We start from the raw sequence: 125,437 nt of genomic DNA, 5'->3' as shown, positions 1-125,437 counted from the left end.
CCATGTAGAAGTGAAATCATATGATACTTGGCCCTGGCTGGTATGGTTCAGTGGATTGCGCACCCGCCTGCTAACTGAAAGGTTACCAGTTCATTCCAGGTCAGGGCACACGCCTGGGTTACTGGACAGGCCCCAGTCTCTCTCCCTCTCTTTCTCCCTCTCTTCCTGTTCTCTCAAAATAGATAAATAAAATCTTAAGAAAAGGGAAAAAGCATATGATATTTGTCTCTCTTTGTCTGACTTATTTCACTTAGCATAATGCTCTCTAGATGCATCTATGTTGTCACAAATGTCAAGATTTTATTATTTTTTATTGCTGAATAAGATTTCATTATGTGTGTGTGTCACATCTTTATCCATTCATCTGCTGATGGACACCTGTGTTACTTCCATGTCCTGGCTGTTGCAAATAATGTGGGATGAACATAGGGGTATCTGTATCTTTTTTAATTCATGTTTTCAGGGTTTTTTTAGATAAATACCCAGAAGTCGAATTGCTGGGTCATGTGGCAATTGAGGAATCTCCATACTGCTTTCCGTCGTGCATATACTAACGTACAATCCCGCCAATAGTGCTTGAGGTTTCCCTTTTCACTACATCCTCACCAGCACTTGTTATTTGTTGATTTTTTTTTACAATAGCCATGCTAACAGGTATGAGGTGATATCTCATTGTGTTTTTAATTTGTTGATCATCTTTTCATATATCTGTTGACTATTTATATGCCCTTTTTAAAGTTATTTATTTTTATCTACACCCAAGAAGATTTTGTCATTGCTTTTTAGAGAGAGAGGAAGGATGAGAGGGAGAGAGAAGCATTGATTGGTTGCCTCCCAAACACCCCCCAACCAGGGACTGGACCCTCAACCTAGGTGTGGGCCCTGACCAGGATTGGACTTCAACCTTTAGGTTTACAGGATGATGCTCCAACCAACTGAGCCACACCGGCCAGGGCCACTTGTATGTCCTCTTTAGTGAAATGTCTATTCCGGTCCTCTGTCATTTTTTAATTGGATTCTTTTTTGATGTTAAGTTATATGAGTTCCTCATATATTTTGGATATTAACCCCTTATGGGATGTATCATTTGTGAATATCTTCTCCCATGAAGTAGGTTGTGTAATCTAAATTTTATATCTGATTATGAAAGTACTATGTGGAGTAATGAATAACTTTCTTTCAATGTTTCCTTAAGTCCAGGAGAGAAGTTATGAAGGTCTAGTCTAAGGTAGACGAAGTAAGACCAGGAATAGAAAGAATAGATGTGACAGTGAGACAGTATAGGGACTTTGGCCCAGTGACGGTGGCTAGGAAGCCAAGTTAACACTGGTTGGTCAGAAGGCATTCATGATGAACTGACTGCAAGCATGTCACTACTCCCTACTCAAAAAGGCAGAGGTAGCTGATCTTATATCTGTTCAAACTGCCTATTTAAACTACTGACCCACTTGCACGGTTCATCAAGATGTGGCCCCTATATGACCTTCCTGGGGTGGTAGTAATGAGCAACACCACCATCTTTTCTTCACAGGGAAGGTGCACAATAGCGATCAAAGGACCAGACAAAAGGAGGCAGGAACCTCACCCTGACATGGAGAATTCCATTCCCCAGAACCCTTCACAAGCTCACCTTTTCAAAAAGCCCGAATTTTCGAGCAAGCCTGCTTGGTTCCAGCTTATAAAAGCAGCCACGCACAGCCAGCCCCTGGGCCAGCTCAGAGGACCTTCCTTTCCTCTGTGCTGCCTCCCTTGTGCTTGAGCAAAATCTTAACAAAATCTGCCTGGAAATTTCTCTGGGGTTTCCTCTCAATTTTTTAAAACAAAATTTATTGATTGATTTTAGAGAGAGAGAGGAAGGGAGAGAGAGAAAGAAAGAGAAGAACATCAATTTGTTATTCCACTTATTTATACATCTACTGGTTGATTCTCACATGTGCCCTGACAGAGAATCAAACCCACAACCTTGGTGTATAGGAACAACACTAACCAACTGAGCTTCCCAGTCATGGCTGCTCTCAATTTTTATTTTGGGAAGCCTAAGAATCCTAATGCCGGTAACAACAGTCTGGTCATACAAGTTGGGAGAACAGAATTACAACCAGTGGTAGAAAATGGGGGGTCATCTTCATAGCACTGAATGTTGAAACAATAAAAGATAATTACTGACTAAGTGCAGAATACTAGAAGACAGCTGTAGGAGAATAGAAAAATTTCCCCTTTCCTCTCTGTTTTTCTAGGTGGTCTAAGAATTACACTGACATGACCCCAGCTGCTGTGGCTCAGTGGATTGAGTGCGGGCCTGTGAACCAAAGGGTCACAGCTTTGATTCCCAGTCAGGGCACATGCCTGGGTTGCGGCCAGGCCCCCAGTTTGGGGAGCACAAGAGGCAACCACACATTGATGTTTCTCTCCCTCTCTTTCTCTCTCCCTTCACTTGTCTAAAAATAAATAAATAAAATCTTTTTCAAAAAGAGCAAAAGTAGGAGTGCAGTGAAGAAAACAAACAGGTATAGTCAAAACCATGTGGACCCCAAGAATATTCATTTGATGTTGTAGGGAAAATGAAGTTGGTGAGGCTCCCTCATCCAGATGTCCAGACAACTGTGGCTTGGCAGTGTTCATGTGGCCTTGAGTAAGGGCACGCATACATAGAATGAAGCTCTGTAATATAACTAGGTCGGTGTCGGCACCTTTGTGTGCATTTAGTATATAAGGGAGTTGGGACTTCCTCAGTGCGACTTTTGGCTTGTAGCGCGGGTGGATGGCCCCACCCCAGAATAAAGGCGTGTCAGATATCCAGATGGCTCCACAAATTTTCTTCCATCTGCTCAAATTCCACGTGAATCTGGCCAGCCTTGAATGGCTGCAAAACAGATGTGAACCCTGAGAAGGAATTATCTGCTGAGATGTACTTCCCATGGTCAACCAAGGGCCTAGATTTTATAAATGAAAAAAGCTTAGTGGCCATTTGCTGACAGGCGTTTCTCATGTACTCTGTATTCCAGGAAGAATGTCAGTTTGAACTCTAAGCTTCCTGCTCATTTACACAGATTGAATCAACAATTATGAGGGAGTTTCTCACTTCATCTTTCAACCAATGGACTAAGACCTGCCCCCTCAATCAGATTGCTCTATAACAACCAAGCAGCAAACATATTGCTGACCAATGAGGACCCTGCAACTCGGACCAGTCAGAAGTGGACCAATTTGGGTACTCATTTACATAATTCAGGAACCAGAATGGAAACCTAATTGGGAACCTGAATGGAAACTTCCTCTATAAAAGGCAACCTCCCCTTTGTCTCAGCAGCACAATTCATTTTTTTAATTTAAATTATTTTATTGTTGTTCAATTACAGTTGTATTTTCTCCCTACCCCTCCTCCTCACCCCCTCCAAGTCCACCCCCCCCCTTGCTTCCACCCTCCTCCTTGGTTTTGTCCTTGTGTCCTTTATAGTAGTTTCAGAAAACCCTTCTTCCCACTGTCCCCTCTCCACTCCCCTCTGGCTATTGTTAGATTCTTCTTAATTTCAATGCCTCTGGTTATATTTTGTTTGTTTTTTTCTTTTGTTGATTATGTTCCAGGTAAAGGTGAGATTGTATGGTATTTGTCCCTCACCACCTGGCTTATTTCACTTAGCATAATGCTCTCCAGTTCCATCCATCAGCAGCACAATTTAGGTTACTCCTTGAACCTGTGTCTCCAGGGCTGCAGTTCCTTTTGCTCAAATAAACATTTTTTATTCTTTATTACAGTCTAAAATTAATTTTGGTTTACATCTAGAATTAAGAGTCTAGGGTTCTGGCCCACCATTTACTAGCTATGTAACATAAGATACTTAAAATCCACCTTGATTTCCTTATTTATAAATTTAAAAAATGATGATGATGATGATGATGATACCTGCTCTATCCCTACAAGGTTAAGAGGAACAAATTGGAAAAGATATCTGAAGGCATATTTTAAACCATAATGAAATTTATAAATGTTATCTATCACAATAATTTCAAGTACTCTGGCAACTAAAAAAAAGGGAAGACATAGGACAAGAACCAAGTTTCAGTGTTATAAGAAAGGGGACTCATCATATGCATATTTATAGGAAAAACCGACTTAGCACTATAATTCTACCACCACGTCATCATCCTTAATGGGCCTTCATATGAGAGACAGAGGTTAGGAGCACAGACTCTAAGTCAGACTATGGGTTTGAATCTGTCAACTGAAAAATAATATTGACTAGGTGTTTTGTCACCAAAAAAGGATTGCAATCCAGTGCATGCAGACATGATAAGCCACATGCATACTCTGACCTGTGTGCATTGGTGGAGGATATTTATAGAAGGAAAAGGAAGAGAAGGGAAGGGGAAATTAGAACCATAGAACTTTATTATAGAGTTTTTCTGGTAGGGTTCTAGTGATTACATAGAGCAGGGGTGTCAAACTCATTTTCACCGGGGGCCACATCAGCCTTGAGGTTGCCTTTAAAGGCAATGTAATGTAATTTCAACTCCTTAACAGTTAAGGAGTAGTTACATTTATACAGTCCTAAAATTATTTCAGCCCTTTGAAGGCAACCACAAAGCTGATGTGGCCCCCCCAGTGAAAATGAGTTTGACACCCCTGACATAGAGCATGAAAACTTTCAGAAGCCGTAACTCCTCTCATAGACCCTTCCGACTGCTTATGTTTGCTTAAAGTTGCAGTTAGTCTTTATCAAATCCCAGCTTTACTACCTGACTTTTATGCACTTCAGTTCCTCATCTATAAAATGGGGATAATGATACTATCTACCTCACTGAGTTGTGAGGATTAATGCCTGAACACTTAGAATTGTTTCTGGTGCACAATAAATGCTCAGAAATGTTTACAATTAATACATTAATATATTGCCATGTGTAAGCATATATAACTTAAAATAGCCATTACTTATCAACATTTTAATACCTGGCATTTTATAGTAGTCTGAGATTAGAAACTTGCTCTTCATGCACAGGGTAACCAGAATAGGGGGTGGTCAAGTTTAGTATAACTTTCATCTCATCTTCAGTTGGATTTCAAGTGCTTTCTTATTTGTTCTGTAGTAATGTGAATTTATGAAATTGAAAGACATTTTTATAATCCTAGGTATTTGAACTACCATAAAGGTTCGATGTTACTAGAGAAACTGCAGATAAGCTATAATGTTAAATTGTAAATAAGCATCATATGATATTTAACATATGAAGTTTATAAAAGTAAAGGGTAACTAAAGATAGCAACAATACAATACACTGTATTTTGGTGTTCTTTAAGATGAGGGAGCACAATATATTGGCCAAATTCAAGACTCTAGAACTACTTGGACCTGGATTAGTATTGGCCTCCATAGTCCATAGTTGATCTACACGGCTAACGTAAGAATCCACGCAAGGATTTGCTTACTGAGTTGTAACCTACCCTCTGGGGATACACTGAAATAGAGACAGGAGTCCTACCCTGACATTCTGAGCAAGTAAATTACAAACTGATGCAAAAACAATTCAAGATACTTTCTATATGAAATGTCTTATGCAGTGTCTTGCACATTATTCGTCACTAAAATGTAGCTGTTAAATTGTTACTGTCCCACGTACGCACCCTGACCAGGGAAGGAACCCACAACTTAGGTACGTGCCCTGACCTGGAATGGAACCTGCGACCCTATAGTGTGGGGGATGACGCTCCAACCGAGCCACACCCGCCAGGGCTGTTACATTAATTTTATCCTATATCTCTTCCCATTCCCCCTTCCCAAGTTTTGTTCTTTACTGTAGTCCCAGTGACTGCAACCTAGTCTGTATTCAACACGTATTGAATCTCAATAGTGAAGCCTAAATGTCAAACACTGTGTGCCAAACACCTGCATTAACTCAATCCTCACAAGCCATTTAGGTCAGTACCTGATTCATCTCCACTTTACAGATGAATAAACTGAAGCACCGATTATGTAACGCAGCTGAAACTGAGGTCAACTAGTGAACACGAAGGTGGAATTCAAACCTATGCAGCCTAAGCCTGTATTGCCTCGATGTATTATTAATAAATTAATAAGTCGGTGAAAAAATAAGTAAAGTAACACTACCATAGAAGGAATCTACAAGTAGGACTTCCTAAGAATGCTCTCTTTTTCATGAATGACAAATATTACATTTAGAGTGAAATTTAAAATTTTCAGCGCTCATGGGAGTAACATATGGGACGACAGAAGAGCTATTAACTAACTCACACATGGTTTGGACCACGTCAACCGAATCTCTGTAGTCTGATCTACCAACTATCTTGACGAACCCAGTTTTACAGATCGCGCTTGAGGATCTCGACAGTTGTTTTAACTGGTGCCGAAAAGGAACCAGGACCCCAAGCCGGATTCAGGCTGGACGCCCCATCCCGGCATGCACCACAGGCCCTGGCGACCACGCCTCCCGGCCAGCTCCCGGGAGCACGGTGGTGCTCCATTGCCCGGAAGCACCGCCTTCACGGTGCATGCTGGGACTTGTAGTCTCTCGCCCCCGGTCCCGGCCCGCGGGCTGCGGTCGGCCCTCCATGAGGCTGCTGGCTCGGGCCCGCGCGGCACCGACGCGGGGAACGCGCTTCGCGCTGACTCAGCGGCGGCGGCGGCTGTGGCTGCGTTAGCTGGGCCCTAGCACGCTTTCCCTTCCTGGGGCGCTGACTCCACCCGCCTCCTTTTGCTAGCTTGCCGGCCCGGCGCCACGCAGGAGAAGGCGCCAGGGGACGCGGAGCGGCGGGAGGCGCTTGGCCCCGGCCAGCTCGGTCTCCGGTGTTAGCCCTACGGCCGTGGTGGAGAACGACAGCGACGAGGACGAGAGCCGTTCTCCCCGCTCCCTGCGTGCGGCACCGCTCCGTTTTGCTGATCGGTCTTCGGGAGCACGGGCGGGGAGGCGGGATGGAGTGATAGGGAAGGTGACTTGGGGCTCGGGGGCGGAGGGACTGGAACCTGGGGAGGATGGACTGGGAGCCGGCTCGATCCGAGCTAGGCTATGTGGAAGTTGACTGGAAGGACTGGCCCAGGGGGCCCCCACACTGGGGAGGGGTGCGGGCCGGGGGCTCTCCGTGGCGGTGCAGCCGGAGGCTGGGCAGGCTGGGTGGGGTGCGTACTAGATGTGGCCGCCGCGGAGCGTGTCCCGAGTGCGTGGCCGCCCGTTGCTGGGTGTTTCATCACCCCCATTGCCACGAGGCTTCCTTTAGGGGAGGATCCGGGGGAAAGAAGAGGACAAGGCCGGCCAAGGAGGGTCAGCATCAGTAGTGGACCCCAATTTAATAAACATGACCAAGCCCGTTTGTAATAGTTACAGCATGTCTCACCTGCAGAGGACTTAAACTTGATCGCCTGCCCCCCAACCAGGACAAAAAAAAAAAGTGTTATTTCTGTATAGTAATTTGCCAGCAGGGACACGCCATTTCTTTTCGACCCTTCCTCACAATTCTGCAGGAGTGATGTTTCCTGTAACCAGAAGAAAAGGAGTACTTTTTCAAAGTGCTAATTAGTTTTTACTGGAGGAAGTTACGTTTTATTAAAGCGACTTGTCAGCGTGGTGTTAAAGCTGGAAAGGTTCAGTGACGGTCCTTGAACAGCTTTCAGTAGGCGTGGAGGAATTTTTCCATACTGATTCTTGATATAATGGCTATCCAGGAAAAGTTAGGGCTTAGTATTTTAACTGTTTTGCTCGTATTTCTCCATAACATTTGCTAGATGCGTAATTGAGGTGTTTATCGCATTGTAACAAATGTTTAAGCCTGCAAGTCTGCCTTTTTAGAACTTGTGTTCACGCGCAACCTTTTACGGGGATAATTGTCACATTTTCACACAGGCTGTAGCTTTTAAGGTGTTTGCGCACAGTAGATAATTTCCCATGTTCCATTGCATATTGATTATTATCCAGGTGTTATCTCTGAAGGATTATTTCTGTACTGACAACTGTAACAAGTTTATGTTTCCTTAGGTAGTTTGTTTTGCCATGTTTTATCTCAGGACCGCTTACTGCTCCCTTGGTAAAAGCAAAGGGACTTGGCCAAGCTTGAGCAGTTTTCCTTAAAACCATGTCAAATTCAAGGAATCTTTAATAGGACTTCTCAAGCTGGGATTTCTAGAAGCTCAAATTTGTCCTTGATAACTGTGTGCATTTTTCAGGGGAATTTTCTTGTCATTTTTTGGCTCAGAGTGGGGGTGGGATGGGGGTATGCCTTTGCGTTTTCCCATCTGTTTAAAATGCCAGGGTACTCCTATGATATGATAAATCTAGAATGCTCCAAGTATTTTCCATCCCCCACATGCCTAGTTATGAACTGTAAAAAAAGACCTATTGAGGACTCAGTACGTGCTAGACATGCTTTACATATCTTACCTCATTGAAGTCTTTACAACTTTATGAGGCAGATGCTCTTTTTCCTGTTTTGTAGAAAGGGTGCTCTTTCACATTTTGCAGCTGTTCACATGGCCCCAGCTTGAAAATGACAAGATTGGAGTACAAATCCAGGTTTTTCCAAATATTGTGTCCTACGGACACAGTGATAAGTATTCAAGACAGTTCTTGCCCTTTAAGGTCCATGAGAGAAAACTAGTAAGCAGGCAGTGACTGTCAACACTTAGGAGGGGCATCTAATCCAGTTTGCCAGAGTCAGACAATAGGGGTCAAGGAAACCTTGAAAGAGGTGACTTCTAAGCTGAATTCTGAAGGACAGGCACAGGTTAAAGAAGTAACAAGACAAGAGTCGTGTGTGCTAAAATGAAAGGCAGAATACCACTGGCCTTGGGTGGGAGTGTGGATTGGTGAGGAGTCATTCACAAGTGGATCTTAATCCTGACGGCAGTGGGGAGGTACGAGCCTTTTTGTAGTCTGCTTTCTTCAAGGCACTTAGCATATGTCCTGATTTATCCTTTGATTCGGGCATGCTCAGGAGAAGACAGAAGAGTGTATTGTAGAAGGGGGTCCTCTAACCTGGGTCTGATCCTAGCCTCCTAGCCTTAAATGGCTGTGCCCCCATTGCCCACCCCTTAGGCTCTTGGCCTCTTTAGGCTCTGATCTCCTCTGTTACAGTAATTCAGCCAAGCAACAAAAAAATTGAGGCCCCACAGCCTTTTTAAGGCCTGGTCTTCCTACCTCATAGGCCTTGAGAGAATGCTTGTGATTTTCACATCATTTAGAGTTTGTTCCTTGCTTCCTCAAATAAATATGCATACCATCAAAAACCAAGTTGTCTTTGGGGTTTATCATGTTCTTACTTGAGATTGTTAAGACACTGTATTGTGAAAAAGTGTCTTAATTTCCAGAGAATTTAAAAATATATATTCTAAAATAAGAATAGTACTAAGTTGTTTGTCAATTTTTATAGCTATTATTAAAAAACACTTTTTGAAATACATGTCTAGAGTTGGCTGGCAAGAGAATCGATCTGTAAAAACTAGCCCATTGTTCAAAAGCTAAATGAACCCGTTTTTCTCACTCTTCTATTCCTTCCTCTTTTCATTTGAATTCTCTTGAAGTACTTATAGACACTCCATTAAGGGTATTGAACTCTGAGGTCACTACTTAGCCAGGCATTCTAGTTTTCTTTAAGCTTGTGGTATTGATATATGGAAGTAGGCAGTTATAATTAGCATAATAAAATCTGGATTTGTCATTTTTTAAATATAGTTGTACAGTTTCATTTTTAAGTATGTACTGGAGCTAGTACATAATAACATTGCATAAATTAATGCTTCTATGTAAAGTAGAAAATCACTTTCTATACTTCTGAAAAATAAAATTTGAGAACCTTAATGGCATACTTTAGATTTTAGAAACTACACATTTGTGAAATATTTAGTGGGCTCATTCTTGAGACTTTAGGCTCCTTTAGTTGTAATTTGGATAGTTTCAAAAGAAGTTGTTGTTTTTTTCATTTTTAGAGAGAAGGGTAGGGAGGGAGAAAGAGAGGGAGAGAAACATCCATGTGAGAGAAAAACAGCAATCATTCCCTGTCAGTGTGCACCCTAGCCTGACTGAACCCACAACCCAGGCATGCGCCCTGACTGGAATTGAACCCACGACCTTTTGCTTTGTGGGATGACGCCCAACCAACTGAGCCACACTGGGCAGGGCTCAAAATAAGTTTTTTTAAACACTTTAAACTTCTTTCCATAATATCCACTTCTTATGGTATTCTGGGTAAGTATCTATTTTGTTTATCAAGTGTTGTTTCCTTTCCACTTTTTTGTGTGTCTAGATGTTTGTGGATTCTTCTGTGGGATCTGAGGGCACGTCTGTTGGAATCAGAAAACTCCAAGTATAGCAGCAGGATGGATGAACAGGCTCTTTTAGGACTAAATCCAAATGCTGATTCAGACTTCAGACAAAGGGTAAGTTAAGTCGGCTTAATTTTTTAAAGCATGTTACCACAGATTTGGATTAGAGCACTTGAATACAAAATACATATGATAAAGGTTTAATTTGGGTAGAAATAAATAGAGGTAATCAAATTTGAGGTATATGAATATATTTCTGAATACAGAAACTGTGAGGGCTGTGATTTAAATTCTGTTAAACTGGCTCAGCAAAAGGATTAAAATCTCATGTGATTCAAGGTAGGTCTTTGTGTCACATCAATCATTATTGATAATTATTGAAAAGTTGTAATGCAAAGGACTGTTGAAGGGACTTTCCATAGTAGCAGACATGCATATTTTGTTTTCCCATCACATGGCTTAGGGTACACAAGTTGTTTAACCCTTGCATTCCTGACGGTTAGCATCCTTGTTGTTTAGTCCAGGCCAGCATGTAAATAAGCAGTTACGATATGCCATGTCTTTGGTCACTCAAAGTGATCCCATGGAATCCAGTATGAAGTGCTGGGATATTTGGGTAAACGTAAACAATTAAACATAGTGTAGTCTACACCTGTAATTATGACTGTAGCTGGATGATAAAAGAAGAATCTAAAAAGCAAGCCTATACTTAAATATTTAAAGATATGTGGGCACTTTGAAGTGTAGGGTGAGTGGAAGGAGAGGCATTTTCTTCTTTTTACTTCTCATAGCAAAGGATATATTTTATAAATGAGCTAAATGAAGTTAACAGTTTCACTAAATGTTACAGCACTTTCTGTTGTGCTTTTAAGCAGAAATTTTTTTAATAATAAAAAAAATTCTGGGTACTTTTTAACATAGCACCATGTACATGCCTCTGCTGTTAAATAAGCAACCAGCCCTACAGATAGAGGGAAATAACAGTAATTAAGGATTAAATATCTAGCTAATTGCAACATATCTGTCCGGCTGGTTAGGACATCAAAAGACATTAAAAGTCCAAGTCTTCTGTGCATAGCCAAATGTTCCCTTTCATAGAAGTTTAAGCTAACCCCTTTAAACCCTTAGTCACACAGTTGAAGCATCCCAGATCTTTACCTTTATTCTGGCTTGGTATTGCATGGTTATTATAACTGAAAGCCTTTTAGTATTCGGTTATTAGCCTTCTCTGTTGTTTTTTGATGTTCCTTTTAGGAAGTTTTTTTTTAATTTACCATCTGACAGATTTTTTCTTTAATGTGCCATGATTTTCTTTTCAGAAAAGTAAAACCAATAACTTGTTAGTGTTTTTAATGCAGAAGTTAGCTTTTCATCAATAAAATTAGGTTCTATAAGTCACAGGTATATGTAGTTGAGGCTTGATTTGATACCTCATTAAGCCAGCCTGAGAGACAATTAGGATGAAAAAGAAGGAATCTTAAGGAAAGGTGAGTTCTGATGGTCCTGATGTCGGTGTCGGTAGTGGGAACTTAATTCAGCTTGGCCGTAAGGTAAATGACTGCCCACCCACACAGTTCTGTTTCCTACACGGGCAGTAAAAGTAGGTGCACTGACTCTCTTGCCACTTAAAGACAGAAGACCATTAAGAAGAAGGTATGAGATAGCAGAACAGTGTAATAAAAGCTTTGATTTGTTCATCATTGCCAGAAAAAAAATTTTTTAATGCGGCTAACATGCATTTCAAGTGCAAAATCTAGTTAAACACTGAAAACTTTCTAGCTATTGAATCTGTTTTTCTTGTGAATAGAATATCTGTCTTTAGCTTAAAACTTGCTAATATTTAAAGAAAATGGTATGTTAGTGATAATTCTAGCAGCTGAATTCCCATCCCCCTTTTTTTGGTAAGTGAAATATTAGGTAGTAATGCAACATACATGATTAATTTCCACCTTTTTGCCTGTCCTGGCCCTTGAGAATAGTCCTGAAGGAAACCCTAGGTTTCATGAAATATTGTTACACAACTACTGAACTGTATTCTTTTATAGCTGCTTGTATGCCTTTATTTTTATTTTCTGAAGACAATTATTATTTATACTTTAGATAGTATTTGGGGATTTCCATTTCCACACCTTCATTTATCTTGGTTCTCTGCCAGTGGCAGCAGCCACTGAGACCACAAAGAAAACCCATTCCCTCATTCATACAATTACATAATACAGGAAACTAGCACCTAAAAAAGTGGGGTTTTGCTTTTTTTTTACCTCTAATCCAAAGGAAAAAATAATTGCACATCTTGGCCCTGTATATATGTAATATGCATAAATGTATGTAAATACATATACAAATTCATAACTAAAACAAGTTCCACAAGATAATATTCTTGCTAAGTGCAGTACACTCTGCTATTTTCTGTTGTTTTATTTTTTAAATTGTTAACTCCAGACTGATAAAATTGATTTTATCACCAATGAGACACAAACCACATTTAAAAAAACAATACTGATTAATCAAGGTGATGTAATATAAAATTGTACACTTGAAATTGATGTAATTTTATTGACTGTGTCACCCCAATAAATTCAATTAACAAAAATAAATTTGTGTATTTACTAATCAAAATTAGGTTCCACTAATGCTTTTTAAAAATATATTTTATTGATTATGCTATTATAGTTGTCCCATTTCCCCCCTTCACTCCCCTCTACCCTGTACACCCTCTCCCACCCACTCCCCCCCTTTAGTTCATGTCCATGTGCCATACTTATAAGTTCTTCAGCTTCTACATTTCCCATACTATTCTTACCCTCCCCCTGTCTATTTCCTACCTACAATCTATGCTACTTATTCTCTGCACCTTTCCCCCCTTTCTCCTCCTCCCACTCCCCTGTTGCTAACCCTCCATGTGATCTCCATTTCTGTGGTTCTGTTCCTGCTCTAGTTGTTTGCTTAATTTCTTTTGGTTTTGCTTTAAGTGTGGTTGTTAATAATTGTGAGTTTGCTGTCCTTTTACTATACATGTTTTTTCTTTATCTTCTTTTCTTAGATAAGTCTTTAATGCATACTTTAACATTTCATAAAATAAGGGCTTGGTGATGATGAACTCCTTTAACTTGACTTTATCTGAGAAGCACTTTATCTGCCCTTCCATTCTAAATGAAAGGTTTGCTGGATAGAGTAATCTGGGATATAGGTCCTTGTCTTTCATGACTTGGAATACTTCTTTCCAGCCCCTTCTTGCCTGTAAGGTGTCTTTTGAGAACTCAGCTGACAGTCTGATGGGAACTCCTTTGTAGGTTACTGTCCCCTTATCTCTTGCTGCTTCTAGGAGTCTCTCCTTCATTTTTATTTTGGCTAATGTAGTTATGATGTGCCTTGGTGTGTTTCTTCTTGGGTCCAACTTGTTTGGGACTCTCTGAGCTTCCTGGACTTCCTGGAAGTCTATTTCCTTTGCCAGAATGGGGAAGTTCTTCTTTATTATTTGTTCAAATACGTTTTCAATCTGTTGCTCTACCTCTTCCCCTTCTGGTACCTCTATAATTCGGATGTTGGAACATTTAAAGATGTCCTGGAGTTTCCTAAGCTCCTCCTCGTTTTTTTTGAATTCTTAATTCTCCATTCTTTCCTGTTTGGTTGTTTCTTTCTTCCTTCTGGTCCACTCTATTGTTTTGAGTCCCAGTTTCCTTCCCATCACTGTTGGTTCCCTGTGCGTTTTTCTTCATTTCTTTTATGGTAACCTGCATTTTTTTTTCATCTAATTTGCGACCAAAATCAGCCAATTCTGTGAGCTTCCTGATCACCAGTGTTTTGAACTGTGCATCTGATAGGTTAGCTATCTCTTGGTCGCTCAAAAGGATGAGTTCTGGGGCACTGATTTGTGCTTCTGTTTGAGCCATCTCTCTCTCCCTTTTTTTTTTTTTTTTGGTCTGGTCGCTCCTGTTATGGTGAGGGGCAGAGCCTTAGATGTTCACCTGGGCTGGGCACCCTAGTCGCTAGATTGTGACGTTGTATGTGAGGGTGGGGTCGAGAGGGAACAATGGCGGTAGTTCCGTTCTCCGTGGGATCTCAGTCCCTTCTCTGGGATCCTGGGTTGCGCACTCTGCCCTGCTCCACAGTCGCCGCCTCACTGGGTCTGCCAGCTGGCGCTTGCGAACTCAGGGTCCACCTGCTGCAATCTTGGCGCCCCAGATGCCTTACGCGCTCCCGGTTGCCTTATGTGCCCTATTCTCTGTGCCACGACCCCGCGCCCAGCTGCATGTCTCCGCCCCTCCTACCGGTCTGGATAAACAGGTCTATTTCAACTTCTTGGCTGTCCGACTTCCATTCAGATAAATTTTCTGTCAGTTCTGGGTGTTATTCTGCCTCTAAATTGTTGTTGTTCCAATCTTGGTTGTGCGTGGAGGTACGGTGAGTCCACCTATGCCTCCATCTTGCCGGAAGTCCCAGGTTCCACTAATGCTTAATATTCCTTCTACTTGGTGTCAGGGTTTATATCAGTATGTAATTGCTTTAAAAATCATCTAGCAGTGTTTCTAGTTTATATGTAAATTTCTGGGCTGTTTATATTTATGGTACTTTTCACAAGTTGTTGAGATTACTATTTGTCCATTGTCATACGTGAAACCTGCATCTGTCATTGATGCCATTTGAGACATGCAAATGGAAGAGTCACAGAAGTCACTCCTCGTCTTCCCAGCAGTCTCGTAGAGAGCACACAGACTTTGTGCTACATTGAGAGCACATGTGCTCTTAAAGCAAGCCCTGAATTCAGGAATGGAGGTACGAGAAACACGTTGCCTAAAGCTTTGACTGTGGCAGTTACATGAGTACTTTCTCACATTCATATCATGCAGTTTTACTCTGATTTTAATCTCACATTTTAGGGAATTTACATAATACAGTTGAACTGAAACAGTCTCCTCTGTTTAATTGTAGACCAAATGGTGTATGGAGTATGCTTTGTCTTTTATAATCACCTCTTTAATAGCCTATTTGCTATTAAATAGGAAAAAAATACCCTGTGTATAGCATTTTAAATTGCTTTTGACAAGCACTTGTATGTTTTCTTTGTCAAGCCACCTAATGATCCAGCAAGGTCTGATGGGCATTTTTGTGTTGTCTCCTTGGCTGTAGGGAAACAGGTTTGAGTATCTAACTGATGGATTTGTCTTTTATTTAACCTTTTTTCTAGAGTGATCACTAAGTGGCACAGATGCAGAAGCCCAAATTCAACATCTTAACTCGTTTTCTTTAGATTCACTGATTTGTTACAGGTTTGACGCTCACAGAATATTTGTTTACTGTCAACAGGTCATTGAGATTGACAATCCAAATGCATTTTTGCTTTGCAATCTTACAGGCCGTGGCCTATTTTGAGCAGTTAAAGATCTCCCCAGATGCCTGGCAGGTGTGTGCAGAAGCTCTAGCTCAGAGGACGTACAGGTAATGAAAACAAAATTTACACGGCTCTCAGAATTTAAATTTCTGTGAACTTGATGGGACTGTTAAATTTACCTGTATTTAGAGAATGTTTCCATGTAAACATTTTGTGATTTGTGTTTTCGGAAACCACTCAGGATAGAAATTTTTTAAAAATAGTAAACTAATAATTTGGCCATCCCAAGATTGAACTTTTAGTAAAACTATCCTTTGCCTTATGCCATGTACCTGATAGTAGATCCCAACTGGAATACAATAGAGTAAAAAAAACTCCGTATTTTCTTATGATGTGAATGATAGTTGGTTTTCTAAAAAGTTGCTAAAGGAGGTAATCATACATTTTACTTTAATTTAAAATATATATGCATTCAAATGACCAGTCTTGATGCTGGACCAGGGTCTTTTCTTTGTGTACATGCTTCATCATTCTTATGTTGATCAGACCCATAATCCATCCTCTGCAGTTCCCACTTTGGGTCTCTGTAGTGGATTGAGGAACAATGAATGCAGGTTCCTAAACTTTTTAGTTGTTTGCCCCCACCTCTCCAAGTTTTGGGGTTATTATCTAGCCCCCATCACACATGTACAAGGATCTCCCCCGTGCAATGTGAGTTCCGGGGAAGTCTTTCTAAAGCATTCAACTTAATTTTTACAAAAATAAAAACTCTCATTATAGTCATGTCATTAGTTTATATAATAATTAACTAACTTAATTACTAAAGAGATACAACTAGCATAGCTGTAACACAGGGAAATACAACTGACTGGCTACAGGCAAACACCTTGCTTCTGTGAGAAGTTCCTGATGGTTAGTGGTGGCTCCTAGTGTAGCTTTCAGCATGCTGTGGGTATCACTTACTACATTTTTACAGCCGAAACCAAGTGCTCTATTTTAGGGAAAAAGTTGATTTTGAGAACATCTGTATGTTTTAGAGTAAATAAGGACTAGCTGTTAAGTAAAGGCTTCATATAGGTTTTTTTTAATTTTTATTTATTGATTTGGGGGGGAGGGAGGGAGAGAAACATCGATTTGCTATTCCACTCACTGGTTGATTTATCCACTCACTGGTTGATTTTTGTGTGTGCCCTGACGGGGGATCAAACCCATAACCTTGGTATATTAGGATGACACTAAAACCAACTGAGATACCAGGCCCAGGCAGTTTATTTTTTGAGTAGGAAATCGAAGTCTTGTATAACAAGTTAAGGCTTCAGTGTCACCCATGATAAGGATAGAAACCCTAAAGTCTTAGAAGAGATGCCAAATAAACCTAACTTTAACCAAGATCAGACTTCCAGTCAAGATGGATGCATAGGTAAACACAGCTCGCCTCCTTGCACAACCACAGCAAAAATTACAACTAGACTACAAAACAACTATCACCTAGAATCATCAGAAAATTGAGCTGTATGGAAGTCCAAAAACCAAGGAGTTAAAGAAGTCACATTCATCCAGATGGGTACAGTTAGAGGTGCAGAACAGGCTGGTCCCTCACGCATGTGTAGTGAATACAAATCAAGAGTGAGGTATCCCAGTACCACACCAAACCACCCAGCCGAGGGTTCCAGTGCCAGGAAGGTAAGTCCCCGTAACTTTTGGTTATAAAAACCAGTAGGGATTGGGGCAGCGGAAGAAACCAAGGGATTCTCAGGAGTCTCCTCTTAAAGCTCCTGCAAGACTTAAGATTTATGCAGATTCACTCCCCCTGGGCTTCAGCATCAGGGCAGTAACTGGAAGGGCACCAGTGGTATACAGGGAGAAATTGAAGTGTCTGGCTTGGCAAGTGCTTGGAGATAGCTTCCTCTCAAACAAAACTCTAAGGGTCAGGCAGCAGCATTATCCCCTTTCTGAGCCCTCCCCACACCGAGCCACAGAGCGGCACTATATCGCAGATTTCATCAACCTGGTACACATGGGTTGCACTGCCATGGGGATTAATTACCTAAGGTTCTACCCCATCCAACTTACTTATGGACTTTTCTACAATTGGCCACACTACTAAGACAGGGAGTCAGAGCAGCTCTACCAAATACATAGAAACAAACACAGGGAGGCTGCCAAAATGAGACAAAGAAATATAGCCCAAATGAAAGAACAATAAAACTCCAGAAAGAACTAAACAAAATGGAGATAAATAATCTATTACATGCAACATTCAAAACATTGGTTATTAGGATGCTCAGAGAACTCATTGAGTACTTCAACAGCATAAAAAGGACCCAGGCAAAAATGAAGGTTACACCTAGTAAAATAAGAAAAATTTACAGGGAACCAAGAGGGGAGTGGATGAGGCTGAGAGTCAAATCAATGATTTGGAACATAAGGAAGAGAAAAACATTGAATCTGAACAGCAAGAAGAAAAAAGAATCCAAAACAAGGCTAGTATAAGCAGTCTCTCCAACAACTTCAAATGTTCCAACATTCGAATTATAGGGGTGCCAGAAGGAGAAGAGGAAGAACAAGAAATTGAAAACGTATTTGAAAAAATAATGAAAGAAAAATTCCCTAATCTGGTGAAGGAAGTAGACATGGAAGTCCAGAAAACACGGGGAGTCCCAGACAAGATGGACACAAAGACAACACCAAGACACATCATAATTAAAATGCCAAAGGTTAAAGATAAAGAGAGAATCTTAAAAGCAGCAAGAGAAAAGCAGAGAGTTACCTTCAAAGGAGTTCCCATAAGACTGTCAGCTGATTTCTCAAAAGAAACTTTGCAGGCAAGAAGGGACTGGCAAGAAGTATTCAAAGTGATGAAAAGCAGGGACCCACAGCCTAGATTACTCTATCCAGCAAAGCTATCATTTAGAATGGAAGGGCAGATAAAGTGCTTCCCAGACAAGGTAAAGGTAAAGGAGTTTATCATCACCAAACTGTTATTATGTGAAATGTTAAAGGGACTTAATTAAGAAAAAGAGAATCAAAACAGTGAACATTAAAATGGCAATAAATTCATAACTAAAAATAATTAAATCTAAAAAACTAAGTAAACAAGCAGACCAGAAATAGAATGTTAGATACGGAGATCATTTGGAGGGTCATCAGCTGGGGAGGAGAAGGGGGTAAGTGGGGGAAAAGGTGCAGGGATTAAGAAGTACAAATTGATAGGTATGAAATACACAGGGCATGTTAAGAACAGTATAGAAAGGGGAAAACAAAACAGTATAGGAAATGGACCAAAGAACCTACACATGACCCATGGGTATGAACTGAGGTTGGAGGGAATTGCTGGAGGGAATAGTAGCAGGCAGAGGGGGGAAAGGGGGGAAAATTGGGACAACCGTAATAGTAAAATCAATAAAATACATTTTTTAAAAAATATAAATCAGTAGGTACAGAATAGACAGAATGATATTAAGAACAGTGTAGGAAATGGAGTAGCTAAAGAACTTACATGCATGACCTATGGACATGAACTAGGGGATGCCAGAGGGAGTGAGGGGTACCAGGTGGAGGGAGGCAAAGGGGGGAAATTGGGACAACTATAATTGCATAATCAATAAAATGCGTGTGTGTGTGTGTGTGTAATATTTAAAAACCTAACTTAAAAAACAACTTTTAAGAGATTAAGTTTCATCTTATGGGTGAAAATATTTTGTTTGGTTAATTCATATTTTCTAAATGAAGATAACATCTCCAGTCTTGTATTGACCAGCTTTCTATATGAAAAATTTGTTGCATGACTAAGCCTGGCTCAAACCAACTATCTTGGATAGATTGTTATTCACTAAAGGGACTTTGTCAGAGTTTCTAGCTGGCTCAGTGCAACTCTGGCTCACCCCTTAAGAGACCATTGAAAGTTGATAATTGGTGGATACTGATTTTTGCTCCCCCTTTTTAAGGGCAATATATTTGTAGCTTGGTTTTCTGTATGAGTTTTGAGGCTAGACTGCCAGTCCAGGTGACTCCACTTGTTTTGGATGTGGCTGCAATAGTACTGTCTGGGGTTGAATTTTAAGTATGACTGTGATGGCCATCTCTGAGTTAATGCAGCCTCTGGCAGTCATTCTAACACCTAGGGTTTAGTAGTTTTCCAGGAAACCTAACATCTGGAATGTGGGGGGTGTGTCTTCTGTTTGCAAAGCACTATACTTAAGGTGAATCTTAATTTGTTTGGTGGTTCTGCTTGCTAGATTTAGTGGAGATATTGAATGTTGTATAATGTTGAAAATTATTTTATCTTTTTAAACAAATAGATATGAATTAATAAATAAGGTCAGTAAGTAGAATGCCTGTCAAAGGTCTGATTTGAGAAGCTTTTCAACTATGTTGTTTATTGATATTTTATCTTTTTTCCCAATTTATATATTCTGTTTATCTAATTTTCTTTTTTCTTTTTCAGTGATGATCACATAAAGTTTTTCTGCTTTCAAGTGTTAGAATATCAAGTTAAATATAAGTAAGTCATTTTCTCACTGTTTGACTCTGAGATTTGTGGGGAGAAGCCTTTTTTTTTTTAATTAGCTTTTCTGTTTTTAGAGAAACCATAATACAGGTTGTAAATTAACACTGTATATCACATCCACTTTATAGATGTATTTTGATTTGTCCCAAAAGTTTTAAAAATATTGAATTTGTTGGTTACATATAAAAATTCAGCCATTTCAACAGGGAGGAAAAAATAGATTTCCAGCTCCTCTGAAAATATCAGAAGCTCTAGCAACACCCGGCCTGTCTTTCCACACTACAGCTCTCTGTTGGGGCTGAGTGGCAGCATAGACACTTGTGTTCAGAGCCCCGCCTTAATTAAGTGAGAACAACAAACCACTGCTCAGAGGACCATTAGCCTGTCTGTGGATTTATTCTGTAATCCACAGAACTCAGAACGTGGTGATATTTCCATTTGGGAAATGTGTAGCTGCCATATTTGCAGTGTAAACTGAACCACAGATCAAACTACCAGTAATACCAATATTGATACCCTATCTGCCACTCCTGCACCTGTCTTTTCCTTAAAGCAGTGATGAGAGAGGGCATTCTCAATTTATTTGGGGGAATTTTAAATAATTGTGTATTATACAAATTTTCCTTTTCGATTGTATGCAAGGTGTTTATTTTTAAAACTGAAGATATCAAAAACATAGCCTTTATTATTTTTGTCTCTTTTGAACAGATACTCAGAACTAACTACTGTTCAGCAACAACTAATTAGGGAGACACTCATATCTTGGCTTCAGGCTCAGGTAAAATTGTAATTTCATTCAGTACCTCAAATTACTGGGTATTTAAATTTTTATTTTTGCAAGAATTTGCAAGTTTACCCCAGAAATGTTGGTCATTTATCCTCCATTTAATCCTGTAGCTCCTTTAGAAAGTGCTTGTTTTAAAGATCATAGGTTGATGAAAACTTAGCAATAATTTTAAATTGCATCAGTAGTAACTGAAACTATTATGCTTTCCATGACACATTGTGGAAATGTTAGTCTTAAAATGTAATTCGTCTTAATACTTGACAAAAGCAACTTTCTGTTCACTCTTAAAGGTGAGCCCCCCTCCTACATGGATGTAGAGTACAGCATAGGGAATGTAGTCAGTGACATTGTAATAACTACCTGTAGTGCCAGGTGGGCTCTGGACTTATCAGGGGGGATCACTTTGTAAATCATGAAATGTCCAGTCTTTATGCTGTACACCTGAAATTAATGTAAAATAAAATTGAATGTCAACTGTAGTGGGAAAATTTTTTTAATGATAATTTAAAAAATAAAGGTGAGCCCTCCTGAATACACTCTTCACAAAGACCTGTTTTCAAAGGCAGAGTTCTTTATCACAGTATGATTTTTTTTGTTAATTTTAGCTAATCTTAATGACATATAAAAAGTTGTATGGTTAGAATTTTTATTTTCCCATGAAAACCAAGTAGCTAAAGGCAAATCAATTGAACTTTTTCTTAGAAAAATTATAGGAATCAGTAAAACTTGCACATGAAACTTTCCTCTGAGAGTTTGAGAATGAGAAATAAGTAGCTCCTTTGTTCATTTGATTGTTCCCCATCTGCTCAGTTGTCTGAATACTTTGGAAAATTTCAAGTGTATTTGTTGCACAGGTAATCTAGACCATGTTGAAGTGTGATGTGTTTTGCCTGTTGATGTTAAATAAGTCAACAATGTGCTTGAATCTTTTCAATTTACATTTAATTTCATGGACTGTTTCTCTGATTGCCAGATGCTGAATCCCCAACCAGAGAAGACCTTTATAAGAAATAAAGCAGCCCAAGTTTTCGCCTTGCTTTTTGTTACAGAATATCTCACTAAATGGCCCAAGTTTTTTTTTGACATTCTCTCAGTAGTGGACCTAAACCCAAGGGGTGTAGATCTGTACCTCCGAATCCTCATGGCTATTGATTCAGAATTGGTGGACCGTGATGTAGTACATACATCAGAGGTAAGTAATTTCCCATTAATTTCTAGTAAGGAGCATGAATCTTATTTTTGAGACATACATTCTTAAGAATTATTATAGATTGACTCAACATTTTGAATTTTGTTTTACAAAGAAACTTAAATTTTGGATTTTTTCTCCCCAAGTATAGGTTGAAATTAGAGTATTGTTTTAGATTTTTTTTTTAACTAGGTGAGCACTTTCTTTGGTGAAAAACACAAATTTATTTTCTATGAATTTGTAGAAAAATGTGGTCTGTATTTACTGCTATATAGTCATTGAGGAAGGAGCATTGCTTATGAGTCAGTGCTGGGTTCTTCTGTATTCTTGGTCACATAGCCCTTCACCTTAGTCTTTCTGTATTTCATTACCTGATACAACTTTCTCCTTATTCCCAAAGAGCACAATAGAAATAGTTTAATTCAAGTGTGTATAATAATTTTGAGTTCATTGTGTATCTGACATTTATAAAGTTTATCATCATGCATTGAAGTTATTGCCATTCTTTTTAATCATGTTTGTATTATATTGAGCAGTAACTTACCACATGCCTCAGAGTTTTAAGTAATAGATATTTACAGTTTGTGTTTAATAAGAGATTAAGTCTGGCATGAGGAAAAGAACAGAAAAAGGAAATAGATACATCAGGTATGATTTTAGAGCTGATAAATAGGAAATGGGTTGACAAGCCTGGAAGTTTAGTGGTGAGGTAATTTATTGTGTGCAGTTATTATGATGTGAAACATTATTTTGTGGGGTAGTCTGCTTTGATTGCATGTAAAGTGTTCTGTTTTGTTTTTAGGAGGCTCGTAGAAACACTCTAATAAAGGATACCATGAGGGAACAGTGCATTCCAAACTTGGTGGAATCATGGTACCAAATCCTACAAAATTATCAGTATACTAATTCAGAAGTGACATGTCAGTGCCTTGAAGTAGTTGGGGCTTATGTTTCTTGGATAGACTTATCCCTTATAGCCAATGACAGGTAAGCATATTTTTAAAATATAAACCGGCAAAATACGGTATGTGAAGCTTATGAGTTTAAAAACATTATAACAATTTTATTCCATTGCCAGGTTTATAAATATGCTGCTAGGTCATATGTCAATAGAAGTTCTAAGGGAAGAAGCATGTGACTGTTTGTTTGAAATTGTAAATAAAGGAATGGATCCTGTTGATAAAATGAAACTAGTAGAATCTTTGTGTCAAGTATTACAGTCTGCTGGGTTTTTCATCATTGACCAGGTCAGTAAACTTATGTATAAAATTTTAAAAATTGTTAGAACAAACCAGTATAGGTAGTAATTTGAATATGCTTTCTTTTTTCTTTTAATGTTAGAAACTCTTCTTGAGATTATAATAATGAAATACTGTGTCCTGAAAGCCATAATGTTTCTGTAGTATTTGTCTTAGGCGATGGATTATACCAGTTCTTAAATTTGAAAATCAGGGATGGTGCTTTCAGGTGCGCATTTCTAACAAACTCCCTGGTGATGCAGATGCTGCTAGCCCACAAACCATACTTGAAGTAGCAAGGGACTGTGCTATTTACATGACAGTGCATTTTGAGCAAAGGTACACTTACTTATAAATGTTATATTTTCATCATACTTTTGAATCATTACTCATTTGAGCTATTAAGATTTAACCCCAACAACTCTGTGTGGTAAATTAGTAATTTAGATACACAGTTTGAAGGTTATTTTAATTTTACCTGTGACAGTGATAAAGAATTACTAAGAAATGTTCATATTGCCAATAGGTCAGCAGCAGGGCTCCAGTGGGTTCCTTATTGACAGACGAATAGTATCGCTTTCTTACATCTCTTAATAATCATCTTATTTAGTCTCCGGTGAAAGACATAAAAGGTGAAGGTGAAAATCTAATTTTATAGGATAACATCATAAGGATAATTAATGACAAACTAAGTTTGTGTTTTGGCTGTAACACTGCTGTGACCTTAGGCAAGTAATTGTGATCGCAGTATCTCCGCATCACGGTGAAGGCTCAAATTCAATCTCAAATTCAATAGTAACAGGAAGCACTGTTGTAAATTGTTGCACATGCTATAATATGACCGCACCAATATTAGAGCATATTTACTAAGTTCAGTAGTTTAGAGAGAAGGTTCTAAAAACTACACATCCCATCTGTGTTTTTAAGCTTTTAGAAGTCAGCAATGTCTACAGGACTATAGTCATTGAAAACAGTTGCTTTGAAGAGCACTAGTGTATAATGGTAGAAGAATTCAAATTCTAAAAATGTCCCAGTCGAAATGATAGAATTGTCAAATGTCTAATGTTTTAAGTTGAATCCTATAATTGGCACTCGATTCATAAATTTTGGGTTTTCCCTCCTAGTCTTAGGTGGGTGGTTTAAATTGAGGACTGTTTGATTCCTTTTAGGAAGAAGATGTTGACTTCCTCGCCAGATTTTCTAAATTGGTAAATGGAATGGGACAGTCATTGATAGTTAGCTGGACTAAATTAATTAAGAGTGGGGATATCAAGAATGCACAAGAGGCACTACAAGCTATTGAAACAAAAGTGGCACTGATGTTACAGCTACTGATCCATGAGGATGATGATATATCTTCTAACATTATTGGATTTTGTTACGATTACCTTCATATTTTAAAACAAGTAAGTCCTTCTTTTAACTTTTTTTCAGTGGATAATATAGAATTGGAAAATAATAGGAAAAATGAAAATAGCCATAAGTCTACTACCTAATAACATTTATTGTTAAATATTAATGTATTTCCTTTTTCTTTTCTTTTTTAAACTTTTTAGCCAGAAAACAAATTGCTAGGTTCTAAAATTCTTAAGACTAACAACAAGCTTCAGAATTAATTATAGGTTTAGGTTATTTTTTCATTTTTAAACTGTGTTTATTTCTAAATACAGTAGAAATTTTGTTAAATACAGTTTACTTTAATTACATATATATTATATTTTATAAATAATTTTTTACAATGAAAATTTCTCTCAGAGAATCACTTCCAGTGAGAACATAAAAAGGCGCCCTGGCTGATGTGGCTCAGTGGATTGAGCACCGAGCTGCAAACCAAGGGGATGCTGGTTCAATTCCCAGTCTCTAGGTCACATGCCTGGGGTGCAGGCCAGGTCCCCAGTAGGGGGCACTCGAGAGACAACCACACATTAATGTTTCTCTCCCTCTCTTTCTGCTTCCCTTCTCCTCTCTCTAAGAGTAAATAAAATATTTTTTTAAAAAAGAACTTAAAATGGCAAGGTATGTGTCTCTATATTATAGCATGTAGCCTTTTTAAGAATTAGTAACTTCTCATTATAACATTAGATGAGAGAACCATTTTTATTTTATTTATATTGAATTAGTTGAATCAAGTCAAGCTTAAAATAATTTTTTTCCAACTGAGTTTAGGTTCCGTCTGTTATAAATATAACGTATGTCTGCATGTGTACTTTAAGAATTTTTCGGCAGTGTTGAATAGTATGAAGAAAGTTCTTATCACTATTGGTAATCCCATTGTGGCTCTCATAATGGATTTTTATGCTTTCCTGCCTTGTTTAAAAACAAGGTGAGATCAGACTTCACTGTCCTATAACCTTCTTTGCTGAATACACTGTATCTTTAAAAATCAAGTTCATCTCCATGCCTTTGCCTGTGTCAAGTTATTTATTAAATGTGGTGTTGCTAAATCTTAGGTACATTTTAAAAATACAAGGTGGGGCAAAAGTAGGTTTATAATCATGGTTATGTGAAAGAGTTTATTCTTGTGTTTTTATTAATTAATGTATTATTTTTCATATGAACAACTGCAAACCTACTTGTGCCCCACCTTGTATAGAAAGGAGCTGCCAAACTACCCTCCAGAAAAGTTGTTTTTAAAGGTGTTATTCGATTAGAAAAATATTCTGATAAGCAAGTATAACTTTAGGAAACCTAATAAATTATTGCTTACTTTTTAACAGCTTACAGTGCTCTCAGATCAGCAGAAAGCTAATGTAGAGGTAATTGACTTCTTTTTTATTCTTTTAAATTAGTAATAATATCTGTCTATAATCTGCCTGGAAATAATAGCTTAATTTCTAATTTTTGAAATTAAAGGAGACTGACAAAAGGTATTTTATTCTTAATTATAGGCAATCATGTTGGCTGTTATGAAAAAATTGACTTATGATGAAGAATATAACTTTGAAAATGAGGTAAGAATTTTGCATTGAGCCCTGGCGTGTGGTTCAGTGGACTGAGCGCCAGCCTTCGAACCAAAGGGTCACTGGTTCGATTCCTAGTCAGGGCACACATGCGTCAGTTGTAAGCCAGGTCCCCAGTAGGGGGCACATGAGAGGCAAACACACATTGATGTTTCTATCCCTCTCTTTCTCCCTCCCCTGTCTAAAATTAAATAAAATTTTTTAATTTTTTTTAAGAATTTTGCATTGAGGAGAAATCACTTTTATTGTTGACTTACATCAAATTAATATTTCAAGTTTTGATTATTTTAAAATCCTTTAAGACAAATATTTAAAAAATTAATGTGATTTATATCACCAACTTTAGGTAAAATTAATGGAAGCCTCCTAATCCTTCATGTTTGGTATTTGGTGCCTTTTTAAAGTAATCCTTTTTAAAATACTTTGTAGCACTGAACTTTATAAAATATTGACAGTATTTTTGATGATCTTGCCTTACTTTGTGTTTGACCAGAGTGGTAAGTGGAGGCCCAGTCAGTGTAGACAGCAGACTGGAAATGAAGTATTGAGCTCCCTGGGCTTGTTCTGGGTAGAAGTCTTGTCCAGGGTTGCCAGAGAGTCAGCTTCCCATGAAACACAAGGGCCATCAGGTGCTTTCTAGTAACTCAATCATGGCATCTACTGTGTAGTTGTGTGCTAGTATCCCATTCCTTACCTGGGGCATTCAAAAACCTTGAACTATAAGAGGATTGTCGTGATGGTGAGCAACACACTATGCACTTACAAAGTGCCAGGCCCGTAACATATAATAGCTTCAGTCATACAATATTACTACAGTTTTTACAGTGGATAGAGAGATACAGGAATGTAAACAAAGTGCTGAAGTTCTCACAAAACCCAACAGGAACAAATTCTGACTCTAGACTCTTATCCTTAAACCTCCTTCCCATACTGTTTCGGTTCTCAGCCTTCAAGGTTTAGGCCTGTGTTCAGAGATACTTATTTGGGAGCAGGAGGGGAAAGGCTACTAATAAACCTGGTGCAGTTTCCTATGTAAATGAATATTGAGGAAAATTGGAAGTATTAAATTCGTAAATGCAGAAAACTGTCAACTCACCATTTACCTGGGTTTTAAGGTATTTTAATTTTTAAAGTGAGAATTTTAAAATATACATCATAGGGTGAAGATGAAGCCATGTTTGTAGAATACAGGAAGCAGCTGAAATTACTGCTGGACAGGCTTGCTCAAGTTTCACCGGAGTTGTTGCTGGCTTCTGTTCGCAGAGTTTTTAGTTCTACACTGCAGTAAGTTTGTTACGTTCTAACAGGTCACGTCTTTCCTTTCTCCCTGATGATCCTCTACCAAATGATTCATGTGCTTCATTAATCTGTTGACTTACTAAGATCCTATGTATATCTCTGAAATAATGTACTTATCACTTTGATTTTCTTGAGGGAAATGCTGCTTTTTGGAATATAAACAACAAAATGGATAGCATCAGTCATTTCTAGTTTTGTGATATAAATTATATTGCCTGACAAAAAATTAACAGTTGTTATGACTTTGCAATAATTAAAGAGGCTTTTGTTGGTGTCTTTTGATTCTCGCATCACTAGTTGTATAGAAAGTTTATGTTCAGATTTCAGTGATATATGATACCTTGGCAGGAACTGGCAGACTACTCGGTTCATGGAAGTTGAAGTAGCAATAAGATTGCTGTATATGTTGGCAGAAGCTCTTCCAGTATCTCATGGTGCTCACTTCTCAGGTGATGTTTCAAAAGCAAGTGCTTTGCAGGATATGATGCGAACTGTAAGTATACTGAAAATAATTTATTTGAATATAATTTTCTGTTTTAACTATAAGCTAATGGGGGGTTCCTGTTAGAGCTTAGTATCTATTAATACTGGGGCATTTTGATATTATAGCAAATAAGGATGGATTTCTTAATTTTCTCTTGCTCTAGTTGGTAACATCAGGAGTTAGTTCCTACCAGCATACATCTGTGACATTGGAGTTCTTCGAAACTGTTGTTAGATATGAAAAGTTTTTCACAGTTGAACCTCAGCACATTCCATGTGTACTAGTAAGTATACATTTTACTCTCGATTTTTGTAATTTTCCATGTATTTCAGCTAATGAGCCGATAGTGTTCTGTTTTTCTATCTTTTATAACATTTTCCAGAGCCAAAGCTTCTCAAAAACTCTTGAACACACGGAAACTAACCCCTCTCTGTTTCTTTTCAAATGTCTGACTAATCAGTCACTTAAAACAAGTCTTCAAGGGTCTGTTTGTGTGCCATGTAGGTAGTATATACATGTATACACACACACATCTGGTTCCTGCCTTCTAGAAGCTAAGAAGTAAAATTTGATGTGAATAAAAATGTATCACACCAGCAGCAGCAAAAGTCTTACATATGCGCAGACATAGTAAAACTGTCTCTGTTTCTTTAGATGGCTTTCTTAGATCATAGAGGTCTGCGGCATTCCAATGCAAAAGTGCGGAGCAGAACCGCTTACCTCTTCTCCAGATTTGTCAAATCTCTCAAGTAAGTATAAAATTTCAGCTGCTATGTTTTATTCTTATATTTAGGATCATCAGATATGACCTGTAAATTATTCTCTAAGAGCCTGTGGTAGACTCATTTGTTTTCTGTTATATGACATTTTTTTAAGTATTCCTTCTTTGTATCATGTTAGGATGACTTCTCATTCATTTACTTTGTTGACTAAAAAGCAATTTGTTTGCATAACTATATAACACTAATCACTAATAACATTATATAATTACTTATTTAACTAACAATTTTATTGCTATGGATCAGTGTATATGACTTCTTTGAAATTCTAAAGAATATATTCCCTGGAAGTACATTTTTAACTAACCTGTTTTGTATTCTTTACAGTTGTTAGTATGAAAACTGCTGTTTCTTAGGCTTATAAGGTGGTAATTAAAAAATATTGTTGCTTTTCTTTTTTAAATTATATTATTATAGCAGTTTATTACTGCTTTAGAAACTTTAGTAGTATAAAAATTAACTATTATTAAAATGTAATGACTTGTAACATACATGTTATTTTAAGATGCTATAGTTCTAAAATAAAACATTAATCCTATTTGACATTTATCAAAAAGGAAAAATAGGATCAGAAAATGGAAAGCTATTACAAAGCTAACTAGGAAATTGAATAAACTTTTGTGAAAAATAAAGTGGGGGAGGATTTTCCACAGCTGTTAACTCAGATGAATGTACATGAATCCAGGTCTGTTAATGATTGACTTGAGTTCAGCTTCCACGTCCGTATAAATAAAAGAGGAAAATTTTTAAGAAATGACTGGCAGAGGAGGAAATGAAGAAGTCTTTCATTAAATACACCCTTTGTCAATGCAGTTACCCTGCCATCTGATTTAAATATCAGACTCTTAAATTTAAACTCTTAAAATTTGAATATTTCCCCTGGCTGGCGTAGCTCAGTGGATTGAGTGTGGGCTGCGAACCAAAGTGTTGCAAGTTCGATTCCCAGTCAGGGCACATGCCTGGGGTGCAGGCCATGACCCCCAGCAACCGCACATTGATGTTTCTCTCTCTCTCTATCTCCCTCCCTTCCCTTTCTAAAAATAAATAAATAAAATATTTTTAAAATGTTTGAATATTTGAGTATCAACTCAAATTTAAACTCTTAAAAACAATTCACTTTAAATAAAAACAGTGAACTTCAAAAGACTGTAATGATAAACAAAAATGTTTCACCAAATTCTCCGAACTGGATAATAAATGATCAGATTCAGGTAACTTTATTTTATCAAAAGATCATGTAGTTAATCCTTTTTTTTTTAATGTTTTATTGTTTTTGCTTTTATAGTTGTCCCATTTTTTTCCCCTTTTTCCCCTTTCTACCCAGTCCGCCTCCTACTTCTGTAGTCAATCCATGACCATGGGTGCTTCATGTATGTTCTTTGACTAATCCCTTCATCTCCTTTCTATCAGTATCCACCTCCCCTCTGGCAGCTGTCAGTCTATTATTCCATGATTCCATGCCTCTCGTTCTATTTTGCTCATTAGTTTATTTTGTTCATTAGATTCCTCTTATAAGTGAGGTTATATATTTGTCTTTCACTGACTGATTTATTTCACTTAGCATAATAGTCTCCGGTTCCATCCATGCTGTCACAAGAGGCAGGCATCCCTTCTTTTTGTTTGTTTGTTTTTCTGCTGCATAGTATTCCATTGTGTAAATGCACCGTAGTTCTTTTACCTCCTCCTCTACTGGTGGACAGTTAAATCACATGTGACTGACTTAGAACTGAACTTTTTTAGTTCTGCCTTAAAGGGGGATTTGTTATTTTTAGCAGCTTTTCAAGTACTGTTATTTATGTTACTGTGATTTTCTTTTTGCCTTTACTTAGTAAACAAATGAATCCTTTCATCGAGGATATTCTGAATAGAATACAAGATTTATTAGAGCTTTCTCCACCTGTAAGTATCTATTCTTCCAAGTTATAGATTTTCCCCAAATTTTGAGGCCACGTAACCCTTTAACACTAATGCTTTTGTCGGCATTCATTTTTTCAAATGTGGGTGCTGTGTGCAAGGTGTAGTTTTGTTTGTCAAAACTGTAGAGATATAGTAAATAAAACATAGAAATAGAAAGTACTCAAGAGTTGACTGATAAATTTGGCAATGTGAGATACGGTTTGCTCCCTCTGTACTGTTACATTTTGGTGAAGTGTTTTATGGAGAAGGGAAAATTCAATTTCCAAATTAGTGCTGTGATCATATTAGCTATTCTCGGCAACTACTACTATTAGACTGAAGCTTTTCTGTGTTTAACTTTTCATGCTTGAGACTTAAAAAATTTTAATGCTTATTTATCTGAATATTTTGGTCTCCATTTCAATAGGAAGATTTACCTTGAGGTACTTTGTAGGCACATCTTGACTAATAACATGTTTTTGTGTAAAACAATATTTACATTGACTCAATTTTTTATTTTGATAAAAATTACTAAAGCTCCCACTTAAAAAGTATTGAACGAAAATTAGTACTTTTGTTCTTTTAAGTTTAAATATCAGTATTTAGGGTATACAGGTTATGTAATTTCACTGTGTGAAAGGTTACTAGCAAATTATATGGTCAAATTATCTTTGCCTACATACTATAAAAGCTGGTATATTAAAGTACTTCACCCAATTAATGCCAGTTTTTCTTGGCAGTTCACAGTGACCTATTTTTTGAGTGCCTTATATTCATGTAGCTACTTTGTGTTCTCAATTCCTAGCGCAGTGATTAGTCCTAGCAGCACTTAAACACTTCAGTTACTTCTAAATCAGGGCATTTCTTTTTTTAAGAGATGAGGAATTCTTTTATTATAAAACCATGACATAATTTATCTAAGACTAGGTTTTTTTTGTGTTAATAGGGAGCTTGAGCGTTTGACCTAGAGGGGTATGTGATATTTCCCCACAATCTGCTTGGCCTCCCTAGCTGCATAAATGTAAAAAACAACAAAACTCATTAATGAAAATTGACCAATAATGGGATGTTTGCTTCTGCCTGAATGAGGTCTGGTTTTTTATTTGCAGTCAGATGTTCAAATATTTTAAAGTAGCAACTGTTGTGTATGTGTGTATATATTTATTGTGTGGCTTTTGCTGTTATTCAACTCTTTAAAATATTAACTTGTATGGCATTTGTACTAGCATTCAAAATACCTTCATATACCTCATGTTTAGCCTCCTAACAATCTTACAAAAAACCAAGAGAAAACAAGTGAGAAGGCTAACTGATCATCATGACCATTTGCAAAGTCTCGACAAGGGTGGAGTTAGACCCATGAGCTTTTGGCCTCTGATTCAGTTTTCTTTGTGTTACATGGTCCTGGGAGAAAGTGTGTTTTTTATAAGTACTCAGTCTACATTTTTATAATGAGTTGATGTGATAGACTTTATCACCTCGCTTTGGCACTTACTTTGCTTAAGTAAGAAGACCTGAACAAGGAAAAATTTCAGTGAGCCTAAATTTCATTTTAGGAGAATGGTTACCAGTCTCTGTTGAGCAGCGATGATCAACTGTTTATTTATGAGACAGCTGGAGTGCTGATCGTTAATAGTGACTACCCAGCAGAACGGAAGCAAGCCTTAATGAGGAATCTGTTGACTCCCCTAATGGAAAAGTTTAAAATTCTGTTAGAAAAATTGATGCTGGCACAAGACGAAGAAAGGCAGACATCTCTAGCAGACTGTCTCAACCATGCTGTTGGATTTGCCAGGTGAGTGATCACGACTAAAATTACAAAGTGAGTGTCTCTACACAAACAGAACTGTTTGCTTGTCTGGATCTTTTAGAGTTGGGCATATATCCACAAAATTGGATTGTCTAGAGAATTGTCTAAACCTTTCTTTTCTAAATGTAGTGAATTACAAAATTTAGCTGAGGAAGTGAGTAGATTGTTAACATTCTGAGTTTCTGCCTTGACAACTGAGTCCTTAACTCTGACTTCTTTGGTATAAACTGATTGTGTATTTAAGGAGGTGAGCTAAAGTGTTTGTATACCAAGGCCATAATGGGACATCTTGGTTTAGCCTTGGTACCTTGAAAAGAAAGTCCTGGGGCTTCTTTTTAGCTGTGGCATTGTGTCCTGAAGACCATCCAAGCTGCTGTTTCTTTCTCTCCACCAATGCTTTTTAGTAACAAACAATAACAGTATGAAAATTGTAGTGACTGCTAATTAGAAGCTATGTAGAGAAATTGCTCTACAGAATATTTCAGTGCAAAAGCTAATTATTAGTTGTATAAATAACTTGATTCTAAAGACTTTTCTAAATTTAAATGGGTAATTTGCAGATTGTCTAGTAGGACAGCGTAGTCATAGTATGTGGATTTTTCCCCTTTTTGTTCTGCTTACTTTATCAGTAGGATTGTAGTAAAACTTTTAGGTGGACTCAGATTAGGGAGATTGTCGAAACTACATCTCATTCATTTACTTTAATTTGAGCTTTCTGGAATAGTCACTGGAAGCAACAGTTTGCAAATAACCGTATTAAACTAAAGATGGAAAGGTATTGTGATATGGAAAATAAAGAATTGTCTTTATCAGTTTTGGAATTTGTTGTACTTTGTTTTTTATTACTTTATAAAACTTTTAAAGAATAAAGTTAAAAATAATTTCCTGATTTTGCTTATGTAGTCGAACCAGCAAAGCTTTTAGCAACAAGCAGACTGTGAAACAGTGTGGCTGTTCCGAAGTTTATCTGGACTGTTTACAGACATTCTTGCCAGCCCTCAGTTGTCCCTTACAAAAGGATGTTCTCAGAAGTGGCGTCCGCACTTTCCTCCACCGCATGATAATCTGCCTAGAGGAGGAAGTTCTTCCGTTCATCCCGTCTGCCTCGGAGCACATGCTCAAAGACTGTGAAGCGAAGGACCTTCAGGAGTTCATTCCTCTTATCAACCAGATCACAGCCAAATTTAAGGTACCACAAACCCCAGAGCACCTCCTGACTTAGATCTCCTGGTAGATTAGATGCATTTATCTTTAGATATATTTTGGCATTTGCCCCCTTAGTTTATTTTTGTAAATATGAGTTACTTGAATGCATGGATCATGTATTTTTGTCATCCCCAGTGTCTGGCACACTCCCTGACACAATGGACATGCTTAATAGATGTTTTAATAAAAACAGACCTTGTCTGCTTTGTGCAGCATAAGAAAACTGTTAGTCTATTGTTTTAGAAAAGTAAATAAAAACAGCTTTGAGTACTAAATTTCTAAAGAGCTAAATAAAAAATATTGTAATTTCAGTGCCCACACAGGAGTTTAAAAGTAATTCAATACTAAAGCTAGTTTTATGTACAAGGAGATTTAAGTTAAGCATTATATAGGCTGTCTAATAAGAATGGCTAACACACAATGCATATATTTAAAATACGTTCTAAGTATTTGCCTGTACATTAATTTGTTCGATCCTTATAACAACCCTAGGAGATATGTGTTGTAGTTTATAAGTGAGAAACAGACATAGAGAAGGGAAGAATTACCCCGTGGCATATAAAGCTTGAGAGCCCAATCATACAAATGCATTTATAATTTAGCAATAGAATTCATTTCTTGAAATTTAAATTGAAAACATTCCTTGTCATTATTTGATTGTGAAGTATTTCTAACTCCCTATTACTTTAACCTGGATCTTGAACTGTAGGAAATGGGTTGAATTTAATAATTTTGATGTTTTTAATAATGCATATGCCATGTAGATTTTGTTTTAACCTTGTTATTTGCTAACTAATGTAAATATCCTAAATAGAAACTCTGAAGAAACATTTTAATACATGGTTTTCTCTAAGTTATATTTATCAGTATTCATTTTTTAGATTGAAGTATAATTGACATATAACATTATATTAGTTTTAGGTATATAACATAATGAATCAGTGTTGGTATACATTGTAAAATGGCCACCACAATAAGGCTCATTAACAGCTGTCACTAGACATTGTTACAGAATATTTTGTGATGAGAACTTTTAAGATTTACTCATCTCAGAAACTTTCAAGTATGCAATACAGAATTTTTACTACCCTTCATAATAATTTTTTTACTCATTTCTGAAGTAACAATATTTATATTCAGATACAGGTATCTCCATTTTTACAACAAATGTTCATGCCTCTGCTTCATGCAATTTTCGAAGTATTGCTCCGACCAGCGGAAGAAAATGACCAGTCTGCTGCTTTAGAGAAGCAGATGTTGCGGAGGAGTTACTTTGCTTTCCTGCAAACAGTCACAGGCAGTGGAATGAGCGAAGTTATAGCAAACCAAGGTGGGGATGCATGTGATGCCTAAATTGTCTGCTGAAGTCTTTGTCACAATTCTGTCTATGTGAGCAAGAGCTAGTCGACATAAACACTAAACTTTTGGAGTGATGTGTGTTGGCCCCTAGGATGACAGTTCATTTATTTCAAGGAATTACTTTTAAGTAGAGACCATATATTTAATTGTTATTTAGTTCCCCATTTCTTAAGGCAGTATTCTGTAATTGGTCCTTCAGTATAAACAGCATGCTGGTAACTGCCAGAATGGATCTGACCATTGAGTTTTATTGGTCAGTTTGCCATTTTTTGAAATTAAAAAATGAATGGGAATATACAGAATTTGGCAAAATAGGAAATCCAGAGTGTAGGATAACAAGGGAATAGTGATTTTTCAATGTTTTATGCTTAAAATTAAGGAGCACAGTTAATAAAAATTGGGGGATTTTATCAACTGTAAATGCTTTTGTCTTGTTACTGTGTATGGAATGAGAGCTTTCAGGTTGCCTTTCTAGTTCTTTCAGCAATTAAACCTGAGTTGTTTTTCTTCTCAGGAGCAGAGAATGTAGAACGAGTTCTAGTTACTGTGATTCAAGGAGCAGTTGAATATCCAGATCCAATTGCACAGAAAACATGTTTTATCATCCTCTCCAAGTTGGTAGAACTCTGGGGTAAGGTGATTTTTTTTTTAAGGTTTTATTTATTCAGTTTCAGAGAGAGAGAGAGAGAGAGAGAGAGGAAGGGAGGGAGGAAAAGAGAAAGAGAACCAGCAATGTGTGGTTGCCCCTCACACGCCCCCTCCTGGGGACCTGACCTACAACCCAGGCATGTTCCCTGATTGGGAATCGAATTGGTGACCCTTTGGTTTGCAGGCCAGTCCTCAATCCACTGAGCCACACCAGCCAGGGTGGATGATTTTTTTTTTTTTTTTTTTAACTTCATTCCCCAACCTGCTTCCTAAGACTCTTAAGAGACAAAATGGAGCCTTCAGCCTAACAATAGACAGGAGCTGGGAGCTAATTGTCCCGAGTGATAAATTCACTTTCTTTTTATATAAGATGAAAATTTGAATTCTCTTGACAGGAGGTAAAGATGGACCAGTGGGATTTGCTGATTTTGTTTATAAGCACATTGTCCCCGCATGTTTCCTAGCACCTTTAAAACAAACCTTTGACCTGGCAGATGCACAAACAGTATTGGTAAGCACCTAGGAGTCTTTGTTTACCTTGTGTGGATGTGATGTGTTCTAACTCGCAGTTTCTTCTTCAGTGCCAGGTTGATTATGTTAAATTAGGAGTCATTTTTAAAAGGTTAATGATACTGTGTGAACCTTTTGTGGATTCTTACTAAATCTCGATGTTAAAGTTCACTGTATAAAATCCAGTTCAAGAAACTCCCAGCCTCACAGGAGAGTTCGTCAGAGAGACCAACAGGGTCCTAGAATGTACACAAACCCACCCACCCGGGAATCAGCACCAGAAGGGCCCAGTGTGCTTGTGGAAAGCGAGGGAAGTGACTGAAAGGCGGCTGAGAGCTGAGCAAGTGGCAGTGTTCCCTCTTGGACCCCTCCCCCATATACAGCGTCACAGCGCAGGCATGTGGTTGCCCCACCCTGGTGGACACATAAGGCTCCACCCCTTACTACATAACAGGGGTGCTGAGGGCAAAAAAAGAAATGGCCCAAATGAAAGAACAGATCAACGCTCCAGAAAAAATACAACTAAGTTATGAAGGGACAACCAACCTATCAGATGCACACTTCAAAACACTGGTTATCAGGATGCTCCAGGAGCTCACTGGGTACTTCAACGGCATAAAAAAGATCCAGGCAGCAATGAAGGTTGTATTATGTGAAATAAAGAAAAATCTACAGGTAACCAACAGTGATGGGAAGGAAACCAGGACTCAGATCAACAGTTTGGAGCAGAAGGAAGAAATAAACATCCAACCAGAACAGAATGAAGAACAAAAATTCAAAAAGTGAAGAGAGACTTACGAACCTCTGGGACAGTCTAAAATGTTCCCATATCCGCATTATAGGGGTACCAGAAGAACAACAGCAAGAAATTAAAAATTTATTTGAACAAATAATGAAGGATAACTTCCCCAATCTGACAGAGAAAATAGACTTCCAGGAAGTCCAGGAGGCTTAGAGAGTCCCAAAGAAGTTGGACCCAAGAAGGAATACACCAAGGCACATCATAATTAATTACCCAAATTTAAAATAAAGGAGAGAATCCTAGAAGCAGCAAGAGATAAGGAGACAGTTACCTACAAAGCAGTTCCCATCAGACTGTCAGCTGATTTCTCAACAAGAGACCTTACAGGCAAGAAGGGGCTGGAAAGAAATATCCCAAGTCATGAAAGGCAAGCACCTACATCCAAGATTACTCTATCCAGCAAAGCTATCATTTATAATAGAAGGGCAGATAAAGTGCCTCCCAGATAAGGTCAAGTTAAAGGAGTTCATCATCACCAAGCCCTTATTATATGAAATGTTAAAGGGAGTTATCTAAGAAAAAGAAGATAGAAAATATGAACAGTAAAATGACAACACACTCACAGCTATTAACAACTTAACCTAAAAAAAAAAAAACTAAGCAAACAACTAGAAGAGGAACAGAATCACAGAAATGGACATCACATGGAGGGTTATCAGAGGGGGAATAGGAGGGTGGGAGAGGGTAAAAAGTACTGAGAATAAGTAGCATAGATGGTAGGTAGAAAATAGACAGGGGGAGGTTAAGAATAGTGTAGGAAATGTAGAAGCCAAGGAACTTATATGTACAACCCATAGACATGAATTAAAGAGGGGGAATGCAGGTGGGAGGGGGTGTGCAGGGCGGAGGGGAATAAAGAAGGGAAAATGGGACAATTGTAATAGCATAATCAATAAAGTGTATTTTAAAAAATAGTAAAATCCAGTTCCTACAATTTTAACAGCAAACTTTTTCTAGGACCATGAAAGTGTACACAATACTAATATTCTTGAAAGTTTATTAGTTTCCTACTTTCATTCTAAAACTTATGCTGAATGGTTTTTTTCTATTAAAAGTAACTCTCTTTCCTGTATGATGGTTTCCCCAAATCTGATCTTCAGAATGTTTAATATCAAGTACTTGCCATTTGCTCACTTCCCCACAACCAAGTAAAAGCTAAACTTCGTAACTATAATTCACTACATCAAGACAGCATTTCTGTGTTGTTACATTTTCTGTCCAACCTACTTATTCCATTCTTTCCTTCCTCCACCCTTCCTCCCTCCACCCTCGGAAGGTTAATGAGCTAGTGGTCAGGGAAATAAAAAAGAGAAGTTGGGTCAGTGGCCAAGAACTCACTGTATTAAGATTCTTAAACTTGTTTCACACAGGCTTTGTCTGAGTGTGCAGTGACGCTGAAAACAATTCATCTCAAACGGGTAAGCTTAGGACTCCCTGCCCGCTTGTTCCCATCTCACATGCGCATCTGCTATGGTTTTGTGTTTGACTTATTTTTGAAAGCTGTATCTCTTAAAAAAGGTAATTAACTTCAGTCCTGCCTGTTTGGGGTTTGAGGGAGTACAGTATCCATTATTGTCCATCATGTTAGAGACAACAAGAATGTTAAAAAGTTATGTTTTCATTTGACAGAGAATGTAAAGAATCTAAAACAGAATATCGAATTCCAGATTTCACAATCTAGTAGGCTCTTCACAGCAAGATTTCTCCAGCTTCTTAGTATTGCAAATGGCTAGAGCACTTTACTACTTCAAAATGTCCTGTTTTTTCTCGTCAGTCTAATCAGTTGTGTAAATCATAAGTGATTCGGGGCTGAATTTAGCTGGTGTGCTGTTTTGTCTTATACAGCATTTTTTCAGTAAGTTGAATTGATTGCTGGTGTTTAAAACTCAGTTACTTTTTTTTTTTTTAACAAATTCCTATCTCCACCTTCTCTCAAAGCCAGGATGTCAGCACAGCAGTGGCACCCCCACATAGCTGCAGTCAGCTAATGAGTGGCAGCTCCCCTCACCCCTAAAAAAGCATGAGCTCTCTCATTCATCAGTCTCCATTCAGCCCATTCCTCATTTGAACTTGACTTTTTTATTCTGATAGGGATTTGAAGGGTTTTCAACTCAGTAGCATTTTCTCTATGCCTACTATATTATAGGGTAAGGGTTATGCATTTTAGGACTTAGGGGGGCAACACAGGAGCTGTATAAAGATGAATTAAAAGTTCCCCATTATTTGTAGAGCTTATTTAGAAGCAGAGGAGATCGTACATAAATAAATAGCTTAATGGGCTGGGTTAAGTAAGAGCTTTCATTGAGATATGTTAATAGACCTGTATTATTTTTTTTTTAACATCAATGTGTGGTTGCCTCTCACATGGCCCCCACTGGGGACCTGGCCCACAACCCAGGCATGTGCCCTGACTGGGAATCAAACCTGCAATGCTTTGGTTCATGGCCCAAGCTCAATCCACTGAGCTACGCCAGCCAGGGCAATAGACCTGTATTGAATGTAGTATTTTGGGACTAAAGATAAAGGAGCAGTTTTGCCTCTGAGAACAATCTAAGAAAGCCATTAGAAAGAGGCAATTACTTTTTTTTGGTAGACCTTAAATATAGATTTATTAAGCTAGAAAGAGGAGCTGACATGCCGGCAAAGTTAAGACATTGCATGGTGGATACAGTGGAAAATGGCATTAACATGTTTAGCTCAAGTATGGAGGTGGAAGCAATAGCGAAAAACTCAAATGGGACTACTAGGTGTGTTCTGTGTAAACAGTTGGGAAGTCACTAAGCAGCAGGGCTATAATTTAGGGTAGCTAGGTGGGAAGAAATACTCAGAGGAGAGTTTGGAATATGGGCTTGAACCAGTTAGGACTAAGTACTGATTTAGGAGTCCCAAGTATGTAGTTAGTCAAGGTGAAGTGAGACTTTGTAAGAACAGGACAGAGAGAACCTTGGCTAAAGCAAGAATCAAGGGGAAACTAGAAGTAGAACCAAAGGTATAAAAGCTAAGGGAAGAGTCACAAGAGAGCTGATGGGTTGACATTATTGGGTGCTAGAGAGTCAAGGAGGATGAGGAATGACCAAAAAAAAGGTAAGAGTGATATTTACAGTACAGAAGTATTTCTCTTGTCTTTAGACGTTCTCATTTAGATACAGAGAATTGAGCAAATGAAATATTGTACTTGAAAATGTTTTGCTTCAATCTTTTTTTTTCTTTCATTTATTCATTTGATTTCCTCTCAAGGTACAAGTTTACTTTTCCCAGTTGAAAAACGTTAAAACAAGTATACTTCATTCTTTTTACATTTTTATTTCTTTGTTTATTTTATTTTATTTTTAGACAGAGGGGAAGGGAAGGAAAAAGAGTGGCAGAGAAACATCAGTATGTGGCTGCCTCTCACAAACCCCCCACTGGGGACCTGGCCTGTAACCCAGGCATGTGCCCTGACTGGGAGTCAAAACAGCGACCCTTTGGTTCACAGGCCAGCACTCAATCCACTGAGCCACACCAGCCAGGGCTTCACTTCATTTTTGAGTAGCCAAAGAACTTGTGCACATGACCCATGGACATGAACAATGGCGAGTGGGGGTTGCCTGAGGGAGGTAGAGGGTGTTGGGTGGAGGAGAACAATGGGAGAAAATTGGGACAATTGTAATAGTATAATCAATTAATAAATAAAGCAAGTATACTCTATTTTTGAGTGATTGCAGTGGTTATAAGAGATGATAAGCTGTGTGTAGGCAGTTAAGTTTAGGGAGAGGAAACTAAAGACCAAGGTGAGGAGTGTTGAAGGGATTTCATTGTGAGAAACTTTCACAGTGAAATGTTTCCTCCTCTCAATTGGAAACAGGCTTCCTTTGAATGCTAGTTAAATTGTGACCTACACCCATTGGGTCAGGCCCAGAAATCAAGGGAGAAGAAAAAGACATGAAGATACCCTTTGATTCAGGAGCAGTAGCATTAAACAGGAACTCGGGTGCTAATGCAAAAAGTGTTACTGAGGAGAAATGGATTGATTTCATTTTGGTAACTGTTAATTTCAGTTGGACCTGGTTGGGGTCATCAAGGTATCAAAGGCTTTAAGTCAGATTCAAGTTTAAAAGTGAAATTAGCTTTTTATTTTTTAAGTATTGGATTTATTACATTTCCTTGAAACCACTCTCAAAAACACTTTGCTATAGGAAAACCATTTTCAAATTGTATCCTGAGTTCCATTGTAGTTGCTGAGAAGTGGGTAAGGGAGTTAGGAGTTTGTGGAATTTTTCCGTCTTCCCTTCACCAAACATACCCCCAAAATGCCCTAAAAAACTGTTGTTATAGTTTTTAGCATCTAGAAGTCTAGAAGATGGCAGCAAAGAGCAGTGGTTTTAGGAGTCAGGTGACCTGCTTTTTAGTACAGGTTTAATCACAGCACACTGGGCAAATAATCTATCTTTCTGGGTCCTGGTTTCCTTGACTGGCTACTAAATTCCTTTTCCCTAGATTGTGAGCAGAAAAAGGAAGGTGTGGTTTTATTGCTATTACCTCCTAGCATATCATTTTATTCTTTCTTGCTTGTATTTTAGTTTCTAAAGACAGTCATTACTCTGACACCACCAAGAGGCCTTGTGTACCCACAGCACCCTGTCCACCCAGTGGTGGATGGGAAAGGAACACCTCTCTTTCCAGCCCTTCCAGTGCATGGAAGGCTCTTGCATTGTGACCCTCCTGCATGTAGAGTATTGGTTTAATCTTTAGCACGACTTAACACAATAAGGAATGTTAACACGTGGTAAATATTAAAGCTTTACATTCTCAACTCACCCAATCTACGCAATAACTTTATTTGTTAGATGGAGAAACTGAGGCTCAAAGAAGTTAAGTAACTTGCTCAAGTTACCAGAAATCTGCCAGAGCCAGGCTTCAGAACAAAGGAACTGGTTTCAGAGTCTGTTCCTAATCACAACAACTTACTGTGTTTAAAGTATATGTATATTGTTCCAGTTTCTTTTGAAGATGTGTTAATGTCAAGGAATAATCTGATTTAATCATCTTTTCATTTTTCAGGGCCCAGAATGTGTTCAGTATCTTCAACAAGAATACCTGCCTTCCTTGCAGGTAGCTCCAGAGATAATTCAGGTAAGACCTATCCTAGCAGATTTTCCTCTTAATTTAATTAAAGAACAACGACTGTAGTGCAATCTGTATTTTCATTCAAGAGTGCCACACGCATTCAACTTGATGTTCTACTGTGTACAGGATAGCAAGTGCCTGAACTTCAGAGGGTCTGTGAAAATGAATGGGAAAAGTTGTATTTTTATTTTCATTGTCCTTAAACAGAAATTTAATTTCCTGTCGTTGTGTAGTATCACAGTAGTGTTCACATTGCTGTGGCTTTGTCACCAATAAAAAACACAAATATTTTTGTATCACACTAGTTCCAAAGACCTCAAAATATTATTAACACTCATCAATATTTTGAAATTATGAGTTAAGATATGCCACTAGACCTTGTTACCTGAGTCTGTAAATCGTATTCTACCACGTCAAAATATTCTTGATAACCATAATTCATTATTAGTTTCCTTTATAATCTCACATGTTAAAACATTCTGAAATGGGTGCAGTGGGCTATCCCAGACTGCCAGAGGGGACGAGGGCACATGGATCTCTCCTGAAGTTTTGTGCCAGGTAGTTCATTTTATATGTGCCAAACTTATCAATGCTTAATTTGTACGTCAAACTGAATTTGAGGTAAGAGGCTGGAAAACTGTATCACTGTTGCACTATTAGGCATTTTTAATGGCATTTAGTTATTTTCTTGGCATATATTTACCCAGACTTCTTGTCCTGTAACCCGTAGATCTAAAGGAGTATCAAAGTTTCTATTAAAACTAGAGGTATAGCCCTGACCGGTGTGGCTGAACTGGCTGGGCGCTGTCCCACAAAGCAAAAGATAGCTGGTTCGACTCCTGGTCAGCGCCCATGCCTGGGTTGCAGATTTGGTCCCCAGCTGGGGCAAATATGAAAGCCAACGGATTGATGTTTCTCTCCCTCTCTTCGTCCCTTCCCTTCTCTCTAAAAATAAATAAATAAAATCTTTAAAAAAAACCCTAGAGTTAGAATCTATTGTATAGATTCTAAAAGTTGTTTTCTATCAACAGTGATTTACAGTGCTGTTTTGTAAGAGGGTGATTTATACTGCTCTTTTATAAGACGCATTGAAAAATTGAATGAAAAGTCAGCTAGCTCTTATATAAATGTGAATAGTCATAAAACTCATTTTTAGTGAATTTATGGTCTCATGACACATCATCTTTAACTTGAGAGATATTAATGAATTTTCTCAGTTATTACTTATAAGCTAATACTTTATATGCCAACAATAAATTACTGATTACTCATGTGATTTTAATGTGCATCAAAATAGAAATGTCATCTGTATTTGAATAGCTATTAGTCTCCCAGATTGCTAAATGAAGCAAAATTATATTTCTATTTAATTATTTGACTATGAAGGATAAGGCACCCCAGTTGTTCCTTTTCTGGATGCCTTCTAACAATCTAAAAACCGTGTTTTGCAGATTTCTTTTGGGGAGACTTTTTTTTTTCGTTTGGTCTGGCTTTGCTCAGGTCCCTACTAAGTGAGAACAGCCATAGTAAGGTAGTTTTTCCCACTTAGACATGAATCAGCCTTGTCAAGGAGAGCCTTGTTCTCAAAAGGGAAAGCTGCCTATCTGACAAGTACCAGATTTGAGAATACTGTACTTTTCTGGTGAGGAATTATTCAGGTTAATTTTGGTAGATTATGAATACTATAGATTCGAAGCAATGCAAAATGTCCATTGACAGATGAGTGGATAATAGAATATGATATATACACACAATGGAATATTCAGCTTTTAAAGAGGGAAATCCTGTCATATGCTACAACTTGGATGAATTTTGAGATCATTCTGCTAAATGAAATGAGCAGGTCACAAAAAGACAAATACTACAAAATTCCTCTTATATGAAGTATCTAAATAGTCATACCCTCAAAAGCAAAGTAGAATAGTGGTGGCCAGAGGCTGGGCTTTGGGGAGAGGGAAAGGGGAATTGTTCAATGGGCTTGGTTTCAGTTTTGCAAGATGTGCAAATTCTAGCGCCAGTTGCACAACAGTGTGCATATAGTTAACGCTGCGGTCTTGTACACATAAAAGGATTAAGATGGTCAATTTTATGTTTCTATCACAATTTTATTTTTTTAAAGATTTTATTTATTTTTAGAGAGAGGGGAGGAGAGACAGAAAGAGGGAGAGAAACATCAATGTGTGGCTGCCTCTCACCTGGCCCCCACTGGGGACCTGGCCCACAACCCAGGCATGTGCCCTGACTGGAACCAGTGACCCTTTGGTTCACAGTCTACACTCAGTCCACTGAGCTACACCAGCTGGGGCTTTTTTATCACAATTTTAAAACAGTGCTGTGCATGTGAATTATGAATTTAATAGAAAAGATTAATTTTTTTTTCTTTCTTCTCCTCTGGCCCCCAAGGAGTTTTGTCAAGCGCTTCAGCAGCCTGATGCTAAAGTTTTTAAAAACTACTTAAAGGTAGGTATTTGGAAAACTTACCTATCTTCATATAACTAGATAATGTTTCAGAGCTGAGAGAGTATATACCATAGGATACTGTGTCATACAATAGTTTGGCCAACTATTACTTACTTTGGGATCTCTCTGCTCTGAAATCTGCTTCTAAGAAACCGTAGTTATAGATGTTATACTTCAGAGTCTTCCTGTGAAACTCTTTCAAGTGAACAATCATAGACAATTAAAAACACTGAATGTGTATGTGCCTGAGCATTTGGTATGAAAATGGAGTTTTCTTTTACAATTTCATGACTTAATGAAATCGGGACTAGAGCATTGGGAGAACAAGCAATGCTTAAGAACAGTTGCCCATATTGGGTTGAAAAGAAGGAGCTAAAAATATAGAAACAGAAATATGAGTTACTTGGTTTTGTCCAATCATAAACTTTGAATTGTGAAACAGACGAAAAGCAGAGTTCACATATTTGGCCTGCAAGGCTCTTTATACATTTGTTTAATCACTGAATTTTTTAAAACCTCCAAGTTTGAGGAAGTGCCAAATGTTTATTTAGTATCATATTAATAATAAAATTTTTGAGACAGCACTATCTTGCTTTTGCCTAAGGAGCCAGCCATTCAGTACTCCGTGATTGCTTTTTATGTGACAGGTACCATGCCACCTGCTGCAAATGCCAGTAGGAGTGACTTTCCCTGCCCACAAGGAGCTTGTGGACGGGAAATAAAATTACAGTGTGACGGGATGAGGAACTGTTCTTTATTTTATTTATTACCTTCATTCAACAAATCTAAAGAGAAAGCACTATGTTAAATGGCTTGGTAGCAGGTAATTTAATAAACAGCTGCCTAGTTCTTTTGCCCAAGGCACTCAGTAGAATTTATAATTCAAGGGGCTTTGCTGAGTAAACAAGTGTGAGGTCCTTTGACTTGGGTTCTGATCTCTTCCCTTATCAGTTTTTTTCTGTTACGGTAGTTTGTCAGCCTCAACTGACAAGAGACTTTGCAGAAGAATGTTGTGAGTTACTGTTTATATAATTAACATTCCGAACTCTCCCACTCCCATTTCTCCATAAAAGCAAAGTGTCTATATGGTAACCTATTAAACACCTGATCGATTACACTGTATTGAAGGACTTAAAAAATTGTAACTCTCTATTAGAGGTATGTGTAACACCAGATCTATGTACATTGTAGCAGTCTTATGCTCCACAAACATAAATTTACCCAAACAGCTTTCTCTCAAGTCCAGTTTCTCTATGGTGATAGCATTAAGTCAATGATAATTGGAAAAAATGAAGTTCCTTCTTTCATGCCTGTTCTGTTCATACCTGATTGATCCTCAGATCTTGTTGATTCTTCCTCCTCACCCACTTGCTGTCCCTTCCTTTGTCTCTAGTATAGGCTTGTTATCCCACTGCTCTTGTTCTAGCCAATCAGGTCTATTTAAAAACATTGAACAGTCAGTCCCCTGAAATTCATTCCCCTCTTTGATAGTTTTCATAAGCCTGTTGTTGACTAAAAACAAGTTCATGTTTCTTAGTTTGGCATTCAGGGATTTTTTCTTCTTACACTGTGATCTCTGGATTTCTCTCACAGGAGTGGTCTTTTACCATTCTTGCTGTTCTTCAGAAATTCTGCCTTATTAGTAAATCTGCCCCTTCATGAATTCTACCCATTCTTCTAGACTTACCTGAAGCATGACCTCCTTACAAGGCTTTCTTTTGCTCACATAGTGACTATTCTTTTCTCCCCTCTTACTCAGTAGGCTGTGTGTTGTTAAGTGAATGTCAGATCTGTTATTACTGGGGATACAATGATCAATATAGTTCTTACCCTTCATGAGCCTACAGCTTACTCTTTCTAGTGCTCTTAACATGTACCTGTGGACCATACTGTGTAATACTGGCCCAGTGCCTTGCGCAGCCTCCTGTGCACTTGTTCATAGTCTCGAATGCTGAAAGTATTTTTTTTTATAATGAAACAGTAAATTCCCTTAAGGGATAACAACTGCTGTCTGTAGCTTTGACTTGTGTATTCTCAGAATTTAATCTCTCAGCATTAACTTGGATGGTATGTGCCAATCAGCAAAACGTGTCAGGAGTGTGTTTTCCTCTGGCCACTTGAACCTCACGGCATCGGTGGCAGTTCCATATTTTCACCAGTTTCTCAGCTGAGTGTTGTCAGCATAAGTTATCTCTAGACTTTATCAAATTGTCCAAAAGAGAAAGCTCTTAACTGGTATTAATGTATGGATTTATGATGTGAGATGTTTTAAATATCTGCTGAGTTTTACAAAAGAGTAGCTGGCACTCAGTAACGTAGAGCCGTTCTTCGAGTGAAAGGTGGTGCTTCAGACATCAGTACTAACTGTGCTAATGCTTTCTTCGCAGATGTTCTTCCAGAGAGCAAAGCCCTAGGAACTGGATCTCCCTGTGCCTACTTCATAATCAGGATTTGTGATCAGAAATTCCAGTTAATAATTTATAAAGAAGCAGGTTTTATGTGCCATTCACAGTGCTCTTTTTAACTTGGCTTTGAGCTTATTGCAGTATGTGTATGTATTGGGATTTTTCTGTAAAATGTGTGTAATTTTCCCTAAGTACAGGTATGTGGCAACGAGAAGTGGCTTGCATGCCAATTCATATTGTTTTATGTAAAAATGCTGTTAAACGATTCAGCAGAGTTATCCTAGTACCTTTTTATTTTTATTTGAAACTTTAAGTCCTCTTAAAGACCATAGCGGGAAAACTGTACTTTTTTAAAATTGCTGAATGAATATAAAATGTTTGAGAATTTAATTTTTCTTTTATGTGTGCAGACTCAAACTATGGGGGAACTACAAAGATCAAAACTACTTTTTTATAGATAGCCATGACATTTCTTTACAATGTTTTGATGCCAATATGTATTCTACAAAAGAGAATGGTTTCGTAAATTAACTGATTTAAGAGTAGGTGCCGGTGTTATACATTTTTTTTATAAAAAAATAAATTTTACATAGTGAATTTACCAAGTCTTTTTGGGAATTATTATACATACTGTAGCCCTAGTTTTTTGTCTTACCTTTCCTAATTTCCCATTTAAAGGATTGCACATAAAAGCTTATAGGTGATTTATTTAATTGTATTATGCTCCTAAAAGGTTATATGCAACTTAGTTCTGTTAAATAGATCTTTTTAAAAACGGCCTAGAAAAAGCCTGTGTGAATTTGTTGATAGAATTAAAAGTCCAATATGTTCTACCTCTGTTATTGGATCTATTTAGGGCACAGTATACCTATGTGTTTATGGTATTTATAAATAGGCGCTGCCCATTTAATTACTAGAAGAACTTCCCTTGTCTTCTCCCATTTTTATTCATGACTGCAAGAAAACAAGAGGAGAAACAATAGTATCAGTAGTAGTATTGGGAAATTAAGAGGGACAACACTGAGTAGCACAGTTACTATAGTCATTTAAGTTTAAATTCTAAAAGTCTCAGTAAGATTGTAGGGGAGGGTTGGGTGGTTATTTTTTTTAACCTTTGGCCAATATGGCCCCTAGGGGTTTCATGGACAGGCTTCAGGAGTGTATAAACTTCCTAAAATTGTATTCTAAATTGTGTACATATCCCTTTCTTTCTCCCTCCTCCTTCCTCTAAAAATAAATATTTTTAAAAAATAATAAATAATTGTGAGCATAAATCTTCTGGGGTTAATTGCAGAAGAGATTTTAAATGTTTTCCTTACATCATAGAATAAAGGTACTAAACTAAGTTGACAATTAATTGTAAAACTAGATCAGTGGAATATAAAACTTCGATAACGATGTTTTTAAAAAATAGATGAGTAAAAGCTGATGGTTTTGTTGATAAGTTCCCCCGTCCTGTTGGGGAGATAATTACGCTATTGCAGTAGTACTGATTGTCCAAAGTATACTAATGAGTAGCATAGCATAACATAGCGGTCAAGTGAACAATCTCGGGATCCTGATTAAGTAGGTTCAAATAACAGTTCCACCAGTAACTGGTTTTGGAACCTTAAGCAAATTAACTTCTCCCTCCACAGTTTCCCCATCTGCAAAATAGGAGAAATAATGGTAGCTACCTCATAACTAAGAATTTAAGAAGTTAAACATGAAAAGAGTTTATTATAGCACCTGCACACAAAGGCCTGATATTAGCTATGGTTACTGGGTTGTTAATTACATATATGTAAAGGAGATACCTGCTCCTTCCCCCCTTGCTCTTCAAAGCCCTTCAAAAGATTCACATGCGTTCAGAGCTAAGAGAAATCAAGACATGGACATTAAGGGTGTAGTAGAAATTAAACTTCATGTTCGGTGATCATGTATAATTTCTATCTTCATTCCCTGAAGTTGCCCAGAGCATTATGGATTACCATAGCAATTAGGAAACTTCCATCATGAATTACCTTATTTGTATTGTATTTAGCTCCAAAAGCAAGCACCCAAATAATTTGGTGAATCTCAACTGTTAACAGGTGAGATAACATCGAAGCAAAAAAACCTTAGGGATGTGTAACTTGACTATGTAACCACCAGGGTTTTATGATGCCTGGTTTAGTTCTGTGCCTAACAGGTTATTTAAATCTTCAAGTAAATGCTAACTCAAATTGGTTCTTAAGTGGCTTACCTTTAAGAAAATGCTGGTATTTCAATGTGTATCAATTACGTGGAAAATACGTAAAAAAAAAATGCCTTGGGCTCAGCTAATCACTTCTCTCATAACCTTTGAGCTGTGGGCTTTACTGTTGTAAGGAACTTTGACAGGACCTTGGAATTAGACATGGGAAAACTGGTTGGAATTATAAGCAGTGAATAGATATGTTTGTTGTTAGAATGATTCCATCACTTAAACATTGTTTAAAAGTCTAATAAAGTAACTTCCTTTGTAACAATTCATTACAGTGGGCTTTTGTTACCGCCATTGTGCATATAAGACTTAAGTAAACGACAAAACAACAGAAAAACATGTTTGAAGTTCAGTATTTGGCAGTGCTGCTAGAGTTGGAACAGTTGACCCCAGGTCTGTTCCATTCAAAAGCCACTGCTCTTAATTAACCACTCCACCGAGGTTTCCCATTTCATTGCCGGTTGCTGAAGTTCTCATCTGGGAGGCTCTAGATCAGCGGTAGTCTATGGCCTCTCCTTCTTTGAGACGGCTGCAGTGCTGCCAGTTGGCAAAAGGAATCAGCCTAGAATAAGCCTAGATGGCGAGCTGCCTGAGATCTTGGCGGCACGAATACTGCTGGACCTGATTTTAATCCTTAATCTCTCCAATACTGTCATTTTCCAAAATACCGCTCGAAAGAGGGAATTAGTGAGCTTATTTACGTTAAGACTTTTACGTGTTAATATTCCTAAATGATCATCTAGCTTCACGGCAGCCAACGAGGGCTTTAAAATACAAATCTGCCCCTTCAGACTATGATATTTCCCAGTGAGAGCCCCCAACGTGTCCAGCACTCGGCACGCCAGTGATTTGACTTAAAACGAGTTCTATTCTGTCTTCCTCACCATCGCTACACTCGACTCTTCGGCTCTCCGGGACTGGGAGGGATTTGCAGGCGCGAATATAGGAACCTTGTGCTCATTGCGCAGGGCACCCTGGCTTCACTCTCAGGGTAAGGAGGACGACAGTGGGTGGGAAGCGTCTAGCAGAGAGAATGTAGACCAAGTCTGACTAAGGAGACCCCCACCTTCCCAGCCGCTCGCTACAAAGCACCAGTGAGCTCACCACCGCAGGAACTTCGGGGGCAAGGGCGGAGGCCGGGCCCTTGGGCGTGCGCACGCGCACCTGCGTGCGACGACTGTCGGTCACGTGGCTCCCGAATAGGACTCGGGAAGCCGGAAGTGCCCTGAGGCTCAACGAGGCCGCGGGAGCCGGCTGGCGGCGGTGCGGAGGTTATCCCGCGCGGTGAGTGGGGGCGGATGCGGCTGGAAGGTTAGACGTCGCGTAGGGCCGGGGCAGCTGAGCCCCGCACAGGCCCGCGCGGAGTGTTCCCGCCCTCTGTGGGAAGTTGGCATGCTGAGTCAGAGCGGGGGCGGGGCAGGGCGAGCGACCCCAGGATCCCCCTCACGACCCGAGGCCAAGTCCTCCCCGCGCCCTGGCTAGGCCGACACCCGGCTCCTAGGGTGTCTGGGTCGTCCGAAGCCGGGTAGGATGGTTGCGCGGGCTCTGTCCCTTCCATCTGGACTCCCGATTCTTTGACCAGGCCCTCCCGGGTCTAGCGACGCTGGACACGAAGAAGAAGGATGTGTTGGTGACTGAGTCTGGGCCCTGGCCGCCCGGGAGAAACGTTGGGCCCTTTTTCCTGGCAGTTAGATTGGCCGGTTTGTACCCCAAATTTCCAAGTGTTGACAAAATCGACAGTTTTTATTTATTTATTTTTACTTGTTGATTTAGAAAGGTGGGGAGAAAGAGAAACATGGATTCATTGTTCCATTCATTTATGCATCTATTGATTGCTTCTTGTGTGTGTCCTGACCGGGATCACAACCTTGGCTATGAGGAGGATGCTCTAAAACAACTAAGTTCCCGGCCAGGGCAAGATCGCAGTTTTTAAGTAGATTGGTTTTTGTGTTTTTTTCAGATTAAAAAATCGTTTCATTAAGGTTTTAGTGGTGATAAACAGAAGGGGTTGGCTCACGGGAAGCTAGAAGCTGAAGACGTTTTTAATATATGCACATGTAATGGATCATACAAGTTCCCAAAGCGTTTCCTGTGGGGAGATGGCTTGTACGCTTGTTGTCCAATCCGCTTCCCAGGTGTTTTCAGTAAATGGCCTCAAACGTAGTTCTACCCAGTAATTGAGAAACGCATAACCAAAGACCGGCCTTTTTCACTCAAGAACGCTGAATATAATACTACTTCAACAAATGATTCACACAGTAGTCGTTTGGAAATCCGGAAACTTTTTCTATCTGCCTATTCATTTATGAACAAATGGTTTCGTTTTGGATAGTATAAGGAAGTAGACTTGGCAGGGTCAGCATAACATACGTGTCGAGTGCCAGCCTCTAGTGTGTCGGAATTTGGGAAGACTTCTACAGCAAGCACTTTGCACATGTGCTGAGTCACATTTTAGCTTGCTGTTATTGGGGGGTTTGGAAGATAGTTTCAAAAGACATTTCCCCAGATCATTGTAAAACTGTAGGTTTATATTTGCATACAGAAAGCAGGTATCTTAGCTGATAAATGTGTTTTATATTACCCACTAGGTACAAATAGGTACCTATGATATTATAAATACCGATCATACTATTTGCCACTTACAGTCATCTCAGATAACAAAGTTAATTAGGGAAGACTTTTCATTACTCGAAAATATTTGAGAAGTTTATTACCTCACTAACTGACAAATGTGTATTTCTTATTTGTGAGAAGAAAATCTTATTTATATTGTTCATTTACAATAAATTGCTGTATGAATTCCCTTATCTGAATTAGATAGCTGATAAAATTACATAAATATATCTTAGTATATGAAAGATTGCTGAAATTTAGACCCCTGGCCATTCTTTAAATTCCTGGTTCTGCTTGGAATATTGCCGGGCGTTAATTCATCACTGGCAACCTAGTCGTTCTAACTTACTACAGAGGCATATTATGCTCTGTTTTGATCTGACATTACAGCAGGTTTAAGGTGGCTTGATGAGACCAGTGTTTATGTATTTAGCATATCTCATTTTCATACCAACATAGAACTCAAATATGTTTAGTATTGTATAGCTTTTCAGTATTATAGAGCAGTATCAAATAGGGTAATGCTTTTTTTTAAAAAAAGACTTCACTTTTTAGAGCAGTTTTAAGTTCTCAGCAAAACTGAACAGAAGGAACAGATTTTCCATATACTTCCTGCCCCAATACATGCATAGCTTCCCCTTGCTTATTTTTAAGACTTAGTAACACACATTTGACGTGTTTTGTATTTATATAATTGGAGGTCGGAGAAACTACCCTTAAATTAATTTCAGAAGCATTAGTAACCTTTCAGGAATAATAATTTTGCACCTTTCCATTGTGATTGTCAGGCTCTGTGTAGATGAAATTTTGAGTTACAGGAAATGTTATGCAGTGGCAGCAGTGGTTTTTTTCATTAGTGTTGCCCTGCTTTTCAAGGAAATGAAGTAATTTTTAATATATTCTGTTATAGTCTACATTATTACTTTATTCTGAAACACTTTAAATATAACTTATCTTTGATTAATTTTTCAAAACATTTGAGAGAAGAGGTGGCCAGTATCACTCTCATTGACAAAGATAAAATTAGGATGGAAATAGATTTTTTTCAGCCTTCTGATAAGTAAATTAAATAAAATATATAAGGTGTCTTTGATTAATGTTATTCAGAGTCCACACAGCATTTAATATAACTGGAAGCTTAGTTTTTTTTACTTTGGACTTTTTATATACCTCAATTTAGCTATTAAAGAATGGATGATCTTACTTGAGAGTAACAGTAGCTAACATTGGTTTCTAAAATGTATTAGTCCCTTAAAACAAACATGCACATTTTTTTTCTTTTCTCTTAGTATAATAAAGAGGATCACCTAACCAAGCCGAGATGCAGAGCACTTCTAATCATCTGTGGCTTTTATCTGATATTTTAGGCCAAGGAGCTACTGCAAATGTCTTTCGTGGAAGACACAAGGTTGGTACAGACAGAACTGAAGGCTCTTAATCATTTTATATGTACTCTTCTGGGAAGCACACTTGCAGTAAAATATGAGACTTTGTTTTTTATATACTCTCTAAAGAGTACCTATTTTTGTGGGTTTTTTTAAGGTATAGCTTACATCAGAGGCAGTGCTATCCACTCAGTGGTGACAGAGAAAAACGAGTTTGGTTGAAAGAAGGAACTAGGGAAGATGGGTTGTGCCTTTTGATTCTTTCCCAGACCTAGCCCTCCTGCAGTTGGTTGTGAGTGATCTCGCTAACTTAGTGCAGTGTAGCAGGTACATGAAATAGGGATATTAGGGGGAAGCAGATCTTTAGTTTGTAGGGAAACCCATGCACATTCTGATACACTGTACTAAGGCTTCATGCCCCACAGTAAAACAACAAGATAGATTATAGTAAAATGAGATTATCAGCAAGGAGCCCAGGTTTAAAAGGCTCTATCTTTATATGAAGTAATTAGAAGTTGTTATTGGAAGTGAGAATCAAATAAAAGGGCTAATCCCAGAGGCACTTCTAGATCCAAAAAAAAAACTTTGTGTCAGATTCTATATTCGAGAATAAAATGAAAGATAATTAAAATTTAAAAGGAAGGTATTTGAGATCATTAAAGTTTCTATTCTGAGAAAGGAGCTGGAAGAATAATGGAGTTTAAAATCCTTTCATAGTACAAATAATCATCAATTAATTTTTCACCACTGTGAATTTGTTTTGAGTAAATGCTGTTTAGAGCCTCCTAAATTCTTATTTTTAGAAACAGGAGCTTTAAACATTTTGATAAGGAGGAGTTTTCTCCCATCTTTCTATAGCCATGAGATGATCAGTCAGTCAGTTCTGTCAGTGACTGTGAGATAAGCACTCATATTGGAGGAGCTATTTCCTCTCCTGGGGAGAGAATGTGACTAAAAATGGCCTTTATGGCTTATGGAGAATGAATCAGAAGTGGCATAGGGACACTTAGCTTTTTTCCCTCTGATTCCAGACTTATCCATAAGTTCTGGGTTCTCAATCAAGTTCCTTGTGGTCTCTGGTTCCTTAATGAAATCCATTGTGACCAATTGTAGATATGTCTGCTCTAGGAATTGTTTTTGTTTTATGCCTTGTGTCAAAATGAGAAAACAAGTGGCAACATGGGATTTGGTGTTGAGAATACACCTGACTGTCTTCCTGTGAGCCACATTAACTTAACCAACTTTAATAATTGCTTGATATGTCAGACACTGTGGTGGACCTAGTGACTATAAATACAGATAATGTGCATTTCTTGCCCACAAAAAGTTCTGGGATTAGTAGCAAGGTGGCATTGGAAGGGATGTAAATGGGAAACTGATCAAGTGATAGAGACTTCTTGGCACTAGAAAATATTTATATTCCAGTCCTCTTTCCTTTCTTAGATTAGATACTCAGTGTCCTTCATGTAACTGCCTATACCTATACTAGCCAATCTGTAAATACTGAACGAAAGAATGAATGAATGAGGACAGATTAGACTAACCTAAGACAACCTAAAGTTCTTCAAAGGAAACAAAAATGTACTTTATCCAATATAGTTTGAAAGCCTAAAATAAGGATTTGAGAAACATAAGAATTAGTTTAAAAGATTGCTAAGGGCCAGTTTAGTGTTCCATCCATAATAATCTTCTCAGGGATGTGTTTTAAGAAACCATCTTTGTTTTCAGTGACATCAATTTCAAGGGTTTAGGACTATACCTAAAAAATTCTGCCTGCCCTTAATAATTGTTTAAGCATTTTAACCATATTATTATAGCTAAACTCTTTTATGTTATTGCTTAGAATGATCAGGTCCCTGGATTTACTATTTGTTATTCAAGCTATATTACCTGCTTAATCTTTCTCTTTTTCATCAGGTTGCCTTTAGCCACAAATGTATATGGATGGGTATATATGTGTGTGATAGCTATGGCTAAGTTAAAGGGAAGAGAATTATAGGAAGGATGTGTTGATCTGCACTTGTGTATACAGCAAGTTCTTGAATAATGTGGTTTTTGCTCAAGGTCACCACATTTCATTGTTGATGAGACGCTACAGGAATTTACTTAATGGTTGTTTATAACAGTTAGCCTATGGTAAAATTGGTTTATACATTGTTTCACTTAAAGTCACAGAACCATTGATGATATTAAATGAGAACTTACTGTATACATGTACATGTAGATATGTAAACATTCACATATGTTTTGACTTAGAAAGAGTGAATGATGTATGCAGTTGAATAAAAGGGAAATTGTTTATTCTCACATGTATTCCAGTAGTCAGTCTAACAGGTATAATGTAAAGTACAAAAATTTAGGAAATACTGGCCTTGATCATAGTGGGCACATTGCAATATTGTATTATTTTCCCTGCTCAGGCCTCTGTTAGGACTCACCTAATCTAGACTAAGTTTGAGAGGAGTGTCCTCAAGAAAAATCTCTCTGTTGCTGTGATTTTTGAACCAGTGTGCTGCAGGAATTTTTAAAACATGCTATAGCTGACTATTTAGTCAGGGGCACTGACCTCTTCTCCCTTAGACTGTCAAATAAAAGTGACAACAGCCAACAAGATAGCTGTCCAGTGTGAATGAATCAAAATTCACAGATTGGCAAAAAAATATGTTTTTAGTGTGCTGCAGAATTTTAGCAATTAGTTTTTGTAACCTGTGAGTTGAAAAAGATTGAAAACCACTGCTTTGTTGGATAGTGTAGTCTTGGTAATGTGCTTACCCTGGCTGAACAAATGGAAAAACAGTGAAATTGACCTACATGTATGTCAGTTGTTCAGTTTTGGTATTGCCTGAGAATGATCAGTGGCCCTTTATCCTCTGGGAAAAATATACCTATGTGTATTTGGTGGGAGGAGGCAGAGCGGGAGGCGTTATCACATCACAGAACATAGGTGGCAGTCTCCAAAGAGTGATCTTAAGACTAAGACTGTGAAGGAGTTCAACAGTGCTAAGAAAAAAAATCATGAGGTTCAGAGGGGAGGGGGGTGGTGGCTGTAAGTGAAGAACCTGTGTAGAAAGCTGCAGAGAGGGCTTCAAAGCAGGAAGAGCACAGAGGGCCCAACAAAGAGACAACAGTGAGGTACCTTTAGGCAGCAGGTGCTTGAACCCCAAGGTCAAAGGGGAAATGATCTTTCCACTTGCTCCAGGGAAGTTCAGCCTTCAGTTAGGGGGAAAGTAATATTAAAGAATGTGGACTTGGGGAGGGTTGGGTGGGTGGGCTGGATTGGGAGTAAAAGGGAGAAAACTGTACTTGAACAATGATTTAAAAAAAAAAAGAATGTGGACTGCCCACCAAGGAGAAGTTTGCAGATAAGAATGAGGGGAAGGAGGTAGGAGCATCTGGAAGAAAGCCTTAAAATAAGGGTTAACATGAAGAATTTGAGAATGTAATGTTTACCTGAAATTCAGCATGTATTTTGTACCTCCATTAAATTGACATAATTCCCTCCCAACTGGAGCTGTGTATTGTAATTCTGTGTGCGATCTACTGTAGTATGCCATGAGCAGGGTGCTGCATAGGCCTAAAAAGGCCTAGAGCAGGGTGCTGCATAGGCCTAAAAAGGACATCTTTGGTCTTCTAGAGATGCTCCGGGAATCAGCAGCCTTCCCTACTCGTAGGTGAAGTTGCAGAAAGCTAGCCCCCAGCAGCCGTGGTGCAGTCCAGTGAGGACAGTCTGCTTTAACCTCACTCTCCAAGCCCTCCTTCCACATGCACATACACAAATACAGGTTATGGCAGTTAGGGAATATTTCTTAAAAGGTAATTGCATTACTTTAAGATTCTTACAAAAAATTTCACATGTGTACTGTAGTTTTCAGTCTCCCTTTTCCTAGTCTGATTACCTTAAAATTATTAAGCCCTATAGAAACTCTTGTGAGTTCCACTTTCTATTTCTTACCTAAAGTGTACTTTCACATGTGGTACTATTAGAGCTCTTATTTTTTGACAGGTAAATGCCTATCTTTGCCACACATATCATAATGGAAGCTTTATAATATAAAAGAAAATAGTCTTTCCTACATTCCAAAGCATACAATTTGAAAGAAATGTCAAACAGCTGATTGATTTATTTTAGCTTTAAAAAACGTCAGGAGCCCTAGTATAAATTACCTATGCTTAAAAATATTCAAGTTTGCTATAGCTAGTTTTGTTGTTGTTTATGCTATTACAGTTGTCCTGATTTTTTCCCTTTGCCCCTCCCTCTACCTAGCACCCCTCCCCTAGGCAATCCCCACACCACTGTCTGTGTTCCAGAGTCATGCTTGTTTGTTCGATGGCTAATCCCTTCACCTTCTTCCAAGCAGTCCCCACCTCCCCTGCCCCTCTTACAGCTAGCTGTCGTCTGTTCCATGTTTCTATGCCTCTGATTCTTCTATAGCTAGTTATAGTGGTACGTTTTTATCTTCTTTATAATATCACAAATAAATAAACCTTTCTCTCTCTCTTTTTTAGAAAACTGGTGACTTATTTGCTATCAAAGTATTTAATAACATAAGCTTCCTCCGTCCAGTAGATGTTCAAATGAGAGAATTTGAAGTGTTAAAAAAACTCAATCACAAAAATATTGTCAAATTATTTGCTATTGAAGAGGAGGTAAGTAGTCAAGTTTTAGTTAATCTTGTCATGTTTATTGTAGTTATTATAATTTAAGAGAAATACTCGAACAATGATTTATATACTTGGGTTTTTTAATAGTGAAAATTAGAGCTCATACAATTAAATATTCTAGACTCAAAGATTGTTGAATAGCTGTAACAATGGAAATAAATTATCATGGAATCAGAAAAAGTAGTATAAAGAGTATAGAATATTATTACCAGTATTACTAAAGAAAGAAAAGAAACTATTAAATTAAATTGACATAATTCTAAAAGGAGCAGGAGAAAGTCAGACAATAGAAAGGTGGCTTTGTAAAAGAATAAATCTTAGAAATCTGAGGATTAATATGTAAAGTGCATTTGTAAAAGATAGAATTGATTTTAGGGGGAAACAGTGAAAACAGGATACCATTAGGATAATTAACTAGAAATAATGGAAATAGAAATCTTTTAATCTCTTTAGATATGGATAATCAATAAAATCACACCTTTTGAAAAATAATTTGGCAGTTTATACTCCTTATAATAGTCATTTTATTTTTAGTGATTTTTAAAAATAATTAGAAATATAAATTACAGTTTTATGCACAAAGATTTTCAATGCTGCTCTGTTTATAATTTTTTAAATGGTTAAATAGGTTAGAATGTGTGATGGATAGTTACCCAGAGTTAGCTACACTCAAGGTTAAAAACATACCCCTCCAGACTACCAAGTTTGTTCAAGACTTCTGGCACCAGCTGAAGGGAGTTTGGCAAACTGCAGTCAGTGAGAACAGTGCCCGCACAACTGTGCTCATTCAGACATGAGCTGCAAGGTCTGGAGTCCCCTGAACTACCTTTACTTCAGACCAGCTGGCTACAAATTTGGGGCTTCCCATGGCTATCCTCAGATTTGATAATTTGTTCTGAATGACTCACAGAACTCAGGAAAGCACTGTACTTAAAATTAAAGTTTTGTATAGCAAAAGAATATAAATTAGAACTAGCCAAAGAGACCCATAGGGTGGTGTATGGGAGAGCTTCAAACATAAATCTTCCTTGTCCTCAGAAACACATTAGCCGCCTGGAATTGACAGTGTGCACAGAATATTGCCAACTTTGGAAGCTCACCTTAACCTTTATATCCAGAATTTTTAATGGGGCTCAGTCACATTCCGCCTGCATGGCTGACCTTTTCTCTCTAGCCCTTCCCAGAGGTCCAGGCTAATACCTTTATTCTCCATTTCCGCTGGAAGTTGGAATGGATATGCATGACCTAAAACCCCCACCATGAATCATGTTGTTGGGCCATCATATGGCCAAAGTCCCCAGACAAAGCTTGTAGCAGACAGGAGATTCCAGAGGCCTAGTAATTAGCCAAGGGCAAAGACCAGACCTCTTCCGGGTACAATTAATTATGCACTATACTATAGTTAAGAAGTAATGAAGAAAAAGATATTTACTAGAATTTTAATCACCTGGGAACATGCTTATGTATAGTTATGTTAGAAAATCAGAATTAAAGTACATATACAGTATGATTTTTTTTTTTTTTTTTTTTAATCCTCACCTAGGGCTGGCTGATATAGCTCAGTGGATTGAGCATGGGCTGTGAACCAAAGGGTCGCTAGTTTGATTCCCAGTCAGGGCACATGCCTGGGTTGCAGGCCAGGCCCCCAGTGGGGACCATGTGAGAGGCAGCCACACATTGATGTTTCTTTCCCTTTCTTTCTCCCTCCCTTCCCCACTCTCTAAAAATAAATAAATAAATAACATCTTTTTTTAAAAGTTAAAAAAATTCTCACCTAGGGGTATGTTTCTTGATTTTAGGGAGAGGAAGGTGGAGAGAGAGAGAGAAACATCAGTTGGTTGCCTCCTATACATACCCTAACTGGGGATCCAACCCACAACCTTCTGGTGTACAGGATGACACTCCAACCATCTGAGCCACCTGGCTAGGGTAGTATGATCTTGGTATATACATTATGATAACAGAGATAGTGTTAGGCATCTATAATGTGATTACGTAGATAAAAGACTGAAAGAAAATACACAAAATACTAATATAATGATTCGGGGTGCTAGAATTATGGGTATGTTCCAAATTCTCAACAATCAGCATGTATTCATTATTTAAAAACAAGGCTTTTTTTTTTTTTTAATTATTTCTCTCTTGATACAGAGAACATTTTGACATTTGACAGTTGAGAGGACAGTTGGGGAAATGGCTAAAAAAACAAGGGATTAAGAAGTACAATTAGTTACAGAATAGTCATGGGGATGTAAAATAAAGCATAGGGAATATGGTCAATAATATTGTAATAACTATTATGTCAGATGGGTACTAGATTTATCAGGGTTATCACTTCATAAATTATGTAAAAGTCTAATCACTGAGTTGTACACCTGAACTAAATATTGTATGTCAACTATAATTGAAAAATAAAAAAAATATTTTATCATGAATAAATAAAACTATTTTATAACTACTCAATACTAGAGAAACTTAAAATATTTTATGACACTATTTTGGAGATATGTAGGAAAAATTTATAAAAGAAGAATGGATTAAAAATTGAAGATGAATACTGGATTTTAAGTCTCATTTTTACGTTTTCAGGTTTCTGAAATGACATGTATCTTATAATCAATGTGTATATGTAATTAGGTAAATTTTTTTCCCTATAAAGCTGTTGTTAAAATTGGTGTACCTTACAATTCATGGCATGTTAAAATCAAGGTTCAGCTCTGGCTGGTGTGGCTCAATGGATTGAGCACTGACCTGCAAACCAAAGGAGGGTCACTGGTTCGATTCCCAGTCAGGGCACATGCCTGGGTTTCTGAGTAGGTCCCCAGTAGGGGGCACACAGGACACAACCACACATTCTCTCCCTCTCTGTTTCCCTTCCTTCCCTTCTGTCTAAAAACATAAATATATAAAATCTTTTAAAAAAATAAAATCAAGGATTAAAACAAATCAGCAGCTCAGATGCAAATGAACAGACTAAACTTTGCTCCAAGAGGAACCACCCAGTAAGCCTGCCAGCTGTTTGTTTTTAGGTCTAGAACTTCAATCCTCGAGGTAAAAGTATTCTTCATGAGAAAAACTTCAAGTGCTTTAAGAGATTTCTTAGAAGAGCTAATGTCCTTAATATACTATCATATATTAGAAATTAAAGATAATTCTTAAAGAACTATGCTAATATTCTGGCAATAATTTATTAATTCAGATTTAGCCAGCTTTCACTGTGATTAGATTGTCTTCAAAAGCATCCAGTTTTAATAGAAATTTAGAAGATGTTAATTCTTATATGTGTACAGTCAACATATTTAATAAATCCCAGGTAAAGCAGTTCAAAGTGCTTTCATCATTATAGCAAAACCCACATTTAAATGAAACCAGAGTGAGTGCTGTCATATAATAACAACTTATTTTTTATATTGAATCCCAATCAGTGATTTATTTTTTCCAGACAACAACAAGACATAAAGTACTTATTATGGAGTTTTGTCCATGTGGAAGCCTATACACTGTTTTAGAAGAGCCATCTAATGCCTATGGACTACCAGAGTCTGAATTTTTAATTGTTTTGCGAGATGTGGGTATGTTTCTGTATTTATATGATTTTATGTATATTTGTTTATATAATTTAATGACCTAAGACTTTCTAAAAGTAATTTCTTTGCATTCAGAATCAAAGACCTTTATGCCACACTTTCGTAGATATGACACCAAAAGCACAGTGTGAAAAGGAAAAAATAGATAAACTAGACTTGTATCAAGAGAAAATATTTACAAATTATATGTCTGATAAGAAGTTTTTATCCTGGCAGCTCAACAATAAAAAGTCAAATAATTGAATTTAAAAATGGGTGAAAGATTTGATAGACATTTTACCAAAAAAGGCATATAAGCACATAAAAAGGTGCTAATGATCATTAGTCATTACAGAAATGAAAATCAAAACAACAAAGAGATACCACTTCAAAACTCCTAAGTTGGCTAAAACCGGAAAGACAACATAAAATAAATGCTGGTGAGGGTGTTGAGAAGTTGGGACCCTCACAAACTGCTGGTAGGATTGTAAAATGGAACTGTCCAGCAGTTCCTGGAAAGGCTGACCATAGAATTACCATGTGACTTAACAATTCCATTGCTAGGTATTTACCTAAAAGAATTAAAAATACATCCACAGAAAAACTTGTACACCAGCTTTTATAATAGCCAAAAAATGGAAACAGCCCAAGTGTCTACCAACTGATGACTAGATAAACAAAATGTGGTGTATCCATTCAATGGAATATTTGTTCCTAAAAGGAAATGCAGTAGAGATACGTGCTGTAATATAATGCACCTTGAAAAATTATGCTAAGTGAAAGAAGCCAGACACAGAAGGCCACAATATTTACATGATTTTGTTTATGTGAAATGTCCAGCACAGGCAAATCCATAGAGACAGAAAGCATTAGTGGTTGCCATGGGTTTGAAGGCAGGGCAGAGTTGAGGAGTGACTTCTAATGGTTTTGGGATTTCTTTTTGGCATAATGAAAATGTTCTAAAACTAGTGGTGATGGTTGTACACTGTGACTGTGACTATATTAAAAACCATTGAATTATATATCTTAAAAGGATGAATTTTATGATGTGTGAATTTTATCTTAATAAAGCTATTATTTAAAAAAAAATAAGAATATGGCAATCAAAAGGAATAATAGCTTTTTGGAAAGAAATGAATCAATATTTGAGGAATGGGAAAAGCCCGGAGATAAAGAAGGTGTAAGGTTAGTAGGAACTCTTTAATTTGACATTGAAAGCAATGTTGAGAACATTTAGGTGAGGATAAAAAGAAATAATGTGTTACAGCCTGTTTAATCAAATAGAAGTTATAGATCATTGGTGCATTCCTAAGTGTACTGGTAGCCCTGAGTTTTCATAATTAAATGTGGATACCACTAAACTTATTTACATACATTGTATTTGGACGTTCATCTACCGGCTGTCGAATATTTTGAACTATCACTCAGTGACACTACTTGTCAGCCAGAATAGTTTAATTTCAGCAGTGTAGCCACCTTTACCCTTGAAAAAAAAGAAAAGGAAAATGACTTTTTTAGAAAAGCATATGAGAAACATATTTTTATGGATACAAGTGTGATACTCTGCCTCTTTCTATTACCTTTTTACTATTTTATGTAGTGAGTCCTGTTTACTTTCTTGTGGAATTTTTTCCCCAAGGTAAAGAAATGTGAAACTGGAGTGAAAGATCAATATCATTCTTAGGAATCTCTGTTCTTTTGTTTTTATTTTTTTTAACTTATTGGGATAACTTGTTAATAACATTAAATAGGTTTCAGCTGTACAGTTCTGTAGGCCATCATCTGTATATTGCTGGTGTGCTTACCACCCAGTCTAGTCTCCTTTCATCACCAAATATTTAACCCTCTTTATGCTCTTCATCCTTTCTTTACCTCCCTTCCCCTTTGGTAACCAACCTTCTGTTTTCTGTGTTTTTAAGTTTGTACATTAATTTCTGTTTTATATCCCACCTGTGAGTGAAATCTTACGGCTCTTGTCCTTTTCCATCTTATTTCACTTAGCATGGAACTCTCAAGATCTATCCATGTTGTAACAGATGGCAGTATTTCATCATTTTTATATGTCTGAGTAACATTCCATTGTTTATACTAAGTCTGTCCAGAAAAAGTCCAGCCATCATTAATATAACAATAATGGTTTGAGCAACATTGATGTAACCTGGCAGCCAAGGAGAGTGAGGACTGGAATGCACATGTGTGAACAATGACAACTTCACTGCACTTGTCATTAGGGGCAGTAGACCCCGTTGAGCAAGCATGTGTACTGTGTGGCCATCACATTCAAAATGACTGAGTGAGTAGGGTAATGAATCTGCATCAGATTTTGTGTTAAGCTTGAACTTTCCTCCATGGAAACCATTCCAGTGATTCAGGAGGCCACAGCTATGGGCAATTTGCTGATTGGCAGCTTCATCACAACAATGCACCAGCTCATGCATCCCATCCCATCTCGTGCAGAGCTTTTTGGTGAAACATTAAATCACTCAGGTGACTCAGCTAACCTACAGCCCAGATTTGGTGCCCTGTGACTTCTGGCTTTTCTCAAAACTAAAATCACCTTAGAAGCGGAAGAGATTTCAGACTGTGGATGAGATTCAGGAGAGTACTACAGGGCAGCTAATGGCAATTTGGAGAACTGTGTGAGGATCCAAGGTGCCTACTGTGAAGAGGACTGAGGCATCATTGTCCTATATACAGTGTTTCTTGTATCTTGTGTCTTCTTCAGTGTCTCTGTTTTTCATATTGCATGGCTGGATACCTTCTGAACAGACCTTGTATGTATCACTGCTTCTTTATCCAATCATCTGTCAAGGATGTGGGTTGTTTCCATGTCTTAACTATGGGGAATAATGCTAGAATGAACATAGGGGTACATATTATCTTTATGAATAAGTGTTTTCAAATTTGGGGGGTACATACCCAGAAGAGGGATTGCTGGATCATAAGCTAACTCTATTCTTAATTTTTTGAGAAACCTTTATACTGTTTTCCATAGCGACTATACTAATTTACATTCCCACGAGCAGTGTGACAACGTTCCCTTTCTCCACATCCTTTCCAATACTAATCATTTCTTGTCTTACTGATAATAGCCATTCTAACAAGTGTGAAGTGGCATTTCTTTGTGGTTTTGATTTGCAATTCCCTTATAGCTAGTGAAGTGAAGCATCTTTTCATAGATCTATTGGCCATTTGTGTGCCTTCTTGAGAAAAGTGTGTGTTCAGGTCCTCTTCCCATTTTTCAGTCAGATTGTTTTTTGGCTGTTGAGTTTTACGAGTTTTTTATATTTTTTGGATGATGGCCCCTCGGTTGGAGGTATTGTTTGCAAATATCTTCTCCCATTCTGTTGGTTGCCTTTTTGTTTTGTTGATGGTTTCTTTTGCTGTGCAGGGAATCTTTATTCATAAATTTAGGCAAGTTGCCCACATGTATGTACCCAGCAGTAATTCAGGAAATCATATGCATAAGACTATTTTTTTACCATTTTTCTGGTAGTACTTAAGGGATATTGCACTTTTCCTTAAATTATATTGATCCTTATCATTCTAAAGCTTTTTATGGCTCAAACATGAGATACAAAATATTTATAGCATCAGTTCTTTGATTAAAATGACTTGGGGCTAACTTATGAAAAAACTTATATTGAGTGAATATGAATGAATTACATTAGTGAATTTGACATGCACAGATAGACACCTACATTATTATTTTCTTTGTTATATATTTATTGTTGAAGTGGGTGGCATGAATCATCTCCGAGAGAATGGCATAGTGCATCGTGATATCAAGCCAGGAAATATCATGCGTGTTATAGGGGAAGACGGACAGTCTGTGTACAAACTCACAGATTTTGGTGCAGCTAGAGAATTAGAAGATGATGAGCAGTTTGTTTCTTTATATGGCACAGAAGAATATTTGGTAAGTCATACATAACTAATGTTATCTAAAGAAGCTGGATATATTGTAAATATGGGTAATTGGTCATCCAATTAACCGTACAATTTTAGGTAATTTTTATAACAAAGATTAAATTTTCTATTCTAATGAATATAGGGTGTAATGAGGGAATTATTAATAGACATTTGTTTCTAAGGGGCTTGCCATTTTGCTGGTTAAAAATTTTTATAAGTTTTATAACACTCTTAAATTCTTTAATGTTACTAATGCCATGGATCTGTAGTAAAAGAAAAAGCTGTCTGTTCATTCCAGGAGCATCTAGGTAGTTAAGGCTCCCTTTTTTAGATCAGAATAGCTAATATATTATAAGCTTGTTATAATCATATTCCCTGTGGAGCAAAATTCGTTAGAATTCTGAAACAGAAGATTCTATTCAGAGGCACTAGTTATTGAAAGACAGAGGACCATTTTTAGAAGCACACATAAAAAATGAAATGCCTTTGAAAAGATCTAACATGAAATTCTTTTAGAAAGCTAGGAAAGCTCTGTAGTTGAAATGATTTATATAAGTGGGTTTGTGTGGAGTTTGTGTTCAAACATTTGAACACTTAAGAAAATACTCTTGCCCTAACCAGTGTGGCTCCATTGGGTGTTGTTGCATGAAGCAGATGGTCACCGACTGAAGCTCAGTCAGGGCACATGCCCAGGTTGTGGGTTTAGGCCCCAGACTGGGCACACACAAGGGGCAACTAATGGTTGTTTCTCTGTCACATCAGTGTTTCTCTTCCTCTCTTTCTCTCCCTCTCCCCCTCTCTCTAAAAATAAATAAAATCTTTTTTAAAAAGAAAAGAAAAAAACTTTTTTTAAGAAAATGTTCTTAAAAAAGGACACTTGTTACATCAGGAAGTTTATAATATGCATTATTGTAGTTATCACTAATCATTCATGGCTCTGAAGTTTGTATTAAAGGGCTTAGATTCTATGACTTTTTCCATTCAGATTCTGCTGTTGTAATTTTACTAAGAGTGAAAGTCGGGCCAACCCTATAGCTCTTACTCAGATTATTCTAAGGCCAGTATGAATTAAGGTGTCTTAAGTCATTCTTCTATCAATATATAACCCCAATTAATTTGTACTTATATTTTGATAATCTTTTAATAAGAGCACCTAAAATGGATTATAGTTATTCAGCAGATATTTATGGAGTGTCTACTATATACCAGACTTGTGATTCCTGCTCTTATGGAACCCTTACGCTAGTGGAGAAAATAGATAGTTACTAAGTATATTAAACAGGTAAGTAGGATAAATTCAAATAATTGAAGTGGTGAGAAGATGATAGAATAGTAAGATAAAAGTAATTAGCAGGAGAAAGATAGGATAGCTAAGGAGAGCCTCTTCAATCCTAAATGAAATGACACTTAAATGGTATAAAGAAGCAAGCCAGAGATTTGGGAGAAGAGCATTATAAGCAGAGGGAACAGCAACTGCAAAAGCCTTGAAACAGTAATGACTCTGGATGTTTGAGAAACAGAAAGGATAGCAATTCGGCCAGAACTTAGTGAGTGAAGGGGCAGGTGGTAGGAGTTGGAATTGGAAAAGGAAGCAGAGGCCAGCTAGATCATACAGGCTGGTAGTTTCAGCCCTGCGTGGTCAACCCTGTGTTTTGCAGTGTTCCTTTTAGTCTCTTGAAATGAAGTTATTAGATAATATAATCAACCTGCATACCTAATTAAAAGAATAGCATAATATCTTAATAATAAGATAAAGGAAAATATAATAAAATCATAGGTATTTAATATGTAGCAGTTCAGGAATCACTTCAGTGTCAAACATTTTATCAGAAGCTGGCACCTATAAGTAATATCATTTCCAGTGCAAGTGCAGTGATGACTTGCATGTTGTGTTAGTGAGTCACACATCACAAATGGCAGTTGTATCACTGATGTGATTTTAAAAAGTGAATAATTCGTTGTGGTTTTTAACTTAATCAGGTAGATTTACTCATAGCTACATCCTTGCAGCCACAAAGTACTATATTATGTGTAAAGTGGATTTAGATCACTATAAACAGACTTCTCATCTGCACAGGTGTTTGGCAGGATATTCAAAAGTTATGCAGGATGTGAGAAGCTTGTTTTTCAGAACTGTCTCATATTGGGCAGGTGTTTCTCATCTCTAGTGTCTGCCCAGTAAATACCTGTAGTCCTTCCCCGTTACTTAAGGACCAGAACAAACAAACTGAGGCCCTGTACCAGCCTTCTTGAGGCTGATTTCCCATTACCAACTATTAACTTCTCATGTATTCTCTGAGGACCACATTTTAGCTTTTGCTTCTAACAGACTTAAAATGGAAAGAACAAAACATTAACTATATGAAGTCTGAATCCATGCTGTATTCTAGGCTGAAATTTAACTCTAATTTTTTGCCTATTTCAGATTATGCACAGCCTTGCTTTCACATTCAGTGTACCAGAAGTTATAAAATGAAATAAATAATAGCCTGAGGCTCAATAATTTAGAAATACTTCTGTTTTTAAATGAAGACTTCTCTCCTTTTGGAATTCCCAGAAGTTAAATCTTCTCCTCTTTGTATATACACCCAAAGAAAACACCAATAGTTTTTCTTCCACCATTTTTAATGTGATGGATATCTTAATTCTATAATCTGGGAACTTTGCTGTAGCCTTTTTTCTTATACTCCTATTCCAGATACAGAGGCCCATGCCCAGTAGCACATTCATGAGAGAGCCAATGGGCACACATGTCAGACCAGGATGTATCTCAGGTCACTGTCACTCACTCCCTAAGGAATGCCTTCCAACTATGCCAGTTTGTTGTACCTTTTAAGGAGGTACCCCCCAACTTTTGTCTCCTCCTAGAATCGCTGTATTTCCTTTTCCTAGGTTGGCAGCCTTATGTTCCAGAAGATATCAGGCATATCTTGGCCTATTCACAGCCTCATTCATACACTAGGTACCATCTGCTAGGTCAGAGGTCAAGCTAGCACTTCTCTGGGCAGTAGTTACTGTATGTGTTATACCACAGAACCGGCAAAATCACTTTGGCCCCACATATCTTGTTAGGCATATGTTTGGACATTCACTTCAAACTCCTCATGCATACTATCTCCTTTGATTTCTCATTAAAATGTTTCCTAAGAGTTCAAAAAAATCCAGGGACAGTGACCCTTTAGGAGTCACATTCATAGCCTGCAGCCTCTTTTAGTAGTACCCTTCCAGCAGTGTCACCTGCATTGGTTCCCAGTCCCTTGGAACATAGCAGAATATCACAAAGTCATAAGGCTTGTTTTGGTTTGGGATCATTGGGTGATTACTTTACTTTGGTCCAGAGTACACTCTTGTAGCTTTACTTCCCAAGAATCTTCAAGCCCCAGTGCATAACTTCATAGAGGCAAATGGCAGGAGGCTAAGCATGTGTGATCCCTGTTGGTTCTTTGCAGAGCTGAAAGTCCATCAGAATCAGTCTAGATCTCTAAGCTCCCTAAGCATGTCCTATAAGACCCGTTTGTTCTCCACAGTGTAATATGGTGCCTTCTGTGCTGAAGGGCATGTGTTTAACATCAGACCAGCTACTTGTCTGGATCACTAGATCCCCAGTGAACCCAGTCAGGCCAGTTCTCTGGATTAATTCTAGAAAATATAATTTTCATCTCACAGCCCATATGACCTACTCTGACAGATTGCATGAGAGGGATGAGGGAAAGGAATCAAGGCTGTCTGATAGGTGTGGGGTGTGAACAACTGGTAGATGGTGGCACTGTTTACGTATAGGATAAAGATTAGAAGGAAACAGATTTGAGGGGAAGACCAAGAATCTATTCTGGATGTTAGGCTTGAGCAACCTTTTAGATGTTCAAGGCAACAGTGGGATACATGAATCCGGAGCTCTGGGCAGAGATAATTTTGGGAGTTAAAGAACAGATAATATTTTATGTCATGGGCCTGAATGGAAGATGAGGAAATAAGACAGTTATAAATGTGGACTGCTATTTTGAGAAGTTTTGATTCTCAAATATCTGCTTCCATTGATTCTCTGAGTGATAAGCTAGAAAATTGGGTGATAAGCTAGAAGGAATTGTGGGATAAATATAAGATGTTTTAGGGAGGTAATTAGAGCATTTATGTAAGCTGAAAGGAATAATCCAATAGGGAAATTGATGTATAAAGTAAAAGGTGTAATTGAAGAATTGTCGAGACAATATAGGTGGAAAATATAGGTGGAGATGGGCTCCACAATACAGATGGAATAGTTATCCTAAGAGCAGTTCCATTGTAACTGGAAAGTAGGCCTGGAGTATGGACATAGATCTGTGTGTGTTGGTATGTGGTAAAAATGGTATAAGGGAGAGTTGGTCCTTGGACTGCTTCTGTTTCCTCATTGAAGTATAAAGTGTGAAGTCATCAAAACTGAGGATCAAATGAGGTAGTGTTGGAAGTTTGAGGAGAGGAAGATGTGAGATAGTGCTTTCAGATTAGAAAATACAAATTATTAAGCCCTGGCTGGCATAGCTCAGTAGATTGAGCGCGGGCTGCGAACCAAAGTGTCTCAGGTTCGATTCCCAGCCAGGGTACATGCCTGGGTTTCAGGCCATAACCCCCAGCAACCGCATATTGATGTTTCTCTCTCTCTCTCCCCCCTCCCTTGCCTCTCTAAAAATAAATAAATAAAATCTTTAAAAAAAAGAAGAAAATACAAATTATTAGCAAAATATTGTAGATTTGCTAGGCATTATTGAATATCTATTTTTGTGTAATATATTACCATAGAACACAAGATAGTAGTTTTCTTTTTCTTTTTTCTAAGCATCCTGATATGTATGAAAGAGCAGTGCTAAGAAAAGATCATCAGAAGAAATATGGAGCAACAGTTGATCTTTGGAGCATTGGGGTAACTTTTTACCATGCAGCCACTGGATCACTGCCTTTTAGACCATTCGAAGGGCCACGTAGGAATAAGGAAGTGATGTAAGTGATTTCACCATCTAAAATTAGAAATGATTTTTTTAAATGTATCTATCTTATATTGTGTCATCAAAGGTTAGAGGTATATACTAATGAAAATTGATTAAGCTATCATTTCTGTATTTTGAGCTATTTGGTTTTAAATAATACAACCTTATAAAAATGTATAGACATAGTTTTTCAAAATGTGTTTAAATATCTTATATACAAAGTATAAATGACAGCTAGTCTTTGGTCCATCATTAAAAATATACTGCTTTCTGGATTTTATTTCAGCACATTATTTATTTGTCTTTGTATACTTAATTGAATTTTTCTTTTATATAACTGAAAAAAATAGTAGTATGTGGAATAGTTGAATCATTACCAGATCTAAAAGAAATATAGTTACCATTTCAAAAATATTAATGTAAGATTAAATTTTTTTCTAGTGTTGCAGTTTCAGTCCAAAGACTGAATACATTTTACTAATATATTATACTGCCATAATTATTAGGAAATAATTAGTGTGTATAAAGTCACTGTTGTAAACCACATAATGGAGGAAAGAGAGAGATTTCTAGATATAAAGTCTATTATTAAATTCATTCATACATTGGCTACACACCTTTTTATTTTAAAAGAAATTAGTAAATGAACTGGATACATGAGAAACAGCCAAACCATGCACACATAGAACTGAGGTAATGAATGCTGTTTAGTTAGTGAATGATTTGGGACAATAACTCACTGACAGCCTGATGTGTCGAACCGTTCTTTAGGTCTTAACATTGTCTCTGACCGTTACATATTTGATGCTGCCTTTTACAGGCAAACATGACTTCATAATCACAACTGTAAAAATATCTTTTATTTAATCTTATCTGAAAAAATTTAGGGAAAAGTTTATTTTTCTTTTTGTTGATTTGAGGAAGAAAAACCAAGTCAGCTGATACAATGACTTTTGCTAAAACCTGGGTAGCTGAATGTTTTCCAACAAAGACAACATATGAGGGGCAATCTAAAAAAACCAGAAGTGTGAGGTCTGCCCAGAAGGTATACAGCCGTGTAATATGAAAAATAGAGACATTTATTGAAGAAGATACAAGAAACATTGTACATAGGACAATGATTCCTCAGTCCCTTTCAAAGTAGGCACTTTGGGACCTCACACAGTTCTCCAAATTGCCATTAGCTGCCCTGTAGTACTCTCCTGAATCTCATCCACAGTCTGAAATCTCTTCCGCTTCTAAGGTGATTTTAGTTTTGAGAAAAGCCAGAAGTCACAGGGCACCAAATCTGGGCTGTAGGTTAGCTGAGTCACCTGAGTGATTTAATGTTTCACCAAAAAGCTCTGCACGAGATGGGATGGGATGCATGAGCTGGTGCATTGTTGTGATGAAGCTGCCAATCAGCAAATTGCCCATAGCTGTGGCCTCCTGAATCACTGGAATGGTTTCCATGGAGGAAAGTTCAAGCTTAACACAAAATCTGATGCAGATTCATTACCCTACTCACTCAGTCATTTTGAATGTGATGGCCACACAGTACACATGCTTGCTCAACGGGGTCTACTGCCCCTAATGACAAGTGCAGTGAAGTTGTCATTGTTCACACATGTGCATTCCAGTCCTCACTCTCCTTGGCTGCCAGGTTACATCAATGTTGCTCAAACCATTATTGTTATATTAACGATGGCTGCATTTTTTCTGGGCATACTTCATATCTTCTGGAGAATGAGCCTCTTGTAGTACAGGCTTCCCCCACCAGGTGTGTTCCAGCTTCACTGAGTTTGCTTTGGAAGACTCTTTGAGCATGTTTGCCCACTTCATGATGGCTGATTTACAAGCACACCTGCCCACACCACAATGCGTTTTCAGAAGTTTTTAACCAAAGATAACATGACCCCCGTGCCACCCTCCCTATACACTTGATCATGCCCCTAGTGACTTTTTTTCATTTCCCTGGATGAAAAAAATCCTCAAAAGGAAATATTTTGCTGATGTGGAAGAGATAAAACATCAAAATGGCAGAGGCACTAAAAGGCATAAAAATCGATGAGTTCAGAAATTGTTTTGAGCAGTGGAAAAAGCATCTTAAGTAGATTTATTACATCAAATGGAGAGTACTTTGAAGGTTACATGAAGTTTAAACACGTAAGAATAAATACACAATTATTACAAATAAATTCTGTGTTTTGGGGCCCCCCCTCATAATGGAAAAAGATATACATTGCTATACTAATGATTTGGTATAGCATCATCTCAAGCCTGCATTATAGCAGTGCCATATATATATATAATTATTATAAAATACAATATTTTATATATTATGTATTTTATATATATAAAACCTTTTTGTTAATGATGTCTGAGAGTCAGTTTGTGTTTCACTTTAAACATAAATTGTGCCTAACAGTTAATCATGCTTTTATTGTCACTGATATATTTAAAAGAAATGTCAGCACTGCTTGCTGTCCTAAAAATGGATTAAGAGAAAGTATGACACTCCCTATAAAGGAAACACATAACTCATAAGCAGCTAGGAATTCCTAATTGTGTGGGCAGATAAGCAGTTAAGAGAATTTCTTTATTTTCATAGTAACAACTTTTATGAACATTGATGCTAATAAGTGTTCACAGTTACTGAAGTAATAATAATTACCAATGAATGATGCATTTATCTCACCTTATAGTAGTGTTGATCCCTTTGCACCTCATTTACTTGTTATAAATGTGTTTATATATGCATCTTACCAAAATTAGTTAAGCTTTTTAAAAAATTTGTCAGCATTCCCCTTTAGAATTATGTCATTCCTTCTATTTCTTTTTTTCTTGCACTAATCTCATATTTCTGCTTATTCATAATCAGATCCTTCTCATGTGAATGCAGCGTATTTTTCACATTAATTTCTTTCTTTCCTGAAAAATCTCTTAAGGCAGAAATCCTGACTGCATCTGCTGAGGAAAGAGTAAGCAGTCCATTTCAGTTGTACTGGTTCTACTTTTTTCAAGAATATATTGACTTCCTCTCTTTGCCTCTTCTACTGTGAGGATAAAGACCATTCTCAGCAGTCAGACTGTCGACATCCCAGAAAGTGTCCACAGTTAGTGCAAGGAGCCCCAGAGGCACCCCGGGGAGGGACTTCAGTCCCCTTGGAAAGAAAGAGAAGAGCATCTGAGTTAACAAATCATGGGGAAATAGAAGGGAACTGGCTTCTGTTTGCAGTATCTGCAGTCACGTACAGAGCATGAACAAGGGTGTTAGACTGGGCTACTGTTACAAGAGGAGGTCTGTGGCTTACTTCCCCATCAGTGTTGTTATTCAGGAGAGTGGTTCTCTTGTTGAAATAAAAAGTTCTTTGCATGCGCCCTGGCTGGTGTGGCTCAGGGGATTGAGCCTGTGAACCAAAGGGTCACTGGTTCAATTCGCAGTCAGGGCACATGCCTGGGTTGCGGGCCAAGTCCCTGATGGGGGGGCACGTGAGAGGCAACCACACGGTGATGTTTCTCTCTCTCTTTCTCTCTCCCTTTCCTTCTCTCAAAAAGTAAATAAAATCTAAAAACAATTTTTTTAATAAAAATTCCTTGGACGAAAAATATATCTGCAGGGTTTGGATGAGGTCAGGTGTTGCTTATTCAGTATCTTAAGCCCCAAAAGATGAGTTGATTCTGAAGGAAACAACATTGAACTTGTACCAAATTCAGCTGCTTTGATTCAGCAAGCCACACAGTTTAAAACAAAGATACCGGAAAATTTGGGGATGGTATCTATGGTCCTGAAAAAGAAACAGTTCAGCAGGCTGATGCATGAACTCTCAGTAATCAAGCTATATAGAAACAGCAGGATGCCAAATGATTCCTCCCGCTTAACTGTAATATTTTAAAGATGCAGTAAAAGCCATGTATTGATTTGAGGGGGAAAAAAATTGATTTGCTCAGAGCACATTTATGTAGACATTAAATAAAAAGACAGTTATGTGAGAAATAATAATCTATTAACTTATACAAGATCCTGCTATATTATGTGTACATTTTCATTTGGATAAAGTATTCTTGAAGGCATGAGGCTCTTATTTCTCTCCTACTTTCATGTTTTGTTTAGAGAAGTTGAAACCTAAAAGGTCGCTTTCAACTTGCTATGTATCATTATAGTATTTTCTTGCTTCCCCATCTGCTCTTTCATCAGTTCATCTTTATTTTTATCACCATCAAGAATCAAATTAAATTTGACTTTCAATTTTGGTAAACACATATTTCAGTTTGTGTATATATTTTTCAACATGCAGAGAACCTTTCAGATACTGTGCTATGTATAATGGGTTTGGTTTTTTTTTTAAATGCTATTATTCATTCTGTAGTAATTTCATAATCCAGTTGACTGTGCCTTTGGACAATATGGGTAAATGGGATTTAGATGCTTTTTTTATGGTCTAGAGACATTCTGTAACATAACTTTTTTGTGTTTGCTCGATTTTTTCAGATGGAAAAATTAATATTTTTGTTGTGAACATCAAGATGGTGTTGTATGGCACTCTGAGATCCCAAATGAAAATTAATTATGGCATACATAAAATAATCGTACAACCACTATCCTACTTCAGTCAGTCAGATTCAAAGTATTTTGGTTTTTTTATGGATCCTGTGAACATCAGTCACAAAGTTTCATCTAGTAGATAATTGTAGGTGCACCTGAGGAATACTTTTGCAAAGCCCATTGATAGGCTATACAGTAATGAGCTGCTTGTTTTATTCTGCCTTTATTCCTCCCAAGGTATAAAATAATTACTGGAAAGCCTTCTGGTGCAATATCTGGAGTACAGAAAGCAGAAAATGGACCAATCGACTGGAGTGCAGAAATGCCCGTTTCTTGTAGTCTTTCTCGGTGAGTAGAGTGTACCCAGTACTCCTTTTTTTCAATTGGTGTTTGGAATCTTGACTAAAATCATGAATACTTGAGTGTGATTTATTGTTGTTGTTTTAGAATGGTGCTTTAATTTGTGATTTTTGTCTTTTTGGTGATGAAAAAAATATAAATATAATGTATAAATAATTTTCCCAGATCTCTATGAGGATATAGGGCATACATTTTTGAGATTGCTAATCATTGGGCTTGGAATTCTGTCCAAGGTGGGGATCCAGCTTAGGACCTTGGTATCTTTTGTTCTGACTTCCCTATTGACAGATGACAAATAGTGGTATATAGATAGGAATAACTAGAGTTCTAAAAAACAAGCATTCAAATTTAATATACCTTCATTCTTTTTTTAAATATATATCTTTTTAAGATTTTGTTTAATTTTTAGAGAGAAGGGAAGGGAAAGAGAAAGAGGGAGAGAAATATCAATGTGTGGTTGCCTCTCACATGGCCCCTGCTGGGGACCTGGCCCTCAACCAAGGCATGTGCCCTGACTGGGAATGGAACCAGCAACCCTTTGGTTTGCAGCCCACACTCATTCCACTGAGCTACACCAGCCAGGGCTATACCTTCATTCTTAAAAAGTGTTCATGTTACTCAAAAGGTGAGAAATGACAGCTTTCTCCTACTTCTTCCAGCATGTCAAATGTTCATAAAGGTCTCACTTAATTTAGCAGCCAGAACTCTAAAAAAGTTGCGAACTCAGATATGAATCCTGTCATCACAAAGAAAGATTTAAGGGAAAAGAAATTAAAAGTAGAGAGTAAATTATTTTATATTTTAATCTGGAAATAAATCCAAAATGCCAATATGTAGAATTTGTGATTAATGAATTAACTTTTATTTTTCTTGACTGTGATAATTGTGTAATCCACAAGTGAACACATACATATAGGTTATAAGTATGTGCCCTGGCCAGAGATTGAACCCACAACCTTGGTGTATTGGGATGACGTTGTTACCAACTGAGCTATCTGGTTAGGGCTGTGGGTGCTGTTTGTATGACTTACATATAAGTAAATATATCACAAGCTAATAAAATGTTGCATATCATTTTATGTATTGATTTCAGTGAAAACTCATTTAAACCAAGGGTTTCAGTGGTAAAATCGTTTTGAAAACCACTGGTTTGACATTTTTATTTTAGTGTTGTTCTTAAAAGTCTCCAAAATAAAATTGTGTCAGGTAGCTAGAATTACCATGAGAAATTCATTTTCTTGGAGAGCAGAAATTTAGTACTATAATAATGATTTGTGTTAAATTTTGATTTAGAAAATACTCATTTTGAGAATCTCAGGCAAAACATAAAATTTTAAAAAGTCAGGAAATTAATACTTTCTGTGTTATAATTATATTGCTGTAACTCAGAATCAATAATTTGACGATCTGAACTGCAGATTGCATATTCCAGGAAGGTAACAGGTCTTTATCTGTCTAATCAGTTTTTAGCACACCAAGTTATACATTCTTGGATAAAAATTGCTTAGGTACCAGAAAGCATTTTTTTGTTTGTTTTTGTTTTTTGTTCTTTTAGTAAGGACATTAAGTACTACTAATTAGCAATAAAAACAACTACCAAAAATGTAACAAGTACAAAAAAGATAACCATCCTCTTTCTTACAAGTATTAGTCAAGATCTGATAGCAAGTGAGGAAGACCTAACTCATTTGGTTTAAATGCAGAAGAAAATAGATTTACTTTGTAATTAAAAGTTCACATGTATACATGACTGAAAGCCCAGCTAAATCCTTGGACTCGGGCTGTGTCAAGACTTGGTCTCTTTAAATCATTCAGATCTGCTTTTCTCTGCTTCCTTTTTCCTCTCGATAGGGCTTTTTCCTGACAGCCACAGGAACGCTGCCAGCATTGCCAGATTCACAGTCTTACAGCTTTGAAAACTCAGTGGGGGAAAAAAGACTTTCTTCTTTGTAGTTTTAGCAAAGATTTCTGGGTTGATTTTCATTTAACTAACTTACATGCTGCCGCCTGACCACCTCCGGCTAATCATAACCAAACCTAGCTCTTATGCCCTTCTGTGCATAGGGAGTAAAGTTAGAGAATGCAGAGGTGTGGATTCTCTTATAAAAGGAGAGACGAGAGATTCCTGTTGGCAAAAATTTAAAATGTCCACTACATATTTTGAAGACTCTTCACAGGCAAGGAATTATTTCATTACGGGTTACATAGTCAAGAGTATATTTTTAAGACTATTTGAAATTCCATAATTGAGAATCTGCTTGAGCATATTTTATAATTCTATAAAAGCATGAGAAAAATAAAGTCCTCCCATTCATTTTTTTAAATATTTAAGCTTATTAGTCAAAAATTATTCCTAGTTGAATTGGCACTAATTGATTAGTATATGATTATCATAATTTTACTTCCTAAATATGTGTCAATATAAGAACCTCATTTGAGCCTAACTGATGACATATGCTGAGGAGCAGGGCCTCAAATGCTCCAGAAAAAGACAGCTTTCCAACTTATTTTATGCATTTGAATCAAAGGAGAAGATCTAAGGTAGATGCATGAAATCCATTAGTGGTAGATTAAGGAGGAGGAAGAAAACTTAGCAGGGAAATATCTAGGATTGGATAAAAGATGAAATTGAGAAACACACACTTTCTTTACATTGATGGGTATTACAGGATAGTTAATAATGAACATATACAGCATGTTGCGACGTATGCAGGGAACAAGATAACAATGTGGGAGTTCTTTGGTCTGGTGGTTTGGTACTTATGGTAGTGCCTTTAAGGGGTAGGAAAAGAAAATTACTCTGACATTTCAAAGGTATATTATCCTAGATACATAAAAACAATGGACAGAGCTCATTTAAGGTAAAGGTTGACCTTTGCTAAGGAAACTATAAGCCTGGAATGTGACTACCCCATATGACTTGCCTAATTAGGATGCGATCAGACCTTTTGGTCACTAAGCCTGTTAGGCCTGCCATGTGGTGCCCCTGAACTTGTCAGGTGTATTGCATATCCCCTTTTTTGTTCACAGAAATACTATAAAAGGCATATAAATTCAACATAAAAAATTATATATTGTAATGCCATATTAAAAGGACATTAAAGACCCTGAAATTAAACTGTTGTCCTTATGACCACCTGGTTCAAATCAATTGATTTCACCTGGATGATTTTGCATATACAATGTTAGAATGTGTTTGAAAAACTGAGGAAACTTGGGAATGAAAGAATCAAAGAAAATAACTAGTAAAAGAGAAGTTAACATAAAAATACTATAATTCCTGATTTCTTGACAAGTAATATTAAACTAAGGTTACCTGGCTTTCTGAAAAGTTGGCAGATTTTTTTAAAACTTTAATTCAATCTAATAATAATAACAGTTCCTTTGATTTGTTAATATTATGATTTTGTACCTAGTTAAAATATAGCACATTCACTCTTCAATTCTTTTTAATACTATTTTAGGGGTCTTCAAGTTCTACTTACCCCTGTTCTTGCAAACATCCTTGAGGCAGATCAGGAAAAGTGTTGGGGTTTTGACCAGTTTTTTGCAGAAACTAGTGATATTCTTCACCGAATGATAATTCATGTTTTTTCACTACAACAAATGACAGCTCATAAGATTTATATTCATAGCTATAATACGTAAGTACCTCTTTATATTTTCTTACTATGTGGTAATATTGTTTGTAATAATTGTCTTCATAAATTGTGAGAGGAAATAGAAAAGATACCTCAGCTTCACCAGAGGCATCCAGTCCCACTTAGAAAATAATGTTTGGCCCTGGCTGGCATAGCTCATGGATTGAGCATGGGCTGCAAACCAAAGCATCGTAGGTTCGATTGCCAGTCAGGGCACATGCATGGGTTGCAGGCCATGGCCCCCTGCAACCGCACGTTGATGTTTCTCTCTCTCTCTCTCTCTCTCTCCCTCCCTTCCCTCTCTAAAAATAAATAAATTAAATCTTTAAGAAAAACAATATACTTTTAAAAAAAGAAAATAATGTTTATGTACTTAGTAAATTCCTTTTTACTTCCCTTTGGAATAAAAGGATTAATTTTCTAATCTTCCAAAATTTATGGGTAAATTATCTTAGTCTTAAACTGCAAATTTTACAAGATTATTTTTGTTCTATGCCTTCTGTCAAATTACATAATCCCATAACCATAAATAACATCTACTAATAAGGGGGCCATTTCATTAAGAGTACTATCCTATCATATAAAAAATATTAAAGCATAAGTCTTAAATATAAGTAGCATAGTTATTGTTTGCGTGTGTGGCATAAAACCCTTATTAGGTGCTGGAAAAATAATCATTTGTTTTACTGAAACGAAAGCATATAACACCCATATCATAAAAAATCTACCCATGTGATAAAATTGCATGTAAGTAAGTACACGCACACTCAACATGTAGCACTAGGTAATCTGACTAGATTAGGTGGGTCAGTATCAGCAGTGTCAACATACTGGTTATAATATTGTACTATATTTATGCAAGATGTTACCATTGGGGGAAACTGGGTGAATGGTATATAGCATCTCTCTGTATTATTTCTTACAACTGCATATAAATCATCAGTGATCTCAAAATAAAATATTTCTTAAAATGCAGGAAAAAAAACATTACAACCATTCTATATGCATTAAGTTTTTGTTTTGTTTGGTTTGGGGACAGGATTCAAATAACAGTTTTTTGGTTTTGTTTTGTTTTGGGGTTTTTTTTTTGTTTGTTTGTTTTTATTTATAGAGAGAGGGGAAGGGAAAGAGAGAAGGAAAGAAACTATAATGTGTGGTTGCCTCTCATGTGCCCCCCACTGGGGACCTGACCGGTGGTGACCCTTTGGTTCTCAGCTTACACTCAACACTGAACTACACCAGCCAGGGCTCAAATAATAGTTTTGATGCCTCATAAAACTCAAGAGATTTTTACTGGTAATTTATTAAGGAATCACATTAATTGGGTAAAGTATTTTAGATATTAATATCTAAAACACCTATGTCTAATATAAGCATTAAATATAATGTAAATATAAATAAAATATTAATATAAGATTATAAACAAACCAAAATTATTTCTTTAAAATAAAATATTCATCTTTATTTTGGTACTTAATAGCCTGAGTGAATATGTGTTACAGTTATGCATTGGTCACTATTTCATTTTTTTTCATTTAGTCTTTATTGTGATTTTTCCATTACCTTTAATCCTCTTATACCCCCCACCCCCCCAGCAATCACCACACTGTTGCCCACATCCATGAGTCCTTAAAAATCTATTTGAACATAAAAAGATCAACCAGCTTGAGCCAAATCTTAGCAGAGGCTTGTGGAAAAGAGAAATCACAACATTGCTGCTGAAATACTTCTTTAACTTCAATGGCTCTGTTCAGGGAGAGTCTACCTTTACCCCGAAAACATCCTTTTGAAAATACCTGGTTTCATTAATTTATTTAACGAACATTATACAGTTGGGTTGTGAGTGCTATTCTCAGTTCCTAATATATTTAAGTCACTTAGTCCTCACACCAGATCTGTGAGGTGGATCCTTATTCTGATTTCACACATGAGGAAACGTGGCGCAAGGAGACTTGAGGTAATTCAGCAAGTGAATGGAAAAACTGGAATTTGAACTCAGCCTGCTTTTAGAGTCAGTGCTTTTAAGCTCTCTGCTATGTTGGCTTTCCATTGTTAAATATTAAGAACGCTGTGTATTGCACACATCCAGTATAGGTATGCAGGCAGAAATAGTGTAGAATTGATTGCCGTGGAGACAGTTTGTATGACATTTTAGTTTAATAGACTGTGTGGTAGGCCCATGAACAAAGCAGTGTTTTTGGGTACTGGTCATGATCTGAAGTACTGCTTAGAAATGGGTGTTGTAGTCAGTCATTAAAAAGAAAAAGACTTTACCTCTCTTTATCCCAATTATGTTGTCTTTTTGGATTTTCCTCACACAGTGCTACTGTATTTCATGACTTGGTGTATAAACAAACCAAAATTATTTCTTCAAATCAAGAACTTATATATGAAGGACGACGCTTAGTTCTAGAACCTGGGAGACTAGCACAGCATTTCCCTAAAACTACTGAGGAAAACCCTATCTTTGTAGTAAGCCGGGAACCTCTGAGTACCATAGGATTGATATATGAAAAAAGTAAGTTGGGATTTTCCTTGTTCTTACTAGCCATTTAAAAAAAAAAAAAACCTATAAAATTGTCATCTTCATAAAGTTCATCGATGATGACATTAATGTGTGGACCCTTTGTAAACATTACAGTTTTGTTAATTTGAACAAAATAATAAAATTTAAAAGCTTTTTAGGCAAAATAATTTGGCATTAAATATTTTGTTTCATGAAGTGGTAAAATATTTTGTCATGTATTTTCACTATAGCTGTCTGCTTTTAGTATTTTACACCCAAAATAACCTTTTGTATCATACATTTCAGCAAATATTTATTGTGCCCAGTGTGAATAGGACACTGCCAGCCGTTGGAGTCTAAGAAAAATTAGAGCTACATTTTGTAGTCTTTTAAATTATTGATTCTGTTGTGAAGGAAAGACCTGCCCTGGCTGGTGTGGCTCAGTGGATTGAGTGCCAGCCTGTGAACCAAAAGGTCACTGGTTTGATTCCAGTCAGGGAACAAGCCTGGGTTGCAGGCCAGCTCCCCAGTTGGGGACGTGTGAGAGGCAACAAATTGATATTTCTCTCACACATGGATGTTCCTCTCCCTCTCTCCCCCCTCCCTCTGAATAAAACCTTTTTTAAAAAAGAAAGAAAAAATTACCCAGATTTTTAAATTTCTCTTTGGATTTTGGGATTTAATTTTAATTTAAATAGAAGCATTGAGCTGGTTGTGTTGGAATATATTTGAGAAAAAAATGAAAATGAGCATTATTGTTTCGAGTGGGTTTTGTTTTTTTTTTTTTAAGATTTTATTTATTTGTGGAGAGGGGGGAGAGAGAGAGAAAGAGAAACAGATCAGTTGCCTCTTGCACACCCCCAACCAGGGACCTGGCCCACAACACAGGAATGTACCCTGATGGGGAATCAAACTGGCAGCCTTTTTGGTTTGTGGGACAACACCCAACCCACCAAGCCACACCAGCCAGGGCTCAGGTGGTTTTTTATTTTTAACCAGGAAAAGAATATTACAGAGTTTTGCCACTAATATTTAATTTAGATGTCATTTAAAGGTTAATGTTGAAGGTAGAGGTGCAGGGGTGTCCAACCTGTGGCTAATGGGCTGCATGTAGCTCAGGATGGCTGTGAATGTGGCCCAACACAAAATTGTGAATTTACTTAAAACATTATAAGATTCTTTTATGATTATTTGTCACAATGTATTTAATGTGTGCCCCAAGACAACTCCTTTTCTTCCATTGTGGCTGAGAGACTCCAAAAGGTTGGACACCCCAAAGAATATAATAGTTTATTCAAAATTCTTTATATCCGATTGATTATTTTATTTCATGTTTCAGTTTCCCTTCCTAAAGTACAGCCACGTTATGATTTAGATGGAGATGCTAGCATGGCTAAGGTTAGTATTTAAGTAAATTACTATGTAAACATCTGAATTAAAATTATCCTATCCAGTAGTGGAAGCAATGAAATGTATTGTGTCTTTATATGTGCTCATATGTTTTAGGACATTATTCACATAAGTCATTATCCATTGCAAAGTATTTTACGTTCGTTCTTTTTGACTTTATATCCTTTTTTGAACTCATAAAACTTTCTTTATTGAGGCAGTGCATGTTTAACATTATCATGTTAAAGATGAAATGTTTATTGCAGTTTTATCTGTCCTCAGCTTTTAGAAATTGGTAGTTGTGCTATTAGTTAACCTGATAAAAATATGTAAGATTAAAATGTTTTATGTAAATGTTTTCCTTAATTTCTACCATAATTAGTACCAGATAATGACATTTTACATTTCTTTCTTAGGCAATAACAGGAGTTGTGTGTTACGCCTGTAGAATTGCCAGTACCTTGCTGCTTTATCAGGAATTAATGCGAAAGGGGATGCGATGGTTGATGTAAGTAATAGATAGAAATTTGAAAACAGATCTTCACATAGACCTCACTATAAATAACTGATAACCACGCCATCATCTCTTTAGACTAGGTAGGGTCACGTGCTTGATTTTTATGATAATATTTTGTTTCACATTTAGTTTATAAAACATACAGCAGCTATGTTTTTCATTTGGTTCCTACAATAACCTTGTGAGACAGAATGATAATATCTGAATTTCAAAACTTATACCACACTGCACATTGTGATGGCAAATGAATTCCTTTTCCAAGGACCTTACCCTGGCTCTCATTTCACTGTCTTGGACGGCTTTGTCATTGTTGTAATCCAGTACCACCTGTACTTCTTTCTGGGGTTTATGTTCTTAGAATCCTCGTCCACTGTTCACCTTTTTCCCTAAATGAAATATACATTCAGCTTTAAAAAAAAACAAAACATTATTGGGTGGGACCGGGTAAAGGGAGGCAAAGGGAGAATAAAACAGGGACAACTGTAATAGCATGAACAATAAAATAAAATTTTAAAAAATAGCATTGAGATATTCACATACTATAAAATTCAGCCATTTAAAAAATGTGTAATTCAGTGATTTGTTAGCACAATTCAGAGTTGTGCAGCCATCACCACTAATTTTAGAATATTTATAATCTCAAAAAGAAACCCTACACCCATTAGCAGTCATTCCACATTTTTGTTCTAACATCCTATCCCTAGGCAACCACTAATATACTTTCTGTTGCTATAGAGTTGCCTTAGTCTAGAGATTTCATGTAAATGGAAGCATACAGTATGAGTATACACTGACCTTGACAGCAATTTAAAAGCTCATTTTTTAACTAAGTTCTTAATATAGTTACTCTAGGTTAGAATATTGATCATCTAGTTCAATATGCTGTTCCTGAAAGTGGCCCCAAGAAATGTTTTGAAAATGAATAGGATTTGACCCTTCTTTAGCCTTTCATGATTTGTAGATACCATCTTTCCATGTCTAGAAAGGGAGAGTAAATGGTCTCATTTAAGAATCATGCCTCTGCCCTGGCTGGCGTAGGTCAATGGATTGAGCTCGGGCTGCGAACCAAAGCATCGCAGGTTCAATTCCCAGTCAGGGTACATGCCTGGGTTGCAGCCCACAGCAACTGCACATTGATGTTTCTCTCCCTCTCTTTCTCCCTCCATTCCCTCTCTAAAAAGAAATAAATAAAATCTTTTTAAAAAGCTATGTTAAAAAATTTTTTTAAAAAAACCACATGGTTTCATTAAAAAAAAAAAAGAATCATGCCTCTAAGTTCTATACAACATCATTTGAAGCTTTTGCATTCAAGAGTACCATAAATCCAGAGTACCAGCCGCGTGGTCTCTGGGCTCATAATGCTCTTTGGCTTTAATGCTTGTGACAGTTTCTGTGTACCCTCCTCAAGTCTATCCTTTCATTCTTGCAAAAACATGTATAAAGCATGTCATTATTTTATAATTGACTTTTAGAGAGAGAGAGAGAAATATTGATTTGTCATTTCATTTAAATGTATTCATTGGTTGATTCCTGTATATGCCCTGATGGGAGATTGAACTCTCAACCTTGGCCTATCAGGATGACATTCTAACCAACTGAGCTACCAGGTGTGGGATGCACATCATCATTCTTGTTCTGCTGCTGCATCTAAGGAGAAAAATAAATGGCTTTTTTCCTCTTCTCACCTTTATGTAAACCCATAAATGTATACTTATAATATTTTTTATGTGTTCACATATCTAGTTTGTAAGCCTCTGCTTTTCTCTTTCTATTAGGAAGCCTCTTCATTTTTATTAAATACCTTCTGGAGAAATCTAAGTGTTGATTCCATTTATTTTCACTCCTGTTTTCTCTTACTATTTTTATCTGCCTCAGTTACTACTACTCCATGAGCCTTTTATCCCTTTTCCTTACTAGGTTTCAGCTTATTAAGTCACAAGAAAACAGTTTTTAATGTAGACCACTGTCAGTAAACTTTTTTTTCAATTAGTAAATATTTTAGACTTTGTGGGCCACTTAAGGTCTCTTTCTGTTTTTGTTTGTTTGTTTTGCAAGTATATTTTATTATGCTATTACAGGTCCCATTCTTTTTTGCCCCTTTATTCTCCTCCACCCAGTACCCCCATTCCCTCCAGCATTCCCCCTGCTTAATTCATGTCCATGGGTCATACATATAAGTTCTTTGGCTTCTCCATTTCCTATACTATTCTTAATTTCTTCCTGTCTATTTTGTACCTACCATTTATGCTTCTTATTCCCTGTACCTGATCCTTAATTCTCCTCATACTCCCTCCCTGCTGAGATCACCTTCCACATGATCTCCATTTCTGTTATTCTGTTCCTGTCCTAGTTGTTTGCTTAGTGTGGCGGGCATGGGGGGCAGGGGTTGGGTTGGGTTTTGGGGTTTGTATGTTTGTTTGTTTTTAGGTTCAGTTGTTGATGGTTGTTTGTTGTCATTTTACTGTTGATATTTTTTATCTTCTTTTTCTTAATTAAGTCCCTTTATCATTTCATATAATAAGGGCTTGGTGATGATGAACTCCTTTAACTTGATCTTATCTGGGAAGCACTTTATCTGCCCATCCATTCTGAATGATAGCTTTGCTGGATAGGGTAATCTTGGATGTAGGTCCTTGCTTTTCATGGCTTTGAATACTTCTTTCCAGCCCCTTCTTGCCTGCAAGGTTTCTTTTCAGAAATCAGCTGATAGTCTTATGAGAACTCCTTCGTAGGTAACTCTTTTTCCCTTGCTGCTTTTAAGATTCTCTCCTCTTTAATCTTGGGTGATTTAATTATGATGTGTCTTGGTGTGTTCCTCCTTGAGTCCAAATTGTTTGGGACTCTTTGAGCTTCCTGGACTTATGTCTATTTCCTTCGACAGATTGAACTTTTCCTTCATTATTTGTTCAAATAACTTCAATTTCTTGCTTTTCTTCCTCTTCTCCTTCTGACACCCCTATGATTCAGATGTTGGAACATTTAAAGTTGTCCCAGAGGTTCCTAAGCCTCTCTTCATTTTTTTTTAATTCTTGTTTCTTCATTCTGTTTTGGTTGAATGTTTATTTCTTCTTTCTGTTCCAAATCATTAGTTTCAGTTTCAGTTTTCATTCCTTCACTCTTGGTTCCTTGTATGTTTTTCTTTATTTCACTTTGTACAGCCTTCACTTCTTCCTTTACTTTGTAGCTGTACCAAATCATTTCTGTGAGCATCCGGATTATAGTGTTTTGAACTCCGCATCTGGTAGGTTGCCTGTCTCCTTGCTGCTTAGTTCTGTTTCTGGAGTTTTGATCTGTTCTTCCACATTTCTTTGTCTCAATGAATCAGTCTGGATGAATGTTTCTTCTTTAACTCCTTGGTTGTCAGACTTTTGTACAGTTTGATTTCCTGGCAGTTTTGGTTGTTTTTTGTTTTTAAATTGATTGATTCCTTCTTTCGGTTGTGTGAGTAGGTCAAACATGTCTACCTGCACCTTCATCTTGGCCACAACTCATCTTTTTGTTTTTATTTTGTTTTTACAACCTTTAAAAATGTAAATATCATTCTTAGCAAAAACAAGCATCAGATCTTAGTTTATTGACTCTTGATGTAAACCAAAAGCCCTTCAATTATATTATTTTCTATGTCATCCTGCTTCTTCAGAGATCATATTGATTCAAAGTAAAAATCAGACAGAGTCTACTATGAGTAGTAAAAATTCTGACGGTAGAAAATGTAAATCTATTCAGCTTATTTGTATAAATGTAGATCAACTTTTTTTAAATATACTATTAATGCTTCAGATTTCTAAATTGTTAACCTAATGTGTAGTAATGGTTTATGTCCTCAATAGGTATAAGGTTCACAGAGATGCTTTTATTAATAAGAAGTAAATTGGCTTTCATAATATATTAGGACTGTTAAGAAAGTGGAACAATAGGCCCTGGCTGTTGTGGCTCAGTGGATTGAGTGCTGACCTGCAAACCAAAGGGCTGCTGGTTCAATTCCCAGTCAGGGCACATGCCTGGGCTATGGGCCAGGTCCCCAGTTGGGGGCGTATGAGAGGCTACCACACATTAATGTTTCTCTCCCTTTCTTTCTCTCCCCCCTTCCCCCCCTCTCTAAAAATAAATAAATACGAAATTTGAACAGTAATAGTGTGATTAGTGGTAGACAAAACAACTAATTCCTTAGATAAACTAATGAATATTATTGTGGTTTTTTTTAGAGAATTAGCTAAAGATGATTATAAGCAAGCAGTTCATAAAAAGACAGAAGTTGTGATCACATTGGATTTCTGCCTCAGAAACATTGAAAAAATTGTGAAAGCGTAAGTAGATTCCTTCTTTAACCAGTAATATTTAAAATGTTAAATATCGTTACATTTCTGTTCATTTATTTAGTTATCCTTGACAAATATAGCATGCTATGCAAGTGCTTGTATTAAGACACAACCTTAGTTTAAGTTACTTCTTCACAAAGTCAAAAAAATAACCATCGTTTTCCTTTGCAAAGAAGAAGGTAATCTGAGATAGAAACATCTCACTTTTTACCTTGCAAAACAGACAATCTGAACAGGGAGATAAAAAACCTATAATCAACAAAGGAAGTACAAAGAAGTATTCTAGAACTGTATTTTGGTAGTATTTTTAGAATTTTGGGATTACTTCAAGTTTGCTTTGCTTATTAAATGCTTATCCCTGAGAATATCTTCTGAAACTGAGTATTTTTAACTGCCTCTTTCTAGGCTGTACTACTTCTGCATAGGAAAAATAAATAAAGTCAGAATTTACTATTGATCACTGTTAATTCTGAATTCTAACATTTTGACTATTACTCTGCCATAAAAGACTATTTGAAATTAAGTTGTCTTTTATATTTTATCTCCTAACCTGCTAATATAAGTAGAAGTATATAAAATACCATCTTTACAAAGATACCAAGTTTTCTTGAAATCTATTTCTTTGTAGACTTTGCTTTCAGTATTTTATTCTTAAATGATTATGATAATAAAAACTCAAATATAGTTTATAAAACATCTTTTTAAATCTATGTATTCCCTATACTCATTTAATTTTTTCATACTTGTTTTTCATGCAGATATGAAAAATTGATGAAAATCAACCTAGAAGCAGCAGAGGTAGATGAAATTTCAGACATACACACCAAATTGTTGAGAGTAAGTGTTTATAAAATTAGGCTCATAATCTATTTCCTTTCTGGCAAGATTACATCTAAACCTTCCTGGAAAGATGATATACCTAAAGATCTCCAAAGAAAAAATAGCCTTTTCCTGTTTTTAGGAACTGTTTACAATATTTAAATACCCTTACTGCCATGCAACTCTTTATTATGTTTCCAAATGCCTGCTTTGCTTTATTTTAAACCCATTTCTCTCTCCCTTTCTCCGTGTGTCTCTTTAAAATCCATAATGCTCTTGTTGCTGCTGTGTCAAGTAAAGCAAGTTCATAATGTAATTTAATATACAGAGTGCTTAAACTTACTTAGAATTAGATGCAAATTAGGCAGATATCAGATATTTTATAAAATAAAAGGTAAGGAAAGGAAGATATGTGTTTGTCAGGGCAGTGAATCATTCTATAACTGAAAAAAGAAATTAGGACAAAAGTCTCTACTCTGCTAAAAATTATAGTAGCATTTAAAGTAGTTTCTGAATCTCCCCCCCCCCCCCCATTTACCTAGCTGTTCCTGCTTATTGACTTAAGCAGGGCCTTTATTTCTTTGTATCCTTGTTTTCTTTTTCTTTAAAATGTGTAGTTTCTTACCCTGCTTATCTCACTCTGGCAAGCTCTTAGCATTTGAAGTATTCTTTTTTTTTTTTTTTTAAGTTTTATTTACTTTTAGACAGAGGGGAAGGGAGAAAAATATCAATGTGTGGTTGCCTCCCGCTCACCCCCTACTGGGGACCTGATCTGCAGCCCAAGCATGTGCCCTGACTGGGAATCGAACTGGCGATCCTTTGGTTCACAGGCTGGCACTCAGTCCACTGAGCCACACCAGCCAGGGCTTAGGCTGATTTACAGATGTTTTTCTCCTTCAGTTTTAGATCTAGAACAGTGGTTTTCAAAATATGAGTCATGAACAACTAGTAGGTTACAAAGTTTAGTGCACTGCAATCAGCAATGTTTTTATTTATTTTTAAGATTTTATTTATTTATTTTTAGAGAGGGAAGGGAGGGAGAAAGAGAGAGAGAGAAACATGAATGTGCGGTTGCTGGGGGCCGTGGCCTGCAACCCAGGTATGTGGCCTGACTGGGAATTGAACCTGCGACATTTGATTCTCAGCCCACACTCAATCCACTGAGCTATGCCAGCCAGGGCAATCAGCAATATTTTTAAATGAAATGAAATACAAAATGTCAGAGTGGGTCACATAAAATAAGGAAATTGCTGTTCCATGAAACTTTCCATTCAGTTATATATACACATATAGATGATACTGGGTTAAAATAAAGTGAATTTCTTACTAGATGTCATGATTTAAAAGTTTTTAAATGTTGATATAGAATAAAGCAAGTAAAAGAGAAACAAATAGTCTTGCCCAATATTTGTTTGTATTTAAATATAAGCAGTTATATCATGTTTTCTATTATTTTTCCACTTTTGTCTTAGAACTTTATGTACTAGCTCTCAGTCATAATGAACACATTTCCTGCACTGCTGTCATTTGAGCACTCTGAATTGAAATTTTATGTTTCTTCTTATGGAGTCCAGTGTTTCTCATTTTTATGGCATTTTTGTGAAGATACAGATTTTCTTTGAGAATTGAAGCGTGGATGATTAAATTGCCTAAGGTCACCAAGTCCTATGAAATCAGGGCTTTGACTTCAATTACTTTTCACTAGATTGCATTATTTTCCTCATAACCTGTTTAGGTATTATGGTTCCTCTCCCAATGGAGACCTTAAAATATTTTTCTACTGTAAAAAAAATTTTAATAAAGTTTATATGTAGAAATAATAACAAACATGCTCCCCACCCAAAAATGATTATTAAAAGGTCTGTCAGTGTCCTGCAGCAGGGGTCCTAAGAGTAGCTCCTGGACCAGAAGCCTCAGCCTCACATAGGAACTTGTTAGAAACACATTTTGGGGTCCCACCTGTTGAATCAGAAACTCGGATGGTAGGGCTCAGAAATCTGTTTGTTGGTTTTTTTACTTTCAGTAATTTTTTATTTTTCAGTTACAGTTGATATACAATATCCTATTAGTTTCAGGTGTATACCCTAGTGATTAGACATGATATAACTTGCTAAGTGATCATTCTAATACACCTCATACCAGTCTAACACCATACATCAGACTGTATTCCCTATCTTGTACTTTACATCCCCATGACTGTTCTCTAAGTACCAATTTATGCTCTTTTTTTTTTATTATTGTACTTGCTTATTTTTAAAGAGACTGGAAGGGTGGGAAAAAGAGAGGGAGAGAAACAACAACATACAAGAGAAACATGGATCAGTTGCCTCCCATATGCCCGAAATTGGGAACTTGGCAACCCAGGCATGTGCCCTGACGGGTAATCAAAGCAGTGACCTTTTGGTTTGCAGGACAATGCACAATCCGCTGAGTCACATCAATCAGAGCCCAATTTTCACTTTTTAGTCCCTTCACCTTTTTCATCCATCTATCCAAACCCCTTCCCACCTGGCAACCATCAAAATGTTCATTGTATCTATGAGTCTGTTTCTGTTTTGTTTGTTCATTTATTTTGTTCTTTATTTTTTTTTAAGATTTTACTTATTTATTTTTAGGTGGGAGGGAAGGGAGAAAAAGAAGGAGAGAAACATCAATGTGTGATTGTCTCTTGCACACCCTACAGTGGGTCTTGGCCTGCATCCCAGGCATGTGCCCTGACTGGGAATTGTACCACAGACCCTTTGCTTCACAGACTGGAGCTCAAACCACTGAGCCACGCCAACCAGGGCCGTTTATTTTGTTTTTTAAATTCAATTGTTGGTAGGTATTTATTAGCATTTTATTATTATATGTTTTGTCTTTTTTTCTTCTTAAAGAAGATCCTTTAACATTCCATCTATACTGGACTCCTTTAGTTTTTTTCTCATCTGGGAAGCTCTTTATATGTCCTTCAATTCTAAATGATAGCTTTGCTGGGTAAAGTAATCTTGGTTGTAGGTCCTTGCTTTTCATCACCTTGAATATTTCTTGCCCATCCCTTCTGGCCTGCAATGTTTCTGTTGAGAAATCAGCTGACAATCTTATGGGAGCTCCTTGGTTATGTAACTGTCTGCTTTTCTCTTGCTTCTTTTTAAGATCCTCTCTTTATCTTTAACCTGTGGCATTTTAATTATGATGTGTCTTGATGTTGTCCTCTTTTTTTTTTTTTTTTAAGATTTTATTTATTTATTCTTAGAGAGGGAAGGGAGGGAGATAGAAAGAAACATCAATGTGCGGTTGCTGGGGGTTATGGCCTGCAACCCAGACATGTACCCTGGCTGGGAATCGAACCTGCGACACTTTGGTTCGCAGCCCACGCTCAATCCAGTGAGCTATGCCAGCCAGGGGATGTTGTCCTCTTTATGTACATCTTGTTTGGGACTCTCTGTGCTTTCTGGACTTACATGTCTATTTCCTTCACCAGGTTAGGGACGTTTTCTGTCTTTTTTTTTTTTTTCACCTAGGTTTTCGATTCCTGCTCTCTGTCTTTCTGGCATCCCCATGATGACACTTGATGACACATGATGAAGTTATCCCAAAGGCTACTTATATTATCCTCATGCCTGTTCTTATTCTTTTTTCTTTATCCTGTCTTGATTGGGGGTGTTTTCTGCTTCCTTATTTTCCAAATCTCTGATTTTATCCCCTGTTTCACCTATTCCACTGTTGATTTCCAGTAATGTATTCTTTGTTTCTTTGTGTATGGTAGTTCCATTTTTATGTTTATATCTCTTTGTTGAAGTTCTCCCTAAGTTCATCTGTTCTTTCCCCTAAGTTTATTAAGCATCTTTATAACCAGTGTTTTGAACTCTGCATCTGATAGATTGCTTATCTCCATTTTGTTTAGTTCTTTTTCTGGAGTTTTGATCTGTTCTTTCATTTGGGCCATGTTTCTTTATCTCCTCATTTTGACAGCTTCCCTGTGTTTATTTCTATATGTTTGGTAGAGCTACTACGTCTCCCAGGCTTGATAGACCGGCCTCTGTAGTAGGTGTCCTGCAGGGTCCAGTGGCACAGCCTTTCTGTTCACTCCAGCTGGGCAGTCCACCTAAGCCTTCCCACCACATGGGCTGTGTACACCCTCATGTTGTAGTTGAACCTTGATTGCTGCTGGTACATCAGTGGGAGGTATTTATCCTTAGACCAGTTGGCTGCCAGCACTGGCTGTGACCACTGTGAAGGATGAGCTGTACAGGAGTATACTCCACAGAGCAGGGCTTTAGCAGGGCCTTGGTGCCTACTGAGTCCACCCCTTGAGTGTGTCACTTGTGGAAGTGGTTGGGTGGTGCTTCGATGTGGTCTGAAGCTATCCAACAGGTACAATCGCTCCAGGGCCTCCCAAGAGGTACAGGCCAAGATCAACTGCCACCTGTGTTCTGCCCAGGGCAAGCCCTCTTGAGCTACAGAGCCATCTGCAGATGGCTGCTACTTGTGCTGGGCTTAGAGTTGCCCAGGAGAGACCAAGCTGTGAACCAAGGCTGACTGCTGCTTGTTTGAGAGGTTTTAGGAAACTCTGAAGCATAAGCCAAGACAGGCCATTTGAATGACAAAACCAGTGGAAATAGGTTGGGTGAGCCTGCAAGTTAGGCAGGGCAACTCAGGGGATCTCCAGTGTAGGGTGAACCATGTGAGAGCTAGGTTGGTGGGAACTCAGATATGGCACCTGCCTGCTAGCTCTGTGGTGGGAGGGCTCAGACAAGAAATAATGGCTTCTGCCAGCACTTCTGTCTGGGGAAAAAGCTGCCCCTCCAGCTCTCATCTTGATGCAGGACAATTCATTTCCTCCCCATCTGTCCCTGGTGCCTTTCCAGCTGCTTCCCCAGCTCTGGAGCTCACAGAAACTGAGTCTGAATACATCCATGGGCCCTTTAAGAGGAACTACCTGGGACTCCAAGAGCCCTCTATGTCGCTTGGTCACAATCCACATTGGAATTTACAGCCAGTTGTGGGAACTTCTCTTCTTGGCACTGGGCTGGGTGGCCTAATGTGGGTCTGGGACCCATCACTCTTCAGGGGGAACCACTGCAGCCAAGGTATCCTTCCTGATTTTTTAAAGTATTTTTTATTGATTATGCTTATAGTTTTCCCAGTTTTCCCCCCTTTATCTCCCCTCTGCTCTGCACCCCCCAGCCCTCCAGCATTCCCCGTCCCTTAGTTCATGTCCATGGGTTATATATATATAAGTTTGAGTTCTCTGTTTCCTATACCATTTTTGATCTCTCCTCATCTATTTTATGCCTACCAATTATGCTTCGTCTTCCCTATACCTATTCCTCCCATCCCCCTCCCCACTGAAATCCCTCCATGTGATGTCCACTTCTCTGATTCTGTTACTCTTCCAGTTGTTGCTTAGTTTTTGTTTTCGTTGTTTTTATTTTTTTAGGTTCATTTGTTGATAGTTGTGAGTTTGTTGTCATTTTACTGTTCATATTTTTTATCTTCTTTTTCTTAGTTAAGTCCCTTTCACATTTCATATAATAATGGCTTGGTGATGATGAACTCCTTTAACTTGATTTTATCTGGAAAGCACTTTATCTGCCCTTTCATTCTAAATGATAGCTTTGCTGGATAGGGTAATCTTGGATGTAGGTCCTTGCCTTTCATGATTTGGAATACGTCTTTCCAGCCCCTTCTTGCCTGCAAGGTTTCTTTTGAGAAATCAACTGATAGCCTTATGAGAACTCCTTTGTAGGTAACTCCCTCCTTTCCTCTGGCTCTTTTTAGGATTCTCTCTTTATCTTTAATCTTGGGTAACTTAATGATAATGTGACTTGGTGAGTTCCTCTTTGGGTCCAACTTCTTTGGGACTCTCTGGGCTTTATGGACTTCCTGGAAGGCTATTTTTTTTTCGCCAGATTGGGGAAGTTTTCCTTCATTATTTGTTCAAATAAGTTTTCAGTTTCTTGCTGTCGTTCTTCTCCTTCTGGCACCCCTATAATTAGGATATTGGAACGTTTCAGGCTGTCCCAGAGGTTCCAAAGTTTCTCTTCACTTATTTGAATTCTTGTTTCTTCGTTCTGTTCTAATTGGGTGTTAATTTCTTCCTTTTGTTACAAATCACTGCTTTGAGTCCTGGTTTCCTTCCTGTTACTGTTGGTTCCCTGAATATTTTGCTTTATTTCATTTTTGGGTATCTTTTATTTGTTTTGTTTTTTGTTTTTTTGTTTTTCATTTTTTGACCAAGCCTGGTCAGTTCTGTGAGCATTTTGATTACCGGGGCTTTAAATTCTCCATCAGATAGGTTGGTTATCTCCTCGTTGCTTAGCTCTCTTTCTGAAGTTTGGCTCTATTCTTTCATTTGGGCCATATTTCTTTGTCTTGGTGCACCTGTTAAGCTGTAAGGGGGCAGGGCCTTAGGTATTGGGGGAGGACCCTCTTTGCTGTGCTGTCTGTGTGGGAGGGTCCAGAGAGGGAACAATGCAGCTCTCCTGCTGGTCTCTAGCGCACTTTTCAACTCACGCATGAGACCGGGAGTTTCTTCCACCTTGGCGACCACCCGAAGTCCAGTCAGCTTTGAGTATCAGTTTTGCCTTCAGCCAGCCCCGCCTATGCAGTCTGCTGCCTTGCTGTGGGTTCTTACCAGTCTGGTTGTTCCAGTTGACTTTTTCTTTAATTTCTTGGTTGTCGGAGTTACATGCAGTTTGATTTTCTGGCACTTCTGGTTGTTTATTGATTTTAGATTGGTTGTTACCCTCTTTGGTTGTGCGAGGAAGTGAAGGGTTTCTGTCCACTCTTCCATCTTGACCAGAATTAATCTATATCACCTCCTTCCTGATTTTTACCTGCCACATGTGGCAGTGGGACCAGCCTGTTCTGCACCTCTGCCTCTCAACCAGTCTTGATGTGGCTTCTTTAATTTTTAGTTATAGTCCTTCTGTTCAGTTAGATTTCAGGCTGTTCTGAAAGATGATTGTTCTGTAGTTTTGTTGTAAGTTTGATATGGTTGTGGGAGGATGCAAGAACTGTGTTTGCCTATGCTGTCATCTTGACTGGAAGCCCCAGAAATCCATGTTTTAACATACCCTCCAGAAGGCTGGATTGCTGCTAATGTTTGACAGCCACTGTTTTCAGTCGTCTCTTTTTACGCATATTATTAAAGGTGCCCTGGCCATTGTGGCTCAGTTCATTGTAGCATTGTACCATAACCAAAAGGTTATGGAATCAGTTCCCCCCGGTCAGGGCACATACCTAGGTTGCAGGTACCATCCCATGTCCAGTCCATGTACATACAGTCCCCAGTCTGGGCGCATAGAAAAGACAACTAGTTGATGTTTCTCTCTTACATCATTGTTTCTCTCCCTTCCTTTCTACCTTCTTTTTTCTCTAAAAGCAATGAAAAAATGTCCTGGGTGAGGATTTAAAAAGAAAATTCTATTATAATAGCAGTAAAGTACTATTTTTATCTTTCCAGTTAGCAAGGCTTAGTCAGAGTTTATGATTCAACATATGGGGCCCCAAAGTGTGCATTTGTAACAAGTTCCCATGTGAGGCTGAAGCTGCCAGTACAGTGCTGACATGAGTGTAGTAAAAAAGACACGTTTCTTGCTCGTGGCAATGTAAGCCCCCACTTAAAACTGTATTTGAAAAGCAATAATATGTATCAGAACCCCTAAAATATTTTAGTATCTTTATTCTTTAAGTCTAGCCTTTATCCTTCTTAAAAAAGGTTTACAAATGCTTGGTTCTGTGGCAAATAAATGATACATTTACTAAGTTTAAAATGAACAGGATATTTTCACTTTCTGTTTTTAATAGGAATTACCTTTTTTCTGGCCTCCCGACATAAACAGCAGCCTTGGCTACCTGTATTTTATCCTTGGGACTATGCTGGTTGTTGTCCTACTTGATTTTTTACAACTCTATGAGATACAGTGTTAACCCTATTTTACAGATAAAGAAACAGACCCTTAATTGAATGATTAAAAGTATATTGTATGTTTTTTTAAAAGGATATTTAATGTGAGAAATGTTTTTAAAATGTATTAATACTAGTTAGTCTTATATTATCATACCATGCTCATGGTGAAAAACAACCTAAGAAACTGTTGTTGCATTTAAAGATAAAAATAATTATTCTGACTTTGATTTGAAGTAATCTGTAAAAGAAATGGGATTCAGACTTCAGACTCCATTGGCACTGTGATTTTGGTAGTCTGGACCTGAACTCATTGGTTTTATTTAGCTCTCCAGTTCTCAGGGAACAATAGAAACCAGCCTTCAGGATATCGAAAGCAAATTGTCTCCAGGCGGGCTGTTGTCGGACACGTGGGCCCATCAAGAAGGCACTCATCCACAAGACAGACAGTAGGTTATAACTTCATTGGTAGTTTATGCTCTGTTGTTAAATGTCCTTTTTCACATTGACTGAGTTAATTTATTTGGGTTTTTCTTCCTTAAATAGTGTAGAAAAGCTACAAGTCCTGTTAAATTGCATCACAGAGATTTACTATCAGTTCAAAAAAGACAAAGCAGAACGTAGTAAGTAAAATTTGCCATTTGTTAATCTAATGAGTCAACCCTTACTAGTTGTAATTCAATGGCATCAATGTAGTATATTTGTAAGAGTAGCTTCTTAAATTATTTTTCTGAGATTTGATTCTGTCAGGAAAGAAATGAAATGTACTTAAAATTATTTTTAAAACCAACCTTTTGAATATTTTAAATCAGGGGTCATGAACTCCACAACCTGTAGAGGCCAGGCATGTAACATGAGTGACATGGGCCAGTGGAGACTGAGGAGAGCTACAGAGGAGGGGGCCCCATCTGAAGGGGAGAGCCAGCATTCAGATTCACTTGATTTGTTGCCCAGTCCTTCTGTATCTCAAGGACAACAAATAAGCAAAAAAAAAAACCCAACAAGATTTATCTGAAATAGCCTGATTTTAAATGTTGGTGGTTAATGTTTCTGTTTAATGTTAACACTGTACAGACGAAATGAAAGCATTCATGGGCTATATCTCATCCCTGGACTACAAGTTGGTGACATCTGCTTTAAGCTCTTAGATCTTTTGAAGTAATCTCTTGAGTACTGTCTGTGATTTTATGATTGTACATTTACAAAAGTAATACTTTTTTTACTTTTAGGACTAGCTTATAATGAAGAACAAATCCACAAATTTGATAAGTAAGTGTCCAGATTATGTTTAATAATGATTTTTGATTGTTAATGTGATTCTTCTTAAAGTTTAAATTAATTACATTTAAAAATACATTTTAATCTTAGCTGTACACAGTTATTACTCTGTGTGCTCGTATTTGAGGCCCACTTTTTCCAGCGTCTGGTTGAGAGGCTACTGAGATGGGAGGATGGGGGCAGGCTGCTTCTGCCTCGTGCGCTTCTGTTGCAGAAGGACAGATAATGGAGCATATAGGCGAGGACAGACTTAACCACCTCCTTAACCGTAATGTCATCGATCAGTGTTTTTTGACTATTCTCTGTTCTCGACTGTTCTCCGTTCTCATTCTCCTTTTGCTGCTATAGTGTCTGCCTTAGAAACTTTTGACATTTCATAAATACTCTAACGTCATGATAGTCATTACAGTAAACAAATTTTGTATACTTGAAAATTTTTAAATATTATAAATAGAAACATGATATTGGTTTAAGCCTCTGATTATCTCTAAATTATAGGCAAAAACTGTATTACCATGCAACAAAAGCTATGACCCACTTTACAGATGAATGTGTTAAAAAGTACGAGACATTTTTGGATAAATCAGAAGAATGGATGAGGTAGGTAAACTGTTTGGAACATAGTAGTTGATGCACATTTTCATGTATGTGGTACATGTTAAGTAAGAGTAATATTCCATTAGATTGTTTATTGATTCTTTTTGGTTTTCAGAAAGATGCTTCATCTTAGGAAACAGTTATTATCCCTAACTAATCAGTGTTTTGATATTGGAGAAGAAATATCAAAGTATCAAGACTATACTAATGAGGTACGGCTATCAAAGTATCTAGAAAATAAAGCTATTTTTTCCTATTATGGAAAATTGAAATAAAATTCTTTTCAGTTTATGTTTGATTATGATTATGAAGACAGAAATAGGACATCATATGCATGGATCAGCTCTCCTTGCCCGTTTGTGGTATATATTTTGAGCCAAGTTTTAGGAACTTAGATTTTAATTTTTTTATGAGATTTTATTCATTCATTTTTAGACAGAGGGGAAGGGTGGGAGAGAAACATCAGTGTGTACTTGGCTTTCACACACCCCCTACCAGGGACCTGGCCTGCAACCCAGGCCTGTGCCCTAGACTGGGAATTGAACCAGTGACCCTTTGGTTCATAGGCTGGCTCTCAATCCACTGAGCCAAACCAGCCAGGGCAGATTTTAATTTGTTTAAGATTTTATTTATTTTTTGGAGAGAACAGAAAGGAGGGAGAAAGAGAAGAAGAGAAACATTGATGAGAGAGAGAAACATCCATCAGTTTCCTCTCGCACACTCCCTGTCTGGGGACCGAGCCCACAACCCAGGGATGTGCCCTGACCAGGAATTGAACTGGCCACCTTTTGCTTTGTGGGACAACACCCAACCCTACTGAGCCACACTGGTCAGGGCAAGAACTTAGATGTCTTATGATTAAAAAAAAACATCTGATAGTCTATTCATTTTTCATCTATGAGAAAATTTTAAAGAATGTGATTTAAGTATTATATCATTTATCGTTTTAAAATTAAAACTTAAAGCTATAAAGGTATTATTAGAACCTGTAACATTGATCTAAGATCTGTAATAAGTACTTTGTTCTGTAATTGATTTGGGAATCTTTTGATGTTTTAGTTACAGGAAACTTTGCCTCAGAAAATGTTTGCAGCCTCCAGTGGAATCAAACATACAATGGCTTCAATTTATCCATGTTCTAACACATTAGTAGAAATGACTCTTGGGTAAGAAATTTATTATTTGGTGACTGTGATGTTTCCATTTGGTTTTGTTTCAGTTTGTAATCTTGATTTTTTTATATTGAAATTTTTGATACTTGTAAGTGTGTTTGCAAACGTTATTTAGTGACTTAATTCAAGCTATAGACCTAAAACACAATTCTAAAACATTTGCATACCTTTTTGAGCGGAGAAGCTTATTTATCTTTATTTTGTATGTGTAGTATGAAGAAATTAAAAGAAGAAATGGAAGGGGTGGTTAAAGAACTTGCTGAAAATAACCATATTTTAGAAAGGTAAGTTAATGCAGATATCATTCTGCCCTGTGATTTTATATGCAGTCAGGTGAATGTATGTCTACACTTGTATCGCTCTGTCTTCCCTTATCAACAGATGAGGCAGTGAGAAAGGGATAGAAAGGCAGGACCCTCAGGTTTTTTACTTTCAAGATGCCTTTTAATTTGTTTGGGGTTGTTTGGATAAAGACAGGTCTACCATGATTGATTGCATTTTATAGAAGCACTGGTTAATAGAATTGTTTACTTATTTGAATCAGTTTGTGAAAATGAAAATCTTTTGCACATTATTTTTTATAACATTTTCTCATTAGAATTATAATTTTCAATTTTGGAATCAGAGTTGCTTATAAGATGCCAGCACCCTGTTTGGGCTGGATAACTTACAGAGCTTTCTGCAAACCTCCTTGCAGGTGCACGCCGTCTGTAACGGCGGTTGTTTGAGGAGGTGGGTGTCTGCTGATCTACGGAGTCCTAATAGATCAGGGAAAAGAGAGTTGGAAAATGTCCAGAGCCAATAAAGCCACTTTGAGATGACTGTTCCCTCAACCCTGTTCCTCAGAGACATTAAATCATACTTGGTTTTCTAATATAATAGATCCCTTCTCTTTCAAGCCCTTAGCTGTTCCTCTGTGGGTTCTCTAACCTCTAAATTCCTAATAAAAATATTTCACATTTATACGATGTTTTACACACTTGCAGTACACTTTCATGCTGCATTATGTCACTTAACGTGCATTCCAGCCTTACAGAACAGCACAGCAGAGAGTCTTTGTTCATGTCCTACAAATACTGAGGTTCATACCCTGAGAAGAACTGTCGGACCTAGAACCCAGCCTCCACTCTCCTCCTGAAATCTTTTCCCGACTATCAGGAAATCACATGATTTCTGAGCTGTATGTAGAAAGTTATGAGACACTTCTGTAGTGTTACTGATTTTTTAATTTAATGAATTGTAAAAAAAAAATTTTAAGGATTCCACCTGCTCTTTCTCATGCTGCCCCATCCCTGCCAAAGTAATCACTATTAATCGTTTGTTGTACACGTGTGTTTTGTAAGAATGGAATCATTCCATTCACACTGGTTTAGTCTTATTTTTTCACTTAAGGCTATCTTATCAAAGGTACCTTTTCAAATCCATACATACAGCTTTTTTTTTTCCTTCCCCCCCTCACCATTTTCAACAGCTGCCTATTTCAGTATGGGGGGTCTACTATAGCTATTTAATGCATCCCTATTGGGCATTTAATTCTAAATTTTTATAATTATAAACAATGCTTTAGTGAACATACTTGTATGCATATCTTCATGAACTTGTGTAAGAATTTTTTGAGGAATCAATTTCTAGATGTGGAATTGTTGGGTCAGTAGGTATACACGTTTAAATTTTATAGGCATTGTTAATTTGTTCTTTGAAAAGTGTGTACATTGTAGTTCCAAAGACTGCTTTTGTTAACACTGAATGTTACCAACTTTTTAAATGTTTGCCAATTTGTTTTGTAAAAACTGATATCATTCTTGTTTTAATTTGCATTTTTTGGTTAATAATGATGTCAAGCATCTTTTTATATGTTCATTTGGTTTTTTTTCTGTCTCTTGCCTATTAGGTTTTAAAATCTTTTCTCCTATTGGTTTTGGCAACTACATAGTAGTAATTTTATCTTTTTATTGCATTCAGTTTATAATTTGTTCACAACTTCAGCTAAATCCTAAATTTATCTTGTAAGGTTAAAGGTCAGCAAACGGAGAAGACAATTAAAATATGCTTGGACAAACTTTTGTACTGAATCACTTAGGCCTCATGGAATAAAGTCCCCAGTTCCCAAACTATTCCCATTAAGTAGGTTCTTCCTATGTTTTATCCGTAGGTTTATTTGACATCATACAGATGACATCACATGACATAATCATAACTTAAGTGACTACTTAAGGATGAATTTGTGCCAGAACTTGCAGCGGAGGCCAGGCCCTGTGCGCTGTCTCCATGTGAATGGAGACTTCACTTTGATGTCACTTCAGACTTTCTGTCAGAAGTCACTTAGTATCATCCTTCCCAACTCAACTTTCCCTCTGATTTTATTATCCTCTTGATTGAGATAACCTTTCTGCCTGGCTGGCGTAGCTCAGTGGATTGAGCGTGGGCTGGGAACCAAAGTGTCCCAGGTTCGATTCCCAGCCAGGGTACATTCCTGGGTTGCAGCCATAACCCCCAGCAACCACACATTGATGTTTCTCTCTCTCTATCTCCCTCCCTTCCCTCTCTAAAAATAAATAAATAAAATCTTTTAAAAAAAAAACATAAAAGAAAGAATGGGAGAAAATTTAAAAAAAAAGAGAGAAAACCTTTCTGCTACTCCTTTGTACATAAATTATTTTAGACATTTATTCTTTACTCTCTTTCTCCAAGTATGGTAATCCTCCTTCAGAATGTTTCCATATTCACCTCAACAGCTCAGTCAGCTCTCCTTCCCCGCTCACAAGTGACTGGTTCACACCACCATCTCCTTACCCCCAGGCTCTTTCCTCTGTCATGGGTATTTCAGTCAAAGTCATCTTCCCAAATCTTGGCCTGGTCATGCCACTCCTTTGGCTCAAAAATGTCTAAATTCCTGTTATCTAAAAGGCAAGTCCAAATTCACCCTTTAATTCTCAAACAATATTAATAGTCTGCTCCCAGCATATTCCCCCAACTTCATTTCCCACTGCTCTCCACAATAACAGTCTGTGCTCGCTCCAGCAGCACGGATGCCAAAATAGCAGTCCATTCTAGCAAGGGTCCATTCCTTACTGTCCCTTCAGTATGTTCCTTTTACTCTTAGCTCCACATCTTTGCTTATAAATCCCATCCCACAAAAAAAATTATCCAATTCTTCCTAACACTTTCTGGATTACATCACTCCATTTTCTCTTAGGAAGTCTTTCCAAGCCACTGAATTGTATTTTTCCACATATTTATATATAATACCACTGTTTTTCAGTAAGAAATAGAGCAGGTCATAGTTGCTTAAACTATTTAAAAATAACAGTTTATTCCTCTCAAAAGTGTCCTCTGGTCTTCGTTAAAATGTTAGGGACCAAATAAATGAATCTTTTGAGATTTCCTTTTTTCTTCTGTTTTTAGGTTTGGCTCTTTAACCATGGATGGTGGCCTTCGCAATGTTGACTGTCTTTAGCTTTCTAAGAAGTTTGAGAAAAGTTTCAGTTTGTACAAGAAAATAATGCTGAAGCATTAAATGAATGCTTCTACAGGTTGTGTCTTGTTTCTACAATTCAGTATTGATGTGGTCATGTAAATATGTACAATATTGTAAATACATGAAAATATATATAAATTTTTGGCTGCTGTTAAGATGTAATTTTACTTTTTAACATTTATAATTATATGAGGACATTTGACCTCAGTGAGCACTAGAAGAAAGCCATGACTGCTGTGTGGGGACATTGATCATCCACTCTTCTGCATAAGGCTAAGTCAGATGTGTCTGGCTGCCTGCTGGAAGCATTTGTAAATGGAACCAAAATGGGCACCCTTACAAACCAGAAGACCGGTGGCCGACACTTCTTAAGTGGTGGGACGGAGAGGCGGCTTCTGTTGCTGGGGCGTGGAACCAAACCGCTGTTTTCACAAGGGTCACAATATTTTTGAGAAGGAAAGTGGTGTTATATTATTTTACAGGGTGCCCAGGTCCCAGTTATCTAATCATATCTTTTTACTTTCAGATAAATTATTGAGCAGAATTTTTAAGTGATTTCATTATTAAAAACTATTTGTTTTTGTTTTGCCCATGAATTTTAAATTGTGATTAAAAAAAAATTAGGATCATTTCACCTGTTCTAATCTGTGTATTTCTTCTTTAGTTCTGCTTACTACTTGAACAAATATCAATAAATTTCTCAGTTTTAATGTAAAGAATGTGTATTTTTCTGTGTACAGTAGTTTGAGAAAGAGTTATCTTTTGAAAGAAAGAATATGGGTGATGATGGTAAATTGGTCTCAGACTATTGGATGTAGGAACAATTTTGTGTCTCTTCTAAACCCACCAATTTCAAGTGTAGCAAAAGTTCTTTCATAAACTTACACTGCACAAATCCAAAGGGGCCATTCTCCGAAAAAAACTGCTCAGAGTTCTAGACTGAACGATTATGCTCAGCAAGAAATTATTTCATCCAGTGAGGATTTGTTGGGCTTTTGGTTTCCAATGTGTCAGACTAGTGAAGTGTGATTATATACAACCCGAGTGTCCTAAGGAGTAAGTAAAGACAACTATCAAGAACACTGGAATACTGAAGCTAAATTAGGGTTCTATTTGAAATCTCAAATTGATCATTATTATAGTAAGGAATTTTAAATGTCACATGCACACATTATAAAAGGAAATGCATAGGTTGAATGAGTTACATAAACACAGTTGACCCCTGTCAAATACATCTGTTTCTATATGGGAGAAAAGGGTATTTAATCCCTCTCGATTTCGATTTTCAATTTGGCTTTAGTTATATAGTGTAAATGATTATATCACTAAATATTAGATAACATTCTACTTAAATTATGTAATCAGTTCAGATAATCACAGATTTTTTATTTCAATGCCTCTAGAAAAGAACACCAATAAACAAACCCTCGCAGCGGGGATTATATTTTTATAAGATGATTGGTAAAACAATTCTATTCCACATTAGTATTGGTTAAGATGGTTTTATTCCCCAGGTTAGAAATCAAAATTCAATTAATATTTAATTGGCTTTATTAATTCATGAATTGTAGCAGCTCATGTAGCAAGCAGAGAGATACTCGGAGGAGTTACACAAAATAGAAGACCTTTAAGAAAGGAGAGTAGGGCAAGGGAGTCATCAGCAAAAGAACAATGAAAGTTTGTGTGAGGGTAGTAAAGAGTTCAGGGTAGCAATGGCTTCTCATTGGCTGAGCGTGGCATTTTCTGTTGGTGGGGCAAGAAGACAATTTCCCCTATTCCTGCTTGAGCAGTCAAGTAGATTCACCTCCTCTTGGAGGTGGCGGTGAATCTTACTGTGTGAGGTAATAGACGAGTAGCAGGCATGAGAGCTTCCTCTCCAGGCCTTTCCCACTCCAGCTTCAGTTGAAGTTTTTTTTGTTAGTTTCACATCCACACAGTAACATGGAAATCAAACAATTGACTTCTATGTTTTACCCTCCAAAATGCATTCTTGTTTAAAATGTCTTAAGTCAATGAATACATTGGTGACACCATTGTACTAACCTAATGTTCTAGATGACTATTCAAGTGAAATTAGCTTTATATATTGCTTTTTTTTAATAATTTTATTTTTTATTTTGGAGAGGAAGGGAAGGAGAAAGAGATGGCAAGAAATATTGATGTGAGAGATAAACACAGATTGGTTGCCTCTTGTATGCACCCCAGGAGACCCAACCTGCAACTCAGGCATATGCACTGACCCAGAATTGAACCAGCAACCTCTCAGTTTGGGGGGTAATGCCCAACCAACAGAGCCACACTGACCAGGTCCGAAATAAGTTGCTTCTCTAGTTTCTGTAGTGTTTTTCTCCCCCAATATTATATTTTTCCGAAAGAAAAGGATTAATGGTGTACACGTAATGATTTAACTCAATAGAGAAAAGATAGTGCTAAGAGCAGAAGACATAATTGGAAATGAAATAAGTAAAGGTAAAGTATGTGGGGAAAGAGTGGGAATGTTTTCAAGGAAATGAAAAGGGATCTAGAGGATGGGGAAGACATGAAAATCCTGTAACATCTTTTAAAGTTTGGCTTCAATTTTTTTGAAAAATTACCAAGTACTACATACATGGCTTATAGACCTCATTACACTGTGTCAAGCAGAGTATCTCTTAGATATAATAGATCTTTTCCTCAAAATATTTCCTTAAAAATATATTAGTAAGTTATCCATAAAATCAGGATAATCCTTATTTTTCTTGTTTTTCTGTTATTTTTTAAAGGAATGAACACCACTTTTTGTGGTGTTCTGTACTAAAAATAAGATTATGTTGCTTGGTATTAAAAAAGGAGCTATCAGTAGGAATAAGCAATCTCAGCTGAAATGTCAAAAATTTGTTCTTCCTTCAGAATCACAGCCACAACCAGGAGCTAGTCTAGCTTCACCCCACTCAGAAGTGCATTCATTGTGTCTTGTCTTTGAGGAAGTGCTATAGAAAGTATACAGTTACTCATATTTTTAGAACTCAATTTCTAGGGCAAACATTGCGGAAAATAAAACAAAGTTTTGTCCCAGCTGGTGTGGCTCAATGGGTTGAGCATCATCCCACAAACCGAAAGGTCGCCAGTGCCATGCCCAGTCAGGGCACATGACTGGGTTGTGGGCCAGGTCGTCCCTTGGGGGTGTGCAGGAGGCAACTGATGGATGTTTGCCTCGCACATCAATGTCTCTCTCCCTGTCTCCCTCCCTTTCCCTCTAAAAATAAATAAAATCTTTTTTTTTCTAAGTTTTAAAACTATCCTTTTAGCTGGGTCCACTACTCCACGTCTCACTTTTAAGAAGATGAAAGTTTCTGAAAAGTGCACACTTGTTTTCCCTGGCCTTCTTCTCCACTTGTCACTTGTAAAGAAGACTCAAAGTCCAAATTTCTAAGAAATATGGAACATGGAATGGAATAGAATAGAAAACAAAAGCATCTGTCCTGAAAGTTACAAGTAGTATAATAATGTCCTTTGCATTTTTTTTTTTTTTAGAGTGTAAATCAGCTCCAAAAATTTAGTGCAGCATGTAAAAGCACAGCCCGGATATTTACATCAAGCAGTTTTAGGGACTAAGCAAGCTGTGAATAAGCTTCTTTGAACATAAACAGAATGCTCAAGGACCATTTGTTAGATGGTTTCAGGAGTGCTGATGAGAACCTCAGCCTGTTTGCGTGTTGGGCAATTAAACAAGGGTGTCTGCTGAAATAATACAATGCTCAAGAAAGGTCTAGGTAAATGCTCAACAAGGGGTTAAAGACCAAAACAGGACTTTGAGGGGAAAGCTTGTTCTTTTACAACATTTCTTGACTTAATCAGCTCATTTTTTTTTCTGGGATAAATTCCTACCACAGTTTAAAAATTTTCCAGTGAAAATGCACAAAACAAGTGAGATCAAGGCTAGTAACGTGTTAATCCCCACTACATCCTCGGAATTGCCATCGACAATTCTGTTGGATGCTGAGTGCATGATTATGCTTTTGTGAAGGAGGATGGGGGAGGCGGTATCTGTGCTTAAAAATTACCATGTTGCATCAGATTAGAGTTTCTGAAGCTTAACACTTTCTTTAGAAATGAAGAATATCTAATACAATTTCTAGTTATGAGAGCTCAAGTCAAAGGACAAACTGAGGGAGTAACAGGGAAAGGCGAGTTCAGGCTATCAGATGGTCCCCAGACACTGGCTGAAAGAGAGTTCACTGCTAAAGTGTGGTATGTGGGTGCTGCTGTGTTTTCCTCACGCGTGCTCTCTGTAGAGAGGTGTTCTGGAACCCTGGTAGTTCTAGCTATGGCCATAAGAAGAACCTTCAGAAGAACAGGCCAGCTCTTGTACTGGTTCCCCAAAGCACCAACCTGCTTGGAGAATCGGAAACCCAAGTTGCTCTGGCGGCAAGTGGGAGGTAAGTTATCTCAGGCTAATTCTTCATTTCAAGTACATTTTGTTTTCTGTTGCCGTAATGGAGCCTCCCTCAAGTAGGAGGGGAAAATAAAGTTTTTAAAGCCTTTAAAAAGTATTAATGCAGTTGTCTGAAGGAAAGTTGAAAGAAAGCAATTTGAAGGTGAGGTGACGTTAAAAGCCATGAGTATTTTTATAATCCAGTTTTATGCTTTTTAGGAATTTAGGTTCAGAATTTTCTAGAGAGAGGTAGAAATGTTTATCTTTAAAACCGCAAGTTAAAAAACCCTTATTTTCAATGAACCTTATTTGTGGAATTAAATTACTTCATTATAAACAAAAAAGTAAGTTGACCACAGTGAGTTCCCCTTTTCCTGGAAAACTGAGGTCACTAGCCCTTAGTTTCTTTTGTTTGGATCAACTTATGTAGCATATTCTAGTCAGGGGTTGATGTGAGCTTTTAAAGCACCTAAGTAGGCTCCTGCATAAAGCCCTGCATTTTCTGTCCAGTCTTGCCTGGCTGGGACGTGAAACGGTGAGAGGAGAGGGAGTCAAAGGGAACCAGCGGCCTCTCCAGCTCAGTGTCTGAAGCCCCTTCCAGAGAGACCGGCTCACCCATTCCTTCCCCACAGGTGGGAGCAGCGTGGAACATACGGCCTAGACTAAGGTAAGCAAATTCTTTTACTTCATAATGTTTCACCTTGCAACTGAATTAAAATGATAACAATGTTGCCTCGACACCCATGTAAGCTCTGCATCTTATATAAATGCTTAACATTTACCCCTGGTTCGAGAGGTTATCAAACATAATCTAATGATCTGATAGGTGACCCAGCACCAAATCCTCCTTTAAATCAACACAGAAACGGGTATGATGTGTAATCACCAAGGAAGGTATCTGATTAAGAAATTTATAAAGTGTAAGACCTAGTACACTTCAATTATCTATTTTTTCCTAGAATTAATATTTTCTTTCATTCTTTTTCACTACCAACATATGGGGAATCTAACTTAATAGTTTAAAAGTCCCTCTGAGATATATAGATATATATAGATATAGATATAGATATATAGATACACACACACACACACACACATGCACATATGTTTTATATGTGTTTTTGTGTGTGTGATATATGTGTGTGTGTATATATACATATCATCCCCCAGATATAGAATAGCATAACTTGGGGTGTTAGAGCCTCATCTCCAATCCTTCACTTTAAGATGAATAAAGTGTCTCCAAAAAGTTAAATATCTAATTAGGACTTCTGGCAAGATGGAGGAATAGGTGGACGCACTGTACCTCCACGCACAACCAAGATTAGAACAACAACAATTTAGAGCCAGAATAACACCCAGAACTGATAGAGGGTTTATCTGAATGGAAGTCAGACAGCCAAGAAGTTGAAGTAGACCTGTACATCCAGACTGGTAGGAGGGGCCGAGAGGACGACCCAGGCGGGCGTGGGTCGATGGCGCGCGGAGGTTGGGGAAAACTTGGCGCGAAATCCGCGCGTAAGCCATCCGGGGAATGCAAGAACACAGCGGTGGACCCTGAGTACGCAAGCTGCGGCTGGCAGAACCAGTGAGGCAGCAATTGTGGACGGGGCAGAGCTCGCAGCCCAGGATCCCAGAGAAGGGACTGAGATCCCAGGAGAACGGAACTACCGCCATTGTTCCCTCCCGTCCCCACCCCCACATATAACGTCACAATCTAGGACTGGGGTGCCCAGCCCCGGTGAACACCTAAGGCTCCGCCCCCCACCATAACAAGAGCGACCAGACCGGAAAAAAAAAAGAAAAAAAAAAGGAGAGATGGGAGAGACATGTTTCCAACAGAAAAATAGATCAGTCCCCCAGGACTCATCCTTTTGAGCGACCAAGAAATAGCCCATCTATCAGATGCACAGTTCAAAACACTGGTGATCAGAAAGCTCACGGAATTGGTTGATTTGGGGCGCAAATTAGATAAAAAGATGCAGGTTACCATAAAAGAGATGAAGGAAGATACACAGAGGAGAGCCAATAGTGAAGGGAAGGAAACTGGGTCTCAAAACAATACAGTGGACCAGAAGGAAGATAGAATCAACCAAGCAGGAAAGCATGAAGAAATAAGAATTCAAAAAAATGAGGAGAAGCTTAAGAGCATCCAGTACATCTTTAAACGTTCCAACATCCGAATTATAGGGGTACCAGAAGGGGAAGAGGAAAAGCAACAGATTGAGCACGTATTTGAACAAATAATAAAGGAGAACTTCCCCAATCTGGCAAAGGAAATAGTCTTCCAAGAACTCCAGGAAGCTCAGAGAGCCCCAAAGAAGTTGGACCCAAGAAGAAACACACCAAGGCACATCATAATTACATTAGCCAAGGTAAAAACGAAGGAGAGAATCCTAGAAGCAGCAAGAGATAAGGGGACAGTCACCTACAAAGGAGTTCCCATCAGACTGTCAGCTGATTTCTCAGAAGAGACCTTACAGGCAAGAAGGGGCTGGAAAGAATTATTCCAAGTCATGAAAGACAAGGACCTACATCCCAGATTGCTCTATCCAGCAAAGCTCTCATTTAGAATGGAAGGGCAGATAAAGTGCTTCTCAGATAAGGTCAAGTTAAAGGAGTTCATCAGCACCAAGCCCTTATTTTATGAAATGCTAAAGGGACTTATCTAAGAAAAGAAGATAAAGAAAAAAACATGTATAGTAAAAGGACAGCAAACTCACAATTATTAACAACCACACCTAAAGCAAAACCAAAAGAAACTAAGCAAACAACTAGAACAGGAACAGAACCACAGAAATGGAGGTCACATGGAGGGCTAGCGGCAGGGGGGTGGGAGGAGGAGAGAGGGGGAAAAGGTACAGAGAATAAGTAGCACAGAATGTAGGTTGAAAATAGATAGGAGGAGGGCAAGAATAGTATGGGAAATGTAGAAGCTAAAGAACTCATAAGTATGACACATGGACATGAACTAAAGGGGGGGAATGTGGGTAGGAGAGGGTGTACAGGGTGAAGGGGAGTGAATGGGGGAAATGGGACAACTGTAATAGCATAATCAATAAAACATATTTTTAAAAAAGGTTAAATATCTTAACCTTCCAAAACGGTTACATGGGAAGAACCAGAGGTTTACCTTAGATCCCCTAATTATTGGCCCAGTGCTTTTTCACCACACCACAGTGCTGTGGTTTGTAGATAGCAGGACTGTGAACAGACAAACAATCTCTCCATGTTTTACAGGTAGTGCTTATCAGTGGACAGCCTGTGCCTACACAGTTTGGTCATTCCTTTTTCCAAAGGAATTGCTAGTACTCTCATTAGTTTGGAGATTAATGGACTGTTTCCAACAATCTTTTTACTTACAGTCTGATGAAATACAGTCTTTTGCTGAGATATTACCCCATTCTAATGAGATTATTGAAATATATGCCTTATAGAATTATATCCCCTCAAGGTCATTAACTAGCTTTCATTCTATCTTCAGTGTTTAACAGTATTTTGTATAGTGGGCTGTTAATAACTATGTGTCTTATGAATTGATTTATAAAGACCACTATGTGGGATTTAAGTTGGATGAATTAGAAAAATGAATTGACTCTTAGAAATCTGCTAATTCCTATGGACTCTTGCTCCAGTCTTCTGTGTTGATTGGTGGATTGTGGCCACCTACAAAAACAGCTCAACATTCGGTCATCTCTTCAGGAATTAATGCTGTCACTCATTGGTAACCTATCATCATCTATAGGTTATTGGTGTTGCTACAGAACTATGCCAAGGTTTCCCTAACACTGCTGTATCAGTCAACCCCACTTGAAAACTTAAACAATCTTAAGGCAAGACCAATGATTGATATTTTAATTATTAAGGGAAGGCTCCCAAATAACTTTATCACTGTGTAACTTTAGCTCACTGTCCTTCATTCCCTCTGTATTTCCTCATCTCTGACTTCTAATCAAGTCAAAAGTTGAAACCTCAACTATCCGTGCAAAACCAGAGCTTGAGAGCACGGTAGTGCGGTGGAAAGAGCCTGGGACATCAGCGTGGGACCTTGCCTTCTGCCCCTGAGAGTGTGTGACTCTGAGCAAGTCATTAACGCCCAGACTGGAGCTTTCTCATCTGTCAGACGTAGGAATTGGACTTGATCCTAAAGGTTCCTTCCAGCTTTGTCAGTTCCCATGACATGCAGATATAGTAACAAAGTCGCTGTAGTTGCCGAAGAGAACAAAAATGAGGAAGGTTTCTTGAACCCAAATAGCATGTCACCATGTATTCATTTACAGAAACAGGACTGGCATTGTTAATTGTCACGGTGTCTGATAATTTACATTAAATCCTGTTCAAGGAGCTTAAATGCCAAATGCATGCATGCTCTTTCAAGGACAGACTCCCCATTTGTACGTATAAGCCCTGAATTCGAGGCTTCCACATGTCAAAGTCAGCGCTGGTTTACATGTAACTGGCTCCAGAGCACTTTGGAGCTCCCAGTAATAATCCTGGCTGCTTGCTTTCCACGGCTGGGCCATCACCTTCGGGGCCCAGCTCTTCACAGCATTTTCCTAGTCATTACTGATCACCAGTTGATACCTCCTTGGGGACATAAATTTATCCTATTAATTTTAAAAATATTTTTCTCTTTATCTCCTTTTCATTATGGCTTATAAGACAACCAGACTCTCAGACTGGAATAAGAGCTAGAATATCAGTGATTACCTGGCAAGAGGTGAGGAGGACTGACCAACCGTGAAGGCCCACAAGGGCGGATGAAAGTGTGTCGTATTCTCACTGGGCAGTGGTTGCATGGGTGTGTACGTCAGAGCTCATCCAATGGAACACATGGGCATTTTGTTGTATTTAATCTATACTGCAAGGAAGTTAATCTAAGTATTTATACACACACACACACACTCTCTGAAGATATTTAAGATCAGAGCAGCAATGTGATGAGAAGCACAGGCACTCGAACCAACTGCCTGGCTCCTAACCCCAGCCCCACTGCTGTCGTGTGTGGTTTTGGTCCAGTTCCTCAGTCTGTTTCTGAAACAGGGATAATAACAGTGCCTCCCCTGTAGGATGATTCATGAGGATGAAGCGAGTTGATAGAAATAATGCATTTAGATCAGAACCTGACATATAATAAGTACTGAATAGATTTTAGCTTCTATTTCTAGTCATAATGGTGCATTCAAGAAAGCTGCTTTAAAAAAATAATAATAATAAATAAATAAAAAGAGCCCTGGCCAGGTGGCTAAGTTGGTTAGAGCATCATTCTAGGCACCAAAACGTTGCAGGTTCGATCCCCAGGTAGGGCACATACGGGAGGCAACTGATTGATGTTTCTCTCTCACCTTGCTGTTTTTCTCTCTCTCCCTTCCTCTCTCTCTAAAAAATAAATAAACATATCCTCAGATTTTTTTGAGTAAAATAAAAACTAAACTGCTAGTTTTTTATCCTTTTAAGCAAAAAAAGAGTTACTGGTTCCCAGACCGGGAGCCTGGATACGACGTGTTAAAAGTGGTTGTGGTGTTTCAGTTCTGTGCGTTTCTGTTACTGGTCCTTTGAGGTAGAAATATTGAGGCCATTTGTGAAAAGAGGACACTTGAAAAAGAGAGAGAAACCAAAGTGCCTGATTGAAATTGAAGGTGTTGCTTTAGCCTCAGGAGAGTCCACATGAAAAGTCTAGAAAGATGGTCTCCAAATGTCTGTGAGCCTGGCAACAAAACCAAGAATGGACAAGTGCAGCCATACCCAGCTGCACCCTTCTACAGCAGAGGAAGCCATTAGTAGAGTAAGAAGGCAACCTACTAGGGGGGAGAAAATATTTGCAAACCATATATCTGATAAGGAATTAATTTCCAAAATATATAAGGAACTCCTATAATTCAATAACAAAAAAAAAACAGCTTGTTTTTAAAATGGGTAAAAGACTCAAACATTCATTTCTCCAAAGAAGACCTATAAAGAGCCAACAGGTACATGAAAAGATATTCAATATCACTAATTAGCAGGGAAATGCAAATCAAACCCAAAAGGAGGTATCACCTCACACCTGTCAGGATGGTTATTATCAAAAAAGGCAAAAGACAGTGGGCTGGGATGAGAGTAAAAGACAGAAAACTGTACTGGAACAATTAAAATAAAAAATAATTTTTTTTAAAAAAAGGCAAAAGACAGCAAGTGCCGGTGAGGAAGTGGAGAAAGTGGAGCACATGTACTCCTTTGGTGAGAATTCGAAATGGCACAGCCACTATGGAAAGCAGGATGGAGGTTCCTCAAAAAAAATTCAATGGTCCAGCAGTATGACCCAGCAATCCCTTTTCTGGGAAGTTGTCCCAAACAACTGAAATCAGGACCTCAAAATGATAGTAGCACTTATATATTCATTGCAGCATTATTAATGATAATTAAGCTGTGGAAACAACCTAAGTTTGTCAACAGATGAGTGACGGATTTTGTTAAATGTGGTATACACACACAGTGCAATTGTATTCAGCCTTTTTAAAAAGGAAATCTTGCAATATGTGACAGCCTGGATGGGCCTGGAACATATCATACTAAGTGAAATAATCGGTCACAGAAGGACAACCACTATGTGATTCCACGTATGTGGGGTATCTAAAATAGCCAAACTTGCCCTGACCAGTGTGGCTTAGGTGGTCAGGCATCATCTCACAGAGAGAAAGGTCACCAGTTCAGTTCACGATCAGGGCACAGGCCTGGGTTGCAGGTGTGGTCCCTGGTCAGGGTGCATACAACAAGCAACCAGTTGATGTTTCTCTCCGTCTCCTTTGCCCCTCTCTTCCCCTCTCTCTAAAAATAAATAAAATCTTTTTTAAAAAATAAAATAGCCAAATTATAGCCAAACTCAAAGAACAGAACGGTGGTTGCCAGGGGCCGAGGGAGGGAGGCAGAGGGGAGCTGCTGATCCACGGGTATGAAGCTCCGGTTGTGCAGGATGAATAAACTCTAGAGATCTACTGTGCGGCGTTGTCCCTATAGGTAGCAGTATTGTATTGTACACTTTCAAATCTGTGAAGAGGATCTCATGTTAAATATTCTTACCACAATAATTTTTTAAATGTTTTGAGGTCAAAGGAACTAGAGATGGTCATTCTTTTTTTGTACTTTATTTATTTTTAGAGAGAAGGGAAGGGAGGGAGACAGGGAGAAAAACCGATGTGAGAGGGAAAAATACATCGGTTGCCTCTTGTCTGTGCCCCAACTGGAGACCAAACCCTCAGTTTAGGCATGGGCCCTGACCAAGAATCAACCCCCAACCTCTCGCTGTGTGGAACGATGCCCAAACCAACTGAGATACACGGGTCCAGGCAAGATGGCCATTCTTTAGAAAAATGAAGACAGTGTCAACTCACTAAAGAGTGTGCTCAAGGGCTCTAGAATTAGCCTGCTGATGAGAGGCTAGCAAGTGGAGAAGGTGAGTGGGCTGGGCCACAGTTTCTCCACACAGTTGGAAACAGTTTGCAGAAGGGTGTGAAAGCTGGGGTGACCTCCATCAGTGCGGGAGCTCCCTGGTTATGGCCTAAAAGGGGACGGAGACAGGCCCCCCCAACTCATCCAAGACTGGGCCTAGTGTCATCCTCTTGCTGCCTCCGATGTCAGGACCAGCCCCCTCCATCCTCCTCTGCAGTCCGTCTCAGCTGTGCCCCTCACCCCCGCTGTGAAGGCAGGTGGAAGGTGGGGACTAAAGCAACAGGGAGCGGGGAAAGTTCTTAAAAGGAGAAACGTGGCCCCCACTCCAAGGGCAGAGGCTGACACCAGGCTCCCACTCAGGTGAAGGCATTTCTTTCCTTTCCTCACCTCCCCTCTGACCCACATGCCCCCTTGAGGATGTCCTTCATGGGGGAGGCGTGCGAATAAGAGAAAAACTCAGAAAGTAGGCAAATCTGCCTAGGCCAAAATTAACATCAAGAAAGTCTTGATTTTGATAATCTGATGCGAAAAAAAGTTACATGTGGATCACATAACACGCACAAATGAATGAAGAACGGTGTCCATGGGTATCAGGATTATGGGTCCTATTTCTTTCCCTTCCATGTGTCTACACTTCTGTTTTCTGAAACTTCATCGCGGTCATTACCATTTATGGGGAGACAACCATGCCTGCAGCCATCCTGCAACACTGCAGGAGTTATTACCCCCCATCCCACATGATTTTAACCAAAGAAGGAATCAAAGAGGGTCGAAGGCTCAGGGGCTCAAAGAGGCCTAGTAACTTGCCCAGACCACGCAGCTGGAAGTGGCTCCCGCGGGGGAAGTGAAGTTTCGAGTCTGAGCTTCCTGCCCGGCTTCAGCACCCTCCCGGGTCTCCTCCCCAAAGCAGTGGGAACACAACCCTTCTGCCCGCTGGAGGGCTCAGACCTAGAAGAGAGAAGGGGTCTGTGCAGTTCCAGAAAGCTCAACTCGTCAAACTTCAAATGTTTAATTGCACACGTACATATTATTTTTTACTTAATAAGGTTTTATTTTTCAAAATGTACCGCTGGTGAGACCTCCTGTTCATATGTCCTCACCAGCAGAGGGGCATCCCCATTTTTGGTGGTTGGTGTAACGAGCTCCGTGCTTTGAAACGGGTTGAGCGGGTCCTTCACTAAGGAGCTCCTGAAGGGCTGCCCGGCCAGCGACCTGGGTCTTCGCTCTCAGAGACGATGGCTGGGTTACAAGCTTACAGATGAGAACCTCCTTACACCGTTTGTCAGACATTGCTTTGTCAAACAAGATCAGGTTATTGAGCTTGCCCCAAACGTTGTCTTTGGACCACTTCTTTTTGGCCTTACCCCCAGGTTTGTTCACTAAGTCTTAGTCTTTCCTCACGGACCTTCCAGCACCTTTCTTCTGGTCGTCCTTGGGTGGCGGAGCAGAAAGGTCGGAGAGCAGCTGCTCCCACCACGGCCCCGATGAAGTGCTGGACGAAAAGCCACCCCTACATTTTCTTTTGGAACTCCAGGAGGCATGAAATGCCTTCAGAAATGCATTGTGTTTCCAGACAGATCTGGAAAGTTCAGTCAAAGTAGAACACCTTTGAAAATACCAAAAAGTCCATGTTATAGGATGGGTCTTCTCCAGGCTCGAAACTATCCTTTTTTTTTCAGAGCATATAAAATAAAAACAAACTGCAACAGGACTTCTGTTCCAGATGTCAAGGCTGTTACTTTCATCTCAGCTCCTGCTGGGGGACGCAGGAGAAATTGGCTGGGACTTGTCTTCGGCTTCTTTTAGTCACCAAGGCACCAGTGCAGTGGTAGGCCAGGGCTATTTTTGAAATATGTGGTAAGAAATTTTTTTAAAATGTTAAGTGATTTTTGGACAGAGAGAGAAACATCGATTTGTTGTATGTGCCCTCACCGGGCACGAAACGTGCACCTTTGGCAGATCCGGAGTACACTCTAACCTGCCGAGCACCCGACCAGGAAGCGTTAGAAGGTTTTTTGTTGTTTGTTTGTTTGTTTAATTTTTAAAATATTTTATTTACTTTTAGAGAAGGGAAAGGAGGGAGAAGGAGCAGGAGAGAAACATCAGTGTATGGCTGCCTCTCATGCGTTACCTCCCGTTCGCCCGCAGCCGAGGACCTGGCCTGCCACCCAGGTGTGTGCCCTGCCCAGGAATCGGACCAGTGACCTTTGAGTTCCCAGGCCATCACTCAATCCACGGAGCCGCACCAGCCAGGACAGGGTTAGAAGTTTTTAATCCCCTTTCCTACCCTTCCTCCTCCTTCCACCCAGCCCAGCATGCACATAAAGGAGCAAAAACACTTATGCATGGGCACACACAGCACCTCGTCAAGCCTCTAGTCACTGGTCACTCTGAGATGGTCTGGATGATCTGCTGTCTTAGGTTTTTTGCCAAGAGAAAGTGACTGTGACAGCTGTGCACCAGGAGTGCCAACCCAAGGAATTAAGGGACTGCGAGTGTCCCCCAATCCCACAGCCACGATTACTCCCCTGGCCGAGGTTTCCACAGCCACCCACCTGTTTGGTTTCAGCTAAAGAGGTGGGGGGTACAGAAGTTTCTCTGTCCCAAGAGGGGTTTAAGATGCAACAAAGCTTAGACCACTAATCCTGGTTTTCCGGAGCCCTCGGAGAAGGGGGTAGGAAAAGTTAGGCCCATTTTCATTCTCCTCCCTCCACTGTGGGCTGCTGAGCCCCTCTGCCAATCCAGGCGTAGAACCATTGCTTCTAGACCGGCCACATTCCCCAAATCCAGGCTGTCGGGCACAGGGGTGAGGCGTGCGGGTGGCAGGGTCAGGGAGCAGTACTGATTCGTTCCAGGGCAAAGGGAGATGCCCACATTTTTCAAACCTCTGCTCTGTTCTTTCTCTGGAATTCCTTCTCTGCTCATTTGCTTGAAAAAAATGGGCTTCCTTGGACAGGCATTGCCTGCTGGATAAGGCTGTCTGCCGAGGTTCCGGAAAGCTCCCGGCTGCCCTCACGTTGGGCCAGCCTTCCCCAGGAGCTAGCTCTCTGTGAAGGCCAGCTCCCAAATCTGCGTATGAGCCAGAGCCACGGGTAGGCTAAGACCAGAGGCCATGAGGTCTGGGACGGCTAAAGGAGATAAAAACACTGCAGCAAGGACAAATGTTTGTAGCGGAGTGATCTTCGCCTCGGGCTGATCTGCCCCACAGCCCAGTCCTGAGCTGATCAGCTGAGCGGTTCAGGGAAAACTGCGAACCTGGTGGTGGGGGTGGTTCCCAAGTCCCACCCGGACTACTGCTGTCACCCGCTAGCTGTTCTTACATCCGACCAACCTTCCTTTCTTGTGCTCCCAGCTTCCCCCGGAGTGATGCTTCTAATGTACAAGTGTGTCCGTGCCCTCCGCAGGTCACCACTGTCTCTCGGCTCCCTGTCACCTCCAGCTTTGGCTCTCAGCTGTTGTTCTCCCTCCAGGCTGTTCTCATACACAGCACACTCCGGGGGAGCAGCCCTCATCACTCTCAGTGAGGTCAAGGTGCAGGCTGTCAAGAGGGTGCTGACACCCCAGTGGGAACAACTGACTCTGAAGGTGCAGACTCCTGTGCACGGCATCCAAGCCCACACCAATTGAGCCGCATACCAGGCTCACCTTCCCTACCCACTTCCTGCACCGCATCCTCTGGGATAACGACCCACATCGGCACCCACACTGGCACCCACACCGGCACCCACACCGTGCTGATAGGCACGCTCAGACATCGGTGAGGACCCAGGCGTGGCTTCAAGGAATGAAAGGGGCCAAGTCAAGGGAAATGGGAAATGGTGGGGACTGGCGAGCGGAAGAGCTCTTGTTCCAGCTTTGTCCTTTTCAGCCAACTTCAGGGGCTTAGAGTTCTGAAATGTTTTCATTCGTTTGCTCATCAAATTTGCTCCATACCTATTAGAAAAGATTTGTACTTTCCTTATGGTGCTTGTTACCACCTTGTACTTTGAATTGAAGTTATCTGTGTACATTTCTTATCTATTTTCTAGATCGTGGGTCTGAGGGAAATATAACCAGAAAGTCACTTCCTTCTTTTCAGAAGCTCTGAAAGCATCCTCACTTCTTTGTCCTCTCTTCCCCTGTCTCTCACGTCTTAGCAGGCTGGCTAGCAAATCCATGTCTGTGGCACAGCATCTCTTGTCCTACTTACCTCTTTGGAAGTGTCATACACATCCTTCCACTTCTTTTTCAGCCTTGTTAAGCCCCATGCCCCCAGCCTACGTGTGATCATAATGAGTCTTGGTTGTGCAAGGGGAAAATGAGCTGGCAGGTGGAGGTGGTGAGTGCCGGTGGGATTGTGCAGACCTGAGTTTGTTTGGCTCCACCTTGAATTTTTCTATTTTCCTACTGTTCTCTGCTTTGGAGTTTCTTTTATTACTGTAGGGAGATCAGGATCATAGAGATCTGCTGTCAGAACAGGTGTGAGAATAAAGATCATTTGATTCCTTACTACCACTGTGATGCCTGTAAAAGGAACAGTTGAAAGACACACGATGTCAGCTTGTTACTTCGACCTCACAGGCCGGTTGAATGAGAGAGAGAAGTCCAGTGAGTTCATCTCACAACAGCTACTCACTGTTCCCGTCGCTCCTGGGACTGTAGGTCCTCCCACTTCAGAACTAACTGGGTGATCGTGAAAACTTTGCATTCCTGCACCCTCCGCTCTAAGGGCCAGGATTGCTGAAGGAGGGGCTGTGGATCGGCAGGTGATGCTCATGTTGTCCTCTGTTGGAGACCTGCTGAGTTACAGAGTCCTGTCTGGGTCTCAGTGACTCGTGAGCCCTTTGCACTCTGCCCAGGTTGCCAGCAGAGCCCCAGGCCTAAGAACATGGCGTGAGGTCAGATCCTGGATCAGCTGCATGATGGTTGGTGATGGTAAGAAAAAAAGAACTTAACCTCTGTGTGCCCCAGTGTCCTCTTTCATATAATAAAGATGAAATGACAGATCTTGGCCAGGTAGCTCAGCTGGTTAGAGCATCATCCCAATACCCCAAGGTTGTGGGTTCAATCCCCAGTCAGTCCACATACAAGAAGCAACCAATGAATGCACACGTAAGTAGAGCAACAAATTGATATCTCTCTTGCTCTCCCTCTTTCCCCCCCCAAAAAATCCATTAAATAAAAGCCTTTTTAAAAAGATGATGATGGCAGTACCTATTGCTTAGGACTGTTTAGAGTATTAAATAAGTTAATGCACCTGAAGTGCAAGGCCCCTGGCGCACGGTATGGGCTCAGTGAGTGCGAGTGGACATTTCCCAAGTGCCAGCCACTCACAGTCCGTCACCATTGCATTCGCCGCACCTGCACAGCCCTCTGCTCGTGTTTGCTTAGCATTTTTTACTGAATACTTTGCCCTTTCAACTGCATGTCATCCCAAGAAGTAATACCTGGGAAATAGGTGACTCAATGTATCATTACACTTTTTACACATTAAAATTAGTACATAAGTACTGAAAATTTTAAACACTCATTGTCAGTACCACCATGGTGTATTTACCACCATCGGTAAACACTGATCTAATTCAAGGTCAGTTCAGGAAACTGAGGCTCAGAGAGGGTAAGTGGATTTTCCAAGGTCACAGGGTGTTGTGGGAAAAGCCAGAAAGAGAGGAATTCAGGTTTCCTAACTAGGCCAGTGCTCTTTGCTCCACGCCAACCTCTGGTTTCAGTGTTCTTAAAAGGCACATTGAAATGTACTGAAAAGGGAACATTCCTTTGTGAGCCTGATGTTAAACTGAAATAAGCCTTATATATTAAATTTAGCACTAACAGGAGAGCAAGTTGAAAGTGCAGGTTCACCTCATTTCATCCCTAACAACCCCCGAGTGCGTGCTGGGTAACAGCGCGCAGGACAGGTGAGGCCGAGAGGCTGCGCCCCCCAGGCTCCCTGTGACTGACCCTCTGCTGCTGTGACTCCTGGCGCCAGACTAATGCTGCAGACAAAGGTCATCCCTCGGTGACAGCAGCTAACGGCACAAGCGTTAGCCTCAGACAGGCCGGGTTCTGATCAGCCTCACCACTCGCAAGCTAGGCCTTTGGGTAAGTTGATGAGCTTTTCTGAACCTCCGCACTCTCATCTGTAACATTCTTAACTGGGTTGCTAAAAAAAATTAAATGCTATCTAGAGAAAGTGCTTAGTACGGCAGAGGTAGCTTTTATTTTTACTTCATCATGTATGTTCCTAAACTGAACGATAAAGATCATATGCAGTGAAATGCAATTAGCATTTAAGCCACAGCTTCAAAGGAATAGGGGACCGAAAATCTGCGGCACTCAGTGATTAGAACTTAAATGTTCCTAATCATGTGAATCCATAATCTCATGTATCTTGAATACAAAATGCAATTACTTTCCAAAGTCAAATTTTCTGGAAATAAAATTAAGCACCACAGTAAATTAATTATTACTTCTTTGCAGGGGCTAATGTTGCAGGTGTAGAGGATATCTGATTTTCTTTGATGAACCATTCATTCTCTATTACATTTGATCTGTGGGTGGGCTCTTCAGCCACGTCTGGCCAATCAGCATTTCCTAACACCTATATAGACAGGTAAGTCCATCCAACCAGAGTTAATCCTGGATTTTTTTTGTGGAATTCTTAGGAAAAAGAAGCACTCTGTCTGCTAGATGTAGGCCTGGAGCTGCTGACAGTCACCTTGCCACCATGAGAGAAGGTCTTCCTAAAGATGGAGCCATCACAGAGAGAGGAGCAGAGAAATAGGGATAGATCAAAAATCAGTGATCTGCCCTGGCTGGCGTAGCTCAGTGGATTGAGCTCGGGCTGCGAACCAAAGTGTCGCAGGTTCGATTTCCAGTCAGGGTACATGCCTGGGTTGCAGGCCATGACCCCCAGCAACCGCACATTGATGTTTCTCTCTCTCTCTCTCTCTCTCTCTCTCTCTCTCTCTCTCTCTCCTTCCCTTCCCTCTCTAAAAATAAATAAATAAAATCGTTTAAAAAAAAGGAAAAAAATGTTAATATTAAAAAAAAATCAGTGATCTTGTTTGAGCTCCTGGATCCAGCTGTATTTGTAGCCTCAGTGTGTGAGCCAATAAATTTCTTTAGTTGCTAAGTCAGTTTGAGATAGATCTCTTATTACTGGTAATCAAAATATTCTCATCAGTAAAATAGGCAATATGATCCCTGACCAGTGTGGATCAGTTGGTTGGGCACCATCCCACAAAGCTAAAGGTCACCAGTTCGATTCCAGATCAGGGCACATGACCGGGTTTTGGGTTCAGTCCCTGGATGGGCACGCACAAGTGGCAACCAATCAATATTTCTCTCTTACACCCATGCTTCTCTCTCTTTCTCCCTCTCTTCCCCTCTCTCTAAAAATAAATAAATAAAATTGTTTTAAAAATAGGCAGTATGGTTTATTTGGAAAATAGGATCCTAACCACCAGATCGTTCATCCAAATCATTACAATGACAAGCAAAGAGGGGAGCTAGACCTCCGGGGCTCAGTCTCCGCTCTCTGCGGCAGTCGGCTGTGGCCTGTGGCGAAGGGTTTCCTCTCTAGCACCGCGCACTGGCCCTGCTACTGAGACCCTGCAGACTTCCCTCCCAGGCCACTCCCGTCTCAGGGGAGCTTCATCCCTTCACCTCGGGAATCACTGAGGTAACGAACATATTCATCACCCACAAAAACTTCTTCATGCTCCTTTGTAATCCTTGCCTTTCACCATTTTGTCCCCAAGTCACCCCTGCTGTGCTTTCTGTGGCTACAGATTAGTGTGCATTTTCTGGTATATTATGTAAATGGAATCATACAATATGGACTCCTTTTGTTTTGGTCTGGCTTCTTCACTCAGCATAATTATTTTGAAATTCACGCATAATGTAGATGTCAAATTAGTTCATTTTTCAAATATTGCCAAATAGTGAATATGTCATCATAGCAAAATTTGTTTATTCGTTCACCTGTTGATGGACATTTGAATTGTTTCCAGTTTGAGGCTATTAAAAATAAAGCTGCTATTTTTAAAAAAAGAAAGAATGGAAACAAAGGAACAGGATAAACATCAGAGGAAAAGGTCAGCCACAGTAATAATTTGTGTACAAGTCTTTGTATGAACACCTGCTTTTCCTTCTCCTGAACAGACGCATAGGAGTGAAATAGCTGGGTCATATGGTAGTTGCACATTTAACCTTTTAAGAAACTGTTCGGCCCTGGCTGTTGTGGCTCAATGGATTGAGCAGGGGCCTGCGAACAAAGGGTCACCGGTTTGATTCCTAATCAGGGCAAATGCCTGGGTTGCAGGCCAGGTCCCCAGCAAGGGGCATGTGAGGGGCAACCACACACTGATGTTTCTCTCCCTCTCTTTCTCCCTCCTTTCCCCTCTGTCTAAAAGTAAAATTATATATATATAATATATATATATAATATATATATTATATATGTATAAATAATGTTAATGCTCCAAGAAAGATGAACCTTATTTGGCCTTTAGCTTTGTGTGGATTCCTTGGCATCCTTTCCTCCCTAGGCTGTGCAAACTCCAGTTTGAGGATCTCAGAGGAAATGGGAGTTTGTGGATACCTTGGAGGTCACCTAGAAGCACCCTTGGTTTTACAGATGTGAAAACTGAGAACCCGGATCACACGCCAATAAATGACAGAGCCAGCTGAAAGTAAGAAATGCTATTTTTGTGCTGCCGAGGGGTTTGCACCAAATCCGACTGCCTCCCTCCCGGAGATCTGGCTTCGCTGACACAGACTCCTCGCTGCCTCAGGACCCCAGAAAAGTGAAGCAACGCTCCTTCCCCAAGGACCGACTTCAGAGTTTAACCAAGGGAGAGAAATGCCTCAAAGTTGACAAAAGAGGGCGATCGGGGACAGAAAAGCCCAGCGACATGAAGGATTTCTAACCACTAGCCGGGCAGCCACTGGGGAGAGGATGCTGAGAGTTTTCACAACGATGACGACGACGCTAGGCAGCAGTTCCCGCACTCAGGATGGAGTGCGGTTGTCGGTGCAAATAGAAAACAGGCCCCCCTTCCGGGCCGGCTGAGTAGCGCTAATGAGCAGCATCGCTGCTTTAACTGTTGACAGTTGAAGCAGCAGCAGCTCCTTTCCCCCAGCGCTGGGCGTCATGGTCTGGTCTATCGCGGGGAGTGGGGTTTCCTGGTGTTCTTGAAAGTGCATGTGCCCCCTTGTCTGCATTTCACTTTCTGTGGTTTTTATTACCCATGGGCAACCATATTTCAAAAATATTAAATGGAAAATTCCAGAAGTAAACAATTGGTAAGTTGTAAATTGCACGCCATTCTGGGCAGTGTCCACTCTGTTCCTCCTTTTGTCCAGGGTATCAACAATGTACACGCCCCGCCCCCACCCATTAACCACTTTGTAGAAATCTCGGTATCAGATTGATTGGCACAGTTTTATATTGATACCTGGAGGCCTGCAGTGCTGGGAGACTCCACTCTGAAAGTGTTTTAATTTTCCTCAAGTTTAAAGAACTCTTGTTTTACTTAATAATGGCCCCAAAGGACAAGAGCGGTGATGCTGGGAATTCAGACATACCAAAGAGAAGCTGTAAAGTGCTTCCTTTACGTGAAAAGGTGAGGACAGTACAGTAAGAAATTTTGAGAGACCCCATTCACATAACTTTTATTATAGTATACTATAATAATTGTTCTGTTTATTATTAGTTGTTGTTAATCCCTTATTGTGTCTAATTTATAAATTAAACTATCATGGTTATGCATGTACAGGGGAAAGCATATGTAGGGTTCATACACACACAGGGTTCGGCAGTATCCGGCATCTCAGGCATCCACGGGGGGTCCTGGGATGGCTCCGCCGCAGATAAGGGAGTACTGCTGTATTTTCCAGAGGAACAAATGCAGGCCCAGTGAGATTAAAAAACTCTGCGGAGGTCATGCAGCTTGCCTAGGCTGTCTGGGTCCAGAGGCTGTAACCAGCACATTGCAGGCATCTCCAGTCATCCCTGTTGATTGCTCCCTCCACCTGATTTACGGACACGGCTGTGAAAGTGTGACAGCCCTGATGAGCAGAGCCGCTGAGCTTGCTGGAGGCCGGGGAGTGGAGGCAGCCGGCCTCCTGGTGGGCTCTGAGTCACACAGGTCAGCCCAGGCTGGTCCGCACGCCCAGGCTGTCATCCTCAGCTGTCTCTCTACGTTGCACAGCAGAGCCGGGGCTCAGAGATGGGAACTGCGATTTACAAGCTCTCGGGCAAAATCAACTTTCAGGTGAAGAAAACTCACATTCCCGGTAGGTCACCCTTGCTTCTGACAGTCTGATGGCAACCGGGAGCGGGAGGATGAGAGTCTCCGAGTTGGTTCAGTTGTTTGTGCCTTTGATGTGATAGAAAGACCCAGCTGGCCCTCAGGGCTGGGGAGAATGCTTCAGCTGGGCCTGCTGTTTTGGTTTCTTGTCAGCTGAGTTCATTTAGAAGCCAGTTCACAAGGAAGCCTCATTTCTTTTCGGCAAGCGTGCTTTCCAGTTCTGCATGAGTTAAACAAAGGGTGGGGACCGCAGAGCCCTGCAGCTCCTTTCTGGTGCAGGACAGCTCAGTAGGTTGGATTTTCCGTAACAGATGGAAAATTAACTCCAGCATAATTTTGACCAGTTATAAATATCAAAGACATGTGTTTTTCAGTTCAGATTCTTTCCAAAAGGACTCAAGGACTTCCAGCCTTTTGTCCCTGGCTCCCAAGTCTGTCTT

General features: G+C 38.6%; 2 protein-coding genes and 1 pseudogene across 6 annotated transcripts; all 3 read left to right on the top strand.

Moving 5' to 3' along the window:
- The first annotated feature begins 6,532 nt into the window (after positions 1 to 6,532).
- Positions 6,533 to 48,303, top strand: XPOT (exportin for tRNA). Its single transcript, XM_045829302.1, has 25 exons — positions 6,533 to 6,943; positions 10,247 to 10,379; positions 15,622 to 15,704; positions 20,045 to 20,101; positions 20,816 to 20,885; positions 21,868 to 22,086; positions 22,886 to 23,070; positions 23,162 to 23,330; positions 24,491 to 24,727; positions 26,039 to 26,077; positions 26,210 to 26,272; positions 27,441 to 27,565; positions 27,929 to 28,073; positions 28,228 to 28,347; positions 28,719 to 28,813; positions 30,673 to 30,742; positions 32,296 to 32,534; positions 33,453 to 33,738; positions 34,896 to 35,085; positions 35,629 to 35,745; positions 36,158 to 36,273; positions 38,445 to 38,492; positions 42,115 to 42,186; positions 44,584 to 44,640; positions 47,028 to 48,303. Exons 2-25 carry the CDS (start codon positions 10,320 to 10,322, stop codon positions 47,052 to 47,054), a joined length of 2,889 nt encoding a protein of 962 aa, XP_045685258.1. The 5' UTR covers positions 6,533 to 6,943; positions 10,247 to 10,319; the 3' UTR covers positions 47,055 to 48,303.
- Positions 48,304 to 50,419: 2,116 nt separating this feature from the next.
- Positions 50,420 to 103,583, top strand: TBK1 (TANK binding kinase 1). 5 transcript variants are annotated; one of them, XM_045829773.1, is made up of 21 exons: positions 50,420 to 50,553; positions 53,172 to 53,290; positions 57,774 to 57,914; positions 61,372 to 61,501; positions 65,233 to 65,414; positions 70,221 to 70,381; positions 75,131 to 75,241; positions 78,718 to 78,897; positions 81,216 to 81,412; positions 82,740 to 82,798; positions 83,206 to 83,297; positions 87,512 to 87,613; positions 88,384 to 88,462; positions 96,666 to 96,787; positions 96,885 to 96,961; positions 97,568 to 97,607; positions 98,115 to 98,216; positions 98,329 to 98,425; positions 99,273 to 99,379; positions 99,598 to 99,669; positions 102,791 to 103,583. In XM_045829773.1, the coding sequence occupies exons 2-21, from the start codon at positions 53,204 to 53,206 to the stop codon at positions 102,840 to 102,842; spliced, it is 2,190 nt and encodes a 729-aa protein (XP_045685729.1). In that variant the 5' UTR covers positions 50,420 to 50,553; positions 53,172 to 53,203; the 3' UTR covers positions 102,843 to 103,583. The 5 variants fall into 5 exon arrangements, with proteins under 5 accessions (XP_045685729.1, XP_045685732.1, XP_045685731.1 ...); XM_045829776.1 differs by lacking the exon at positions 102,791 to 103,583 and adding an exon at positions 101,538 to 101,874; XM_045829775.1 differs by lacking the exon at positions 102,791 to 103,583 and adding an exon at positions 100,083 to 100,357.
- LOC123812507 lies at positions 73,391 to 74,170 on the top strand (annotated as a pseudogene).
- Positions 103,584 to 125,437: the final 21,854 nt, after the last annotated feature.

Source organism: Phyllostomus hastatus, unplaced genomic scaffold (assembly GCF_019186645.2).
Source record: "Phyllostomus hastatus isolate PE091 unplaced genomic scaffold, TTU_PhHast_1.1 phas_scaffold_93, whole genome shotgun sequence".
NCBI lineage: Eukaryota > Metazoa > Chordata > Mammalia > Chiroptera > Phyllostomidae > Phyllostomus > Phyllostomus hastatus.
Note: the sequence above shows the minus strand (reverse complement) of the source record. Positions and strands in the feature narration are given on the sequence as shown.

What these genes read in the sequence shown, in the direction of transcription:
- XPOT (XM_045829302.1), top strand. Translation starts at nt 10,320, where the DNA reads ATGGATGAACAGGCTCTTTTAGGACTAAATCCAAATGCTGATTCAGAC. An exon ending in CGAAGTTATAGCAAACCAAG is followed by an intron (nt 35,086 to 35,628) that starts GTGGGGATGCAT and finishes TTTTCTTCTCAG; the next exon opens with GAGCAGAGAATGTAGAACGA. An exon ending in CAGATGCACAAACAGTATTG is followed by an intron (nt 36,274 to 38,444) that starts GTAAGCACCTAG and finishes TGTTTCACACAG; the next exon opens with GCTTTGTCTGAGTGTGCAGT.
- TBK1 (XM_045829773.1), top strand. Translation starts at nt 53,204, where the DNA reads ATGCAGAGCACTTCTAATCATCTGTGGCTTTTATCTGATATTTTAGGC. An exon ending in ACTCATCCACAAGACAGACA is followed by an intron (nt 96,788 to 96,884) that starts GTAGGTTATAAC and finishes TTCCTTAAATAG; the next exon opens with TGTAGAAAAGCTACAAGTCC. An exon ending in AAATCAGAAGAATGGATGAG is followed by an intron (nt 98,217 to 98,328) that starts GTAGGTAAACTG and finishes TTTGGTTTTCAG; the next exon opens with AAAGATGCTTCATCTTAGGA.